The 144,179-nt window shown below is 51.6% G+C and overlaps 1 protein-coding gene across 3 annotated transcripts; it reads left to right on the top strand.

Annotated features, from left to right (window-relative positions):
• The first annotated feature begins 57,020 nt into the window (after positions 1 to 57,020).
• Positions 57,021 to 127,853, top strand: TNK1 (tyrosine kinase non receptor 1). Of its 3 annotated transcripts, none has more exons than XM_073654624.1 (14): positions 57,021 to 57,042; positions 113,460 to 113,630; positions 116,342 to 116,412; positions 121,497 to 121,706; positions 121,793 to 121,945; positions 122,035 to 122,312; positions 122,390 to 122,516; positions 123,548 to 123,694; positions 123,866 to 123,960; positions 124,080 to 124,238; positions 125,596 to 125,681; positions 125,764 to 126,122; positions 127,124 to 127,219; positions 127,303 to 127,853. In XM_073654624.1, exons 2-14 carry the CDS (start codon positions 113,468 to 113,470, stop codon positions 127,426 to 127,428), a joined length of 2,070 nt encoding a protein of 689 aa, XP_073510725.1. In that variant the 5' UTR covers positions 57,021 to 57,042; positions 113,460 to 113,467; the 3' UTR covers positions 127,429 to 127,853. The 3 variants fall into 3 exon arrangements, with proteins under 3 accessions (XP_073510725.1, XP_073510726.1, XP_073510727.1); XM_073654625.1 differs by lacking the exon at positions 57,021 to 57,042 and adding an exon at positions 101,225 to 101,544; XM_073654626.1 differs by lacking the exon at positions 57,021 to 57,042 and adding an exon at positions 101,230 to 101,332.
• Positions 127,854 to 144,179: the final 16,326 nt, after the last annotated feature.

Here is a 144,179-nt window from a genome sequence, read left to right as displayed (position 1 = left end):
TAGCGCGGGTTCCCTCTGGTGGTGGTGTCCGGTAGTGCAGGCTCCGTCTGGTGGTGGTGTTCGGTAGTGCGGGCTCCCTCTGTTGGTGGTGTCCGTTAGTGCAGGCTCCCTCTGGTGGTGGTGTTCGGTAGGGCAGGCTCCCTCTGGTGGTGGTGTCCGGTAGTGCAGGCTCCCTCTGGTGGTGGTGTCCGGTAGTGCGGGCTCCATCTGGTGGTGGTGTCTGGTAGTGCAGCCTCCCTCTGGTGGTGGTGTTCGATAATGCAGACTCCCTCTGTTGGTGGTGTTCGGTAGTGCGGGCTCCCTCTGGCGGTGGTGTCCGGTAGTGCAGGCTCCCTCTGGTGGTGGTGTCTGGTAGGGCAGGCTCCCTCTTGTGGTGGTGTCCGGTAGGGCAGGCTCCCTCTGGTGGTGGTGTCCGGTAGTGCAGCCTCCCTCTGGTGGTGGTGTCCGGTAGTGCAGCCTCCCTCTGGTGGTGGTGTCCGGTAGTGCAGGCTCATGCGCAGTACCCGCTGTGCTCGGCAGTTTATCAGTTGGGATCTGTCTTGATCCTTTCAGTACGGATAAGGTTGGTGCAGGCTCCCTCTTGTGGTGTTGTCCGGTAGTGCAGGTTGGTGGAGGCTCGGCCTCCTTTGTTTCCTTCGGCTTCTGGGGTTTTGATGTCTTTTATTTTGGTCTCTTTGTGTTCGTATGTCAGTAATCTGCAGCCTGTGACTGTGAGGGATGCTGGGAGTTGTAGTCCACATCACCTGATGCTGTGGCTGACCCATGGATGGTGGCGCTCTCCTGCGCTGCGCGGTTTATGGGTCCTGCAGAGCTGAGGTCGGACCTCGCTCCGGAGTCGCTCGGGGTCTCCTCTGGATTACTGCGGACACCGCAGCTCCGCACGTCACAGACTATAGGGGGTCACTGCACTGATACCAGAGATACAGTGTGGCCGAGGGCCCCCATAACACCGCCAGCAGGAAATCGCTCCTCAACTCGGCTTTCACCCACATTTGAGCCGCTATGTGTGAACTGATCCTTGCTGGGGACGTAATCACTCACCCGTAATCACACACCCGTAATCACACACCCGTAATCACTCACCCGTAATCACACACCCGTAATCACACACCCGTAATCACTCACCCGTAATCACACACCCGTAATCACTCACCCGTAATCACACACCCGTAATCACACACCCGTAATCACTCACCCGTAATCACACACCCGTAATCACACACCCGTAATCACTCACCCGTAATCACACACCCGTAATCACTCACCCGTAATCACACACCCGTAATCACACACCCGTAATCACACACCCGTAATCACACACCCGTAATCACTCACCCGTAATCACACACCCGTAATCACACACCCGTAATCACACACCCGTAATCACTCACCCGTAATCACACACCCGTAATCACACCCCCGTAATCACTCACCCGTAATCACACACCCGTAATCACTCACCGTAATCACACACCCGTAATCACACACCCGTAATCACACACCCGTAATCACTCACCCGTAATCACACACCCGTAATCACACACCCGTAATCACACACTCGTAATCACACACCCGTAATCACACACCCGTAATCACACACCCGTAATCACTCACCCGTAATCACACACCCGTAATCACTCACTCGTAATCACACACCCGTAATCACACACCCGTAATCACTCACCCGTAATCACACACCCGTAATCACTCACCCGTAATCATACACTCGTAATCACACACCCGTAATCACACACCCGTAATCAAACACTCGTAATCACACACCCGTAATCACACACTCGTAATCACACACCCGTAATCACACACCCGTAATCATACACTCGTAATCACACACCCGTAATCACACACCCGTAATCACACACCCGTAATCACACACCCGTAATCACTCACCCGTAATCACTCACCCGTAATCACTCACCCGTAATCACACACCCGTAATCACACACCCGTAATCACACACCCGTAATCACACACCCATAATCATACACTCGTAATCACACCCCCGTAATCACACACCCGTAATCACACACCCGTAATCACACACCCGTAATCACTCACCCGTAATCACACACCCGTAATCACTCACCCGTAATCACACACCCGTAATCACTCACCCGTAATCACTCACCCGTAATCACACACCCGTAATCACACACCCGTAATCACTCACCCGTAATCACACACCCATAATCACACACCCGTAATCACACACCCGTAATCACTCACCCGTAATCACACACCCGTAATCACACACCCGTAATCACTCACCCGTAATCACACACCCGTAATCACACACCCGTAATCACACACCCGTAATCACACACCCGTAATCACACACCCGTAATCACTCACCCGTAATCATACACCCGTAATCACACACCCGTAATCACACACCCGTAATCACACACCCGTAATCACTCACCCGTAATCATACACCCGTAATCACTCACCCGTAATCATACACTCGTAATCACACACCCGGACGGAGAACTGCATATACGTGGAACGTGCGCTGACACTCCCCTCCCCCCATGATGTGAACTCTGGGCACTGAGGGGTCTGCTGGAGGTCTCCGCCGCCGCCATCTTGGCTAGGGCACTGAGGGGTTAGCTGGGGTCTGCTGGAGGTCTCCACCGCCGCCATCTTGGCTCCTGGCACTGAGGGGTCTGCTGGGGTCTGCTGGAGGTCTCCGTCGCCGCCATCTTGTCTCCGGGCACTGAGGGGTCAGCTGGGGTCTGCTGGAGGTCTCCGTCGCCGCCATCTTGTCTCCGGGCACTGAGGGGTCAGCTGGGGTCTGCTGGAGGTCTCCGTCGCCGCCATCTTGGCTCCGGGCACTGAGGGGTCAGCTGGGGTCTGCTGGAGGTCTCCGTTGCCGCCATCTTGGCTCCGGGCACTGAGGGGTCAGCTGGGGTCTGCTGGAGGTCTCCGCCGCCGCCATCTTGGTTCCGGGCACTGAGGGGTCTGCTGGAGGTCTCCGCCCCCGCCATTTTGGCTCCTGGCACTGAGGGGTCAGCTGGGGTCTGCTGGAGGTCTCCGTCGCCGCCATCTTGGCTCCGAGCACTGAGGGGTCAGCTGGGGTCTGCTGGAGGTCTCCGTCGCCGCCATCTTTGCTCCGGGCACTGAGGGGTCAGCTGGGGTCTGCTGGAGGTCTCCGTCGCCGCCATCTTGGCTCCGGGCAGTGAGGGGTCAGCTGGGGTCTGCTGGAGGTCTCCGCCGCCGCCATCTTGGCTCCGTGCACTCCGGTATCGGGGATCCGGTGCTCGCAGGATCTCGCCCCGCAGGAATTACAAGGTCACATGACACTAAAAAGGCTTAAAATGATAAAACACGTTGTGTAACAGTTTATGTCGCCCCCTTGCGTCGCCCTCTTGCGTCGCCCTCTTGCGTCGCCCCCTTGCGTCGCCCCCTTGCGTCGCCCTCTTGCGTCGCCCCCTTGCGTCGCCCCCTTGCGTCGCCCCCTTGCGTCGCCCTCTTGCGTCGCCCCCTTGCGTCGCCCCCTTGTGTCGCCCCCTTGCGTCGCCCTCTTGCGTCGCCCTCTTGCGTCGCCCCCTTGCGTCACTCCCTTGCGTCGCCCCTTGCGTCGCCCCCTTGCGTCGCCCTCTTGCGTCGCCCCCTTGCGTCGCCCCCTTGCGTCGCCCCTTGCGTCGCCCCCTTGCGTCGTCCCCTTGCGTCGCCCCCTTGCGTCGCCCCCTTGCGCCGCCCCCTTGCGTCGCCCCCTTGCGTCGCCCCCTTGCGTCGCCCCCTTGCGTCGCCCTCTTGCGTCGCCCTCTAGCGTCGCCCCCTTGCGTCGCCCCCTTGCGTCGCCCCCTTGCGTCGCCCCCTTGCGTCGTCCCCTTGCGTCGCCCTCTTGCGTCGCCCCCTTGCGTCGCCCCCTTGCGTCGCCCTCTTGCGTCGCCCTCTTGCGTCGCCCCCTTGCGTCGCCCTCTTGCGTCGCCCCCTTGCGTCGCCCCCTTGCGTCGCCCTCTTGCGTCGCCCTCTTGCGTCGCCCCCTTGTGTCGCCCCCTTGTGTCGCCCCCTTGTGTCGCCCTCTTGTGTCGCCCTCTTGTGTCGCCCCCTTGTGTCGCCCTCTTGTGTCGCCCTCTTGTGTCGCCCCCTTGTGTCGCCCTCTTGTGTCGCCCCCTTGCGTCGCCCCCTTGCGTCGCCCTCTTGCGTCGCCCCCTTGCGTCGCCCCCTTGCGTCGCCCTCTTGCGTCGCCCCCTTGCGTCGCCCCCTTGCGTCGCCCTCTTGCGTCGCCCCCTTGCGTCGCCCCCTTGCGTCGCCCCCTTGCGTCGCCCCCTTGCGTCGCCCCCTTGCGTCGCCCTCTTGCGTCGCCCCCTTGCGTCGCCCCCTTGCGTCGCCCCCTTGCGTCGCCCCCTTGCGTCGCCCCCTTGCGTCGCCCCCTGGTGTCGCCCCCTTGTGTCGCCCCCTTGCGTCGCCCTCTTGCGTCGCCCTCTTGTGTCGCCCCCTTGTGTCCCCCCTTGTGTCGCCCCCTTGTGTCGCCCCCTTGCGTCGCCCTCTTGCGTCGCCCCCTTGTGTCGCCCCCTTGTGTCGCCCTCTTGTGTCGCCCTCTTGTGTCGCCCCCTTGTGTCGCCCTCTTGTGTCGCCCCCTTGTGTCGCCCTCTTGTGTCGCCCCCTTGTGTCGCCCTCTTGTGTCGCCCTCTTGTGTCGCCCCCTTGTGTCGCCCCCTTGTGTCGCCCTCTTGTGTCGCCCCCTTGTGTCGCCCCCTTGTGTCGCCCTCTTGTGTCGCCCCCTGGTGTCGCCCCCTGGTGTCGCCCCCTGGTGTCGCCCCCTTGTGTCGCCCCCTTGCGTCGCCCCCTTGCGTCGCCCCCTTGCGTCGCCCCCTTGCGTCGCCCCCTTGCGTCGCCCTCTTGCGTCGCCCTCTTGCGTCGCCCCCTTGCGTCGCCCTCTTGTGTCGCCCTCTTGTGTCGCCCCCTTGTGTCGCCCTCTTGTGTCGCCCTCTTGTGTCGCCCCCTTGTGTCGCCCCCTTGTGTCGCCCCCTTGTGTCGCCCTCTTGCGTCGCCCCCTTGCGTCGCCCTCTTGTGTCGCCCCCTTGTGTCGCCCCCTTGTGTCGCCCCCTTGTGTCGCCCCCTTGCGTCGCCCTCTTGTGTCGCCCTCTTGTGTCGCCCTCTTGTGTCGCCCCCTTGTGTCGCCCCCTTGCGTCGCCCTCTTGCGTCGCCCCCTTGTGTCGCCCTCTTGTGTCGCCCTCTTGTGTCGCCCCCTTGTGTCGCCCTCTTGTGTCGCCCTCTTGCGTCGCCCCCTTGCGTCGCCCTCTTGTGTCGCCCTCTTGTGTCGCCCCCTTGTGTCGCCCCCTTGTGTCGCCCTCTTGTGTCGCCCTCTTGTGTCGCCCCCTTGTGTCGCCCCCTTGTGTCGCCCTCTTGTGTCGCCCCCTTGTGTCGCCCCCTTGTGTCGCCCTCTTGTGTCGCCCCCTGGTGTCGCCCCCTGGTGTCGCCCCCTGGTGTCGCCCCCTTGTGTCGCCCTCTTGTGTCGCCCTCTTGTGTCGCCCTCTTGTGTCGCCCCCTTGTGTCGCCCTCTTGTGTCGCCCTCTTGTGTCGCCCTCTTGTGTCGCCCCCTTGTGTCGCCCCCTTGTGTCGCCCTCTTGTGTCGCCCTCTTGTGTCGCCCCCTGGTGTCGCCCCCTGGTGTCGCCCCCTTGTGTCGCCCCCTTGTGTCGCCCTCTGGTGTCGCCCCCTTGTGTCGCCCTTTGCGTCGCCCTCTTGTGTCGCCCTCTTGTGTCGCCCTCTTGCGTCGCCCCCTTGTGTCGCCCCCTTGTGTCGCCCTCTTGTGTCGCCCTCTTGTGTCGCCCTCTTGTGTCGCCCCCTTGTGTCGCCCCCTTGTGTCGCCCCCTTGTGTCGCCCTCTTGCGTCGCCCCCTTGCGTCGCCCCCTTGTGTCGCCCTTTGCGTCGCCCTCTTGTGTCGCCCTCTTGTGTCGCCCCCTTGTGTCGCCCCCTTGTGTCGCCCTCTTGCGTCGCCCCCTTGTGTCACCCCCTTGTGTCGCCCTCTTGCGTCGCCCCCTTGTGTCGCCCCCTTGTGTCGCCCCCTTGTGTCGCCCTCTTGTGTCGCCCTCTTGCGTCGCCCCCTTGCGTCGCCCCCTTGCGTCGCCCTCTTGCGTCGCCCCCTTGTGTCGCCCCCTGGTGTCGCCCCCTTGTGTCGCCCCCTTGTGTCGCCCCCTTGTGTCGCCCTCTTGTGTCGCCCTCTTGTGTCGCCCTCTTGTGTCGCCCTCTTGTGTCGCCCCCTTGTGTCGCCCTCTTGCGTCGCCCCCTTGTGTCGCCCCCTTGTGTCGCCCTTTGCGTCTCCCTCTTGTGTCGCCCTCTTGTGTCGCCCCCTTGTGTCGCCCTCTTGTGTCGCCCTCTTGCGTCGCCCCCTTGTGTCGCCCTCTTGTGTCGCCCCCTTGTGTCGCCCCCTTGTGTCGCCCCCTTGTGTCGCCCTCTTGTGTCGCCCTCTTGTGTCGCCCTCTTGTGTCGCCCCCTTGTGTCGCCCTCTTGTGTCGCCCCCTTGTGTCGCCCTCTTGTGTCGCCCCCTTGTGTCGCCCCCTTGTGTCGCCCTCTTGTGTCGCCCCCTTGTGTCGCCCCCTTGTGTCGCCCTCTTGTGTCGCCCCCTTGTGTCGCCCCCTTGTGTCGCCCTCTTGTGTCGCCCTCTTGCGTCGCCCCCTTGTGTCGCCCCCTTGTGTCGCCCCCTTGTGTCGCCCTCTTGTGTCGCCCCCTTGTGTCGCCCCCTTGTGTCGCCCCCTTGTGTCGCCCTCTTGTGTCGCCCTCTTGTGTCGCCCCCTTGTGTCGCCCCCTTGTGTCGCCCTCTTGTGTCGCCCCCTTGTGTCGCCCCCTTGTGTCGCCCTCTTGTGTCGCCCTCTTGCGTCGCCCCCTTGTGTCGCCCCCTTGTGTCGCCCCCTTGTGTCGCCCTCTTGTGTCGCCCCCTTGTGTCGCCCCCTTGTGTCGCCCTCTTGTGTCGCCCTCTTGCGTCGCCCTCTTGTGTCGCCCCCTTGTGTCGCCCTCTTGTGTCGCCCTCTTGCGTCGCCCCCTTGTGTCGCCCTCTTGTGTCGCCCTCTTGTGTCGCCCTCTTGTGTCGCCCCCTTGTGTCGCCCCCTTGTGTCGCCCTCTTGTGTCGCCCTCTTGTGTCGCCCTCTTGTGTCGCCCCCTTGTGTCGCCCCCTTGTGTCGCCCTCTTGTGTCGCCCCCTGGTGTCGCCCCCTTGTGTCGCCCCCTTGTGTCGCCCTCTTGTGTCGCCCTCTTGTGTCGCCCTCTTGTGTCGCCCTCTTGTGTCGCCCCCTGGTTCCCTCTGAGGAGTGATGATATTAGTAGGGATATATTTGTCGCTGCTGCGTCCCTGCGAGTCCGGTCCATCCAAATACATAATTCATTAACCCCTAATTAACACCAGAACTGAGCGGCAGCTCCAGAAAAATAAGTAATGAGTGATTAACACGTCGGATCTACTGGATCTACTGGATCTACCCCAAAATGGCTCAGCACGTAAAGGACAAGTCGTCACTCAGCGCCATCGATGGGAACCATCAATCACAGAACACCGCGCAGGGTTCATGTCCTCTCTGCCCTCTCCTCAGCTGTCACACGTCCCCGTGTCGGACCCCTACTCACCGATGTGTCCCCTCTGCCTGGTGCCCGTTCTTCTGCTCCTGCCCTCGGTCTCCGGTTGCGTCTTTTGCCGCCGTCACGACAGGAATCTGAGGAACAGGTTTGAGAAGTTATGTGACGCTTATAAAGCCGTGAAGGGGAGCGACACCTGCACCCGCCACCCGGGACCCCACAACTTCCACAAGTACGGCCTAGGTGAGCGCCACAACACGTCACACGCTGCACCGCCGAGCCGCCAACCACTGTCACTGACTGCTGCATCTCCTCTACAGAGGAGGACGCCCTGCTGACCATCACCGAGAAGACGCATCGTGTGTTCAGAGTGCTGGGTGAGGAAGAGAACCGCAGCTCTGCAGCCCCCCCACCTACTCTGCAACTCTACACCGAAACCCCCCACCTACGCTGCAACCCCCCACCTACACTGCAACGCCCCACCTACACCGAAACCCCCCACCTACGCTGCAACCCCCCCACCTACTCTGCAACCCCCCACCTACTCTGCAACCCCCCACCTACACTGCAACCCCCCCTCCTATGCCGCAACCCCCCACCTACTCTGCAACGCCCCACCTACACCGAAACCCCCCACCTACACTGCAACCCCCCCACCTACGCTGCAACCCCCCACCTACTCTGCAACCCTACACCGAAACCCCCCACCTACGCTGCAACCCCCCCACCTACTCTGCAACCCTACACCGAAACCCCCCACCTACGCTGCAACCCCCCCACCTACTCTGCAACCCCCACCTACACTGCAACCCCCCCTCCTATGCCGCAACCCCCCACCTACTCTGCAACGCCCCACCTACACCGAAACCCCCCACCTACACTGCAACCCCCCCACCTACGCTGCAACCCCCCACCTACTCTGCAACCCTACACCGAAACCCCCCACCTACGCTGCAACCCCCCCACCTACTCTGCAACCCTACACCGAAACCCCCCACCTACGCTGCAACCCCCCCACCTACTCTGCAACCCCCCACCTACACTGCAACCCCCCCTCCTATGCCGCAACCCCCCACCTACTCTGCAACGCCCCACCTACACCGAAACCCCCCACCTACGCTGCAACCCCCCAACTATGCTGCAACCCCTCCACCTACACTGCAACCCCCCACCTACTCTGCAACCCTACACCGAAACCCCCCACCTACGCTGCAACCCCCCCACCTACTCTGCAACCCTACACCGAAACCCCCCACCTACGCTGCAACCCCCCACCTACTCTGCAACCCCCCCACCTACTCTGCAACCCCCCACCTACACTGCAACCCCCCCTCCTATGCCGCAACCCCCCACCTACTCTGCAACGCCCCACCTACACCGAAACCCCCCACCTACGCTTCAACCCCCCACCTATGCTGCAACCCCTCCACCTACACTGCAACCCCCCCTCCTATGCCGCAACCCCCCACCTACTCTGCAACGCCCCACCTACACCGAAACCCCCCACCTATGCTGCAACCCCCCCACCTATGCTGCAACCCCTCCACCTACACTGCAACCCCCCACCTACTCTGTAACACCCCACCTACACCGAAACCCACCACCTACACCAAAACCCCCCACCTATGCCGCAACCCCCACCTACTCTGCAGCCCCCCCACCTACACTGCAACCCCCCACCTACTCTGCAACACCCCACCTACACTGCAACCCCCACCTACGCTGCACCCCCCCAACTATGATGCAACCCCCCACCTACTCTGCAACCCCCCACCTACTCTGCAACCCCCCACCTACACCGAAACCCCCCACCTACGCTGCAACCCCCCCAACTATGCTGCAACCCCCCACCTACTCTGCAACACTCCACCTACACCGAAACCCCCCACCTACGCTGCAAACCCCCCAACTATGCCGCAACCCCCCACCTACTCTGCAACCCCCTACCTACGCTGCAACCCCCCCAATGACGCTGCAACCCCCCACCTACTCTGCAACCCCCCACCTACTCTGCAACACCCCACCTACACTGAAACCCCCCACCTACGCTGCAACCCCCCCAACTATGCTGCAACCCCCCACCTACCCTGCAACCCCTCACCTACGCTGCAACCCCCTACCTATGCCGCAACCCCCCACCTACTCTTCAACCCCCCACCTACTCTGCAACCTCCCAACCTACGCTGCAACCCCTCCACCTGTGCTGCAACCCCTCCACTTATGCTGCAACCCCTGCACGCTCTGCTGAAACCCCCCCGCCTACGCTGCAACCCCTCACTCACACTGCAACCCCCCCACGTAAACTGCAACCCCCACCTACGCTGCAACCTCCGCACGTTCCACCTACGCGAAAACCACCCCGCATGCTCCACCAATGCTGCAACCTCCCGCATGATCCACCAATGTCGCAACCCCCTGCATGCTCCACTAATGATGGAACCTCCCTACAAGCTCCACCAAAGCTGCAACCCCCTCACATTTTCCACCAATGTTTCAACCTCCCTGCATGCTTCACCAATTCTGCAACCCCATCTCATGCTCCACAAAATTCCGCCACCCCCTGCATGCTCCACCAGTGTCACAACCTCCCCACATGCTTCACCAATGATGGAACCTCCCTCGCATGCTCCACCGAAGCGGCAACCTCCCCGCATGCTTCACCAATGACGGAACCTCCCTACATGCTCAATCAAAGCGGCAACCCCCTGCATGCTCCACCAATGCTGCAACCTCCCAGCATGCTCCACCAATGTAATAACCTCACTGTATGCTCCACCAATGTAACAACCACACTGTATGCTCCACCAAATGCCACAACACCTTTCATGCTCCACCAATGTTACAACCTCCCCGCATGCTCTACCAATGACAGAACCTCCCTCGCATTCTCCACCAATGTTTCAACCTCCCTGCATGCTCCACCAATTCTGCAACCCCACTGCATGCTCCACTAAAATGCTGCCACCCCCTGGATGCTCCACCAGTGTTGCAACCTCCCCGCATGCTTCAATGATGGAACGTTCCTTGCATGCTCCACCAAAGCTGCAACCCTCCTGCATGCTCCACCAATGTTGCTACTTCCCTGCATGCTCCACCAAATGCTGCAACTCCACCGCATGCTCCACCAAATGCCATAACCCCCTTCATGCTCCACCAATGTTACAATCTCCCCGCATGCTCCACCAATGACTGAACCTCCATTGCATGCTCCACCAAAGTTGCAACCCCTCCGCATGCTCCACCAATGTTGCTACCTCCCTGCATGCTCCACCAATGCCTCAATCCCCTGCATGCTCCACCAAATGCCGCAACCTCCCCGAATGCTCCACCAATGTCGCAACCTCCCCGCATGCTCCACCAATGCTGCAACCCAGCATGCTCTATCAATGTTGCAACTCCCCTGCATGTTCCACCAGTGTCGTAACGTCCCCCCCACACTCGACCAATACTGCATACCCCTTCCGCCCGCTACACCAATGACACAGTAACCAAAAAACTCCACCGATGCTGCAATCCCCTGCACTCCAACAAAAACGCAACCCTTCACCTGCTCTACCAATATTGCAACCTCTCCCATGCCCTCCACCAGAGCAGCAAACCCCCTGCTTCACCAATGCCGCAACCCATCTGCATGCTTCACCAACTACACAACCCCCCACACTGTACAATACCAACACCGCAACCCCCCGCACGTTCCACCAATGCTGCAACCACTGAGCGCAGTCCATCAAGGCTGCAACCCCCTGCACACAACGATGCAACCCCCCACGGTCTACCAATGCCGCAGCCCCCCGCATGTTCCACCTACACCGCACACCCGCATGCTGCACCAATGCCGCAGCCCCCCGCATGCTCCACCAATGTCGCAATGCCCCGCATGTTGCACCAATTCTGCAACCTCACCGCATTCTTCACAACCTCCCTCCCACGTTCCACCAATGGTGCAAATGCCCGCATGCTCCACCAATGTCACAACCTCCCCCGCACACTCCATTAACGCCGCATACTCCCTCCACACGCTACACCAATGCCACAAACCCCTCGCATGGTCCACCAATGTCAAAACAACCTCACATACTCCACCAACGCTGCAACCCCAACATGCCGATTAATGGTAGACCCTGGTGGTCTGCGCCCAGCACCTGACACTCTGTTCTGCCAGATTCTGGGGTCTCCAGGCCGCACCTGTCACAGCGACCCCCAACTCCAGAATAACCCTGTGTGTCCCCCACAGAAATCAACCGTGACCAACTGGGAATCGCTGCGTACTGGGACTGGATGCACGAGGTGAAACTGCTGGAGTACACCAAAGAAGGTATGGACCGGGGACTTACACAGGACTGACGAGGAAGGAGGGGTTACACAGGACTGACGGGGAAGAAGGGATTACACAGGACTGACGGGGAAGGAGGGGTTATCCGGGACTGACAGGGAAGGAGGGGTTATCCGGGACTGATAGGTAAGGAGGGTTTATACAGGACTGATGGGGAAGGAGGGGTTACACAGGACCGACGGGGAAGGAGGGGTTATCCAGTACTGACAGGGAAGGAGGGGTTATCCGGGACTGATAGGGAAGGAGGGGTTACACAGGACTGATGGGGAAGGAGGGGTCACACAGGACTGACGGAGCAGGAGGGGTTACACAGGACAGACGGGGTAGGAGGGGTTACCCAGGATTGATGGGGAAGGAGGGGTTACACAGGATTGATGGGGAAGGAGGGGTTACACAGGACTGACGGGGAAGGAGGGGTTACACAGGACTGACAGGGAAGGAGGGGTCACACAGGACTGACGGAGCAAGAGGGGTTACACAGGACTGACGGGGTAGGAGGGGTTACCCAGGATTGATGGGGATGGAGGGGTTACACAGGACTGATAGGGAAGGAGGGGTTACACAAGACTGACAGGGAAGGAGGGGTTACCCGGGATTGATGGGGAAGGAGGGGTTACACAGGACTGACGGGGAAGGAGGGGTTACACAGGACTGCTGTCTAACCTTAATGACAGTAGCAATAATCACTGTGCTCTTCTCTCCACAGTTCTATGCCCCCCGATGTGCAGTAAGTACTCCTGTCCAGTGTAGTGGGCGCCATGTGTCATGTATGCGGGGTGTGCACTAGAGAGGGGTCCCAATAACAGCTGGCCCCTGATGGGCCTTGTCAGGGATTCACACGATCCTGATTACTCACAGAGACCACCCACTGTGATCTTGAGAGCGAACAGCTCTCTGCTGCCCCCTATCGTCCGGACAATTGCACGATTGGCCGACGATCAACCAAGGGGGCCGCAGGTTGTTCTCAATTAATTGGTTATTGGAAAGGGTAACAGTGAGCGTACGGCGTACACACCTCCGGATTCCAACGCATGGAGTATCTGTATATGCCCCAGTACGATTATTAGCTGCCACCACCAATCCGTTTCCAGCCTATTGGATACCTTATAGGTAGTGTGTGACTTTGGGGGAGGAACGATTACAGAGCAAAAGAAACAGAACTATTACATTTTATATTTAATCCAAAAGGGAGGCAGTGTTTGTGAAAAATATACAAAAGATTTTACAAAGGGGGACAAAACAAAGCAGAATGTACAGTTACAGATAATGAAAGGGATTAATAGAAAAACTTACTGTACCGATCGCAGAGACGATTCAGTTTAGCCGAAGGAGAGCACTTCGATTGGCCGTTTCAATGAACGGGGTCCCTGCATACACTAAAAAATGTATCTCTCAGCACGAACGCAGATCATCATTTAGCTTGATCATTTACGCCGAATTCAGCCCCACTCACACGCTCCCTTTGGACGACCTCATGTGAGCCGGTCTCAGCCCTTCATGATTTTATGAAATCCACAATTTCTGTGATAACTCCTCGCTGGATGATCGTAGAAGTTCGCAAGTGATGCCATATTTTTTATTGGGATTTTATCTCTCCTTAGAGATCAAACATGACCCAACTGCTGTTAGTGATCTAGCTGCACTGTTGAGTTACAGCTCACCGGCAAAGCTCACAGATACGAAAAAATATGCATACTGTTCCCCAATTAGCCCTGCCACTAAAAATATACAGTGGGTACGGAAAGTATTCAGACCTCCTTACATTTTTCACTCTTTGTTTCATTGCAGCCATTTGGTAAATTCTAAAAAGTTAAATTTTTTCTCATTAAAGTACACTCCGCACCCATCTTGAATGAAAAAAAAAGAAATGTAGAAATTTTTGCAAATTTATTAAAATAGAAAAACTGAAATATCACATGGTCATAAGTATTCAGACCCTTTGCTCAGACACTCATATTTAAGTCACATGCTGTCCATTTCCTTGTGATCCTCCTTGAGATGGTTCTACTCCTTCATTGGAGTCCAGCTGTGTTTAAATAAACTGATAGGACTTGATTTGGAAAGGCACACACCTGTCTATATAAGACCTCACAGCTCACAGAGCATGTCAGACCAAATGAGAATCATGAGCTCAAAGGAACTGCCCAAGAAGCTCAGAGACAGAATTGTGGCAAGGCACAGATCTGACCAAGGTTATAAAATAATTTCTGCATTACTCAAGGTTCCTAAGAGTATAGTGGCCTCCATACTCCTTAAATGGAAGAAGTTTGACAACACCAGAAGTGTTCCTAGATCTGGCCATCCAGCCAAACTGAGCAATCGTGGGAGAAGAACCTTGGTGAGAGAGGTAAAGAAGAACCCCAAGATCACTGTGGCTGAGCTCCAGAGATGCAGTAGGGAAATGGGAGAAAGTTCCACAAAGTCAACTATCACTGCAGCCCTCCACCAGTTGGGCCTTTATGGCAGAGTGGCCCGACAGAAGCCTCTCCTCAGTGCAAGACATTTGAAAGCCCTCATAGAGTTTGCTCAAAAACACATGAAGGACTCCCAGAGTATGAGAAATAAGATTCTCTGGTCTGATGAGACAAAGATAGAACTTTTTGGTGATAATTCTAAGCGGTATGTGTGGAGAAAACCAGGCATTGCTCATCACCTGTCCAATACAATCCCAACAATGAAACATGGTGGTGGCAGCATCATGCTATGGGGGTGTTTTTCAGCTGCAGGGACAGGACGACTGGTTGCAATTGAAGGAAACATGAATGCGGCCAAGTACTGAGATATCTTGGATGAAAACCTCTTCCAGAGTGCTCTGGACCTCAGACTTGGTGGAAGGTTCACCTTCCAACAAGACAATGACCCTAAGCACACAGCTAAAATAACAAAGGAGTGGATTCAGAACAACTCTGTGACCATTCTTGACTGGCCCAGCCAGAGCCCTGACCTAAACCCAATTGAGCATCTCTGGAGAGACCTGAAAATGGCCGTCCACCAACGTTCACCATCCAACCTGACGGAACTGGAGAGGATCTGCAAGGAAGAATGGCAGAGGATCCCCAAATCCAGGTGTGAAAAACTTGTTGCATCATTCCCAAGAAGACTCATGGCTGTACTAGCTCAAAAGGGTGGTTCTACTCAATACTGAGCAAGGGGTCTGAATACTTATGACCAGGGGATATTCCAGTTTTTCTTTTTTAATAAATTTGCAAAAATTTCTACATTTCTGTTTTTTTTTCAGTCAAGATGGAGTGCAGAGTGTACTTTAATGAGAAAAAAAATTAACTTTTTAGAATTTACCAAATGGCTGCAATGAAACAAAGAGTGAAAAAGTTAAAGGGGTCTGAATACTTTCCGTACCCACAGTATGTCCCAACACGATCGGAATTATAGAAATTCCGCTATTCTATATTTTCTTTCGGTGCCTCCGTGTCCAGCAGATGCCTGTAGATTAAAGGAATGTGTAAATGTGTAGGACCAGACTATTCTAATGAGTGTGATAGATTCTCTTTGATGCTTAACGAGATGTTTCCTATATTTTTCAATCTGTGTCTTTACAAAATACACATCCTCATTCAGTCCCTGGCCCATATATTAAACTGTGTCTATTTGTCACACATGTCTCTATTACTTGTCAAGGATATCGTTCTTTGTCTACAATGTACATCTCCCTAGTCTTTGTGCTACCAGGAGCTCTCTTTTGTATGGTAATTAACCTGGATAATTAACTTTGTCGCTTCTTTTGTACACTGTCATTTTACATAGCGGCAGCTTTTAGATTGCTGTTTCCTATCCTTACTGCAAATGTGATAGGGAAGGGGGAGAAGGGTTTGATAAAAGGGATTTCAGAGATTTTTAATATTTTCTGTGACAGGCCTCATTCACAATCACTAGTCTTGGCCTTCACCAACGCCTACAGCTCAATGTGGGGGCAGAGCCATCATCCAGTACTTGCCCGCAGCTTTGGATGTGACTAGAAAAGAATATCTCATAAATATCGGCTCACATAGAAATTTAAGTGAACACCACCCACTTCCTGCACACGTGACTCGGATGTGACTGTACAGGAGGACTCCACTTCCCACTCACTCATCCACTCACCAATCACAATAGGCTGACAATGAGTTGCGCTCCCCTGCAGCCAGTTCTCTCATCCTTATTGATGCCACCACTCGCTATTTTGATAGGCCAGTGAGATGCCTACAGTGGGTCACACACTAGCACAGAGCACTCAGCTTTCCCATGCACCTGATAGGTCCTCTGCCCACACTCTGGCATACACAGGATAACACAACCAAACAGTACTTTCCCTTTTCAGAGTTGTAGGTAGTTTTATACTTTCCTCCTTCAGAGTTGTGGGTACATTTATACCTTCCCTCTTCAGGGTTGTGGGTAGGTGTGAAGACCCGAGGTCTTCCGTGGGCGTAATACTACTCAGACAACACAGGGTGAGGGTAAAACAGTGTGGCAATACTTGATTGAACCACAAAATAGGCAATAAACACATATAACAGTCCCAGCATATACCCAAGAAGGTACAATATTACACAGTCCTTCCGATGGCCCACCTGGGATAGAACAGCTGCGAATTTGGGACTACCAGGGCCAAATACCTCAACCAGTGAACCACCACTTCTGGGGGCCCCCACAGAGAGGAGATAGTGGCAAGCTTAGGAAGCTAGCAGTCCATCAAGGAACAAGGCCAGGATACCCGAGGGTCCAATCCTGGCCTCTCCGAGAGTTTCCATGGTGCCAGATGACCAGCTGGTCCCAATCTGGCTTCTCCGAATGTCTCCATGGGTTCCAGGTGACCGGAGGGTCCCACCTGGCAACCCCAAACAACATGTCCATGGGGCCAGGTGACTTCATCATCCCAACCTGGTCTCCCAAATGTATCCATGGGTTCTCTGATGGTCAATGGATTAGATCCGTATCTTTCCAGTCATACTCTTAGGCTGGAATTATGTAGAATCCAAATCTGTGTCTCTTTGGTTAAAGCCATGCTTCCAAGCTGATGGCCTCAGAGAGTCTGTGATCTTTTATTCTCCTTGTAAAGTCTCTTTCCAATTTTAGTTTCAAATCTCTCTGCTACACAGGCACATGTCCCTTAAAATAGTTGCAGTTGTCCTTTCAAGTACATATTGACAGGTAAGAGGTTAGGGAGGGCATTACTCACAGGGCTCAGGTCTCATTGTTTGAGCTAATCAATTTACATAGTTGGAATAGTAGGGGGCACTTGTAAATAAACAAGCTAGCTTAGTATAATATGCAATAAGCATAGTAACAGACCTCACTGTTCACACAATCAAGAGGAGACAACAATCAGGGTTATACAAATGGTATGACCTTCTTGACCAGCCACAGAAATACACATACATTTACAAGTCAACATAAACACAATAGTGTATTTCTCTTGGCTTAACAAATCTAGTTGTCTGGCTGATTAAGATTATAAGCTGTATAGTCACAGTAGGTTTATAATTTCCCTCGTCAGAGTAGTGGGTACCTTTATACTTTCCCTCGCCAGGGTTGTGGGTACCTTTATACTTACCCTCTTCAGGGTTGTGTGTAGGTTTATACTTTCCCTCTACTGGGTTGTGGGTACATTTATACGTTCCCTCTTCATGGATGTGGGTATTTTTATACTTTCCCTCTACTGGGTTGTGGGTACATTTATACTTTCCCTCTTCAGGGTTGTGGGTACCTTTATACTTTCCCTTTTCAGCTGTAATTATACTGTCCCAGGAGGACTCAATGCACTAATGATGTGGACTTCTGCAGGCGATTGGTCACTCAGTATGTTATTTAGGGACATCAGAATACAGGGGGCTGAATACAAATGCATCTCACAATTATCAGAATGGTATTTTTACAATAATTAGTACACCTCGTAACATTTCCTTTACATGTCACAAATACTTGTTACTTTGTGTTGTATCACACAAAATCCCAATAAAACACATTTAAGTTTGTGGGTGTAACTTGAAAAACTGTGGAAGTGAGTGGAAGTGGATGAGTCGTTATACATCCTGATTATAGCCATAGAGTTATCAGAAATGGAGAAGCGATGATGGGAATCTGTAAGGCGGCCTGCCCGTGATCGGAGCACACAGGATAATTCTAGTCTCTCCATAGGTGAGAAGACTCTGGCCATTAACTGCTCGCTGTGTCGCCTCCGCTGGATGCAATGCTGGGACCACAAGACTTGTTACCCAGGTGAGGAGGGGGGTATCACGGGATTATCAGCACCACAACTCCCATCATCAACACTATCCTCATCATCACAATTGTTATCTAAATGCCTTGATAGCGACCACATGTTCTTCAACGCTACTTCCAGCTTTCCCATGCACCTGATAGGTCCTTTGCCCACACTCTGGCATACACAGGATAACACAACCAAACAGTACTTTCCCTTTTCAGAGTTGTAGGTAGTTTTATACTTTCCTTCTTCAGAGTTGTGGGTACATTTATACCTTCCCTCTTCAGGGTTGTGGGTTGGTGTGAAGACCCGAGGTCTTCCGTGGGCGTAATACTACTCAGACAACACAGGGTGAGGGTAAAACAGTGTGGCAATACTTGATTGAACCACAAAATAGGCAATAAACATAGAACAATCCCAGCAAATACCCAAGATGGGACCACAAGACTTGTTACCCAGGTGAGGAGGCCACTGGGGGAGGGGGGTATCACGGGATTATCAGCACCACAACTCCCATCATCAACACTATCCTCATCATCACAATTGTTATCTAAATGCCTTGATAGCGCCCACATGTTCTTCAGCGCTACTTCCATCATCCCTAAATAGTATTTTAAAGCCCACAGAATTCACGCACATTGTGTGTACTTTTGTATTATTGACCGGAGGTAATATGTGGAGAGGTATCAAGAGATTAGGGCAGAGATAGTGCAGAAGAAGTTGTCCACTACTTTTTCATTGATGCCCTATTCATAGGCATGAATGTTTGATCGGCCGGGGTCCCACACAAGGCACCCCTGCCGATCAGCTGTGATCAGTGCCAGCTGCCGCCGGCCGGAAGTACTTGCTTGCGGTGCTTGGCCGTCCATCTGTAGTGGCTGCAGCAGGGTCCTGCACATCCGCCTTCTATTCAATTCTATGGGAGGCGGATGTGCAGTACCCTGTGGCGGCCACTACAGCTAGATGGCCAAGCACCGCAGGTAAGTGGCATTGATAAAAGCTCGGGATGGGCTGAAATGTCATCTGTGGTTGTCCATTAAAGAAGCATTGAAAACATATGTGAGTGCCGGGATTTTACTTCATTGATAAATATTCTGATTCTCCACGTGCACCACCTTTCTCAGAAAGGAGTTCCGACCATTTCTACTGGTTTTAGGTCTAGGAGAGGAGCACAGAGTAATGTAGAAGGAAGAGAACAGGTCTAGGTGGAGGAGCACAGAGTAATGTAGAAGGAAGAGGACAGGTCTAGAAGGAGGAGCACAGAGTAATGTAGAAGGAAGAGGACAGGTCTAGGTGGAGGAGCACAGAGTAATGTAGAAGGAAGAGGACAGGTCTAGAAGGAGGAGCACAGAGTAATGTAGAAGGAAGAGGACAGGTCTAGGAGGAGGCACACAGAGTCATGTAAAAGGAAGAGGACAGGTCTAGAAGGGGGAGCACAGAGTAATGTAGAAGGAAGAGGACAGGTCTAGAAGGAGGAGCCTAGAGCAATGAAGAAGGCAGAGGACAGGTCTAGGAGGAGGAGCACAGAGTAATGTAGAAGGCAGAGGACAGGTCTAGGAGGAGGAGCAGAGAGTAATATGGAAGGCAGAGGACGGGTCTAGAAGGAGGAGCACAGAGTAATGTAGAAGGAAGAGGACAGGTCTAGAAGAGGAGCACAGAGTAATGTAGAAGGCAGAGGACGGGTCTAGGAGGAGGAGCACAGAGTCATGTAAAAGGAAGAGGACAGGTCTAGAAGGGGGAGCACAGAGTAATGTAGAAGGAAGAGGACAGGTCTAGAAGGAGGAGCCTAGAGCAATGAAGAAGGCAGAGGACAGGTCTAGGAGGAGGAGCACAGAGTAATGTAGAAGGCAGAGGACAGGTCTAGGAGGAGGAGCAGAGAGTAATATGGAAGGCAGAGGACGGGTCTAGAAGGAGGAGCACAGAGTAATGTAGAAGGAAGAGGACAGGTCTAGAAGAGGAGCACAGAGTAATGTAGAAGGCAGAGGACGGGTCTAGGAGGAGGAGCACAGAGTAATGTAGAAGGAAGAGGACAGGTCTAGAAGAGGAGCTCAGAGTAATGTAGAAGGAAGAGGACAGGTCTAGGAGGAGGCACACGAGTCATGTAAAAGGAAGAGGACAGGTCTAGAAGGGGGAGCACAGAGTAATGTAGAAGGAAGAGGACAGGTCTAGAAGGAGGAGCCTAGAGCAATGAGGAAGGCAGAGGACAGGTCTAGGAGGAGAAGCACAGAGTAATGTAGAAGGCAGAGGACAGGTCTAGGAGGAGGAGCACAGAGTAATGTAGAAGGAAGAGAACAGGTCTAGGAGGAGGAGCACAGAGTAATGTAGAAGGCAGAGGACAGGTCTAGGAGGAGGAGCATAGAGCAATGAACAAGGCAGAGGACAGGTCTAGGAGGAGGAGCACAGAGTAATGTAGAAGGCAGAGGACAGGTCTAGGAGGAGGAGCACAGAGTAATGTAGAAGGAAGAGAACAGGTCTAGGAGGAGGAGCACAGAGTAATGTAGAAGGTAGAGGACGGGTCTAGGAGGAGGAGCACAGAGTAATGTAGAAGGCAGAGGACAGGTCTAGGAGGAGGAGCACAGAGCAATGAAGAAGACAGAGGACAGGTCTAGGAGGAGGAGCACAGAGTAATGTAGAAGGCATAGGACAGGTCTAGGAGGAGGAGCACAGAGCAATGAACAAGGCATAGGACAAGTAGTTGAGAGCTCAGAATAATGTAGAATGCAGAGAGGGGAAGCATAGAGTAATGTAAAAGACAGAAGACAGGTCTAGGTGGAGGCGGAGGAGCACAGAGTAATGTAGAAGGCAGAGGACGGGTCTAGAAGGAAGAGCACAGAGTAATGTACAAGGCATAGGACAAGTCTAGTTGAGAGCTCAGAATAATGTAGAATGCAGAGAGGGGAAGCATAGAGTAATGTAAAAGACAGAAGACAGGTCTAGGTGGAGGCGGAGGAGCACAGAGTAATGTAGAAGGCAGAAGACGGGTCTAGGAGGAGGAGCACAGAGCAATGTAGAAGGAAGAGAACAGGTCTAGGAGGAGGAGCACAGAGTGATGTAGAAGGCAGAGGAAGGGTCTAGGAGGAGGAGCACAGAGTAATGTAGAGGGCAGAGGACAGGTCTAGATGAGAGCTCAGAGTAATGTAGAAGGCAGAGGACGGGTCTAGGAGGAGGAGCACAGAGTAATGTAGAGGGCAGAGGACAGGTCTAGATGAGAGCTCAGTGTAATGTAGAAGGCATAGGACAGGTCTAGGAGGAGGAGCACAGAGCAATGAACAAGGCATAGGACAAGTCTAGTTGAGAGCTCAGAATAATGTAGAATGCAGAGAGGGGAAGCATAGAGTAATGTAAAAGACAGAAGGCAGGTCTAGGTGGAGGCGGAGGAGCACAGAGTAATGTAGAAGGCAGAGGACGGGTCTAGGAGGAGGAGCACAGAGCAATGTAGAAGGAAGAGAACAGGTCTAGGAGGAGGAGCACAGAGTGATGTAGAAGGCAGAGGACGGGTCTAGGAGGAGGAGCACAGAGTAATGTAGAGGGCAGAGGACAGGTCTAGATGAGAGCTCAGAGTAATGTAGAAGGCAGAGGACGGGTCTAGGAGGAGGAGCACAGAGTAATGTAGAAGGTTGAGGACGGGTCTAGGAGGAGGAGCACAGAGTAATGTAGAAGGCAGAGGATGGGTCTAGGAAGAGGAGCACAGAGTAATGTAGAAGGCAGAGGACGGGTCTAGGACGAGGAGCACAGAGTAATGTAGAAGGCAGAGGACAGGTCTAGGAGGGGGAGCACAGAGTAATGTAGAAGGCAGAGGACGGGTCTAGGAGGAGGAGCACAGAGTAATGTAGAAGGCGGAGGACAGGTCTAGGAGGAGGAGCACAGAGTAATGTACAAGGCAGAGGACAGGTCTAGGAGGAGGAGCAGAGAGTAATGTAGAAGGAAGAGAACGGGTCTAGGAGGGGGAGCACAGAGTAATGTAGAAGGCAGAGGACGGGTCTAGGAGGAGGAGCACAGAGTAATGTACAAGGCAGAGGACAGGTCTAGGAGGAGGAGCAGAGAGTAATGTACAAGGCAGAGGACAGGTCTAGGAGGAGGAGCAGAGAGTAATGTAGAAGGAAGAGAACGGGTCTAGGAGGGGGAGCACAGAGTAATGTAGAAGGCAGAGGACGGGTCTAGGACGAGGAGCACAGAGTAATGTAGAAGGAAGAGAACAGGTCTAGAAGGAGGAGCACAGAGTAATGTAGAAGGAAGAGAACAGGTCTAGGAGGGGGAGCACAGAGTAATGTAGAAGGCGGAGGACAGGTCTAGGAGGAGGAGCACAGAGTAATGTAGAAGGAAGAGAACGGGTCTAGGAGGGGGAGCACAGAGTAATGTAGAAGGCAGAGGACGGGTCTAGGAGGAGGAGCACAGAGTAATGTAGAAGGCGGAGGATGGGTCTAGGAGGAGATGCACAGAGTAATGTAGAAGGCAGAGGACGGGTCTAGGAGGAGGAGCACAGAGTAATGTAAAAGGCAGAGGACAGGTCTAGGAGGAGGCACACAGAATAATGTAGAAGGAAGAGAACAGGTCAAGGAGGGGGAGCACAGAGTAATGTAGAAGGCAGAGGACGGGTCTAGGAGGAGGAGCACAGAGTAATGTAGAAGGAAGAGGACAGGTATAGGAGGAGGAGCACAGAGTAATGTAGAAGGAAGAGGACGGGTCTAGGAGGAGGAGCACAGAGTAATGTAAAAGGCAGAGGACAGGTCTAGGAGGAGGCACACAGAGTAATGTAGAAGGAAGAGGACAGGTCTAGGAGGGGGAGCACAGAGTAATGTAGAAGGAAGAGGACAGGTCTAGAAGGAGGAGCACAGAGTAATGTAGAAGGCAGAGGACAGGTCTAGGAGGAGGAGCACAGAGTAATGTAGAAGGCAGAGGACAGGTCTAGGAGGAGGAGCACAGAGTAATGTAGAAGGAAGAGAACAGGTCTAGGAGGAGCACAGAGTAATGTAGAAGGTAGAGGACGGGTCTAGGAGGAGGAGCACAGAGTAATGTAGAAGGCAGAGGACAGGTCTAGGAGGAGGAGCACAGAGCAATGAAGAAGACAGAGGACAGGTCTAGGAGGAGGAGCACAGAGTAATGTAGAAGGCATAGGACAGGTCTAGGAGGAGGAGCACAGAGCAATGAACAAGGCATAGGACAAGTAGTTGAGAGCTCAGAATAATGTAGAATGCAGAGAGGGGAAGCATAGAGTAATGTAAAAGACAGAAGACAGGTCTAGGTGGAGGCGGAGGAGCACAGAGTAATGTAGAAGGCAGAGGACGGGTCTAGAAGGAAGAGCACAGAGTAATGTACAAGGCATAGGACAAGTCTAGTTGAGAGCTCAGAATAATGTAGAATGCAGAGAGGGGAAGCATAGAGTAATGTAAAAGACAGAAGACAGGTCTAGGTGGAGGCGGAGGAGCACAGAGTAATGTAGAAGGCAGAAGACGGGTCTAGGAGGAGGAGCACAGAGCAATGTAGAAGGAAGAGAACAGGTCTAGGAGGAGGAGCACAGAGTGATGTAGAAGGCAGAGGAAGGGTCTAGGAGGAGGAGCACAGAGTAATGTAGAGGGCAGAGGACAGGTCTAGATGAGAGCTCAGAGTAATGTAGAAGGCAGAGGACGGGTCTAGGAGGAGGAGCACAGAGTAATGTAGAGGGCAGAGGACAGGTCTAGATGAGAGCTCAGTGTAATGTAGAAGGCATAGGACAGGTCTAGGAGGAGGAGCACAGAGCAATGAACAAGGCATAGGACAAGTCTAGTTGAGAGCTCAGAATAATGTAGAATGCAGAGAGGGGAAGCATAGAGTAATGTAAAAGACAGAAGGCAGGTCTAGGTGGAGGCGGAGGAGCACAGAGTAATGTAGAAGGCAGAGGACGGGTCTAGGAGGAGGAGCACAGAGCAATGTAGAAGGAAGAGAACAGGTCTAGGAGGAGGAGCACAGAGTGATGTAGAAGGCAGAGGACGGGTCTAGGAGAAGGAGCACAGAGCAATGTAGAAGGAAGAGAACAGGTCTAGGAGGAGGAGCACAGAGTGATGTAGAAGGCAGAGGACGGGTCTAGGAGGAGGAGCACAGAGTAATGTAGAGGGCAGAGGACAGGTCTAGATGAGAGCTCAGAGTAATGTAGAAGGCAGAGGACGGGTCTAGGAGGAGGAGCACAGAGTAATGTAGAAGGTTGAGGACGGGTCTAGGAGGAGGAGCACAGAGTAATGTAGAAGGCAGAGGATGGGTCTAGGAAGAGGAGCACAGAGTAATGTAGAAGGCAGAGGACGGGTCTAGGACGAGGAGCACAGAGTAATGTAGAAGGAAGAGAACAGGTCTAGAAGGAGGAGCACAGAGTAATGTAGAAGGAAGAGAACAGGTCTAGGAGGGGGAGCACAGAGTAATGTAGAAGGCAGAGGACGGGTCTAGGAGGAGGAGCACAGAGTAATGTAGAAGGCGGAGGACAGGTCTAGGAGGAGGAGCACAGAGTAATGTACAAGGCAGAGGACAGGTCTAGAAGGAGGAGCAGAGAGTAATGTAGAAGGAAGAGAACGGGTCTAGGAGGGGGAGCACAGAGTAATGTAGAAGGCAGAGGACGGGTCTAGGAGGAGGAGCACAGAGTAATGTACAAGGCAGAGGACAGGTCTAGGAGGAGGAGCAGAGAGTAATGTACAAGGCAGAGGACAGGTCTAGGAGGAGGAGCAGAGAGTAATGTAGAAGGAAGAGAACGGGTCTAGGAGGGGGAGCACAGAGTAATGTAGAAGGCAGAGGACGGGTCTAGGACGAGGAGCACAGAGTAATGTAGAAAGAAGAGAACAGGTCTAGAAGGAGGAGCACAGAGTAATGTAGAAGGAAGAGAACAGGTCTAGGAGGGGGAGCACAGAGTAATGTAGAAGGCGGAGGACAGGTCTAGGAGGAGGAGCAAAGAGTAATGTAGAAGGAAGAGAACGGGTCTAGGAGGGGGAGCACAGAGTAATGTAGAAGGCAGAGGACGGGTCTAGGAGGAGGAGCACAGAGTAATGTAGAAGGCGGAGGATGGGTCTAGGAGGAGATGCACAGAGTAATGTAGAAGGCAGAGGACGGGTCTAGGAGGAGGAGCACAGAGTAATGTAAAAGGCAGAGGACAGGTCTAGGAGGAGGCACACAGAATAATGTAGAAGGAAGAGAACAGGTCTAGGAGGGGGAGCACAGAGTAATGTAGAAGGCAGAGGACGGGTCTAGGAGGAGGAGCACAGAGTAATGTAGAAGGAAGAGGACAGGTATAGGAGGAGGAGCACAGAGTAATGTAGAAGGAAGAGGACGGGTCTAGGAGGAGGAGCACAGAGTAATGTAAAAGGCAGAGGACAGGTCTAGGAGGAGGCACACAGAGTAATGTAGAAGGAAGAGGACAGGTCTAGGAGGGGGAGCACAGAGTAATGTAGAAGGAAGAGGACAGGTCTAGAAGGAGGAGCACAGAGTAATGTAGAAGGCAGAGGACAGGTCTAGGAGGAGGAGCACAGAGTAATGTAGAAGGCAGAGGACAGGTCTAGGAGGAGGAGCACAGAGTAATGTAGAAGGAAGAGGACAGGTCTAGGAGGAGGAGCACAGAGTAATGTAGAAGGCAAAGGACAGGTCTAGGAGGAGGAGCACAGAGTAATATACAAGGCAAAGGACAGGTCTAGGAGGAGGAGCACAGAGTTATATAGAAGGCAGAGGACAGGTCTAGGAGGAGGAGCACAGAGTAATGTAGAAGGCATAGGACAGGTCTAGGAGAAGCACAGAGTAATGTAGAAGGCAGAGGACGGGTCTAGGAGGAGCACAAAGTAATTTAGAAGGAAGAGGACAGGTCTAAGAGGAGGAGCACAGAGTAATATAGAAGGCAGAGGACAGGTCTAGGAGGAGGCGCCTAGAGTAATGTAGAAGGCAGAGGACCGGTCTAGAAGGAGGAGCAAAGAGTAATGTAGAAGGCAGAGGACGGGTCTAGGAGAAGGAGCACAGAGTAATGTAGAAGGCAGAGGACGGGTCTAGGAGGAGGAGCACAGAGTAATGTAGAAGGCAGAGGACGGGTCTAGGAGGAGGAGCACAGAGTAATGTAGAAGGCAGAGGACAGGTCTAGAAAGAGGTGCGCAGAGTAATGTAGAAGGCAGAGAACAGGTCTAGAAGGAGAAGCACAGAGTAATGTAGAAGGCAGAGAACAGGTCTAGAAGGAGAAGCACAGAGTAATGTAGAAGGCAGAGAACAGGTCTAGAAGGAGAAGCACAGAGTAATGTAGAGGGCAGAGAACAGGTCTAGAAGGAGAAGCACAGAGTAATGTAGAGGGCAGAGGACGGGTCTAGGAGGAGGAGCACAGAGTAATGTAGAAGGCAGAGGACAGGTCTAGAAAGAGGAGCACAGAGTAATGTAAAAGGCAGAGGACAGGTCTAGGAGGAGGCACACAGAGTAATGTAGAAGGAAGAGGACAGGTCTAGGAGGGGGAGCACAGAGTAATGTAGAAGGAAGAGGACAGGTCTAGAAGGAGGAGCACAGAGTAATGTAGAAGGCAGAGGACAGGTCTAGGAGGAGGAGCACAGAGTAATGTAGAAGGCAGAGGACAGGTCTAGGAGGAGGAGCACAGAGTAATGTAGAAGGAAGAGAACAGGTCTAGGAGGAGGAGCACAGAGTAATGTAGAAGGCAAAGGACAGGTCTAGGAGGAGGAGCACAGAGTAATATAGAAGGCAAAGGACAGGTCTAGGAGGAGGAGCACAGAGTAATATAGAAGGCAGAGGACAGGTCTAGGAGGAGGAGCACAGAGTAATGTAGAAGGCATAGGACAGGTCTAGGAGAAGCACAGAGTAATGTAGAAGGCAGAGGACGGGTCTAGGAGGAGCACAAAGTAATTTAGAAGGAAGAGGACAGGTCTAAGAGGAGGAGCACAGAGTAATATAGAAGGCAGAGGACAGGTCTAGGAGGAGGAGCCTAGAGTAATGTAGAAGGCAGAGGACCGGTCTAGAAGGAGGAGCAAAGAGTAATGTAGAAGGCAGAGGACGGGTCTAGGAGAAGGAGCACAGAGTAATGTAGAAGGCAGAGGACGGGTCTAGGAGGAGGAGCACAGAGTAATGTAGGAGGCAGAGGACGGGTCTAGGAGGAGGAGCACAGAGTAATGTAGAAGGCAGAGGACAGGTCTAGAAAGAGGTGCGCAGAGTAATGTAGAAGGCAGAGAACAGGTCTAGAAGGAGAAGCACAGAGTAATGTAGAAGGCAGAGAACAGGTCTAGAAGGAGAAGCACAGAGTAATGTAGAGGGCAGAGAACAGGTCTAGAAGGAGAAGCACAGAGTAATGTAGAGGGCAGAGGACGGGTCTAGGAGGAGGAGCACAGAGTAATGTAGAAGGCAGAGGACAGGTCTAGAAAGAGGAGCACAGAGTAATGTAAAAGGCAGAGGACAGGTCTAGGAGGAGGAGCACAGAGTAATGTAAAAGGCAGAGGACAGGTCTAGGAGGAGGCACACAGAGTAATGTAGAAGGAAGAGGACAGGTCTAGGAGGGGGAGCACAGAGTAATGTAGAAGGAAGAGGACAGGTCTAGAAGGAGGAGCACAGAGTAATGTAGAAGGCAGAGGACAGGTCTAGGAGGAGGAGCACAGAGTAATGTAGAAGGCAGAGGACAGGTCTAGGAGGAGGAGCACAGAGTAATGTAGAAGGAAGAGGACAGGTCTAGGAGGAGGAGCACAGAGTAATGTAGAAGGCAAAGGACAGGTCTAGGAGGAGGAGCACAGAATAATATAGAAGGTAAAGGACAGGTCTACGAGGAGGAGCACAGAGTAATATAGAAGGCAGAGAACAGGTCTAGAAGGAGAAGCACAGAGTAATGTAGAGGGCAGAGAACAGGTCTAGAAGGAGAAGCACAGAGTAATGTAGAGGGCAGAGGACGGGTCTAGGAGGAGGAGCACAGAGTAATGTAGAAGGCAGAGGACAGGTCTAGAAAGAGGAGCACAGAGTAATGTAAAAGGCAGAGGACAGGTCTAGGAGGAGGAGCACAGAGTAATGTAAAAGACAGAGGACAGGTCTAGGAGGAGGCACACAGAGTAATGTAGAAGGAAGAGGACAGGTCTAGGAGGGGGAGCACAGAGTAATGTAGAAGGAAGAGGACAGGTCTAGAAGGAGGAGCACAGAGTAATGTAGAAGGCAGAGGACAGGTCTAGGAGGAGGAGCACAGAGTAATGTAGAAGGCAGAGGACAGGTCTAGGAGGAGGAGCACAGAGTAATGTAGAAGGAAGAGGACAGGTCTAGGAGGAGGAGCACAGAGTAATGTAGAAGGCAAAGGACAGGTCTAGGAGGAGGAGCACAGAGTAATATAGAAGGCAAAGGACAGGTCTAGGAGGAGGAGCACAGAGTAATATAGAAGGCAGAGGACAGGTCTAGGAGGAGGAGCACAGAGTAATGTAGAAGGCATAGGACAGGTCTAGGAGAAGCACAGAGTAATGTAGAAGGCAGAGGACGGGTCTAGGAGGAGCACAAAGTAATTTAGAAGGAAGAGGACAGGTCTAAGAGGAGGAGCACAGTGTAATATAGAAGGCAGAGGACAGGTCTAGGAGGAGGAGCCTAGAGTAATGTAGAAGGCAGAGGACTGGTCTAGAAGGAGGAGCAAAGAGTAATGTAGAAGGCAGAGGACGGGTCTAGGAGAAGGAGCACAGAGTAATGTAGAAGGCAGAGGACGGGTCTAGGAGGAGGAGCACAGAGTAATGTAGAAGGCAGAGGACGGGTCTAGGAGGAGGAGCACAGAGTAATGTAGAAGGCAGAGGACAGGTCTAGAAAGAGGTGCGCAGAGTAATGTAGAAGGCAGAGAACAGGTCTAGAAGGAGAAGCACAGAGTAATGTGGAAGGCAGAGAACAGGTCTAGAAGGAGAAGCACAGAGTAATGTAGAAGGCAGAGAACAGGTCTAGAAGGAGAAGCACAGAGTAATGTAGAGGGCAGAGAACAGGTCTAGAAGGAGAAGCACAGAGTAATGTAGAGGGCAGAGGACGGGTCTAGGAGGAGGAGCACAGAGTAATGTAGAAGGCAGAGGACAGGTCTAGAAAGAGGAGCACAGAGTAATGTAAAAGGCAGAGGACAGGTCTAGGAGGAGGAGCACAGAGTGATGTAGAAGGCAGAAGATGGGTCTAGGAGGAGGAGCACAGAGTAATGTAGAGGGCAGAGGACAGGTCTAGAAGGAGGAGCACAGAGTAATGTAGAAGGCAGAGGACAGGTCTAGGAGGAGGAGCACAGAGTAATGTAGAGGGCAAAGGACAGGTCTAGAAGGAGGAGCATAGAGTAATGTAGAAGGCAGAGGACAGGTCTAGGAGGAGGAGCACAGAGTAATATAGAAGGCAGAGAACAGGTCTAGAAGGAGAAGCACAGAGTAATGTAGAGGGCAGAGAACAGGTCTAGAAGGAGAAGCACAGAGTAATGTAGAGGGCAGAGGACGGGTCTAGAAAGAGGAGCACAGAGTAATGTAAAAGGCAGAGGACAGGTCTAGGAGGAGGAGCACAGAGTAATGTAAAAGGCAGAGGACAGGTCTAGGAGGAGGCACACAGAGTAATGTAGAAGGAAGAGGACAGGTCTAGGAGGGGGAGCACAGAGTAATGTAGAAGGAAGAGGACAGGTCTAGAAGGAGGAGCACAGAGTAATGTAGAAGGCAGAGGACAGGTCTAGGAGGAGGAGCACAGAGTAATGTAGAAGGCAGAGGACAGGTCTAGGAGGAGGAGCACAGAGTAATGTAGAAGGAAGAGGACAGGTCTAGGAGGAGGAGCACAGAGTAATGTAGAAGGCAAAGGACAGGTCTAGGAGGAGGAGCACAGAGTAATATAGAAGGCAAAGGACAGGTCTAGGAGGAGGAGCACAGAGTAATATAGAAGGCAGAGGACAGGTCTAGGAGGAGGAGCACAGAGTAATGTAGAAGGCATAGGACAGGTCTAGGAGAAGCACAGAGTAATGTAGAAGGCAGAGGACGGGTCTAGGAGGAGCACAAAGTAATGTAGAAGGCAGAGGACTGGTCTAGAAGAAGGAGCAAAGAGTAATGTAGAAGGCAGAGGACGGGTCTAGGAGAAGGAGCACAGAGTAATGTAGAAGGCAGAGGACGGGTCTAGGAGGAGGAGCACAGAGTAATGTAGAAGGCAGAGGACGGGTCTAGGAGGAGGAGCACAGAGTAATGTAGAAGGCAGAGGACAGGTCTAGAAAGAGGTGCGCAGAGTAATGTAGAAGGCAGAGAACAGGTCTAGAAGGAGAAGCACAGAGCAATGTGGAAGGCAGAGAACAGGTCTAGAAGGAGAAGCACAGAGTAATGTAGAAGGCAGAGAACAGGTCTAGAAGGAGAAGCACAGAGTAATGTAGAGGGCAGAGAACAGGTCTAGAAGGAGAAGCAGAGAGTAATGTAGAGGGCAGAGGACGGGTCTAGGAGGAGGAGCACAGAGTAATGTAGAAGGCAGAGGACAGGTCTAGAAAGAGGAGCACAGAGTAATGTAAAAGGCAGAGGACAGGTCTAGGAGGAGGAGCACAGAGTGATGTAGAAGGCAGAAGATGGGTCTAGGAGGAGGAGCACAGAGTAATGTAGAGGGCAGAGGACAGGTCTAGAAGGAGGAGCACAGAGTAATGTAGAAGGCAGAGGACAGGTCTAGGAGGAGGAGCACAGAGTAATGTAGAGGGCAGAGGACAGGTCTAGAAGGAGGAGCATAGAGTAATGTAGAAGGCAGAGGACAGGTCTAGGAGGAGGAGCACAGAGTAATGTAGAGGGCAGAGGACAGGTCTAGAAGGAGGAGCACAGAGTAATGTAGAAGGCAGAGGACAGGTCTAGGAGGAGGAGCACAGAGTAATGTAGTGGGCAGAGGACAGGACTAGAAGGAGGAGCATAGAGTAATGTAGAAGGCAGAGGACAGGTCTAGGAGGAGGAGCACAGAGTAATGTAGAAGGCAGAGGACAGGTCTAGAAGGAGAAGCACAGAGTAATGTAGAAGGCGGAGGACAGGTCTAGAAGGAGGAGCACAGAGTAATGTAGAAGGCAGAGGACAGGTCTAGAAGGAGGAGCATAGAGTAATGTAGAAGGCAGAGGACAGGTCTAGAAGGAGGAGCACAGAGTAATGTAGAAGGCGGAGGACAGGTCCAGAAGCAGGAGCATAGAGTAATGTAGAGGGCAGAGGACAGGTCTAGAAGGAGGAGCACAGAGTAATGTAGAAGGCGGAGGACGGGTCTAGGAGGAGGAGCACAGAGTAATGTAGAAGGCTGAGGTCGGGTCTAGGAGGAGGAGCACAGAGTAATGTAGAAGGCAGAGGACAGGTCTAGGAGGTGGAGCACAGAGTAATGTAGAAGGCAGAGGACGGGTCTAGGAGGAGCACAGAGTAATGTAGAAGGCAGAAGACGGGTCTAGAAGGAGGAGCATAGAGTAATGTAGAAGGCAGAGGAAAGGTCTAGGAGGAGTAGCAGAGAGTAATGTAGAAGGCAGAGGACAGGTCTAGGAGGAGGAGCACAGAGTAATGTAGAAGGCAGAGGACAGGTCTAGGAGGAGGAGCACAGAGTAATGTAGAGGGCAGAGGACAGGACTAGAAGGAGGAGCATAGAGTAATGTAGAAGGCAGAGGACAGGTCTAGGAGGAGGAGCACAGAGTAATGTAGAAGGCAGAGGACAGGTCTAGAAGGAGGAGCACAGAGTAATGTAGAAGGCGGAGGACAGGTCTAGAAGGAGGAGCACAGAGTAATGTAGAAGGCAGAGGACAGGTCTAAGAGAAGAAGCAGAGTAATGTAGAAGGCAGAGGACAGGTCTAGGAGGAGGAGCAGAGAGTAATGTAGAAGGCAGAGGACAGGTCTAGGAGGAGGACCACAGAGTAATGTAGAAGGCAGAGGACGGGTCTAGGAGGAGGAGCACAGAGTAATGTAGAAGGCAGAAGATATGTCCAGGAGGACGAGCACAAAGTTTTGTCTTTTTGCTTTTTCATGGTAGTTTCGGTGGAGCAGTAGGAACAGAACCCAGATTGTAGGTTGTTGGAGAATGAGTTTGATGCGAGGTGGGGGAAAAGTTGTGTGGACATGCTGTTGAAGGAACAAATAATAAAACATAACAGAAGAGCAGTATATGGATCATAACATAATCAATGGATGAGCTAGACTTAGAAGATAGCGATCAAGTAGAATGCCTTAAAGGGGATATATGGGACTTTAAAAAAAATGTGCATAGGCACTAACAGGCATGTAGTTGCTAACAGAGGCAATGTTGTACCCAGTGCCGGTCATTGACTGCTCCTGCCGGAGATTCAGCTGCTCTCAGTAAACAGATCAATGATTTCTCTTCCTATTTACAGGGCGGGACTACTGGCGGCTTGCTAATTGACAACCGACTTCCCCCAATTAGATCACGGACAACCGATTATTAGTCAGCATGACACCGGTAGTCCCGCCCTGTCAACAGGAAAAGAAACTGCCGCTCTGTTGACGTGATGTTAGCAGAACTCTGTGAGAGCTCTTTAGCGGAGGAGAACGGCGCCAGTTACAACAGGCAGGTAGGTAGGAACTAGCTATATATTAGTATAGATTACTAATGATTTTCTTTCTCCATCATAGTGAGTAGTATCATAACAAACCCCTTGACGCGCGTTTCACTGCTACCTGCGGTTTTGTTAGAAGGTCTTCTGACTTCAGGTTGTTCTCATTTAGGAGGTGGTCATTTGTTTAGAGGATATCTTTTTGTTTACTGTGCTCTTCAAAGAGTTTGGGGCCAATAGGAAGTAGCGACATAAGGCGATAGCTGGATGTAGATGTCGGGTCCAGGGATGGCGTCATTGTTGTGTGTTTGGCATAGGAAGGAAAGTTACCAGAGTCAATGATAAGGTGAAGAGATGGGTTAGGGCTGGGATAAGCCTGGTGGTGAGGTTGAGGAGGAGGTGAGATGGGGTCAGGTGCACAAATGGTGAGGTGCGACTAGGAGGTGTGTAAGCTCTCCTTCAGTGATGGTGGGGAGGAAGGTTATGGAGGAGGGCATCGGTCCATTATGCAGAGGGCTTGTACCTTAAAGCTTTCTCTCATGTGGTCCATCTTGTTTTTCCAATATGAGACAAAGTCTTCTGCTGAAATGATAAGTGTGAGGGACATCGGGGGACGGAGGAGGGAAGTAAAATGAATAACTGTTTGGGGTTGTGGGATAGAGAGGATATGAGGGTTGTGAAGTCATACTGTTTAGCAGAGGTGAGGGCCGACTTGAATGTGAAAGTTGTTGTTTGATTGAATGTGGTGAAGTCTTCCTGTGAATGTGTTTTCTTCCAGCACCGCTCTGCAACCCTGGACACTCGCCAAAGCTTTTTAGTGAGGTTGATGTGCCAGGGTTGTCTATTGATTCGTCGTGCTCTGCCATACACGAGAGGGGCGACCGTGTCAATAGCTGATGGCAGCGTGGTGTTGTATAAAATGATGGTTGAAGTCACCCACGGTGATGGTGGAAATGTCAGCAGAGAGAAGGTGTAGAAGTCAGGTGGAGAATTGGTCAATAAAGGCAGTGGCCGGGCCCGGAGGTCGGTATATGACGGAAATTTGTAGGTTGGAGTGAGAGTAGATACGGACACAATGCACTTCACAAGAAGGGGAGGATGAGGGAGGGTAGAGGTGGGATTGGGAAGAAGGTGCAGTTTCTTAGAAAGGAGAAGAATCTCTCCTCCACCATATCTATTACCAGGGTGAGGAGTGTGGGTGAAGTGGAGGCCGCTGTAATACAGCAGGGGAGGCAGTGTCGGAGGGTGTCAGCCATGTTTCTGTGAGGACCAGGAAGGAGAGATCATGAGAGGTGAAGAGGTCGTGAATAATGTGAATGTGAATAATGCTTATTGTAGACTGAACGGGTGTTCCAGAGCGCTCCAGAGAGAGGGAGCGGCGGAGCGGGGTCAGGTGGATGGCTTTTATGCTGGAGAGATTGCGGTAGTTTCTAGAAGGGGAGAGTGATAGAAGGGAGAAATAGTGGGGGTATCAGGTGAAAAAAACCCACAGAAATTAATGCTTCACACTCACCAGCACAGAACACACTAGCAAAGCTCTCACACCCCCATCATCCGCTCACACTCCCATCATCCGCTCACACCCCCATCATCTGCTCACACCCCCATCATCCGCTCACACCCCCATCATCTGCTCACACCCCCATAATCCGCTCACACCCCCATCATCCGCTCACACTCCCATCATCCGCTCACACTTCCATCATTCGCTCACACTCCCATCATCCACTCACACTCCCATCATCCGCTCACACCCCCATCATCCGCTCACACCCCCATCATCCGCTCACACTCCCATCATCCGCTCACACCCCCATCATCCGCTCATACCCCCATCATCCGCTCACACCCCCGTCATCCGCTCACACCCCCGTCATCCGCTCACACCCCCATCATCTTCTCACACCCCCATCATCCGCTCACACCCCCATCATCCCCTCACACTCCGATCATCCGCTCACACTCCCATCATCCGCTCACACTCCCATCATCCGCTCACACCCCCATCATCTGCTCACACCCCCATCATTCGCTCACAACCACATCATTCGCTCACGTCATATAAGTGCTCCCCTGGCCGGATTGTGTCAGCAGCAGTGAGGCGGTGGGGGGCTTCATGGCTTGTGTGTTATACGGAGGGATTTGGAGCCCCATAGACTATAGACAGTGATCTGTTGGCAGCTCCCTCCCAGACCCCATGCACAGGGCCCCCTCTGTGCTGAGCTCCTAATGATGCCGGGAAGATTGGCGGACCCTTATCTGACATTATTGGCTGGGGAAGAGTCAGGGGTCTCCATGCACACTAGACTGTTGGCTGAACCTGCCGATATTGGTAGCTTTACCTGGCATTCATCTGCAGGGGGGCACAACCTGCAGCATGGGGGGTACATGCGGCCGAAATACCATTCGGTGCAGCCCCCAACCATATGGATAGAAAAACGCTTATCTGACAGGTCACCTATATGTGGGCCGAAGACAAAGAGGGGTCCTAGGCAAAAGTTTAAAGTGGGGCCCCCAATGCTCACACATTGCCCCATCACATAGAAACATTTTGGTTGTATTTACATGTTGAATTCAGGCCGTTAAACCAGCGATCGACAGTACTGAAGTCGCTCGGCGCTTGTTTTCCAGCTTCTTTACATCGGCTGAGGAAGAATGATGGGGACAGAACAATCACTGATAGATCAATCTGTCCCCGTACATATCATGTTATCAGCAGCAGATCTGCAGCTTACACCGGCGATGTGCTGCCGAGAACAGCATAAACAATCCAATCACTCGATGAATAGGCAGCATTGTGCTAGTTTAGTATAATACACACCATAGTCCTCCATATTGTATAATGTACACTCCATAGTCCTCCATATAGTATAATGTACTCCCCATAGTCCTCCATATAGTATAATGCACTCCCCATAGTCCTCCATACAGTATAATGCACTCCCCATAGTCCTCCATATACAATAATACACTCCCCATAGTCCTCCATATAGTATAATGCACTCCCCATAGTCCTCCATACAGTATAATGCACTCCCCATAGTCCTCCATATACAATAATACACTCCCCATAGTCCTCCATATAGTATAATGCACTCCCCATAGTCCTCCATACAGTATAATGCACTCCCCATAGTCCTCAATACAGTATAATGCAGTCCCCATAGTCCTCCATATAGTATAATGCACTCCCCATAGTCCTCCATATAGTATAATGCACTCCCCATAAATGTCACGCAAGGTGTGGGAAAGACTAAGAGCAACACAAAGGGAAAAGGGGAAGGGAGCCCAGAAACTAGGGAAAGGGGGTGTGGAGACCTCCTAGGCTGATCTGATATCACCCTGTCTCCCCTATCGTCCCTATTTTAGTTCCTCACCAATCGCTGCACAGGAACCTAAGCCTTGTATTTCCCTAGAGCTTCGCCCTGGATAGGGAAGGGGGGATGAGCAATAGTTAGTCCCCACTAACAACTAAAGACAACAAGAGAGACAAACAAGGGGGAAAGTAACTTAGCTTGAGATGACTTCAGAGAGATTACACCACATGTCCTCCTAGCACCTGAGAGGAAGAAAGCAGACTGCAATAGCTCCAAGCCTTCACAAGGGAACATGTGAATATCACCGGCACCTCCCTGTAACAAACAGAAAGTATTTAAACACCCAGGCCTGGGTATCAATTAGCAGGAGGGAGGTAGCCGCTGGGTCGTAGAGTGAGACAGATCTAAGAAGGTATCTGTAATGCCAAACGAAGAGATCTTCTGCAACCAACTGCAGGGCAACTGTCTGTCACCTCTGACACACCTGTGACAGTACCCCTTCCTCTACGAGTGGCCTCTGGACACTCAGGACCAGGTTTCTCAGGATAAGAGGTGTAGAATGAACGAACCAACCTAGGAGCGTTCACCTCTGATGCTGAAACCCACATCCTCTCTTCTGGACCATAACCCTTCCAGTGCACCAAGTACTGTAGAGAACGACGTTGGAGACGAGAATCTACAATCCTCGAAATCTTGAACTCCAGATTACCATCAATTATTATTGGGGGCGGCGGTAGGGGTGAGGATTCAAGAGGTTCCAAATATTTCTTGAGTAAGGACCTGTGGTAAACGTTGTGGACCTTAAGGGAAGGAAGCTCAAGATGAAACGCTGCTGGGTTAATGACGGCAGTTATTTTATAGGGACCAATAAACCTAGGTCCCAGCTTCTAGGAAGAGACTTTCAACTTGATGTTCCTGGTAGACAACCACAAAGTCATTCACATTCAGGTCCGGAGCTGGCAAGTGTTTTCTGTCAGCCATACATTTATACCTGTCTCCCATGATCTTTAAATTATTCAGAACACCCCGCCATACCGAGGACAGCGACTAAGAAAACCGTTCCTCCTCAAGAAGTCCCAAAGCTCCTCCTCCACTAAAAGTACAAAACTGTGGGTGATAACCGTATGCACCAACGAACGGTGACCTGCCAGTGGATTCTTGACAATGATTATTAATGGCAAATTTTGCCAGCGGTAAGTAGGATGCCCAATCCTCCTGATTTTCGAAGACGAAACACCTGAGGTAGGTCTCCAAATTCTGATTGACACGCTCAGTCTGTCCATGCGACTGAGGGTGGAAGTCAGAGGAAAAGGACAGCTGCACCCCCAGTCGAGAACAGAATGCCTTACAGAACTTGGAAACAAACTGGGTACCCCGATCTGACACCGCATCGGAGGGAACCCCGAGAAGCTTCACAATCTCATTTATGAACACCTGAGCAAGAGTCTTGGCATTTGGAAGTGCCGGTAATGCGACAAAGTGAACCATTTTACTGAACCTATCTACTACCATCAAAACCACAATTTTGCCTGCAGAAACCGAAGAAGAGTACCAGACGGATGGGTATGCGAACACGCTTAAATACTACAAGCAGCTACGGGTTTAATCACACCCCGATGCAACCCTGGCCCTAAAAACAATGAGAGAGGAGGTCCGCTGTGGCCTTACCACCTGGATGCCCAGCAAGCACAGAGTTATGATGTTCCTTAATTACTTTGTGGCGCAGATTAGATGGAACAAATAACCTTCCTGAAGGGCAGGAGGCAGGGGCGTCCCCCTGAGCCTCCAACACCTCACCCTCCAGGTCAGGATACAGTGCCAAAATGACTACCCCCTTCTGTAATATCGGGGCAGGGTTCTCATGGTCACCACTACCAGGGAAGCTCCGGGACAAAGCATCAGCCTTGACATTTTTGACTTCTGGACGAAAAGTGAAAGCAAAACTGAACCTAGTAAAAAACAGGGACCATCTGGCTTGCCTAGGGTTCAGACGTTTAGCTGATTGGAGATATGACAGATTCTTATGGTCAGTAATAACAGTAATAGGATGGACTGCCCCCTCCAACCAATGTCACCATTCCTCTAACGCCAATCTGATCGCCAAAAGTTCCCTATTACCCACCTCATAATTCCTCTCAGCCGAAGACAATTTTTTAGAAAAGAAGGCACATGAACTCCATTTACCAGGGGACGAATCCTGAGACAACACAGACCCAACACCGACATCCGAAGCATCGACCTCCACAATAAAGGGTTGAGAAACATCGGGTTGACTGAGTATAGGTGCAGTGGCAAAATGATTCTTTAAAGAAGAAAAGGACTGCAGGGCGGCATCCGACCATTTGGAAAAATAAGACTCCTTCCTTGTCATGTCAGTAAGGGGTTTCACAGTTACTGAGTAATTTTGGATGACTTTCTGGTAAAAATTAGTAAAACCCAGGAAACGTGGTAGAGCCTTCAGGTTCTCAGGACAGTTCCAATCAAGGACTTCACGGATCTTCTCCGGATCCATCCGAAAACCCGAAGATGACAACAAGTACCCCAAAAACTGCACCTCCTGAACAGCGAAAACACATTTTTCCAGTTTGGCATAAAGTTTGTTATCCCTTAATATCTGGAGCACCTGCTTAACAAGCCCCCGATGTGTCTCCAAATCAGGTGAGAAAACCAAAATATTGTCCAGCTAGACCACCACAAACCTCCCCACCAAATGATGGAAAATATCATTACTGAAATGCTGGAATACCGCAGGTGCATTGGTCAAACCAAAAGTCATCACCAGACTCTCGAAATGTCCTTCCGGGTTATTGAACGCTGTCTTCCATTCGTCCCCTTCTCTGATTCTAACCAGATTGTAGGCTCCCCTTAAATCCAGCTTGGAGAATACCTTAGCTCCCACAACCTGGCTGACCAAATCAGGAATCAGAGGAAGAGGGTATGGATATCGGATGGCAGTTTGATTTAATTCCCAGAAATCTAAACAGGGATGTAGACCGCCATCTTTTTTCTTCACAAAGAAGAACCCTGCCGCCACGCGCGAAGATGAGGGTCTGATGTGTCCCTTCTCCAGACTTTCCGCAATGAAATCCTTCATGGCTTGTCTCTCACGGCCAGAAAGATTATACAGTCTGGACTTCGGTAGTTTAGCTCCGGGGGTCAGGTTAATAGGACAGTCATAAGCACGATGAGGAGGCAAATCCTGACACCCTCTTCTAAGAAAAAAACGTCCTCAAAGCCAGACAGAAAAGCAGGTAATATTTCCGTAGAGACAGCAGCAATGGAAATATCTAAACAGTTCTCATGGCAGTAATCTCCCCATTCAACAATCTCCCTGGTTTGTCAATCATCTAACATATTAGGTTTCACCAGCCAGGGAAGACCCAAAACAATTGGGGTAGGAAGACCGTCCAGGACATAGCAAGGGATTATCTCACAATGAACTGACCCCACCCTCAGTTTTACATTATGTACAATCTGAGTAAATGCTTTCTGTGTAAGTGGCGCTGAGTCGATGGCGAAGATGGAAATAGGTTTATCTAAAGTACAGCAAGCGAGACCATGAGTTTTCACAAACTCAGCATCAACCATGCTGACTCCGGCTCCACTGTCAACAAACACAGAAATTTTCTTAGTTTTGCTCTCTAGCACCACCTCTGTTGTCAGGACAAACCGGGAACTGCAGGTTGGCAATAGATGCACCCCTTGCTTGTCCAATTCCAGACTACCAAGGGTTAATCGAGTTTCCTTTTGCTTAGGAATCGAAGGACGGACCCCAATAAAATGTCCCTTATTCCTCATATAAACAATACGCCTTTTTTCTTGCGAATTTCCAGGGGAAATGTATGATGTAGAGCCCCCCCCTAACTGCATGGGTCCCTCCACCTCCCCCAGTACTGGCTCAACTCCAGACCGCTCCCCCGGCAGAGGTACACAACCCCGACAAGAAGGCCCCGGAGAAGGTGGTCTCACCCGCCGATGCCGAAGACGTCTATCAATACATATAACTAACGACATGGCAGCCTCCAAGGACTCAGGGGTTTCATACACTGCCAAGGCATCTTTCAACCTTTCAGTAAGACCCTCACAAAATTGACTTTTAAGGGCTGATTCATTGTATTTAGAATCCGTTGCCCATTTACGGATTTCAGAGCTGTTCATCTCCACTGCCCTATTCCCCTGCTGAAGACAACATAGCCTAGATACAGCTAAGCCGACTCGGTCAGGGTCATCATAGATGAGGGCCAAGACCCCAAAAAAAACCTCCACAGACTGGAGACAAACCGAGTCCTGCAGTAAAGAAAACGCCCGGGACCGAGGATCTCCCTGCAGTAGAGAGATCACAATGCCAACCCGCTGCTCCTCATTACCGGAGGAGTAAGGACGAAGTTTAAAATACAGTTTGCAGGCCTCCTTGAATACAAAAAACTTGTACCTACCTCCTGAAAACATGTCCGGGGGGGCAACCTTGGGTTCAGGCTGGACAGGCCTACCTGCAGAGACCCCCACATTGGTGACCTGTAGCTGCCGATGCTGCAGCTGAACCTCACAGCGGAGGTCATTCACTTCCAGAGACAGATGGCGGAACTCCTCTGCGAGCTCTGCAACAGTACCCATACCAAGGGAAAAAAACAGAAAGTATTTAAACACCCAGGTCTGGGGGTCAATTATCAGGATGGAGGTAGCCGCTGGGTCCTAGAGTGAGACAGATCTAAGAAGATATCTGTAATGCCAAATGAAGAGATCTGCTGCAACCAACTGCAGGGCGACTGTCTGTCACATCTGACACACCTGTGACAATAGTCCTCTATAAAGTATAATGCACTCTCCATAGTCCTCCATATAGTATAATGCACTCCCCAGAGTCCTCCATATAGTATAATGCACTCCCCATAGTCCTCCATATAGTATAATGCACTCCCCAGAGTCCTCCATATAGTATAATGCACTCCCCATAGTCCTACATATAGTATACTGCATTCCCCATAGTCCTCCATATAGTACAATGCACTCCCCATAGTCCTCCATATAGTACAATGCACTCCCCATAGTCCTCCATGTTGTATCATGCACTCCCTATAGTCCTCCATATAGTATAATGAACTCCCCATAGTCCTCCATGTTGTATAATGCACTCCCCATAGTATAATGCACCCATAGTCTTCAATACAGTATAATACGTCACTGGTGAGTCCTCCACTCCCTTTATTGTGGCCCTAGGGCCAAAGTAGGTTGTGCCCCACTGGCCTAATGCTGGCGGGGCCGCAAGGACCAGGTGTTGGTGTAGAGGAGGGAACTGTGCGAGATGGCGAATGGCTGAGGAACCGGATGATTGTCACCGAGAATAGAAAACATAAAAACCACCATCCTATCACCACAAGTACCACCACCATCCTACCCAGTATCACCACAACTACCACCACCATCCTCCTCGGCATCACCACAACTACCACCACCATGCTCTCCGGTATCACCACAAGTACCACCACCATCCTCCCCAGTATCACCACAGTTACCACCACAACTACCACCACCATCCTCCTCGGTATCACCACAACTACCACCACCATCCTCCTCGGTATCACCACAACTACCACCACCATCCTCCTCAGTATCACCACAACTACCACCACCATTCTCCTCGGTATAATCACAACTACCAGCACCATCCTCCGCCCACCCATGCAGTGTGTGATATTCCGCTCCCCCTTGTATTTTGCAGGCACCAGGACCATGTATGAGAATGTGCAGCTGCTGCTCTACTGCTCTCTGGTGTCACTTCATCTCGGCCTCCTCATCTGCTGCTGCGAGTAGGTATCATCTCTGCTCCTCGTAGTCTGGGGAGATCATGTGACCAGAAATCAGTGATTCTGATAGGACGATTTCTTTCTGTCCGAGACCCAATGTTATTGTTGTTTTTTTCAGAAATATTTTTCATTGTTTTCCATTTTGTATTAATCTACGGGGACAAAAACCTGCAGTCAACGGTCTAGTGATACCGAGCACCCACCACCTATGTGGCCCTGTGGGACAGACAAGGGGGATGGCGGCCTTCATTAGGCCCCCGGCTGCCATAACAACGTCATCACCCCCTCAATCTATGGCCACTTATCTTCAAAAGGCATTCAGCCCCTCGGTGGCTCAGTGGTTAGCAGCATGGTGGCTCAGTGGTTAGTACGGTGGCTCAGTGGTTAGTACATTAGTTCAGTAGTTATCAGCATGTTAGCTCAGTGGTTAGTACAGTGGCTCAGTTGTTAGTACATTGGCTCAGTGGTTAGTACGGTGGCTCAGTTGTTACTATGGTGGCTCAGTGGTTAGCAGGGGGTTGTCAGGCATGTTGGGGCACCACCATAATGATTGGAGCCTGTTCTCCAGAGACCACCTACCCTCCTTCCATTACCCGTATCCCAATCCTCCGATGGACCCAACCATCTCAGTATTTGCCAAACCTTCCTCCCTGCCAGCACAAGCACATGCGACAATCTGACAGGGAATGACAGAGACAATACCGGGGAGATCACACAATATCTCACCACTGCTGTCACTTTGTCAGGATTGAGCAGGGATTCGTGCACACACGATCCCGATTACTCACTACGTAGGTATCGGCAAGTGAGCGTATGGCGTACACACCTCCGGATCCCAACTCATGGAATATGTGTATACGCCCAGTACGGTCACTGCCAGCTTACGATAACCCACTTATTATTATTCGCTGCCACCACCGACCGAGTTTGAAATATAATATAGGCCTGGTAGGACGCCTGCTTTCTGGTAGCGTATATGGCTTCGGGGGAGGGAACGATTACAGGACAAAAGAAACAGGACTATTAAATTTTATATTTAATCCAAAAGGGAGGCAGTGTTTAGGAAAAATATACAAAGATTTTACAAAAGGGGACAATACAAGACATATGCAGTTACACAAAATAATAAGGATTAAAGAACACTTACTATAAAGATCGCTGAGATGATTCAGTATGGGTGGAGGGGAGGAACTCCAATTGGACCGTTATTGAACGTGATCCCTTGCTATGTGAAATATAAACTCCCGGCAATGAGTACTGACCCATCCTCAGTGGGGTCTTTTATGCCAAAGGGTGAGACCTGCCCACACACATGGGATAACATCATGTGGGCTAGGCTCCAGCCTTCACATTTTCATTAAAATAGCTGGCTTCTGCGATAACTTATCACTGGTTGATCTCAGAAGCCCGAAAGCAATACCATATTGAATTTACCTTTCTCCAGACACCGCACGATATAGCTGCGGTCTGCTATTTGGTACTTGTGTGTTACCGCTCCCCGGAGGGGCTTACAGCTACGGGAAAATAAGCATATTGTTCCTTAGCTGACTCTGTCACTAAAAATATGGGCCCCATTATTATCGAACGTATGGACTTTAATTATTCCATATTTGGTACAGGCGCCAGCCCGACTGCAGACCTCTGTTAAATTAATTTTGATGTCCTGGGAATACAACCTTCTCATCTAGATGTACAGTACAGACCAAAAGTTTGGACACACCTTCTCATTTAAAGATTTTTCTGTATTTTCATGACTATGAAAATTGTACATTCATACTGAAGGCATCAAAACTATGAATTTACACATGTGGAATTATATACTTAGCAAAAAAGTGTGAAACAACTGAAAATATGTCTTATATTCTAGGTTCTTCACAGTAGCCACCTTTTGCTTTGATGACTGCTTTGCACACTCTTGGCATTCTCTTGATGAGCTTCAAGAGGTAGTCACCGGAAATGGTTTTCACTTCACAGGTGGCCCTGTCAGGTTTATTAAGTGGGATTTCTTGTCTTATAAATGGGGTTGGGACCATCAGTTGTGTTGTGCAGAAGTCAGGTGGATACACAGCTGATAGTCCTACTGAATAGACTGTTAGAATTTGTATTATGGCAAGAAAAAAGCAGCTAAGTAAAGAAACACGAGTGGCCATCATTACTTTAAGAAATGAAGGTCAGTCAGTCCGAAAAATTGGGAAAACTTTGAAAGTGTCCCCAAGTGCAGTTGCAAAAGCCATCAAGCGTAAAAAAGAAACTGTCTCACATGAGGACCGCCCCAGGAAAGGAAGACCAAGAGTCACCTCTGCTTCTGAGGATAAGTTTATCCGAGTCACCAGCCTCAGAAATCGCAGGTTAACAGCAGCTCAGATTAGAGACCAGGTCAATGCCACACAGAGTTCTAGCAGCAGACACATCTCTTCAACAACTGTTAAGAGGAGACTTTGTGCAGCAGGCCTTCATGGTAAAATAGCTGCTAGGAAACCACTGCTAAGGACAGGCAACAAGCAGAAGAGACTTGTTTGGGCTAAAGAACACAAGGAATGGACATTAGACCAGTGGAAATCTGTGCTTTGGTCTGATGAGTCCAAATTTGAATTCTTTGGTTCCAACCACCGTGTCTTTGTGCGACGCAGAAAAGGTGAACGGATGGACTCTACATGCCTGGTTCCCACCGTGAAGCATGGAGGAGGAGGTGTGATGGTGTGGGGGGTGCTTTGCTGGTGACACTGTTGGGGATTTATTCAAAATTGAAGGCATACTGAACCAGCATGGCTACCACAGCATCTTGCAGCGGCATGCTATTCCATCCGGTTTGCGTTTACTTGGACCATCATTTATTTTACAACAGGACAATGACCCCAAACACCTCCAGGCTGTGTAAGGGCTATTTGACCAAGAAGGAGAGTGATGGGGGGCTACGCCAGATGACCTGGCCTCCACAGTCACCAGACCTGAACCCAATCGAGATGGTTTGGGGTGAGCTGGACCGCAGAGTGAAGGCAAAAGGGCCAACAAGTGCTAAGCATCTCTGGGAACTCCTTCAAGATTGTTGGAAGACCATTTCCGGTGACTACCTCTTGAAGCTCATCAAGAGAATGCCAAGAGTGTGCAAAGCAGTCATCAAAGCAAAAGGGGGCTACTGTGAAGACCCTAGAATATAAGACATATTTTCAGTTGTTTCACACTTTTTTGTTTAGTATATAATCCACATGTGGTAATTCATAGTTTTGATGCCTTCAGTGTGAATGTACAATTATCATAGTCATGAAAATACAGAAAAATCTTTAAATGAGAAGGTGTGTCCAAACTTTTGGTCTGTCCTGTAGAGTCATCACAAGCCTGTGTTAGTTGGGTTTGCTATCACACTTTGTTCTACCATTTGCTACCAGCTATTTCTCCTGTGGGATTATTTGCATGGGGACAGCAGACCAAAGTGTCAGTTCTTCTCTTTTGACAAATGCTATAGGGGAGGGGGGATGAAGAGGGGTCTGGGAGGGAGAAATCCTTAATATTTCTTAATATTTTTTCTGACACTTCCCTCTGTATATTCATCACCACATTGTTCCCACCATCTGCCGCCGTTCCTGTCCTCGTCAGCTCTGCCTCCTCCATGTTCCCTTAGACATAGACCAGGTGCAGGCGCTGCGCCATCTCCTCTCAGGATCCCGCTGTCTTCTGCTGACTGACCACTAGAAGCTTCTATTGTACATTTGGAAAAACTATGCTGCATTCTCACATCTGACCACCGGAGGCCACTATTGTGCATCTAAATTTGCCCTTTTCTAAGATGGCCGATGCTGTTTCTGAGGCTGCCATCTGGTATCCTGTTTGGGCCTTTTCCAGAACACTCAGAGCCCCCGGCATCTCTTCATTGTTGTGTCTGGCTCCTGTGAGGGATCATCCACAGACTGTTCCTACTCCTCACAGCATGAGTTCTACTATCATTAGAAGTCACTTCTCCCAAGGACATTGTCCACTATTTGCCAGGTCCTGCTCGTGCAGGATACAGAGGCTTTACCTGTGGCATCCATCGCAGTAGCGAGGTTAGAGGTGCTTAGTAACATCAGTGCTGACGAGCAAAAATGGAAGACAAAAATCTTGACGTATGAAACCAAGACATCTCATAATGTTGGACAGTGCGGTATAAGATCTGACCAATAAGGCGTCGGCTCAGCATTCAGACTACAAATGACAAATTCCAGGCCTGGCTCCGGCCTGTCCACCCATCCGGCCGCTCCTGCCATTCTGGTTTGGAGAACTCCACTCTACCAGATCAGATTGTCCATCAGTGCTCGCGCCTCTGCCTGGACACCTGGAGCTTGGCCTGGTGACTCGGCTTTGTGCTTGGCTTGGTCATCGGCCTAGTGACTCTGCCTGGTGATCTGTCTGGTGACTCGGCCTGGTACTTGGCCTGGTGCTCAGTCTGGTGACTCGGCCTGGTGCTCGGTCTGGTGACTCAGCATGGTGCTCGGCCTGGTGACTCAGCATGGTGCTCGGTCTGGTGACTCTGCCTGGTGACTCTGCCTGGTGCTCGGTCTGGTGACTCAGCATGGTGCTCGGTCTGGTGACTCAGCATGGTGCTCGGTCTGGTGACTCTGCCTGGTGACTCTGCCTGGTGCTCGGTCTGGTGACTCAGCATGGTGCTCGGCCTGGTGACTCAGTCTGGTGACTCTGCCTGGTGACTCTGCCTGGTGCTCGGTCTGGTGACTCAGCATGGTGCTCGGCCTGGTGACTCGACCTGGTGACTCTGCCTGGAGCTCAGTCTGGTGACTCTGCCTGGTGATTTGTCTGGTGACTCTGCCTGGTGATCTGTCTGGTGACTCGGCCTGGTACGTGGCCTGGTGCTCGGTCTGGTGACTCTGCCTGGTGACTCAGCATGGTGCTCGGCCTGGTGACTCTGCCTGGTGCTCGATCTGGTGACTCAGCATGGTGCTCGACCTGGTGACTCTGCCTGGAGCTCAGTCTGGTGAGTCTGCCTGGTGATCTGTCTGGTGACTCGGCCTGGTACGTGGCCTGGTGCTCGGTCTGGTGACTCTGCCTGGTGACTCAGCATGGTGCTCGGCCTGGTGACTCTGCCTGGTGCTCGGTCTGGTGACTCAGCATGGTGCTCGACCTGGTGACTCTGCCTGGTGCTCGGTCTGGTGACTCTGCCTGGTGATCTGTCTGGTGACTCGGCCTGGTACTTGGCCTGGAGCTCGGTCTGGTGACTCTGCCTGGTGCTCGGTCTGGTGACTCAGCATGGTGCTCGGCCAGGTGACTCGACCTGGTGACTCTGCCTGGTGCTCGGTCTGGTGACTCTGCCTGGTGATCTGTCTGGTGACTCAGCCTGGTACTTGGCCTGGTGCTCGGCCTGGTGACTCTGCCTGGTGCTCGGTCTGGTGACTCTGCCTGGTCGTCGGCCTGGTGATCTGTCTGGTGACTCAGCATGGTGCTCGGCCTGGTGACTCAGTCTGGTGACTCTGCCTGGTGACTCTGCCTGGTGCTCAGTCTGGTGACTCAGCATGGTGCTCGGCCTGGTGACTCGACCTGGTGACTCTGCCTGGAGCTCAGTCTGGTGACTCTGCCTGGTGATCTGTCTGGTGACTCTGCCTGGTGATCTGTCTGGTGACTCGGCCTGGTACGTGGCCTGGTGCTCGGTCTGGTGACTCTGCCTGGTGACTCAGCATGGTGCTCGGCCTGGTGACTCTGCCTGGTGCTCGGTCTGGTGACTCAGCATGGTGCTCGACCTGGTGACTCTGCCTGGTGATCTGTCTGGTGACTCGGCCTGGTACTTAGCCTGGAGCTCGGTCTGGTGACTCTGCCTGGTGCTCGGTCTGGTGACTCAGCATGGTGCTCGGCCAGGTGACTCGACCTGGTGACTCTGCCTGGTGCTTGGTCTGGTGACTCTGCCTGGTGATCTGTCTGGTGACTCAGCCTGGTACTTGGCCTGGTGCTCGGCCTGGTGACTCTGCCTGGTGCTCAGTCTGGTGACTCTGCCTGGTCGTCGGCCTGGTGATCTGTCTGGTGACTCGGCTTGGTCGTTGGCCTGGTGATTCTGCCTGGTCGTCGGCCTGGTTATCTGTCTGGTGACTCTGCCTGGTCGTCGGCCTGGTGATCTGTCTGGTGACTCGGCTTGGTCGTTGGCCTGGTGATTCTGCCTGGTCGTCGGCCTGGTTATCTGTCTGGTGACTCTGCCTGGTCGTCGTCCTGGTGACTCGGCCTGGTGACTCTGCCTGGTGATCTGTCTGGTGACTTTGCCTGGTGCTCGGTCTGGTGACTCTGCCTGGTCGTCGGCCTGGTGATCTGTCTGGTGACTCGGCTTGGTCGTTGGTCTGGTGACTCTGCCTGGTCGTCGGCCTGGTTATCTGTCTGGTGACTCTGCCTGGTCGTCGGCCTGGTGATCTGTCTGGTGACTCTGCCTGGTGATCTGTCTGGTGACTCGGCCTGGTACGTGGCCTGGTGCTTGGTCTGGTGACTCTGCCTGGTGACTCAGCATGGTGCTCGGCCTGGTGACTCTGCCTGGTGCTCGGTCTGGTGACTCAGCATGGTGCTCGGTCTGGTGACTCTGCCTGGTGTTCTGTCTGGTGACTCGGCCTGGTACTTGGCCTGGAGCTCGGTCTGGTGACTCTGCCTGGTGCTCGGTCTGGTGACTCAGCATGGTGCTCGGCCAGGTGACTCAACCTGGTGACTCTGCCAGGTGCTCGGTCTGGTGACTCTGCCTGGTGATCTGTCTGGTGACTCAGCCTGGTACTTGGCCTGGTGCTCGGCCTGGTGACTCTGCCTGGTGCTCGGTCTGGTGACTCTGCCTGGTCGTCGGCCTGGTGATCTGTCTGGTGACTCGGCTTGGTCGTTGGTCTGGTGATTCTGCCTGGTCGTCAGCCTGGTTATCTGTCTGGTGACTCTGCCTGGTCGTCGGCCTGGTGAATCGGCCTGGTGACTCTGCCTGGTGACTCGGAGGCCATGAGCCCAGTACTTGATCGTAATCTTTGCTCTACGTCAGGGCACACGCTCTGTGGCCGAGTGCTCCGTGAAAGTCAGATGAGGGGCGACACTGAGCGTTGTGATGTAACTCCTTCCTGACATGGCGCCTTGGGTTCATCTTCTTCTTCCAAGAGCCATGACTTTCCGTCTCCGCAGCTGTATGACAACTTGATTTTTGCCAGTTTTGAAAAACACCATTTATGTTCATGTATAAAGTATTGAAAAGTGAAAAAAAATCCAATGTGGTGAAAAGATGCAATTCATTCCTCCATTGTCTGTGGAGTTTTGTTCTTACAATGCGATTCTCCAGGGCGGACAACTACAGCGATCCTGGAGATTTACAGAATGACGGATCTTGGTGTGTGCCGCTATTTTCCGATACCCCTCACATTCTCATTTTCGTGTTGATGGAGCTGTGTGAGAACCCGGTTTCTTGCGCCACGAGCTGACGGTTTTATGGACGCCACCTTGGGGTGGATTAGAACATTTTTTGTTTAATGTTCTTTTCTGCAATAATTCTGCTGTTCTGATATTTTTTCTACGGGTTAATTTTATGTTTTGACATTTTTACAGATGCAGCGACACCAGGTGTTATTTTTAATGTGGTGGTAAGGTGGGGGGATTCCAATTTTCATGTTTTATTTTTTATATATATTTTTTTTTATTTTGTTTTTCATTTTTTCTGTATTTTTTAGTCCCCTTGGGGAACTTTAACCTTCATTCACCAGCACTGCAGCATATAGTAAAATCATTGATCTCCTATGAATCCCGACCTATGGCTGAGCTTCACAGGAGGACCAAGATGGCAGCAACGGGGTCCTTCAGCCATGGTGAACCATCAGTGCCCTGCAGTGACAAGGTGGGGCTGGTGGGAGCCGGTAGACGCGCACTGGCAACCATCCAATAGAAACGCTGCTGTAACAGTGGCACGTGTATGGTTAATAGCAGCGATCGGAGCGTGCTCCAATCGCTGCAGTTGAGGGCACATATGTGCTACGTAACACAGCGGTAACAGTAACAAACTTGTCTAGTTCCTTTTTTTTTTAAGAAAGTTTTGAAATTTGAAAAAATATATAGTCGCCATGTTCAGAGACGGGGAACATTTTCATTCTTTTTTATTATTATTATTATTATTATTATTATTTATATGGCGCCATTGATTCCATGGTGCTGTACATGAGAAGGGGTTACATACCAGATACAGATATCACTTACAGTAACTAACAATGATAGACGGGTACAGAGGGAGGAGGACCCTGCCCCTGCGGGCTTACATTCTACAGATACATTGTATATTATTATTATTTATATAGCACCATTGATGCCATGGCGCTGTACATGAGAAGGGGTTACATACCAGATACAGATATCACTTACAGTAACTAACAATGATAGACGGGTACAGAGGGAGGAGGACCCTGCCCCTGCGGGCTTACATTCTACAGATACATTGTATATTATTATTATTTATATAGCACCATTGATGCCATGGTGCTGTACATGAGAAGGGGTTACATACCAGATACAGATATCACTTACAGTAACTAACAATGATAGACGGGTACAGAGGGAGGAGGACCCTGCCCCTGCAGGCTTACATTCTACAGATACATTGTATATTATTATTATTTATATAGCACCATTGATGCCATGGTGCTGTACATGAGAAGGGGTTACATACCAGATACAGATATCACTTACAGTAACTAACAATGATAGACGGGTACAGAGGGAGGAGGACCCTGCCCCTGCGGGCTTACATTCTACAGATACATTGTATATTATTATTATTTATATAGCACCATTGATGCCATGGTGCTGTACATGAGAAGGGGTTACATACCAGATACAGATATCACTTACAGTAACTAACAATGATAGACGGGTACAGAGGGAGGAGGACCCTGCCCCTGCAGGCTTACATTCTACAGATACATTGTATATTATTATTATTTATATAGCACCATTGATGCCATGGTGCTGTACATGAGAAGGGGTTACATACCAGATACAGATATCACTTACAGTAACTAACAATGATAGATGGGTACAGAGGGAGGAGGACCCTGCCCCTGCGGGCTTACATTCTACAGATACATTGTATATTATTATTATTTATATAGCACCATTGATTCCATGGTGCTGTACATGAGAAGAGGTTACATACCAGATACAGATATCACTTACAGTAAAGAACTAACAATGATAGACGGATAAAGAAGGAGGAGGACCCTGCCCCTGCGGGCTTACATTCTACAGATACATTGTATATTATTATTATTTATATAGCACCATTGATTCCATGGTGCTGTACATGAGAAGAGGTTACATACCAGATACAGATATCACTTACAGTAAAGAACTAACAATGATAGACGGGTACAGAGGGAGGAGGACCCTGCCCCTGCGGGCTTACATTCTACAGATACATTGTATATTATTATTATTTATATAGCACCATTGATTCCATGGCGCTGTACATGAGAAGAGGTTACATACCAGATACAGATATCACTTACAGTAAAGAACTAACAATGATAGACGGGTACAGAGGGAGGAGGACCCTGCCCCTGGGGGCTTACATTCTACAGATACATTGTATATTATTATTATTTATATAGCACCATTGATTCCATGGTGCTGTACATGAGAAGAGGTTACATACCAGATACAGATATCACTTACAGTAAAGAACTAACAATGATAGACGGGTACAGAGGGAGGAGGACCCTGCCCCTGCGGGCTTACATTCTACAGATACATTGTATATTATTATTATTTATATAGCACCATTAATTCCATGGCGCTGTACATGAGAAGAGGTTACATACCAGATACAGATATCACTTACAGTGACTAACAATGATAGACGGGTACAGAGGGAGGAGGACCCTGCCCCTGGGGGCTTACATTCTACAGATACATTGTATATTATTATTATTTATATAGCTCCATTGATTCCATGGTGCTGTACATGAGAAGGGGTTACATACCAGATACAGATATCACTTACAGTAAAGAACTAACAATGATAGACGGGTACAGAGGGAGGAGGACCCTGCCCCTGCGGGCTTACATTCTACAGATACATTGTATATTATTATTATTTATATAGCACCATTAATTCCATGGCGCTGTACATGAGAAGGGGTTACATACCAGATACAGATATCACTTACAGTAAAGAACTAACAATGATAGACGGGTACAGAGGGAGGAGGACCCTGCCCCTGCAGGCTTACATTCTACAGATACATTGTATATTATTATTATTTATATAGCTCCATTGATGCCATGGTGCTGTACATGAGAAGAGGTTACATACCAGATACAGATATCACTTACAGTGACTAACAATGATAGACGGGTACAGAGGGAGGAGGACCCTGCCCCTGGGGGCTTACATTCTACAGATACATTGTATATTATTATTATTTATATAGCTCCATTGATTCCATGGTGCTGTACATGAGAAGGGGTTACATACCAGATACAGATATCACTTACAGTAAAGAACTAACAATGATAGACGGGTACAGAGGGAGGAGGACCCTGCCCCTGCGGGCTTACATTCTACAGATACATTGTATATTATTATTATTTATATAGCTCCATTGATTCCATGGTGCTGTACATGAGAAGGGGTTACATACCAGATACAGATATCACTTACAGTAAAGAACTAACAATGATAGACGGGTACAGGGGGAGGAGGACCCTGCCCCTGCGGGCTTACATTCTACAGATACATTGTATATTATTATTATTTATATAGCACCATTGATTCCATGGTGCTGTACATGAGAAGGGGTTACATACCAGATACAGATATCACTTACAGTAACTAACAATGATAGACGGGTACAGAGGGAGGAGGACCCTGCCCCTGCGGGCGTACATTCTACAGATACATTGTATATTATTATTATTTATATAGCGCCATTGATTCCATGGTGCTGTACATGAGAAGGGGTTACATACCAGATACAGATATCACTTACAGTAAACTAACAATGATAGACGGGTACAGAGGGAGGAGGACCCTGCCCCTGCGGGCTTACATTCTACAGATACATTGTATATTATTATTATTTATATAGCTCCATTGATTCCATGGTGCTGTACATGAGAAGAGGTTACATACCAGATACAGATATCACTTACAGTAAAGAACTAACAATGATAGACGGGTACAGAGGGAGGAGGACCCTGCCCCTGCGGGCGTACATTCTACAGATACATTGTATATTATTATTATTTATATAGCGCCATTGATTCCATGGTGCTGTACATAGGAAGGGGTTACATACCAGATACATATATCACTTACAGTAAACTAACAATGATAGAACAGTACGGAGGGGAAAGGACCCTGCCCCTGGGGGCTTACATTCTACACGATGGGGAAGGAGGCAGTAGGTTGAGGGGTTGCAGTAGCTCCGGTGGTGTTGAGGTGGCAGCAAGCAAGGTCATGGCAGGCTGTAGGCTTTCTTAAAGAGATGGGTTTTCAGGTTCCGTCTGGAGGATCCGGATGTGGTGGATAATCGGACGTGTTGAGGCCCAGAATTCCAGAGGACGGGGGATATTCGGGAGAAGTCTTGGAGGTGATTGGGTGAGGAACGAATAAGTGTGGAGGAGAGGAGGAGGTCTTGGGAGGACTGGAGATTACGTGAGGGAATATATCGGGAGATTAGTTCAGAGATGTACGGAGGAGAGAGGTTGTGGACGGCTTTGTCGGTCAGTGTTAGTAGTTTGAACTGGATACGCTGGGGAATGGGAGCCAGTGAAGGGATTTGCAAAGGGGGGTAGCAGAGGAGTAGCGAGGTGAGACATGAAACAGTTGCGCAGCAGAGTTAAGGATGGACTGGAGGGGTGCGAGAGTGTTATCAGGTAGACCACAGAGGAGGATGTTGCAGTAGTCGAGGCGGGAGATGATGAGGGCATGCACAAGCAGTTTAGTAGATTGAGGGTTGAGGAAGGGACTGATTCTGGAAATGTTTTTGAGCTGGAGGCGACAGGAGGTGGCGAGAGCTTGGATGTGGGGTATGAAGGACAGGGCAGAGTCAAGGGTTACTCTGAGGCTGTTAATTGCCGGTACAGCGGAAAGAGTGATGTCATTTATTGTGACAGAAAGATCAGGTGGGGAAGATATGCAAGATGGGGGAAAGATGATGAGTTCAGTTTTGTCCACATTGAGCTTGAGGTAGCGGGAGGAGAAGAAGGAGGATATGGCTGCTAGACATGCTGGGATTCATGACAGCAGAGAGGTGACGTCTGGGCCAGAGAGGTAGATCTGAGTGTCATCAGCGTACAGGTGGTACTGGAAGCCATGGGATTTTATGAGCTGTCCCAGGCCAAGGGTATAGATTGAGAAGAGTAGGGGTCCTAGGACAGAACCTTGAGGGACTCAAACAGAGAGGGGGCGGGATGAAGAGGTAGTGTGGGAGATGCTAAATGTGCGGTTAGAAAGGTATGAGGAGATCCAGGATAGGGCAAGGTTTTTGACGCCAAAGGAAGAGAGGATCTGTAGTAGGAGGCAGTGGTCAATTGTGTCGAAGGCAGAGGACAGGTCAAGAAGAAGGAGTACAGAGAATTGTCTGTTAGCTTTAGCTGTAAGTGAGTCATTGGTGATTTTGGTGAGGGCAGTTTCGGTGGAATGGTGGGGGCAGAAGCCAGTTGTCGAAGAGAGAGTTAGATGAGAAGTGAGAGGAAAGTTCAGAGTGAACGTGTTGCTCAAGGAGTTTGGAGGCAAATGGGACCAGCGATATGGGGCGGTAGCTGGACAGGGCGGTTGGGTCGAGGGATGGCTTTTTGAGGATGAGCGTAATTGTGGCATATTTGACGGCAGAGGGGAAGGTACCAGAAGTTAGTGATAGGTTGAAGAGATGGGTTAGGGATGGGATGAGTGAGGGGGTGAGGTTGGGGAGGAGGTGGGATGGAGTCGAGTGCACAAGTGGTGAGGTGTGATTTGGAGTGGAGACGAGTAAGGTCAACTTCCGTGATGTTGGAAAGGGAGATTATGGGGGAAGGGCAATGGTGTGGAAAACAAAGGGGCTGTGGTGGTTGGACAGTAAAGACTTTCCTTGTTTGGTCAATCTTGTTTTTGAAGTGTGTGGCAAAGTCCTCAGCAGAGATGACGGAGGTCGGAGGAGGCAGTGGAGGGCGCAGGAGGGAGTTAAATGTGTTGAATAGCTGTTTGGGGTTGTAGGATGAGGAAGATATGAGGGTTGTGAAGTAGGCCTGTTTAACAGAGGTGAGGGCTGATTTGAATGTGAGTGTTGCTTGTTTGAATGCAGTGAAGTCATTTTGAGAATGTTTCTTCCAACGCCGCTCTGCAACCCTGGACGCTTGTCGAAGCTATTTAGTGAGGTTGTTGTGCCAGGGTTGCCTATTGACTCGTCACACTCTTCCATGCACAAGAGGGGCGACCGAGTCAATAGCTGATGCGAGAGTGGCATTGAAGAAAGCAGTGGCGCTGTCTGTGTCATGAAGATATGGATGTCAGTGGTAGAATAGAGTCAGAGAGTGTGAGTGTCTAGATGTGCAAGGTGTTATGCACACGCCCGGACTGACTGGCGTGTGCGGGTGTTGTGGTTCCACTGGACCATGGACCGGAGAGTGCCTGGAGGGGCGTGACTAAGTATCTGGCCGATCCGACCAAGGTGGCACGACGGCATACGACGCCAGTGCACCAGGGAGAAACCGGGCAGAGGGACCAGGTGCTACTCCAGGTCAAACTCCGGACACGGGGGTTGACCCACACTGGGATTACTGGAACAGGCAGGTTAGGCTGGCACAGACTGGTGGATGTAAGCAAACACGGCAGGTATGCAGATGGGTGGATACAGGCGAGTATGCAGGCAGGGAGGTACTGGCCGAAAGGACGGGCTGGAGCACAGAAAGGTTAAGACCCAGTACAGACTGGGTCACAGAACCGCAGATGCGGTAGACAACCACAGCAGAGAGGGAACGCCCGAAGCGGTGGGCAAGAACAGAGCAGGACGGGGCTGCAGGAGCAGCGAGCACAAGCAGGGCAGGACAGGACTGCCGGAGCAGCGGGCAGAAGCAGGGCAGGACAGGACTGCCGGAGCAGCGGGCAGAAGCAGGGCAGGACAGGACTGCCGGAGCAGCGGGCAGAAGCAGGGCAGGACAGGACTGCCGGAGCAGCGGGCAGAAGCAGGGCAGGACAGGACTGCCGGAGCAGCGGGCAGAAGCAGGGCAGGACAGGACTGCCGGAGCAGCGGGCAGAAGCAGGGCAGGACAGGACTGCCGGAGCAGCGGGCAGAAGCAGGGCAGGACAGGACTGCCGGAGCAGCGGGCAGAAGCAGGGCAGGACAGGACTGCCGGAGCAGTGAGCAAAAGGGTCAGAGCGGAGCAAGGCTGCCGGAGCAGTGAGCAAAAGGGTCAGAGCGGAGCAAGGCTGCGGAGCAGTGAGCAAGGAGTCAGAGCAGGCTAGAACCGCCGGAGCGGTGAGCAAAGGAGTCAGAGCAGGCTAGAACCGCCGGAGCGGTGAGCAAAGGAGTCAGAGCAGGCTAGAACCGCCGGAGCGGTGAGCAAAGGAGTCAGAGCAGGCTAGAACCACCGGAGCGGTGAGCAAAGGAGTCAGAGCAGGATAGGCTGAGTAGGGGGGACAGGGCTCTGTTCACACGGAACAGACAGGAAGGGAAAGGCAGAGCCAGACACCCACAGGGTACTAGCAGAGAAGTAGCGAGTGGACCACAAACTCACAAACGGGAGTACAGAGACAACAAGCAGGAGTTAGGTACGAGTTCAGACTCTGCAGAAAAAGGAAGGGAACGGACATAGAGGCAAAACAGGTAAAGGATAGGAGAGAGTTCAGACTGGAACTGAGTGTACGGAGGAGACCGACACTGCAGCGGAATACAGGAGCGGGTCTGGGAATACGGCCCCCAGAGAGGCGGAACGAACAGGCAAGGAGCGTGTTCAGACAGGACAGACAAGATACAGGAGCGGGTCTAGGTAATCAGCCCCTAGAAGGCGGGAGGAACAGGCTAGGAGCGTGTTCAGACAGGTCAGACAAGATACAGGAACGGGTCTAGGTAATCGGCCCCTAGAAGGCAGGAGGAACAGGCTAGGAGCGTGTTCAGACAGGCCTGGAAATACAGCCTCCAGGATAGGCAGACAAGAGAACACAGAACGGGACCTGGCACCTTCAGAGTGCAAGCACACACTGAATGAAACACTATGCTCAGGCGCCATCTTGAGGAAGAAGGTGGTATAAATACCCAAAGATGGACAGCAATAGGCAGAAGGTGCAACAGGGGCGTGTCCGCAGCAGGTACAAGAAACAGGAAGTTCAGCGGGCGTCGCCCTATGCAGCCAAAACAGACAAACAGACAGCAAGGAGGGAAGCCAGAGAGACATTCTGGACAGGAGATCAAGTGCGCGCTCTTGCACAGTGGGAGATGGACCACTATGCAAGGACGCCGACAGGTATGTTACACAAGGTTTCTGTGGGGGTGTGCTAGTTGCTTGACGTGGGTGACAGGTGAGGAGGACAGGGATGAGAATATGAATAGATGGTGGTCAGATAGGGGTAGGGGGGAAGTTGTGAAGTTAGATAGGAAGTTGAGTCTGGTGAAGATGAGGTCTAGTGTGTGTCTGTCTGTTTGTCCGTTTTCACTTGTTTTTGCGCGGAGAGCTGACGTTTTTATTGGGGCCATTTTGGGGTAGTTACGTTTTGATCACTTATGACGTTATTGATCTGGGTTACTTAGGATCTCCAGCACTCCCTTAGGACCGCCAGCACTCTCTTAGGATCTCTAGCACTCCCTTAGCATCTCTAGCACTCCCTTAGGACTGCCAGCACTCTCTTAGGACCCCACAATTAAAATCTTAAGATGTTTCTATCAGAGATTGACTCTGGCATTTCAGTAGCGGGTGAAGCTCCACTATATAAAAAGTTTTTTGTGTAAATGTTCTCCAGTCGCCTCCTCCATCCTGCAGTGATTTTATGTACGTCTGAAATATTTGTTCAAATTTTGCAAGATTTTAGGCAGAACAAGCGACTTTTTACTATGGAGCTGCACAAAACAAGTCAAAAACATAGGGCCCGAATCATCATTTTCAGCTTGTCACTTTCTGTTTTTGCCTTGCGGTAGTCACTTTCTTTTTTTGGCTTGCGGTATTCATTGACTCTTTTTTTGCGTTAATGCTGGACAGAGAAAGAACCAGACACATAGAAATAGACTTCAAAACAGGATGCAAAAAGTGAATTTGACGCAAATTAAAAATGGTCTAAAACACCGGAAAACCAGACAGAAAAGTTAGAAATAAAATGCTGAACTTTGTTCAAACTAAAAAGCGCTCTTTGAGCCGATGCATTAGCAGTGCGCCACCATTTGTTGAAAATTTAGGGTAATAATAAAAATCAACAAATACCACAAGACAAAAAAGAGGCTAAAAAACCCACAAATGATGAATCGGACCACTGCGGACTCCAAGTCACTGCATTTATGTTCCAGAAAATATAAGAATGACGGATAGAGCTCATCTGTGACTCCAGGTCATCGGCTCACACGGTGTTCAGGAAACAAGAATCCTCTCCCGCTTCTCTTGGTGGCCCAACAAATAAAGTTGCACTCTGTAGCACTATAGGATGCAAACGTGAAAGATATGGAATTTGAATAGCATTACTGCTCTAGAAAATAAATGAGAATTCTTAGCGCATAAATTGGCCAATTCATGTGTACCTGGAAGCCACGGTAAGGCGACTCTCTCTGCTGGGAACCTATCTAGTATGAATCTGTTATGCGCTTCGCAGAGGGACCCAGCCAGACTGGCACCAAACCAGCAAAGGCGCAGCCACAGATTCACTTGGCACAAGCTGCCCAGCTAGGCGAGCCCTTGAGGGTTGGGAATACTCTTCACCCAGCTCCCAGTAAATGGAAGGAGGACTTTAACAGAGCCCTTCCCATGCACACTGTCTTCGGACAGCTGGTGTCTGGTGACGCGGCTGGTGTCTAGTCAAGAACCAGGTGAGTACCTCTGCAAGAACCCCAGGAAGTGTAACCAGAAGAAAAAATTAGAAACCCCTGAAAAGATAGCCACACTAATGCTAGCACCACTCACCACCAAAACACATAGGAACTGCAATAAACAGCAATGGACTGAGCAGGGAGCAGGATTAAATAGCCTGCAGGAGACTGCTCAGTACCAGACACTACAGCATCCTGCGTCCTCACACATTCCGCAACCCCAGAAAGCGATGCTCCACAAGATTGGGACCGTTTCCCTGTATGCATAACATCTCCGCCTCCAGGGTCAGAACAATGACGATGCTTGCGACTGGAGTAGCATAGCACTGGACCCGCTCCATTCCCAGGTGGGAGCCCTCTCCCTAGGAAGAGACCTCCGGGTTCTCACCACCCACCTTGTCTGGAAACCTCTTATGGAACTCAGCGATGAGACAATTGGCATGTATATTACCTCTCGAGAACTAGGACCTCTCCTCAGGACCGTACTCCTTCCAGTGACTCAAATACTATTCCGAACTCTACAAGAGTCCACAATACTTTTTAGCTCAAATTCCTCAGTATTATCTACCAGAATAGGAGGAGGAGGATCCTGGGTCATAAGCGGGGTAACCACATTCTTTAATAATGTCTTGTGAAAAACATTGGGAACCCACATAGAGGAAGGCAAATCTACTCGAAAAGCCACTTTATTGACAACTTCGATAATGGGAAATGGTCCTATAAGCCTGGGGTTGAGCTTAGGAGAAGGTACCTTAATCTTGAGATTCTTAGTAGACACCCAAATTCTGTCCCCCACTATGAGTTTGCAACCTTGCTGACGACACTTATCAGCCTGCCTTTTCATGCTCTCCCCTGCTTGGATGGACATCGTCCCCTCCCTCAAAACAAGTGGACCTAGGATGGAATCCTAGATTACAGAACAAGGCGAGACATCCCCAAACCCTAGTGGTGTCTATTGTTTAGGGCGAACTCTGCGAAGGCTATGTATGATCCCCAATCATGCTGATTATGGGAGCAAAAACATCTTACATGGGACTCAATACACTGGTTGGTTTGTTCCGTTTGCCCATTACTTTGAGGATGGTACGCAGATGAAAATGAGCATTTCGACCTGAGATGTTTACAGAAAGCCCTCCAGAATCTGGAGATAAACTGGGACTCACGATCAGAAACAATATTCATGGGAACCCCATGTAATCTTACCACCTGAACTAGGAACAAATCTACCAAGTCCTGCACCCTGGGCAACTGAGCCACAGGAACCAAATGGCATTGTTTAGAAATTTAGTCCACAATAACCTACACAGTAGTCATACACTTGGAGTCAGGGAGATCCGTGATGAAGTCCATGGATATGTGGGATTAAGGACGTACAGGAATGGACAAAGGGAGAAGTTTCCCTGCCGGGGTGATGCGAAGCACCTTGTTCCTGGCACAGATCTCGCATGCCTTAACATAAGCTTCAACATCCTTACCCAAGGATGGCCACCAATACTTTCTGCTCAACAGGTGACAGGTCCCCTTAATGCCCGAGTGGCCCACTTTGATTAAGTTATGACACTCTCTGAGTAAGCCCAACTGTAACTGCACCGGAACAAATAATTTATCATGGGGTGTGCTGGACAGAGCCATCCCCTGTGCCTTAACCACCTCCCAAACTAAATTGACAGAAGAGACTACAATGCCCTTAGGAAGAATGAAATCAGGTTCCGTAATTTCAGACTCACTAGGACAAAGACTCCGAAAGAGAGCATCTGCCCGAACATCCTTGGTCCCAGGGAGGTAAGAGATCAAAAAATTGAATCTGGTAAAAAAACAAGGCCCATCGGGCTTGTCTCGAGTTCAGCCACTTAGCATTCTCTAAAAAAAACAGATTCTTATGGTAAGTAAGCACCGTGAATGGGTGCTTAGCTCCCTCAAGGAGATGCCTCCACTCCTCCAGAGCTATAACTTTATGGCAAGAAGTTCACAATTGCTGATGTCATAATTGAGCTCTGGAGGAGAGAATTTCCAAGAAAAAAATGCACAAGGCCTCAAATGTGTTAGAGTGGTGTAACCCTGGGAGAGCACCGCTCCCACCCCTACCTCAGAGGCATCCACCTCCACCACAAAAGGCTTATTGACATCAGGCTGGACCAAAACTGGAGTGGAGGAAAAGGCCTTCTTAAGAGTATTAAAGGCCTTAATGGCCTCCGGTCCACAATTACACATCTGCCCCCTTATGGGTAAGATCGGTGAGATCACCACCTTTGAAAAACCCTTAATAAACCTCTGGTAATAATTGGCAAAACCCAAAAAAACGCTGCAACCCCTTGAGGTTAACCGATTGTGCCCACTCAAACACCGCCCTCACCTTTTCGAGGTTCATCCGGAAGCCAGTGGGGGACAGAATAATTCCCAAGAACCCCAACTCCTGCACTTCAAAAACACATTTTTCTTTTTTGACATAAAGAAAATGATCCTCCAATCTTTTCAGGATGGCGCGCACATGGTCCTTATGTGCAGCCAAGTCCCTGGATAAGATGAGGATATCATTGATGTAAACAGTAACACAAATACCCAAAAGATCACGGAAAATATAATTTACAAGAGTTTGAAACACAGCTGGAGCATTACAGAGCCCAAAGGGCATGACACAATACTCATAATGACCGTCGGGGGGATTGAAGGCCGTTTTCCACTTATTCCCCTCCTTGATGACAACAAGATTATAAGCCCCCCCGGAGATCCAGCTTAGTAAACTAACTTGCCACCACCAGTTGGTTAAAGACGTCAGAGATGAGTTGGAGAGGGTACTGATAACGTACAGTTATGTGATTGAGCTCACGATAGTCAATACATGGTATCATCCTTTTTGGCCACAAAAATGAACCCTGCTCCAACCGGGGATTTGGAAGGGCGGATAAACTCATTTTTAACATTTTCCTGAATATTAACCCTCATGGGTTGCCTCTCGAGATCAAACAGGTTAAAAATTCTGCCCTTAGGTAACTTTGCCCCCTCAAGGAGCTGAATGGAGCAGTCATAAGTTCTATGTGGAGGTAATTTCTGGGAGGCCTCTTCAGAGAACACCTGTGGGAACTCTGCCACATACCACGGACCTTGGTAGGTGAAACCTACTACCTTAGGAGGCTTGATAATACAAAGAGATTGGCAGTTGGAAGACCACTTAACAATACCCCCCATTTGCCAGTCAATAATAGGGTTGTGAGAGCAAAGTCAAGGGAGACCTAACACCACAGCAGTAGGAAGATCCTGTAAAATGAAAAAGCATGGCTCCTCCTTATACAGACATCCTGTGGTGATAGATACTGGTTCGACAGTGTGATACCCAATACTCTGGACAAGGGGAGAATTATCAAGAGAAGATAATGCTATAGAAGCATCCAAGGAGATAAGAGGAACCTCCAACTCCTTGGCCACAGCAGCATTTAAAAAACTTATCTCGGCCCCGCAAACAAAAGCAAAACCCTCCACACTCTTACCGCTAAACGTGATAACAATGGGTAAAAGTAATTTCTGTACTAGGGGTACTTGAGTGCCTAACTGGGGATCCCTGAACCCAGCTAGGAGTGGTCGTTTTCCCACTGGCTCCAGACGTGGACATTCACGAACCAGATGGCACGGGGAACCGCATAAAAGACACTGTCGCTGACGCCATCTTTGCTGCCTTGACTCCCGAGAGGTACCAGCTCCACCAAGCAGCATGGTTCTCCCCCAGTCTCAGGACCAGCAGAGGGTGTGGATGAACTCTGCCCGAGGGACAATTTCTCCCGACATCTCTCTCGTCTTCTCCGATCAAGTTGCACAGCTAAAGTCATGGCGGCCTCCAGCGACCAGGGACGGGAGTGGTGCACTAGCATATCTTTAATGTGTTCATTAAGCCCAGACAGGAAAGTACTATTAAGAGTGGTATTGTTCCACCCAGTCTCTATGGCCCACCTACGAAACTGGGAGCTGTAGTCCTCCGCAGCGAGGTTCTGCTCACACAATGCCTTAAGATGGGATTCAGCTAAAGCCACCGGGTTGGGTTCATCATAAATCTGCCCCATAGTCTTAAAAAAATAATCCACTGATGAGAGTATGGGTGAACCTGAGGGTAATGAAAATGCCCAAGATTTGGGATCCCCTCTAAGAAGGGAAATAACAAGACCCACCTGAGTACCTTCATTCCTGGAGGAAACAGGGTGAAGTTGGAAATATAATTTGCACAGCTCCCTTAAATTATTAAACTGTTTCTAATCCCCCCCCCCCCCCAAGAAAAAAAAAATCAGGAAGGGGCACCTTAGGTTCTATGGGAATGACCCCCCCGCTGCAGGACTGGGACTAGAATTTGCCTGTGTTGGGGGGAACCCCTGAGCCAAGGTCTGATTGTTCTGGTTCACGGTGCCCGCCAAATTCTGGAATGTTCCCAAAAGACCCTGCCTTTGGTCAATAAGCTGCTTGACCGGATCCATATTTTTTAATATATATATAAATATATATGAAGGTTTATTCTATTGGGACCCAGCAAGACTTGCACCAAACCAGCAAAGGTGCAACCACAGACGCTCTTGGCACAAGCTAGCATCTGGTGACGTAGCTGGTGCCTAGTCAAGAACCAGGTGAGTACTTCTGCAAGAATCCCAGAAAGTGTAACCAGAAGATAAAATGAGAAAAATCCTGAAAAGATAGCAAGACTAATGCTAGCACCACTCACCAGCACGGCACATTGGGAACTGCAATAAACAGCAAAGGACTGAGCAGGGAGCAGGGTTAAATAGCCTGCCTAATGATTAGGTGTTGATTATCCCTAGACAACCACTCCCTGCTAGCTTCAACAGTAGACTGGACATAGTTCCACAGGTCATATATGATAAAGGAAGAAAAAAGTTTTTATCCAGCTCAATATTGAATATTAATAATGAATATTCCTCCGGTAGTGCACGGACTTGAGGCTTGTGCCGGCAGCAAGGAGCATAGAAGCAAAAAGGTTAAGTGCATCCAGCACAAAAAATTGAAAAAATATATTAAAATGTAACGGTCTAAAAGAAGCGCTTCTAGCAGGATATTCTTTGCTGTCCGCTACCAGCTACCTAGACATGTCCATTATGAATATTATTAAAAGGAACTTACCTATTTTACATACAGACAAAATTGTAAAAAATATTTTGGAAAAAGCTGCAAGTTTGTGTCTAAACGAGGCATCACCATTGGCAAATGTGTCTCTCCCAATGACCATGGGAACAGGGGCAACAACGAAAAATTGGCTTTCCACTAGCGGATCACAAAAATGTGGTCAAAGAGTGTGTCGATTGTGCCCAAAATGTTGTTTTTAATATAAAAAATATAATATTTTTTTCCCCCAGATTTTATGCTGGACGCACTTTACCTTTTTGCTTCTGAACATAATCCCACCACTGCTCAGTGCTGGGTCTTCACACATCCCACAACACCAGAACGCAACGCTCCACAACACTGGGAAAGTCTCCGTGCAAACGTCGTAGCTCCGCCAACAGGGTCAGGACAATGGTGGTGCCTGCGACCGGAGTGGCGCAGCACCGGACCTGCTCCATTCCAGGTGGGAGCGCAGAACCACGATTCCTAACAGAATCCTCTTAGACTAAAGTCTAATGTATAAGGGAACGTAAGATCCCGCTATATTAAAACCGCCTGAGGGGTGGAGTGCTCAGTCAGAAAGCCTATGTGTATCAAAAGATTGACCTTCATTTCCAAAGAGAAAACAGGTGTGTACAGGCGCTTACTAAGAGTAGCCATCTCCATATATAACCGACACATGAAGTAGCATTGCAGCTCTATAGTATGCAAACATGACATTTGAATTGCATTCGCTCAGTCTTTTGGTATTTGGATGCACCAGCCTTCTGACTGAGCACTCCACCCCTAAGCCTCAGGCGGTATTAATTATAGCAGGGTCCTACCTTCCCATATATATATGTAGACTTTAGTCTAAGAGAGGATTCACACTGTGCAGCTTCCCGCGGCTGCCGGCTACACATCAATTGGCCAATGTATGCGCTAAGATTTCTCAGTTATTTCTAGTCTCTAGAGCAGTAATACAGTTCAACTTTCATATATTTCGTGTTTGCACACTATGGCGCTACAGAGTGCGGCTTTATTTATTGGCTATGTATGGAGATGGCTACTGTTAGTAAGCACCTGTACACACCAGTTTTCTGTTTTGGAAGTGACGGTCAGTCTTTTGATATTTGTCTCTTGGTGACCCAATTATCAAAGGAGGTTAAGGAAAATGTTTCCTCTGGTGGAACCCGCGCCGTGTATAAACCTCCTCACACGTCACCAGTGGGAGGATTTCAGCCTCAGCCACTTCCATCTCGTCCTCTGAGCTGTATCTCTGGACTTTACGGTTGATTTCCATGGGGAATAGTGGATGATCGGTCACTAAGACAGCACGTCGTTCCTTGCACCGGAACACCCTGTACTGAAGAGACTGCTGAACCATGTAATCCCATCCCAAAAACTACCGCAAAAAGGAGCCAAGCATCCCTAACAGAGAACGAGAAATAGAGCAACCCACCGGCAAACATTTACCCACATAGTAAGACGCTATTGACGCGCCCCCAGGGCCGTGGGGTACTCGGCAGCCAGGCCTATGGATGCTGGTGGGGGATATCACGGTGGCTGGCCTGGTCCGTGGCCCAGGGCGGTCAACAAAGAAAGGGGAAATTGGGTTTATATGGGGTTTTTGGAATAGTTCGTAACGCCACCTGTGGCGCCTGGTAAGGTCTACCAGCGCTGCGACAGTCCTCTGAGGCGGATGTTATGGCAGCTTGTGATGGGACGGCTCCCCACAGGTGGAGGGGGCCTCAGGGCAGGGTGGGGAAATGGATGGTGGTACAGGGGAGAGACGGCCAGGGCGGTTCAGGGAGAAATGACAGACACTCACACGGGGGTTCGCTTCGGTACCTTTACTGGTGTAGATGCAGGTATGGTCCAGGGTACTCGGTAAGCAGGGTGCAGTTCTGGACTCTCCCCAGTGAGCGGGTATAGAGCCTCCTGATCCGTTGCTTCCACTTGCTAAGCTTCTGACCTGCCTGGAGCTAGGCCTAGCTTGATTACTGTCACTCTCTCTCTCTTGCACCTGCTCACCTGGTGGTAGGGCCTTCTCTTGGAGATCACTCTCCCTGGATGCTGGGGCCTCCGTGACTCCTAACCCTGGTACTGTAGTCAGCATTGGTCGACCTGGGACTTGTAGTCCTCCAGGTATCCGGTGGTCCCTACTGGGTATAAGGAACCCTGTAGGCGCGGACCCGGTGTCCGGTGTATTGTTCGGGGTGAGCCTGGTACGCTCCTCTGCCCCCTTAACTCCTCTCTCCTCTCGCCTTCGGCCACACTCAAGGCCCTCACTAGGCTTCAGCGCGCTGTAGGCCTCAACTTGCCTCACACAGCAGTGTACGTGCTGCTCTCTCACTGAGCACACTAACTTCTAAACTAAACTGAGCTGCCTGGCTCCACCCTCCATATATATATCCCCAACAGGCTCCCTCTGCTGGTGTGAGGTGGTAGGGTGGAGGTGTGTGAATGTGTGAGGGCCTCTTGCGGAGAAGTCCATCCATGCACCCTACTGGGCTCTGTGGCACCTGTGCGGAGCAGGGCGCCACACTATGAAGACAGATCCCTATGTGACGCGCCCCTTGGGGCCGAGGGGTACTCGGTGCCGGGCCGGTCGGTGCTGGGGATGTCATGGTGGCAGTGACCCGGTCTGTGGCCCCGGGCGGTCAAATGAAGGAAAAGTAAAAGTCAATTTTGGTGAATATATTCGTGATGCCACCCGTGGTATGTGGCCATACGGGGCTGCTGCTGCGGTGCAGATCCACTGGAGCTGATGGTGATGCAGCAGAGTTGGTTCAGCTCTCCACAGGCAGAACTAAGCTCCAGGGCAGTATATGATGAATTGTGGAGGTAGATGTTGTTGGTGCGGTGTAATGCAGGGCTGAGGGTGCAGATAATGACCAGACAACAAATTAATGGCGGTTTCCTCTACCTTTACTTGCGGTGGTTAGGCAGACCGGGGCTCGGGTACTAGCTGGTACTAGCTGGTGGTGGAGGTCCGGGCGGCCTAGAAGCAGTTTGGGAATCCACCTCGCCCGGTGGAGTTGTAGGCCTTCCCTCTGCGCTATTCTCTTTGGCCCTGCTGCCTAAAGCTATGCTCCGGTCCTCGTTCCTGAGCAAAACGTCTATTGCTCACCCGTATGGCAGGCAGCTCAGGCCTTCAAGTGTCGCTCCCACGTGGCGGCGCTGGGGCCTAGGATGCTGCTGAGCCGCCGGGTGTCTGGTGGGGTCAGGAGACCTGCAGTCTTCTGCCCTCCGGATTTAGCTGCTGGGCCTTCAGTGCCCCACAACCATGGACTCCGGTGTCGGGTTCCTTTGCGCTTCTCTCTGGGGCGAGCTTGTTCACAGCTCCCTTCCCCAGGTTCTTCCTCGTCGTCCTCCTGTCTCCAACTTCCTTCAACTAACTCTTTCTAACCCCGCCTCCAGGTTCCAATTAAAGCTCCCTTTTCTGGTCTGGAGGCCGGAAAGTTTTGAATGCTGGTATACCTGATCAGGGGACCCCTCCTTGCTTCTAGGCATGGCATCACCCCTTGTGAGGGAGGCAATGCCAATGTGGCAACCGGACCCCTGGGGTGCCACATTCCCCCCTAGTTAAATTCAGTACTCCTGGACTGAGGACACCTTTAGAGTTAAACAATTACAACAATAACGATTTATATCCCAAATAATTTACATTGCGGCGCTTAGTCTTTCTGCCACTATCCAGGAATTGTCTTTTTCCGGGCACTTGAAGGTTGGTTGGTGGGAACCGCCTCAACCCACTTCGTGTAGCGTCCCTGGGCATGGCTTCAGGGCACTCTGTCAGTGGGCCTGGTTTTCGGCCACGCCTGCGGTTTATTTTCAAGGCCAACAATTAACTTTACTCAACACTCTCCTGACCACACCTAGTCCTGTGGTCCATTTGTCCATAAATATAATAACTATATACACTCACGATTGCTTAAAAGTTCTTACAGGAAGTCTCTGTAGGCTCTCATACTTAATGGTTGCAATAATACACTATTATCTTATTACACCTTAGTCCCTATAACGGGCAGGTTCTGGTACTACGGGTTGATCTACGCAGTACAGTTGTTGCCAATGACCTACCCTGGTCTCTAGTGTCTACCGCTGGTGTGGTGGGCTCAGTGTGGACTACACTACGGTTAGTCTGAGGTAACACCGGTAGGCTTGGTAGTCTTCTACGACTTCTTTGACTCACCCTGGGCACGACAGATTCACCGCTAGCAGAGGGTAGATTCTCCTGATCTGCTGCTGATGAAGCATCTGTTTCTGGGGCCGACTGGTCTCTCAGCTGTTCTGGAGTCTCTGCGGCTTCCTGTGTGAGGCTACTTGGGGAAAGGTCAGGACAGGTACCACGATTGCTTGGTTCACCTGCGTCCAAGAACGGGGAAATTCTCCAAGGATGGTTTGAACCGTCTCTTCCACATTTTCTGTGTGCTGGGGGCTGTTTTGGTCTTCCTCTTGGTGTCTCAATTGATCAGGACATATCTTCAGGTGGTCTCTTGAGACTGCCACCGAAGTCTCTCCTCCATCTTTACTGATGAGGCATACCTTGGTGTTGTCGAAATTTTAAGGTAAGACGGTGTATGGCTCAACCTCCCACTGATCGTCTAATTTGTGAACTCGTCTCTTCCTTTTGAGTACCTGTTCTCCAGGTGATAAGGGAACGGCAGGTGCGTGCTGATTATAAGTTCTTTCCTGCTTCTGTCTCGCTTGGGACAAACTTCTCTCCACACACTCTTGCACCTTGCGGTATTGTTGCTGCCGCTCCATATCCCAATCTGCATCTAGTGATGTCATCTCAGGTGTTAAAACTCTCATGTCTAAGTCAATGGGTAGCTTGCCAGGTCTTGCCCTCATCAGGTAGGCGGGTGTACAGTTGGTGGAGTTCACCGGGATGTGGTTATATAGGTCTACCAAATCCGGTAAGTTCTCTGGCCACAGGCTACGCTCTTCAAGGGGCAACGTCTTCAACAGGTCTATTACCACCTGGTTCATTTTCTCGCACAACCCGTTGGTCTGGGGATGATACGGCGTCGTCCTTATTTTCTTGCAGCCATACAAGTTACAGAATTCGTGAAACACTTCTGCTTCAAAGGCTGGGCCTTGGTCAGTAAGCACTCGTTCGGGGTATCCGTGTGAGCGACAAAGGTGTTGTTGAAACGCTTTGGCTGCCGTCTTAGCCATCTGATCTTTCACTGGCACTACTACCAGGAACCGGGAGTAGTGGTCTACTATGGTGAGAGCATAGACATAGCCTGACCGGCTTGGGGCTAGCTTCACGTGGTCCAGGGCTACCAATTAAAGTGTCTGTTTGGTGATTATGGGTGGAGGGGAGCCCTCTGGCTATCACAGTCTTTCCGTCTCAGGTTGCATGGACCACATTCTCGACACCATCTCTCAATTGCTTTCCTCATGCCAACCCAGTAGAATCACTCACGTAGCAGGACTTCCAACTTCTTCCACCCGAAGTATCCTGCTCCATCGTGGTACGCCTCTAAGACCATTGGCGCATCTGCTTCGGGACTACCATCTGCCAGACCAATTCGTGTGTCCGGGAGTTGATGCTTCTCCGACACAGCTTTCCCTAGTAGACAAACAGCTTGCCCTTCTCCTTCCACAACTGTTGGGTCTCCTGTGGAGCATCTGGACCAGGGTGCGAGTCAGCTTGTGTCAGCAACTCCTTTACTAGGTGGACAGCCGGGTCGCTATTCTGCGTTTCTGCCCATCCATGGTGGGGCAATGGGTTAAACGTGGCCTCTCTGTTGGCGGAGCGCTTGTCCCTCACACAGTGGGAGCACTGAGTCACCCCGTGACGATGGAAAGCCCGTAGCTTTATCTCCTCCAGCTCTTCCGGGTCTTCTCCCCCATCTGGCAAATTGGGCATCCTGGACAGCGCATCAACATTAGCGTTTCTATGCCCCGCCCGATACTTGATGGTAAACTCGTAGTTGGACAGCCGGGCCATCCATCGCTGCTCCAGCTCACCTAGCTTCGCCGTTTCAAGGGGGGTCAGCGGATTATTCTCTGTGAAAATTGTAAACTTCGCTGAAGCCAGGTAGTGTTTGAAGCGCTCTGTTACAACCCAGACTATGGCGAGAAACTCCAACTTGAAGGAACTATAGTTGTCGGGGTTCCTTTCCATGGGATGGAGCTTCCTGCTGGCGTAGGCAATCACTCTCTCTGCCCTGCTGTACCTGGGACAGCACCGCTCCCAATCCCACATTGCTGGCATCCATATAGAGTATAAAGGGTTGGCCATAGTCGGGGTAGGCCAGGACTTTGTCTCCCGTAAGAGCCACTTTCAGTCGAGTGAAGGATTCGTCTTCTTTTTTACCCCACTCGAACGGAGGATTCGAGTTCTTGGCCTTCTTGGACTGGCCCACTAAGAGGTCCTGCATGGATGCCGCTATCTTGGTGAAACCCTTGATGAATCTCCTGTAGTAGCCTACCAGCCCGAGGAACTGCCGCACTTCCTTGAGAGTGAAGGGTCTTGGCCAGTCCTTGATCACGGTGACTTTTTCAGGGTCTGGTGCTACACCTTCGGCGCTTAACACATGACCTAGGTACTGAACCTTGGGCTTCAACAGGTGGCACTTGGACGGCTTTACATTCAGGCCAAAACCAGATAGGGCTTCGAACACCTCGGCCAGGTGCTCCAGGTGATCTTCGTTTTGTCTTTGAGTAGACGATTACGTTGTCCAGGTACAGCAGGACGGTTTAGAAGTTTTTGTGTACTAGGCAACACTCCATTAACCACTGGAAGATTCCCGGGGCGTTCCAGAGCCGGAATGGCATGCAGTTGAACTCGCAGAGGCCCATTGGTGTCGTAAACGCGGTCTTCTCTCTGTCCGCCTCTGCCACGGGAAACTGCCAATACCCACTGGTGAGATCCAAAGTGGAGAAATAGTTAGCAGATCTTAGTGCAGCTAATGATTCCTCAATTCTGGGTAATGGGTAGGCATTAGTGTTGAGCGAGCATGCTCGACACTGCTCGGTACTCGCCCGAGCATCTCACTACTCGGCATGTTCGGCGAGCACCGAGCATTTTCGGGTTACTTGGGCGGGAGCTCGGGTCTCTGCCCTGCATGTTTGGCGCTCGTTACAGAGCCAATGAACATGCAGGGATTGCCAGCCAGTCACTGTAATGCCGCAGCCATGTTGTTTGTGGGCATTACAGTGATTGGCTGGCCGCACAGCGTCACCTCGATTATTTAAAACTGGGCGCCGCCATCTTGGACACAGTCGCTCCGGATCAGACAGTGTAGGGAGAGTGCTGCTGAGCTAGGGAGAGATTTATACTGCGAAATAGGTAGTGTAGGGTCTCTAAAGCCTGCAAAATCAAACTAACGGTCCTTCTGAGGACTAATATCCATCCCAGATATCAGGCAGGCAGGCTGTATAGGAGAAGCAGTGGTTATACCAGCAAACGCTGCATTACAGTCCTGTGTGCTGCTGCTGCTCAAATTGCTGGACTTAGCCCCAGGTCTCAAGGGCCAGGAAATCCTTTTTTTTTTATCTAAATCCTCTTTTTTTTTTTTTTTCCCTCAGTCAGACTGTAGAAATACCCGTCTTATTAACCTTTTGGTACCCCCCCCCACCAAAAAAAAATAAATTGAGTGTGTCTGTGAGTGTTCAGACACCAATATATCTGTGGTTTTGCAATTCCATGGTTCAAATCTCTGTATTATCCATTTTTGCCTTTTTTTCCATAAAAAAAAACAGTTTGAGTGTCTCGCTAACTGTTCAGACACCAATATATCTGTTTAAAAGAGTCTGGTGTAGGCCAGATTACTAGAACTGTGGTTTTCCTCTTCCACGGTTCTAATCTACTTTTTATTACCCTTTTGCCATTGATAGTGCGAGTGTAAGCTATTTTACTTCATTTACAATGGACAAGGCGCGTGGCAAGGGACGTGGAACTGGACGTTCTGGTGATGGTGCGTGCAGAGGACGGGGCCGTGACCAAGGTGAAAATGTGCCACAACCAACAGCCACATCTTCTCGCTTCCAGTTCTTGACCGAATTACTAGGGAAGCACAGAACAACACCAGTATTGCGAACTGATCAGTGTGAACAGGTTATTAATTGGATAGCAGATAATACTTCCAGTTACCTGGGCACCACCACCTCCGGTCTGTCTTCCACACGGTCAACTCTTAGTAGCCGTGAGTCTCGACCGCATACTCCTCCTCACCCTGATGCTCCTTCCTCCCACCATGCCGAGTGTCGTCAGACAGCAAGTGATCCCACACTTGGACACTCTGAAGAGCTGTTCACTGGTCCATTTCCATATTTGGGCCCCTCGCCTGATACGCTTGAAGTGGTGGAAGAGGAGATCCCATGTTGCGATGCCCAAATATTTGAACAGCCACGGCCACAGGAAGGCGACGCTGGCAATTTGTCACAAGAGGTGGACGATGACGAGACACAATTGCCACGAAGTGAGGAGGAGGACCGTGGTGCGGAAGTGGAAGAGGAGGAGGTGGTGGATGATCTAGTAACTGACCCAACGTGGCAGGAGGACACGCAGAGCGAGGCCAGCAGCACACAGGGTGAGGGAGGCAGAGTACCCCAACAGGCAGGAAGAAGCAGTGTGGTGGCCGCAGACAGAAGGCAGGCAACTGTTCCCCGTAACACCAACACGAGGGACGTTGCCAGTACAAGCAGTAGGTCTTCCAGAGTCTGGAATTTTTTTAAAGACTCTGCTGATAAACCCAAAAAGGCCATTTGTACCACCTGCCAGGCCAGCATCAGCAGGGGTGACAAAACTACCAGCCTGACCACCACCAGCATGATCAGGCACATGGCAGCAAAGCACCCGACTTTGTGGGGCGAACCACAGGGTCCACGACTAGTGTCAGCGGGTGTCACCACTGCTTCTTCCGCTGTTGTGCGTGTAAGAGAACCCCCTGTTGTGCGTGCCAGGCAATCCCCTGTCCATACTGCATGCAAAGATGCCCCCTCCTCTCAGTCTTCACTTGTTATGGCAGTTTCTCAAGAAACAGCATCAACGTCCACGTCCACGTCCCACCGCAGCATTCAATTGTCCATATCCCAAATTCGCAGCCAACGCCCCACAGGCCACAGTCCTAAATTCGCACATTTCACGACTGCTTGCATTGGAAATGCTGCCTTTTAGCCTGGTGGAGACGGAATCCTTCTGCAACCTTATGGCGGTGGCCGTCCCTCGGTACTCGGTCCCCAGCCGACACTATTTTGCCCAGTGTGCCATACCCACACTACACAAGCACGTGTCCCAAAACATCTGCCGTGCCCTCAACGCAGTTACTGGGAGAGTTCACCTGACAACGGACACGTGGACAAGTGCTTGTGGCCAGGGACGGTACATCTCCCTGATGGCACACTGGGTAAACATAGTGGAAGCCGGGACCCAGTCGGAACTTGGGACGGAACACATCCTCCCCACACCGAGGATTGCGGGCCCTATGTCAGTCAGAGTTGCCCCGACAGTGTACAGCTCCTGCGCATCCTCCTCCTCCTCCTCATGTTCAGCCTCCATCTCAGATATCACCACATCAGTTACAAGCTGGAAGCACTGCAGTACTGCCTCCGCCAAGCGGCAACAGGCTGTGCTGAAACTCATAAGCTTAGGTGATAAACCTCACACTGCTTGTGAGTTGTGGACAGCTGTGAAAGAGCAGGCAGATCTGTGGCTGAGACCGCTGAACCTACATCCCGGCATGGTCGTGTGTGACAATGGCCGTAACCTGGTGGCGGCTCTGAGGCGAGGTGAGATCACACACGTACCATGCCTGGCTCATGTGCTTAACCTCGTGGTTCAGCGGTTTCTTAAATCGTACCCCGAGTTGCCAGATCTGCTCGTGAAAGTACGCCGCCTGTCAGCTCATTTTCGGAAGTCGGCTACAGCTTCCGCCGCCCTTGCTGTGTTGCAGCAGCGTTTGCAGCTTCCGGCAACCCGACTGGTGTGTGATGTCCCCACACGTTGGAACTCTACCCTCCACATGTTGCAAAGGATTTGTGAGCAGAAGAGAGCAGTTGTGGAGTACCAGCTGCAACAAGGCCGTCGATATTCAGGTCAGACTCCACACATAAGACCTCAGGAGTGGACCTGGATGTCTGACATATGTACCATCCTGACAAACTTTGAGGAGTCCACCAAGATGGTGAGTGGCGATGACGCCATCATTAGCGTCAGCATCCCACTTGTCTGTCTTTTGCAACGCTCTCTGCAGAGAATTAAAGAGGAAGCATTGCAGCCAGAGTATGATGAGATGGATCAAGAAGCCGTAGCGGGCGATTACACACAGCCCAGCCTCATCTCATCCCAACATGCATTGGGGACAATGAGGGAGAGGAGGAGGAGGAGGAGGAGGAGGAAGAACAGGAGCTTGTGTCATGCGCTGTAGACGGTAGTACCTGTACAACTGTCATACCGTCGCTTCAGCGTGGGTGGCCTGAGGCCAGGGGGGAGGGGGAGGAGGAGGAGAGCATGGTCAGTCGTCATCTTGGTGAGGACACGGAAGTCTTGCCCGTTACCAGTCTGGCATGCATGGCTGACTTTATGTTACGCTGCCTTAACCGTGACCCTCGCATTGTCAAAATGTTGGGTGACAGTCATTACTGGTTGGTGACACTTTTAGACCCACGCTACAAGGAGAACTTTCACTCTCTTATTCCTGAGGTGGAGAGGTCTACAAAAATGGGGCAGTACCTGAAGGCCCTTGCTGCAGAACTGTTAAGAAAATTCCCATCTGAAACGCTAGCGGCAAAGGACACAGTTCGTTGCCCAACCAAGGCGTACAGGCGAGAGAGACTCAACTCCAATCCAGCAGAGGCAGGGGAACACTGTCAACGTTCTGGGACAGTTTTCTGAGACCCGCCCAGCTTACAGGCCCTGAGGCGTGGGGTACTCTCACAAGGAGTGGAAAGTTTCAAAAGATGGTGAGGGAGTACCTTGCCGACCGTACCAGCGTCCTCCGTGATTCCTCTGTGCCTTTTAATTATTGGGTATCCAAGCTGAACACTTGGAATGAACTCGCTCTGTATGCCTTGGAGGTCCTGGCCTGCCCTGCCGCTAGCGTGTTATCGGAGCGGGTTTTTAGTGCCGCTGGGGGAATTATAACTGATAAGCGCACTCGCCTGTCAACTGACAATGCTGACAAGCTGACCCTTATGAAAATGAACAAGGGCTGGATTGGGCCAGACTTCTCATCACCACCAAATGACAGCAGAGTAACATAAAGTCAAATCCACTGTGTTATTTCGGGAGGTGTATTTCCATGCACCGCTTCACACCCACACATGGGTATACGCTTCCTCATTTCGGCTGTTTTTTGCTCTTCTCCTTATCCTCAGCCTCCACCACCACTATACCACCAGGGTGACCGTGGTCCCTGTTGCCAGCATTGCAAGTTCCTCCGTCCTAATTTTTGGCAGCTTTTGCTTGGAAGGCATAGGCAAAGACTATGGGAGACCCACTCCCCAGTAATGGGAATAATGTTTTTAATATGCTGTACAGCATGGCTCTTGTAAGGGGCATTGCAAGTTCCTCCGTCCTATTTTTTGGCAGCTTTTGCTTCGAAGGCATAGGCAAAGACTATGGGAGACCCACTCCCCAGTAATGGGAATAATGTTTTTAATATGCTGTACTGCATGGCTCTTGTAAGGGGCATTAAAATCGTCTCGTTAAGCTACTGTGACCTCCACGTCTCTTCCAAGGGTCATTGATATTGTCTTTTTATTCCACTGGGACCTCCACGTCTCTTCCAAGGGGCATTGATATTGTCTTTTTATTCCACTGTGACCTCCACGTCTCTTCCAAGGGGCATTGATATTGTCTTTTTATTCCACTCTGAACTCCACATCTCTTCCAAGGGGCATTAAAACCTTCTTGTTAAGCTACTGTGACCTCCACGTCTCTTCCAAGGCGAATTAACCATCTTGTTAAACCACTCTGAACTCCACGTCTCTTCCAAGGGGCATTAAAATAGTCTTGTTAAGCTACTGTGACCTCTACGTCTCTTCCAAGGGTCATTGATATTGTCTTTTTATTCCACTGGGACCTCCACGTCTCTTCCAAAGGGCATTAAAACCGTCTTGTTAAACCACTCTGAACTCCACAGCTCTTCCAAGCGGCATTAAAACCGTCTTGTTAAGCTACTGTGACCTCCACATCTTTTCCAAGGGGCATTAAAACCGTCTTGTTAAACCACTCTGAACTCCACGTCTCTTCCAAGGGGCATTAAAACCATCTTGTTAAGCTACTGTGACCTCCACGTCTCTTCCAAGGGGCATTAAAACCGTCTTGTTAAACCACTCTGAACTCCACGTCTCTTCCAAGGGGCATTAAAATCGTCTTGTTAAGCTACTGTGACCTCCACGTCTCTTCCAAGGGTCATTGATATTGTCTTTTTATTCCACTGGGACCTCCACCACTCTTCCAAGGGGCATTTTGATATTGTCTTTTTATTCCACTGGGACCTCCACCACTCTTCCAAGGGGCATTGATATTGTCTTTTTATTCCACTGCGACCTCCACCATTCTTCCAAGGGGCATTGATATTGTCTTTTTATTCCACTGGGACCTCAACCACTCTTCCAAGGGGCATTAAAACCGTCTTGTTAAACCACTCTGAACTCCACAGCTCTTCCAAGGGGCATTGAAATGTTGTTTTTAATTACCTCTAACCTCCACGATTTTTCCAACGGGCATTGCATTTCCTCCTAATTTTAGTCAGCTTTTGCTTTTCAATGCATAGGTGAACACTAAGGGAGACCCACTCCCCAATAATGGGTAGAAGGTTTTTTTTACGCTGTAATCCACGTCTGTTTCAAGGGGCATTGCAGTTCCTCATAATTTTTGGAAAGCCTTCCATTCACTGCTTAGGCCAACAGTGTGCAGGAGACCCAGTTGCTATAAATGGAAAAAACGGTTTCGTTAAGGCCTTCTGACCTCCATATCATTTCCAAGGGGCATTGGCGTGCCTCGAAATTTTTGGTAGGCATTGCACTCACTGTATGCCCTATAACTGTGCAGCCGAACCTCTCCATTTGGTACAGAAACATATCCTACAAGACATGTGTGGTTGACTGGCCTGATATTGATGTGAATGGTCCCTGTTCCATCTGCTCTTTCTCCTTTGCCACCACCTCATCCATCATTTATCACCTGAAGCTTTGTTTTAACGGGAGTCATAGAACTGGGATAGTAGCAGGAAAATATCCAGCAATCCTCGGAGGAGGTAGGATATGCGCCAAAACGCTGACCACCTCAGGCCTAGCCGCTACTACATACATGCGCTTGCATTCCAAGGAACAGAAAGCTAAGGAGATGGATGGCCTCATGATCATGAATAATTTACTCGTTGTGTAGGAGGCCGACCACTGCTGCTGTCTACCTTCTGAACTTTGTGTTGAAGCCTGATTGACCCAGGACCCGCACTCCTCTATGTCCAACTGTGTCTCGGCTTCCACAATATGAACCCAGTGTGAAGGCGTCAGTGAGATGGACCATCCCTGGCCACATTCACTTGTCCACGTGTTTGTGGTTAGGCTGTCCTTCCCACTAAATGCATTGGGGAGGGCACAGGTAATGTTTTGGTATGCGCTCTTGTGTATAAGGCATGCCGGGACAAATGGGGGAGGCTGGGGACCGTTTATGGACACCCGGCCGCCCCAGGTGGCTGGGGACCGTGTGTGGGCACCCGGCCGCCCCCTGGTGGCTGGGGACCAAGCGTGGACACCCGGCCGCTGGGCATCTGGGTACTGAGTATGGATACCAGGCCGCCGACGCAGCCATGACGTGGTGGCCAGATTCCGCCTCCACATGCCTAAAAGGCCCAATTTCAAGTGCAAGCCAGCAAGCAGTATGGTATTGCAGCCTGGGGGTGGGTGGGTGGCAGGCTGCATACTTGCGCTTGCATTGCAAGGAATGGGGGAGGTACAATTGAACATGCCCTGGGACAAGGACTTGAACGGAGATAGTTGCAAGTCTGCAACGATAGGTGCAGGGCGGGAGGCATCTTCACATGTGCCATGAACAGGGGGTTGGCGTGCACACGCTACAGCGGAATAGGCTGTCCTTCCCACTAAATGCACTGGGGAGGGCTGTTATGTTCTGCTACCAGAGCTAAGGAAAGAGAGGAGATCTGTCCCTACGATAGAACTCAGCTTGATCCCTACGATGTAACAGGGGACCTGATCCTGCGATCAGACCTGCTAAAGTCCTAAGCTAGTCTGTACGGAGACCTATAGATGTGGGGAAGGAATCCCTACAAGTACTAAGGACTGGGAGGAAAATAGGACACCTCCTAACAGAAATAGTAGCAGACAGACGAACAAACAAAATATAAAGAACACAGAGGTCCGTAGACCAAGCAAACTAACAGAGTAGATACAGAGCACAGGCTAGCTAGAAAGTAGTTATACAATGAAGTCCAGCAAAGCCAGAAGGGCGGAGCAGGATTAAATAGGCCAACAAGGTCATGTGACCAGCAAAGGAAAAAACCTAAGAGCAAGGTTCTAACAGTACCCCCCCTTCTAAGAGGATCCTCCGGATCCCCTAGGACCAGGCTTATCAGGTAATCTCCTGTGAAACGCTCTGATAAGTCTGGACGCGGAAACATCATCCGACCTCACGCAAGAGTTATCCTCGGGTCCGAAACCTTTCCAGGCCACAAGATACTGCAAACTACCTCTATACCGTCTAGAGTTAAGGATGCGAGAAATTTCATATTCCCCGTCCTCCACCACCGGAGGAACAGAGGCAGAGGCGTCACAATCCGATACAACCGCTTTTTTCAACAGAGAGACATGAAATACCGGATTAATTCTCCAGGAGGTAGGAACCTCCAACCTAACAGCAGATTGGTTGACAACCTGAAGCACCTTAAAGGGCCCTACAAACTTGGGACCCAATTTCTTAGAAGGAATCCTCAACCGCAGATTCCTAGAGGACAACCAAACCATGTCACCAACAGCGAACAAAACCTCCTGTCGTTTCCTATCAAAGTAGTCTTTAGATTTTCTGTTGGCCTCCTGAAGATTACCACGCACATCCGTCCAAACTCTCTCTAAATCACCGGAAAAATTCTCCTCCTCAGGCACGGCAGATCCCAACTTGGAGAACGACCCAAACGACGGATGTCTCCCAGAACAACAAAAAAAAGGCGAACAACCAGCAGAAGAAGATGTATGATTGTTCAGAGCAAATTCAGCAAGTGGCAGAAACTCAGACCACCCCTCTTGATTGTCTGCCACAAAACAACGCAAGAACTGCTCAACATCCTGGTTTTTCCTTTCTGTCTGGCCATTAGATTCAGGATGATATCCGGACGAGAACGACAAATGAACTCCCAACCTGTCACAAAAGGCACGCCAAAAACGAGCCACGAACTGAGGACCCCTATCAGAAACAATGTCAGTAGGAACGCCATGAAGTCTGACAATTTCCTTGACAAAGGCCTTAGCGAGAGTTTTAGTGCAGGGCAGTTTGACGAAGGGAACCAAGTGACACATCTTGCTAAAACGGTCCACGACCACCCAGATGACAGTAAAACTCTCAGAGGGGGGAAGGTCAGTTATAAAGTCCATAGCCAAATGTGTCCAAGGAGCACTGGGAACCTCCAAAGGACAAAGCAACCCCGCAGCAGGAGTATGTGAGGACTTAGATCTAGCACATATAGTACATTGACGCACCCACTTAATGACTTCCTTCTGCCATCCAGGCCACCAAAAACTGCGACCCACCAGTCTCTTGGTCTCAGAGATTCCGGGATGACCTGCCAACCGAGATTCGTGACACTCAACAAACAAATCTCTCCTAAAGGTCCCAGGCACAAACAACCTCCCATGGGGAGTGTTAGATGGGGCATTCTCCTGTGCTTTAAGAATCTCATCTTCCAAAACGGAGTCCAAAGCAGCTATCACAACACCTTCTTGTAAAATGTTCTCCTCTTTCTCAGCACCGACTATGGGAGAAAAACTGCGAGACAAGGCATCCGCCTTAACATTCTTAGTACCAGGGATGTAAGTAACGGAGAAATTAAACCGCGAGAAAAACAGTGCCCACCTAGCCTGACGGGCATTCAGGCGCTTGGCAGCATCAAGATATATCAGATTTTTATGATCCGTAAGAACCTGAATGGGAAATTCCGCACCTTCCAAGAAGTGGCGCCAGTGTTCAAATGCGAGTTTAATAGCCAATAATTCCCGATTACCAATATCGTAATTCAGTTCAGTCTCCGAAAATTTTTTTGAAAAAAAGGCACAGGGATGTAATCCATCCCCGTTATCCTGAGACAACACCGCACCGACCCCCACCGAAGAAACATCAACCTCAACCAAAAACGGCTTAGTCACATCAGGCTGCATAAGGATGGGAGCAGAGGTGAACCTCTCCTTGAGATACACAAAAGCTTCAATGGCCTCAGAAGACCACTGAACCGCATCAGCACCTTTCCTGGTGAGATCGGTCAGAGGTTTGACAATACTAGAAAAATTTTTTATGAATTTTCTGTAATAATTGGCGAAACCTAAAAACCTCTGTATCGATTTCAAACCAATAGGCCTAGGCCATTCCTGCACAGCTTGAACTTTAACCGGGTCCATCTCAAAACCTTCGCTGGAGATAATGTAGCCCAAAAAACTAATTCTCTGTACAGCGAACTCACATTTCTCCAGCTTAGCAAAAAGCGAATTGTCCATCAATAACTGTAATACCTCACGTACGCTCCGCCAATGAGACTCCAGATCCGGCGAATAAATCAAAATGTCATCCAAATACACAACCACAATTTTGCCGATCAAAGGTCTAAGGATGTCATTAATAAGATTCTGAAAAAATGCAGGAGCATTAGTAAGACCAAAAGGCATAACCAGATTCTCAAAATGACCCACAGGAGTGTTAAAAGCAGTCTTCCATTCGTCACCCTCCTTCATGCGCAACAGATTGTATGCCCCCTTAAGGTCAATTTTAGAGAACCACTTGGCCCCCATTAACTGGTTAAACAGATCAGGAATCAATGGCAGTGGGTAAGGATTGCGTACAGTAATTTTGTTAATCTCACGAAAATCCAGACAAGGACGTAAACCGCCGTCCTTTTTTTTTACAAAAAAAAATCCAACCGCCACAGGAGACTTAGAGGGCCTAATGTGACCGGCGGCCAAACTTGTCTGTATGTATTCCTCCAAAGCCTTTCTCTCAGGAATAGTAAGGTTAAATAAACGACTTTTAGGAAGAGTCACTCCAGGGACAAATTCAATAGAACAATCATAGTCTCTATGGGGAGGCAAAACCTGCGACTCCTCCTCAGAAAAAACTCTCCAAAAATCCTGAATAGGAACAGGCAATTCTCCCCTATCCAAAGCTGCAATACGCCCGTTACAACACTTGTCATAACATTTATGGCTCCAGGATTTAATTTCACTGGTAGACCAATCCAGTACAGGATTGTGAAATTTTAACCAGGGCAATCCCAATATTACTGGAGAAGGCAAGTTATTCAACACTACCAAATCCAATTTCTCATGGTGAACACCATTAATAGTGAGAGGAAATTCACAGACCTTGAGAGTAATATTCTTCAAAGGGGAACCATCCACAGAAACCACAGCAATGGGGGATGATAAAGGTTCGGGTTTTAAATTGAGTCTTTCCAAGAATCCCCCATCAATTACATTCAGAGTAGACCCACAATCAACAAACACCCGAAATTCCATTAATTTTTCCTGAGCAATCGTGGAAGCAGCTAAAAATACACCCTTGGAATTTAAACAGGCAATACGGGCATGACTGACCATTTTTTTTTCTTTCTTCATACGAAGCTCACAGCCTTTAATCAAATGACCAGATTTTCCGCAATAGAAACACAAGCCTTCAGAAAATCGACGGTCTTTTTCTTGAGAGCGAGGTGCCACCGATCCAATCTCCATCGGTTCACCACTGTTAGTACACACATTCTCATAACCAGAAACTGACATAGCAGAGGATTTGCTCTCATTAACCCTTGCACGCAGTCTTCTATCCACCCGTATAGCTAATTGCATAGCCTGTTGCAAATCTTCAGGTGTAGGATAAGCAATTAGCAGGTCTTTAACCCTTTCATTGAGCCCAGCAAGAAATAGACTTTTCAGAGCAGAATCGTTCCACCCTGTTTGAGTAGACCAATGACGGAAATGAGTACAATATTTTTCCACATTACCTGATCCCTGTCTCAAACGTCTTAACTCAGTCTCAGCTGATGCGACACGGTCAGGATCATCATATAATAGTTCCAAAGCAGAAAAAAAACTATCCACTGATCTGAAGCATGTATCACTAGGTTGCAAAGAAAAGGCCCACTCCTGAGGCTCTTTGCGCAAAAGTGACATTATGAACCCTATGCGCTGGGATTCATCCCCAGAGGACTTGGGTCTCAAACGAAAATACAATAAGCAAGCATTTTTAAATGAAAAAAATTCTCGGTGTTCACCAAAAAATAAATCCGGCAAACATACCTTAGGCTCCAAGAAATGTGCTCCAGGACAGTTACTCACGTGCTGACGGAGCTCGGCCACCTCCAGAGAGAGTCCCTGCAGGCGATGAGCCAAATCCTGAACCGACACCATGATGGAACAGAAAAATCTTTCCTTAGAGAATTTGCAGGCTGGACTTACTGTTATGTTCTGCTACCAGAGCTAAGGAAAGAGAGGAGATCTGTCCCTACGATAGAACTCAGCTTGATCCCTACGATGTAACAGGGGACCTGATCCTGCGATCAGACCTGCTAAAGTCCTAAGCTAGTCTGTACGGAGACCTATAGATGTGAGGAAGGAATCCCTACAAGTACTAAGGACTGGGAGGAAAATGGGACACCTCCTAACAGAAATAGTAGCAGACAGACGAACAAACAAAATATAAAGAACACAGAGGTCCGTAGACCAAGCAAACTAACAGAGTAGATACAGAGCACAGGCTAGCTAGAAAGTAGTTATACAATGAAGTCCAGCAAAGCCAGAAGGGCGGAGCAGGATTAAATAGGCCAACAAGGTCATGTGACCAGCAAAGGAAAAAACCTAAGAGCAAGGTTCTAACAAGGGCACAGGTAATGTTTTGGTATGCACGCTTGTGTATAAGGCGCACCAGGACAAATAGGGGCGGCTGGGGACCAAGTATGGACACCCGGCCGCCCCCTGGCGGCTGGGGACCGAGTGTGGACACCCGGCCGCCGGGCGGCTGGGGACTGAGTATGGATACCAGGCCGCCGACGCAGCCATGACATGGTGGCCGGCGTCTGCCTCCACATGCCTAAAAGGCCTCATTTCAAGTGCAAGCAAGCTAGCAGTATGGTATTGCAGCCTGGGGGTGGGTGGGTGGCAGGCTGCACACTTACGCTTGCATTCCTAGAAAACAAAGCAGATGCTAACTTCTATCATCATCATCATGCTCCTCACCTTGGCACTTTCAACTCCCCTGATGGAGAAGCCAGGGCCCACCGGAGGAGTCTCTGGTTGTCTGGTGGGCTCGTCCAATGCTGCCCTAAAGCAGGCCAGGCTAAGAAAAGTGTGGGGAAGGTTCCCGGGACAAATAGTGGTGGCTGGGGACTGAGTATGGATACCTCGCCGCCGACGCAGCCATGAGGTAGTGGCCAGCTTCGGCCTCCTCCAAACTAAAAGGCGCCATTTCAAGTTTCTCGGCGATCAATATCAACAATAATCATTCCTTGTGATGGCAATTCTACTCGGCCAACCGTTATGGTCACCTCTTTATACCCCACCTGTGGCAAGGGCTGACCATTGCTGGCATAGATACTAAGATGTTCATCTGGACGGCGGGTAATGTCTGAGTCAGTCCAGTATCGTTTATAAAGGTTATATGGCATCGTGGTCACCTGGGAACCAGTGTCCAGTAACGCGTTCATCGGGATGCCATCAAGCACGACACGTAGGACCGGTCGTCCTCCCACGTACTTGTCTCGCCAGCTTTGTGGGCCTGGTGGTCTTACTCCTGGGGGTTGGCCCTCTGCCCCAGGGGTTGCTCTTTTAAATTACAGAATCTTGCGAGGTGCCCCGCCTTTTGACAGCGGCGGAAGATGGGTTGTCCGTCCTAGTCGTAGCGATCGCTGTTCCTCCCTCTGGTTGGTGGAATTCTTCTGGACTGGAAGCCAGTTGGATCTTTTTCTTTGGAGACACTTGCATGGCCTGCACGGTTTTGGTTAGTGTAGCCACACTTTTGGTCAGCTCCTGGACATGAAGGTGTAGGTCCGCAGACGGGTCATTATCTAGGGCCAGCTCGTCAGCCTCTACAGGTGCTGGGGAAAAGAACGCCATCTCCTGGTGGTATGTGATAGCTGGACGCCGGAGGGATGCAGTGTCGCCTGGGGTTGGTTCTCGTAGCACCCGGATGGCTTTGTCTTTAAATTGCACAAAGTCCAGATCAGGGTTTTGCAGAGCCATAATGCACAGCTGTGTCCGGTGAGCGTTAGACAGGAGCCCCTCAATAAACTGCTCAGTTAGCAATCTGTCCTCGTCTCGCACACTGTCAGGGTCTACCTGTTTAATGGCCCGCAGCGCCTCCTGCAGGTTTAGAGCATAGTCCCGTACACTGTCCTGCACCCTTTGTTTGCACCCGTAGAACTTCATTTTAACCTCTGCTGCAGTGCGAGTGTCAAAGGTGTCCTTCAACCGGGCCAGTATTTCCTTAAGGCTATGTGCCCACGATGCAGAAATGCTGCATATTTTTTCCGCTTCTCCCTGGCAGGAAAAACGCATGCGGATTGTACATGCGGATTGTACATGCAGATTGTACATGCGGATTGTACGTGCGGATTGTACATGCAGATTGTACATTCGAATTGTACATGCGGATTGTACATGCAGATTATACATGCGGATGTGACGTGTTCTTCACATGCATTTCCGCATGCGGGTTGTGATTTTAGCATCACTTGGAAAGTGCTTGACAACTTGGTCACACTATATAAATCCATCCAACCGGCAACCGGCAACCGGCAACCGGCATATATAGTGTGACCAAGAGAATGGTAAAAAATAAAGATTATACTCACCTTCCGATGTCCTCCCGGTGTTTTCTCCCCTTCCTCTGGTCTGCTGTATGGCTCGCGGTGGTGTGAAGGACCTGCGGTGACGTCATTGAGTCATGTGACAGGTCACATGACTCAATGACGTCATCGCAGGTCCTTCACAACACCGCGACCCATACAGCAGACCAGAGGAAGGGGAGAAAACACCGGGAGGACATCGGAAGGTGAGTATAATCTTTATTTTTTATTTATTCTTTTTTTACAGTTTCTATGGTACCCAGGTCTGGATGAGAGTCTCTTCTTCTCCAGACCGGGGCACCATCCACACATTGAACCGTGTGATATCCACTTGTGTAGATGCAGTGATGCGGATGTCTCGCGGTCCAATGCAAGTCAATGGCGGCGATTACGCTGCGTGTCCGCAAAATTAATGGACATGCAGCATGGGCATTGACATTGCGGCTTGTCATTGGGGACCATGGGGGGCGGATTACCAAGCGTTTCCCAAGCGTTTACACTGCGTAAATTCCGCAGCATAAACGCTTGGAAAATACTTCGTGGGCACGCAGCCTAACAGTGCCTTTGTCCCGCCCGGCCAGGACTTCACCTCCCTCTGGGCTGCACCGATTAGCTGGCCTATGAGGATGCTGACGTTTTGCTCCTCAGACAGGGGGTACACTTGGAACAAACTTCGCAGTCTCTCCTCAAATTCGCTCAGGGTGTGCGACTCCCCTGACTACTGGGGCAGCCACGCCGCCCCCGGTATATATGGCATGGATAAAGGCATTACAGTGGCAGCAGCCGCGCCCACGGCTGAATCCTCTCCCAGGTTGGGCATCTTCCCCCCCCCCTAGTGAACCTCAGCCAGGTCCTGGGCGTCTCCTGACGTACCAGTATGCTGCTCTGCCGGCAAGAGGGATCGCTTACCCAGTGGTTCCGGATCGGGGCCTCCTGCTTCCCCTCGGCTGACGGCAAATCATGAGATTATACAGCTCAGCAAAGTCTATGGCACACAGGACCCAGTTATACCGGGCTTCGAATCCTGTTTGTGATGCCAAGTTGACGCACCCCCTGGGGCCGTGGGGTACTCGGTAGCCGGGCCGGTCTTTTTCTGGGGTAGTCATGGTGGCAGTGACCCGGTCTATGGCCCCGGGCGGTCAAATGAAGGAAAAGTAAAAGTCAATGTTGGGGAATATATTCGTGACGCCACCCGTGGTATGCAGCTATATGGGGCCGCCGCTGCGGTGCAGATTCTCTGGAGCTGATGGTGACCCAGCAGAGTTGGTTCAGCTCTCCACAGGCAGAGCTAAGCTCCAGGGCAGTATATGATAAATTGTGGAGGTAGATGTTGTTGGTGCGGTGTAATGAAGGGCTGAGGGCACAGATAATGACCAGACAACAAATTGATGGCGGTTTCCTCTATCTTTACTTGTGGTTTGTCAGAGCAGACCGGGTGGTGGAGGTCCGGGCGGCCTAGAAGCAGTTTGGGAATCCACCTCGCCCGATGGAGTTGTAGGCCTTCCCTCTGCGCTATTCTCTTTGGCCCTGCTGCTTAAAGCTATGCTCCGGCCCTCGTTCTTGAGCAAAACATCTATTGCTCACCCGTATGGCAGGCAGCTCAGGCCTTCAAGTGTCGCTCCCACGTGGCGCTGCTGGGCCCTATGGTGCTGCTGAGCCGCCGGGCATCTGGTGGAGCCAGGAGACCTGCAGTCTCCTGCCCTCTGGATTTAGCTGCTGGGCCTTCAGTGCCCCACAACCACGGACTCCGGTTCACTTACGCTTCTCTCTGTGGCGAGCTTATCCACAGCTCTCTTCCCCAGGTCCTTCCTCGTCACTCTCCTGTCTCCAACTCTCCTTCAACTAACTCTTTCTAACCCCGCCTCCAGATTAGAATTAAAAGGGGAGGAGCTCCCCTTTCTGGTCTGGAGCCAGGAAAGTGTTGGATGCTGGTATACCTGATCAGGGGACCCCTCCTTGCATCACCCCCTGTGAGGGAGGCAATGCCACTGTGGCAACCGGACCCCTGGGGTGCCACATTTGCACCTGAATGGTTCTCTAAACAATGCCTCCTTTCTCCTCTATCGTCAGTTTTTCTCTACGGTTTTCCATGTGCTCGCCATCATTCTCTCCAGTTTTCCATGTGCTCGCCATCATTCTCTCCGGTTTTCCATGTGCTCGCCATCATTCTCTCTGGTTTTCCATGTGCTCGCCATCATTCTCTCCAGTTTTCCATGTGCTCGCCATCATTCTCTCCAGTTTTCCATGTGCTCGCCATCATTCTCTCTGGTTTTCCATGTGCTCGCCATCATTCTCTCCAGTTTTCCATGTGCTCGCCATCATTCTCTCCAGTTTTCCATGTGCTCGCCATTATTCTCTCCGGTTTTCCATGTGCTCGCCATCATTCTCTCCGGTTTTCCATGTGCTCGCCATCATTCTCTCCAGTTTTCCATGTGCTCGCCATCATTCTCTCCGGTTTTCCATGTGCTCGCCATCATTCTCTCCAGTTTTCCATGTGCTCGCCATCATTCTCTCCAGTTTTCCATGTGCTCGCCTTCATTCTCTCTGGTTTTCCATGTGCTCGCCATCATTCTCTCCAGTTTTCCATGTGCTCGCCATCATTCTCTCCAGTTTTCCATGTGCTCGCCATTATTCTCTCCAGTTTTCCATGTGCTCGCCATCATTCTCTCCAGTTTTCCATGTGCTCGCCATCATTCTCTCCAGTTTTCCATGTGCTCGCCATCATTCTCTCTGGTTTTCCATGTGCTCGCCATCATTCTCTCCAGTTTTCCATGTGCTCGCCATCAGACATAACATTGTTAGATTTACTGTATTTGAAGTGTCTACTGCCATCCGGCCTTTTTCCTATCTGGAAGTTCCCCCAACCCTTCCTCTGCCTTGTCCACCCTCCTGGGTGTCCATTTGTCCCATACCATTCCTCCTTTTTACTACCACGCACCCGCTGCAGGGAGTCATCTTTTTTAACAGCCTTCGGCTCGATCTTGAGCTATGGCAACTTGATGGATGAATGCTCTGTATGAAGATCGATCATGTGCAAGCCTAGATAGGTCCACTAGAGTCTTCTCTGCCATTATCTTGCTAGTATCAAGTCATCGGGTTGCTGGTCTTCCTCTTTGCCTTGTTCCTTCTTTTCACCCAACCATGATGTCCTTCTCCAGTGATTGCTTTCTCCATAGGATGTGTCCAAAGTAGGCAAGTCGTAGCTTGATGATACTTGCTTCGAGTGACATGTCTTGCTTGCTTTGTTCTTAGATTGATTAGCTTTTTCCTCGATTTGAAGACACTGTCCAGTGACTTCATTATAGATTTGCCCAGGAGTCAACCTACAGTTGGCAATACCTTAATTTACTTGTTACATAACTTCTTTTTGAAGTTCCAATGCACTTTATATCATGCTCTACCTCAGCCAAGTTCACTATTATATAGGGCTTTCTGTCCATTTGTCCTTTACGATAACACCGTCGTGAGAGCATTTGTCCATGGCCATGCTCCATGCTGCCCTGGCATTCAGACATGGGGTTCCTCCGTGGCCATGTTCATTGTTGGCCTTCCCAGCTGGCCCTACCTATCTCTGTAGTGTTATAGGGCCCATCTGCACTTGTGGGCAAATGCACCATGTCTGACCGCTGCATACACTGATCTGTGGCGCCCCTGCGGGTCCAGTAGCCACAGAGGTACTGCATCTCACCCAGAGGTGTGGTACCCCACTCTCAGGTAAGGACGGAGCACTACCCGGGACCCACACACCCACATCCAATACACTCCACTTCAGTAGGGAAGGGCGAGATTGCTCCTAAGAGAGAGCACAGTGCCTGGTCCCTAGCTGGAGGGTGGAACTAGGTAGAGGAGATGAGTGGAGGAAGTAGATCAGGGGAGCACTGACAGGAAGAGTATAAGAAGAAGGGGAACCATCTAGAAGCAGGACAATACAGAGGAGAGAGAGCTGGGAGCAGGAGCTCAGGAGGAGCTCTGCTCAGGAGGAGTAGAGAAAGGAGCAGGGCCCAGTCAGAGAGGCCCAGGAGAAAGAGTGAAGAGAAGAGAGGAGCAGTGAAGAGGGCTCCAGGAGGAACAGAGGGGATCCCAGGGGCACGGCGAGTGCAGAAGCCACCTGTGCGCCCGAATTCACACGGACGTGGAGGGATCAGGCCACAGAAGGGGACCGGCCCCAAAACTAGTAGAGAACAACCAGGCTCAGCTAGCCAACCGGAGGCTGCGGCATTTTCAAGGTGTTGCTGCTAAAACCCACAATTATATCGCTGAAAAGGTGGCCACATAGGGTCCAGGGGATTGCAAGTCGCCCGACAAGACCCGAGGCTACTGGCTTGGGACACTGATTGTGAGGTGCAGGGCAGGAGGGTGAGAGCCAGCACAGTGAGACGACTGGGAAAGGTACATAGAACGGGGTCCTGTCCAAGTGCTCCTGAGATACCTGAGAGATTGCTGAATCCCTACCCCGGAGGACACAGGACGACGTGGGCGGTCATTCCCGGCTGCAGTGGTGACTTGGAACTGCTTTGAACTGTGAGTAAAGACTGAAGACTGCACCCCACTGTGTCCTTGGCTCATTATCTGCGCCATCACCTGCATTACACCGCACCAACAACATCTACCTGCACAATTCATCATATACTGCCCTGGAGCTTAGCTCTGCCTGTGGAGAGCTGAACCAACTCTGCTGCGTCACCATCAGCTCCAGAGGATCTGCACCGCAGCGGCGGCCCCATATAGCCGCATACCACAGGTGGCGTCACGAACATTATCTCCAAAAACTTTATTCCCCTTTTACTTTCCCTTTAATTGACTGCCCTGGGTCACGGACCGGGTCACTGCCACCGTGACATCCCCCAGCATCGACCGGCCCGGCTACCGAGCACCCCACGGCCCCAGGGGGCACGTCAGATCCAGGTTGCACCACAGCCTCCATCAATTTTTCTACCCAATCTTGGCCATCTAGCTGGAAGGACGGCTATCTTCCAGACTCAGTAGCTGCCACACTTCTCGTGCTCTTAGAAAGTCACACCATACTCACCAGAAATTTCCAGATGTAATGTAGCCATGAGTCTCAGCTCCCAGTAGAATAAAAGGTTTCATGGGCACAAGAACACGATTGAGACAACTAGAGGAAAGAACCAGAGCCTCAGCCTAACCCACCATAGTTAGAGCTACTAGAGGGAAAAGGCCACAAATCTATGGTGCTCCCTGCCTGAAATACAGAAGGGGCAAAGGATGGCACTCTATTGCTGGGCCGTGTGGCATCCTGATGTCTGGAATGTGCTTTATTCTTCCCAACAAAATTCACTACTCCCTCAGTTTGTCGGCTCCCTGTACACTACTTCCCAGTACCATCTTCTTCTATACCACTATTATATGTACCCTACTCCACGACTTTACTGACGTGCCCCCTGGGCCGTGGGGTACTCGGTGCCGGGCCGGTCGTCGTTTGGGGAAATGTCACAGTGGCGGTGACCCGGTCCGTGACCCAGGGCGGTCATTCAATAGGGAAATTATTTACAGGGGATTTATGTGCAAAGTTCATGACGCCACTTGTGGTACGCGGATAAGGGAGCCGCCGCTGCGGAGCAGGTCCTCTGGAGCTGATGTTACTGCAGCAGGGATGGTGTGACTCTCCACAGGTAGAGCTCAGCTCCAGAGCAGTGTAGAAGTTATGGGTTGTGCTGGGCGTTGTAGTGCAGGCGGTGATGGCACAGCAATAATCACAGAGACAGTGGGGTGCAGTCTTCCAAGTTTACTCACAGTTCTTAAGTCCCTCAGGTTGCACTGTAGAGGTACATCCTTCCACATCACGCTGCGTTCACCAAGCAGGGGCTCAGCAATCCCCCAGATAATTCAGGAGCACCCAACGGGACCCCTTTCTGTGTGCCCTTCTCAGTCGTCCTCCCGCGCTGGCTCTCACCCTCCCGCCCTGCGCCTCGCAATCAGTGTCCCAATCCGGTAACCTCGGGTCTTGTCGGGCGACCAGCAGTCCCCTGGACCCTCTGTGGCCACCTTCTCGGCGATATAATTGCGGATGTGGCCACTGCACCTTGCAAGTATAGCAGCCTCCGATTTCTAGCTGAGCCTTGTAGTTCTCCACTAGTTAAGGGGCCAGTCCCCTCTGCGGCCTGATCCCTCCACCTCCTGGCAGACTCGGGCGTACGGGTGGCCTCCAGCACTTACCGTACCCCTAGGATCCCCTCTTTCCTTCAGGAGCCCTCCTTCCGCTCCTCTCTCTCCTGCAGAGCCCCTGCTCCCCCGACTCTCCTCCTCCGACTGGTCTGTCTTTCTAAGATGGCTCCCCCTTTTATACAGCTACTGAAGTGCTCCCCTAAACTACGTCCTCTACCCACACCCACTACATGGTTCCCCCTCTCTGGGTTCCCCCCACTCCACTCCAGCCAGGGACCAGGGACTGTGCTCTCCTTTAGGAGCAATCTCGCCCTGCCCCCACTGAAGTGTGGTGTAATGAATGCAGGTGTTAGGGTCCCGGGCAGTACTCCATCCTTACCTGAGAGTGAGATACCACACCTCTGGGTGAGATGCAGTACCGCTGTGGCGACTGAACCCTCAGGGGCGCCACATTAACATGGGCCGTGATGACCTTCCACTTTGGTTTCTCTTGATAAGTTTACTACAGTTTTTAGCAGAAACTGAGCATCTGTTCAGTGATCTTGAGGCAGTGATGTAGGGCCGTAAAGGTCAACATTAGGCTCTGGGCAGTGATGCTGGGGTGGTGAAGGTCAGCTCTGGGTTCGAGGCAGTGACCTTGGGATGAAAAATGTCAGCTCTGGGTGTGAACAAGTGGTGTTGGGATAAATGAAGGTAAGCTTTAGCATGGGGGAAATGATATTGGGGGAAGGAAGGTGAGCTCCGGTTTCTGGGTGGTGATGTTGGAGTGATGTTTGTCAGCTCTGGGTTCTGGGCAGAGATGTTTGGGAGATGAAAATCATCTGCAGGTTTAACGTAGTGATATTAAAGTCAGCTTTGGGTTCCAGGTCATGATGTTCGGGTGTGGAAGGACAGCTCTGGGTTTGAGTGACGGAGGTCAACTCTAGGTTGTAGGCAGGGATGTTGGGATAATGAAGATAATCTCTGTTTTCCAGGTGTTGATCATAGAATCATAGAATCATAGAATGGTAGAGTTGGAAGGGACCTCCTGGGTCATCTGGTCCAACCCCCTGCTCAAAGCAGGATTCACTAAATCATCTCAGACAGATGTCTGTCCAGCCTCTGTTTGAAGACGTCCATTGAAGGGGAACTCACCACCTCTCGTGGCAGCCTGTTCCACTCATTAATCACCCTAACTGTCAAAAAGTTTTTTCTAATATCTAATCTGTGTCTCCTCCCATTTAGTTTCATCCCATTGCTTCTAGTCTTTCCTTGTGCAAATGAGAATAAAGATGATCCTTCTACAATGTGACAGCCCTTGACATATTTGTAGACAGCTATTAAGTCTCCTCTCAGTCTTCTTTTTTGCAAGCTAAACATTCCCAAATCCTGCAACCGTTCCTCATAGGACATGGTTTGCAGACCAGTCACCATTCTGGTCGCTCTTCTCTGAACTTGCTCCAGTTTGTCTATGTCTTTTTTAAAATGTGGTGCCCAAAACTGTACACAGTATTCCAGATGAGGTCTGACCAAAGAGGAGTAAAGACCGATAATGACTTCACGTGATCTAGACTGTATGCTTCTGTTAATACATCCCAGAATTGTATTTGCCTTTTTTGCTGCTGCATCACACTGTTGACTCATGTTCAGTCTATGATCTATTAGTATACCTAAGTCTTTTTCACATGTACTGTTGCTTAGCTCTATTCCTCCCATTCTGTATATGCTTTTTTCATTTTTATTGCCCAGATGTAGTACTTTGCATTTTTCCCTGTTAAAAACCATTCTGTTGGTTGCTGCCCACTGCTCCAGTTTATTTAGGTCTTTTTGAATCCTCTCTCTCTCTTCTCTAGTATTAGCTATCCCTCCTAGCTTTGTGTCATCAGCAAATTTAATCAGTTTACCCTCAATTCCTTCATCTAAATCATTGATAAAGATGTTGAACAATACAGGTCCCAGGACGGAGCCCTGTGGTACCCCACTTGAGACATTCATCCAGCTGGATGTGAAGCCATTTACAACCACCCTTTGAGTCCGATCACTAAGCCAGTTATGAATCCACCTAACAGTTGCCTGGTCCATTGCATACTTGGTCATTTTTTCAATAAGGATGATGTGAGATACTTTGTCAAATGCTTTGCTGAAGTCAAGATATACTATATCTACAGCATTTCCCTGATCCACCCAGTCAGTGATTCTGTCATAGAAGGAAATTAAGTTAGTCTGACATGACTTGTTAGTTACAAACCCATGCTGACTCTGGTTAATCACTTCATTCTTATCCATGTACTTACATACATGTTGTTTAATAATTTGTTCAAAGATCTTTCCTGGTATAGAAGTCAGACTCACCGGCCTATAGTTCCCTGGGTCCACCTTCTTCCCCTTTTTGAAGATAGGAACAACATTTGCTCTTCTCCAGTCTTCTGGGACTTCTCCTGTTCTCCAAGAATTTTCAAAGATTATGGAGAGTGGTTCTAAAATTTCTTCTACAATCTCCTTCAGTACTCTGGGGTGTAATTCATCTGGACCTGGAGACTTGAACTCATTTATGTTAGCTAAATATTCCCTCACAATCTTTCTGTTTACTGATAACTTGGATTCCTCTATTCCTTTAAAAGGACAGTGAAGATCAGTTGATGTTACATTTTCTTTCTGAGAGAAAACAGATGCAAAATAGGAGTTAAAAAGTTCGGCCTTCTCAACATCCTCTCTTACCATTTCTCCATTTTCATCCTGTAAAAATCCTATAGCATCTTTGACTTTTCTTTTACTTTTGACATACCCCCAAAATCCTTTTTTATTGCTTTTGACATCTCTTGCAAGCCTTAATTCATTGTCAGCTTTAGCTAACCTGATACGTGCCCTGCAGGATCTGCAGACTGCATTATAATCTTCTTTAGATATGCCTCCCTCTTTCCATTTAATAAACATTTCTTTCTTTCTTTTTAGCATGTGTTTAAGTTCTGTGTTCATCCATCCTGGTTTCCTTAAATGCTTCCCATTCTTCCTACTTTTCGGGATTGTTAACGATTGTGCTTTGAGAATCTCATTTTTAAAAATTTCCCATCCTTCCTGGACATTTTTGTCCTTCAGGACATCCAGCCATTGGATCCCTCCTATTCTCTTTCTGAGTCTCTTAAAATCTGCCTTTCTAAAATCTAACCTTGAAGTTTGAGTCTTCACATGTCTTCCTCCTCTAGTTATCCAAAATTCTATAATAGCATGATCGCTGCCTCCTAGGGTCCCAGCCACCTTTACCTCCTCAACCATTTCCTCCCTGTTTATAAGGATTAGATCCAAAGTAGCAGATCCCCTTGTTTTCTCCCCTACCTTTTGGAAGATAAAGTTGTCAGCAAGAGAGGATAAGAATTTGCTTGACCTGTTAGTTTTACTTGAGAGAGATTCCCAACAAATGTCTGGATAGTTGAAATCTCCCATGACCACTACGTCATATTTTTTGGAGAACTTGGTCATTTGATACATAAAGAGTTCATCCATATCTTCAGCTTGCCCAGGTGGCCTGTAGTAAATGCCTACAATGGTGTCCTTTCCGTTGTTCTCCCCTTGTATTCTTACCCAAACAGTTTCCACAGAACTCCCAGTCTCTGAAGCTTCAATCTCTGTGCAGATATACGCTGTTGGGGTGATGAAGGACAGCACTAGGTTCAGGGAAATTATGTCTGTGAGATGAGCTAGGCTCTGAGTTCTGGGAATCAATTTTGGAGTGTTGAGTGTTAAATGTCATCTCCAGGTTTTTACTGTGATATTTCAGTGATGAACGTCAACTCTGGTTTCTGGGCAGTGATGTTGGAGTGATGAAGGTCAGCTCTGGTTTCCGGGCGGTGATGTTAGAGTGATGAAGGTCAGCTCTGGTTTCCGGGCAGTGATGTTGGAGTGATGAAGGTCAGCTCTGGATTCCGGGCAGTGATGTTGGAGTGATGAAGGTCAGCTCTGGTTTCCGGGCAGTGATGTTGGAGTGATGAAGGTCAGCTCTGGTTTCCGGGCAGTGATTTTTGAGTGATGAAGGTAAGCTCTGGTTTCCGGGCAGTGATGTTGGAGTGATGAAGGTCAGCTCTGGTTTCCGGGCAGTGATTTTGGAGTGATGAAGGTCAGCTCTGGTTTCCGGGCAGTGATTTTGGAGTGATGAAGGTAAGCTCTGGTTTCAGGGCAGTGATGTTGGAGTGATGAAGGTCAGCTCTGGTTTTCGGGCAGTGATGTTGGAGAGATGAAGGTCAGCTCTGGTTTCCGGGCAGTGATGCTGGAGTGATGAAGGTCAGCTCTGATTTCCGGGCAGTGATGCTGCAGTGATGAAGGTAAGCTCTGTTTTCCGGGCAGTTATGTTGGAGTGATGAAGGTCAGCTCTGGTTTCCGGGCAGTGATGTTGGAGAGATGAATGTCAGCTCTGGTTTCCGGGCAGTGATGTTGGAGTGATGAAGGTCAGCTCTGGTTTCCGGGCAGTGATTTTGGAGTGATGAAGGTAAGCTCTGGTTTCCGGGCAGTGATGTTGGAGAGATGAAGGTCAGCTCTGGTTTCCGGGCAGTGATGTTGGAGTGATGAAGGTAAGCTCTGTTTTCAGGGCAGTGATGTTGGAGTGATGAAGGTCAGCTCTGGTTTCTGGGCAGTGATGTTGGAGTGATGAAGGTCAGCTCTGGTTTCCGGGCAGTGATTTTGGAGTGATGAAGGTAAGCTCTGGTTTCCGGGCAGTGATGTTGGAGTGATGAAGGTCAGCTCTGGTTTCCGGGCAGTGATGTTGGAGTGATGAAGGTCAGCTCTGGTTTCCGGGCTGTGATGTTGGAGTGATGAAGGTCAGCTCTGGTTTCCGGGCAGTGATGTTGGAGTGATGAAGGTCAGCTCTGGTTTCCGGGCAGTGATGTTGGAGTGATGAAGGTCAGCTCTGGTTTCCGGGCAGTGATGTTGGAGTGATGAAGGTCAGCTCTGGTTTCCGGGCAGTGATTTTGGAGTGATGAAGGTAAGCTCTGGTTTCCAGGCAGTGATGTTGGAGTGATGAAGGTCAGCTCTGGTTTCCGGGCAGTGATGTTGGAGTGATGAAGGTCAGCTCTGGTTTCCGGGCAGTGATTTTGGAGTGATGAAGATAAGCTCTGGTTTCCGGGCAGTGATGTTGGAGTGATGAAGGTCCGCTCTGGTTTCCGGGCAGTGATGTTGGAGTGATGAAGGTCAGCTCTGGTTTCCGGGCAGTAATGTTGGAGTGATGAAGGTCAGCTCTGGTTTCCGGGCAGTGATGTTGGAGTGATGAAGGTCAGCTCTGGTTTCCGGACAGTGATTTTGGAGTGATGAAGGTAAGCTCCGGTTTCCGGGCAGTGATGTTGGAGTGATGAAGGTCCGCTCTGGTTTCCGGGCAGTGATGTTGGAGTGATGAAGGTCAGCTCTGGTTTCCGGGCAGTGATGTTGGTGTGATGAAGGTCAGCTCTGGTTTCCGGGCAGTGATGTTGGAGTGATGAAGGTCAGCTCTGGTTTCCGGGCAGTGATGTTGGAGTGATGAAGGTCAGCTCTGGTTTCCGGGCAGTGATGTTGGTGTGATGAAGGTCAGCTCTGGTTTCCGGGCAGTGATGTTGGAGTGATGAAGGTCAGCTCTGGTTTCCTGGTGATGTTGTATGGTGATGGCATGTGCTGACACAACGTTGGTTTCCTAGTCTGACAAGTTTGTCTTCCTCAGTTATGTAACTGCCTTGGGTACAGTGAGGAGGAATGTTCTGCGGTGCATAAAATACAGAAGCCACAGGAGAGGACATTCAGGCGTGACGAGGATCACACATAAACGTGCAGAACACGGGAAATGCATAATGTACCAATAACTTTAAAACATGTCTCTCCTCACACGACTTCCGTCCCTCATCACACGAGCTCGGCCCCTTATCACACAGCTTCAGTCACTCATCACACGAGCTTGGCCCCTCATCACACAACTTCAGCCACTCCTCAGACGACCTCAGCCCCTCTGCACACAACTTCTGTTCCTCATTAAGGATCTTAGCCCGAATCACATGACCTCAGCCCCTCATCAGACAACCTCAGCTCCTCCTTATACGACCTCAGCCCCTCATCACACGAGCTCGGCCCCTCATCACACAACTTCTGCTCCTCATCATACGATCTCAGCCCTCATCACACACTCTCAGCCCTCATCACACAACCTCAGCCCCTTTATATGCAACTTCAGCCCCACATCACCCAACTTCAGCCCCACACCACCCAACTTCAGCCCCACACCACCCAACTTCAGCCCCATACCACCCAACTTCAGCCCCACACCACCCAACTTCAGCCCCACACCACCCAACTTCAGCCCCACACCACCCAACTTCAGCCCCACATCACCCAACTTCAGCCCCACACCACCCAACTTCAGCCCCACACCACCCAACTTCAGCCCCACATCACCCAACTTCAGCCCCACATCACCCAACTTCAGCCCCACATCACCCAACTTCAGTTAAGACCTGGGCCCCCTCGTCCCGCGATTTGGCACTCCACCGGATGACCTCATTCACCCCGTGACCTGTTTCCTTTCAGGGTGACATGTTGTGAAGTCCTCAGGACATTGTATACTTCCTCATGTTCTGCACGTTTGTGTGATCGCGGTCACACCTGTACATCGTCTCCCGTACTCCGCGCGGCTGCGGCACGTTCCTCTTCACTGTACAGGTTACGTCATGGCGGTATTAGTGTGCGGTGATATTCTGATGTCTATTAGTCATGTTCCTTCTGCTGTTATATTATCTACAACTAGTTCATTCCCATCAGAATTGTATTATTAGATTTATTATCGCTCCTCTTCTATATCATCATCATCATCATCATCATCACTATCGTTATTCTCTTTATTATGCCCCCCTCTGGCGCAGGTACTGCAGGCGGAGGTCCTCGTTTCAGGGATGAGCGTCCTCTCGTTACCGCTGATCTCTACAGATGAATAAACTTCTGACCACTGCTTCTCTCTGCATCCAGTACAGGGACACGGCTGAGCCCAAGAGCTGACACTCTGCTGCACTGCCGGGGGCTGGGGCCGGAGTCACATTACAGGGAAGGACAGGTACAGGTGGTCAGACTGGTCACACAGAGATACAAAGGACAGGGAGACCGAGAGACTGCAGCGAGACCAGAGACTGCACAGAGAGACTGCACAGAGACAGAGAGACTGCACCGAGACCAAGAGACTGCACAGAGAGACTGCACAGAGAGACTGCACCGAGACCAAGAGACTGCACCAAGACCAAGAGACTGCACAGAGACCGAGAGACTGCACCAAGACCAAGAGACTGCACAGAGACCAAGAGACTGCACCGAGACCAAGAGACTGCACAGAGACCGAGAGACTGCACAGAGACCGAGAGACTGCACCGAGACCAAGAGACTGCACAGAGACCGAGAGACTGCACCGAGACCAAGAGACTGCACAGAGACCAAGAGACTGCACAGAGACCGAGAGACTGCACAGAGACCGAGAGACTGCACAGAGAGACTGCACAGAGACCGAGAGACTGCACCGAGACCAAGAGACTGCACAGAGACCGAGAGACTGCACAGAGACCGAGAGACTGCACCGAGACCAAGAGACTGCACAGAGACCGAGAGACTGCACAGAGAGACTGCACCGAGACCAAGAGACTGCACAGAGACCGAGAGACTGCACAGAGAGACTGCAGCGAGACCAGAGACTGCACAGAGAGACTGCACAGAGACAGAGAGACTGCACCGAGACCAAGAGACTGCACAGAGAGACTGCACAGAGAGACTGCACCGAGACCAAGAGACTGCACCAAGACCAAGAGACTGCACAGAGACCGAGAGACTGCACCAAGACCAAGAGACTGCACAGAGACCAAGAGACTGCACCGAGACCAAGAGACTGCACAGAGACCGAGAGACTGCACAGAGACCGAGAGACTGCACCGAGACCAAGAGACTGCACAGAGACCGAGAGACTGCACAGAGACCGAGAGACTGCACCGAGACCAAGAGACTGCACAGAGACCGAGAGACTGCACAGAGAGACTGCACCGAGACCAAGAGACTGCACAGAGAGACTGCACAGAGACCGAGAGACTGCACCGAGACCAAGAGACTGCACCGAGACCGAGAGACTGCAGCGAGACCAGAGACTGCACAGAGAGACTGCACAGAGACCGAGAGACTGCACCGAGACCAAGAGACTGCACAGAGACCGAGAGACTGCACAGAGAGACTGCACCGAGACCGAGAGACTGCACAGAGACCGAGAGACTGCACAGAGAGACTGCACCGAGACCAAGAGACTGCACAGAGAGACTGCACAGAGACCGAGAGACTGCAGCGAGACCAGAGACTGCACAGAGACCGAGAGACTGCACCGAGACCAAGAGACTGCACAGAGACCGAGAGACTGCACAGAGAGACTGCACCGAGACCAAGAGACTGCACAGAGAGACTGCACAGAGACCGAGAGACTGCACCGAGAGACTGCACCGAGAGACTGCACCGAGACCGAGAGACTGCACTGAGACCAAGAGACTGCACCAAGAGACTGCACCGAGAGACTGCACCGAGACCAAGAGACTGCACAGAGAGACTGCACAGAGACCGAGAGACTGCACCGAGAGACTGCACCGAGACCAAGAGACTGCACAGAGAGACTGCACAGAGACCGAGAGACTGCACCGAGAGACTGCACCGAGAGACTGTACCGAGACCAAGAGACTACACTGAGACCGAGAGACTGCACTGAGACCGATAGACTGCACCGAGACCAAGAGACTGCACAGAGAGACTGCACCGAGACCAAGAGACTGCACAGAGAGACTGCACAGAGACCGAGAGACTGCACCGAGAGACTGCACTGAGACCAAGAGACTGCACAGAGAGACTGCACAGAGACCGAGAGACTGCACCGAGAGACTGCACCGAGAGACTGCACCGAGACCGAAAGACTACACTGAGACCGAGAGACTGCACTGAGACCGAGAGACTGCACCGAGAGACTGCACCGAGAGACTGCACCGAGACCAAGAGACTACACTGAGAACGAGAGACTGCACCGAGACCAAGAGACTACACTGAGAACGAGAGACTGCACTGAGACCGAGAGACTGCACTGAGACCAAGAGACTACACAGAGACCAAGAGACTGCACCGAGAGACTGCACCGAGACCAAGAGACTGCACAGAGAGACTGCAGAGACCGAGAGACTGCACCGAGAGACTGCACCGAGACCAAGAGACTACACTGAGACCGAGAGACTGCACTGAGACCAAGAGACTACACAGAGACCAAGAGACTGCACAGAGAGACTGCACCGAGAGACTGCACCGAGAGACTGCACCGAGACCAAGAGACTGCACAGAGAGACTGCACAGAGACCGAGAGACTGCACCGAGACCAAGAGACTACACAGAGACTGAGAGACTGCACCGAGACCAAGAGACTACACAGAGACCGAGAGACTGCACCGAGACCAAGAGACTGCACCGAGACCAAGAGACTGCACAGAGACCAAGAGACTGCACAGAGACCAAGAGACTGCACCAAGAGACTGCACCGAGACCAAGAGACTGCACCGAGACACTGCACCGAGAGACTGCACCGAGACTGAGAGACTGCACCGAGACCAAGAGACTGCACCGAGACCGAGAGACTGCACTGAGACCAAGAGACTACACAGAGACCAAGAGACTGCACCGAGACCAAGAGACTGCACAGAGACCGAGAGACTGCACCGAGACCAAGAGACTACACAGAGACCGAGAGACTGCACCGAGACCAAGAGACTACACAGAGACCAAGAGACTGCACTGAGACCAAGAGACTGCACCGAGACCAAGAGACTGCACAGAGACCGAGAGACTGCACAGAGACCGAGAGACTGCACAGAGACCGAGAGATTGCACAGAGACCGAGAGATTGCACAGAGACCAAGAGACTGCACCGAGACCGAGAGACTGCACCGAGACCGAGAGACTGCACCGAGACCGAGAGACTGCACTGAGACCAAGAGACTGCACCGAGAGACTGCACAGAGACCGAGAGACTACACAGAGACCAAGAGACTGCACCGAGAGACTGCACCGAGACCAAGAGACTGCACCGAGAGACTGCACAGAGAGACTGCACCGAGACCAAGAGACTACACAGAGACCAAGAGACTGCACCGAGACCAAGAGACTACACAGAGACCGAGAGACTGCACTGAGACCAAGAGACTGCACTGAGAGACTGCACAGAGACCGAGAGACTGCACCGAGACCAAGAGACTACACAGAGACCGAGAGACTGCACTGAGACCAAGAGACTGCACTGAGAGACTGCACAGAGACCGAGAGATTGAACAGAGACCGAGAGACTGCACAGAGACCAAGAGACTGCACCGAGAGACTGTACAGAGAGCAAGAGACTGCAGAGAGACTGCAGTGGTAGAAGCCGGCAGAGGGCGCAGGCGGTGTCTGAGAAGAGACAGGCGGTGACTGTGGACAGAGAGGTTGGAGTTACAGGTTGTGGTCACAAGAGAAAGTAGGAGGAGAGAGCGCCGAGCTAGGAAGAGATCACAGGTATATAGGTGTCCCCGAGACCGTCCTGCTCACACAACCTGAGAGAGGGTACATGTATGGAGAGGGAGTGAGCCAGACTGTCTACTAGACTGCACAGAGAGACCCCCACACAGCTCTAACCAGATCTCAGGAGAGTGCAGGCCTAAGGCCACAAGAGACGGTCACCCTGGTGTGGATTCAGACTGCTCGTCTTCTCTTTGGCCGTCTCGCAGGTGAGTGGATATGGGGGATCCATAAGTCTGAGTGTCAGGGCTCACAATGAGGGGGTCACCGTATCAGGGAGGTTAGAGCGCCCCATGTGGTGGTAGGTTGTGGACACTGGGAATCCGGGGGTCCGGAGGATCTTCGGGGGGTCACCTGCTCTTATCATGGAAATGTGGCCGCTCTTATCCTACCTGCATTGTATGTAAAGAGAGAGTGTGCATAGAGAGAGCGTTCATAGAGAGAGCGTGCAAAAAGAGAGAGTTCATAGAGAGAGCGTGCAAAAAGAGAGAGTTCATAGAGAGAGCGTGCAAAAAGAGAGTGTGCCAAGAGAACGTTCATAGAGAGAGAGCGTTCATAGAGAACATTCATAGAGAGAGCGTTCATAGAGAGAGAGCGTGCCAAGAGAGAGCGTTCGTAGAGAGCGAGCGTTCGTAGAGAGAGCGTGCTAAAAGGTAGAGCGTTCATAGAGAGAGAACGTTCATAGAGAGAGCGTTCATAGAGAACATTCATAGAGAGAGCGTTCATAGAGAGAGCGCGTTCATAGAGAGAGAGCGTGCAAAAAGAGAGCGTGCAAAATGAGAGAGTTCATAGAGAGAGAGCGTTCATAGAGAACATTCATAGAGAGAGCGTTCATAGAGAGAGCGTTCATAGAGAGAGCGCGTTCATAGAGAGAGTGTGCAAAAAGAGAGCGTGCCGAGAGAGAGCGTGCAAAATGAGAGAGTTCATAGAGAGAGAGCGTTCATAGAGAACATTCATAGAGAGAGCGTGCCAAAAGAGAGTGTTCATAGAGAGCGAGCGTTCGTAGAGAGAGCGTGCTAAAAGGTAGAGCGTTCATAGAGAGAGAACATTCATAGAGAGAGCGTTCATAGAGAGAGAGCGTGCAAAAAGAGAGCGTGCCGAGAGAGAGCGTGCAAAAAGAGAGAGTTCATAGAGAGAGCGTGCACAAAGAGAATGTGCCAAGAGAACGTTCATAGAGAGAGAGCGTGCCAAGAGAGAGCGTTCATAGAGATCGAGCGTTCGTAGAGAGAGCGTGCTAAAAGGTAGAGCGTTCATAGAGAGAACGTTCATAGAGAGAGAGCGTTCATAGAGAACATTCATAGAGAGAGAGCGTTCATAGAGAGCGTGCATAGAGAGAGAGCGTGCATAGAGAGAGCGTGCATAGAGAGAGCGTTCGTAGAGAGAGCGTGCCAAGAGAGAGCGTTCATAGAGAGCGTGCATAGAGAGAGAGCGTTCGTAGAGAGAGCGTGCTAAAAGGTAGAGCGTTCATAGAGAGCGTGCTAAAAGGTAGAGCGTTCATAAAGAGAGAACGTTCATAGAGAGAGAGCGTTCATAGAGAATGTTCATATAGAGAGAGAGCGTTCATAGAGAACATTCATAGAGAGAGAGCGTTCATAGAGAGAGCGTTCATAGAGAGAGCGTGCTAAAAGGTAGAGCATTCATAGAGAGAGAGTGTTCATAGAGAGAGCGTTCATAGAGAGAGAGCGTTCATAGAGAGAGAGCGTTCATAGAGAGAGAGCGTTCATAGAGAGAGCGTGCTAAAAGGTAGAGCATTCATAGAGAGAGAGAGCGTTCATAGAGAGAGAGCGTTCATAGAGAGAGAGCGTTCATAGAGAGCGCGTGCTAAAAGAGAGAGCGTGCATAGAGAGAGCGTGCAAAAAGAGAGAGTTCATAGAGAAAGCGTGCTAAAAGAGAGCGTGCATAGAGAGAGAGCGTTCATAGAGAGAGTGTGCATAGAGAGAGAGTGTGCATAGAGAGAGAGCGTTCATAGAGAGAGCGTGCTAAAAGAGAGAGCGTGCATAGAGGCAAAGAGAGCGTTCATAGAGAGAGCGTGCATAGAGAGAGCATGCTAAAAGAGTGAGCGTGCATAGAGAGAGTGCCAAGGGAGAGCGTCCAAAGAGAGAGTGTGCATAGAGAGAGCATGGAGAGAGAGCGTGCATAGAGAGAGAGCGTGCATAGAGAGAGCATTCAAAGCAAGAGCATGTCAAGAGTGAGCGTGCATAGAGAGTGAGCGTGCATAGAGAGTGAGCGTGCATAGAGAGTGAGCGTGCATAGAGTGAGCTTGGAGTGTGAGTGTGCATAGAGAGAGAACATGCATAGAGTGAGCGTGCATAGAGTGAGCGTGCATAGAGTGAGCGTGCATAGAGAGAGCGTGCATAGAGAGAGCATGCACTCCCTGCTGTTACTGAGATCCGAGCCACAAACTTGAGAGTCCGAGAGATGTAGTGTGATCTACCCAGACTGAGTGTGAGTGTAAGGCCACGACCCCACTATCAGTATAAGGCCACGACCCCACTATCAGTATCTGGTCAGTATTTTTTCTCAGGAGCCAAAACCAGGTGAGGAACAATCAGAGAAAAGGTAGAATAGAAACAAGTCACCAATTCTGCATCTATCACCCACTCCTGAGAACAAATACTGACCGAATACTGACCAGATACTGATATTGGGGCCGTGTCCTAACACTAAGTGTGTGTCCACGTACAGTGACTGGGGAAGGTATTCACCCCCCTTGACATTCGACCTGAAATTTCACTGTTTTTTGAGGGTTTCCATCAGTTCATATAGAGAAGATGCCGACAACTGGGAATATCTGGTTTTCTGTTTATTGTGACGCAAACAACAAATAGGACAAAATAACTGAAAACTTCAGTGTGCATAACTATTCACCCCGTAAAGTCAGTACTTTGTGGAGCCTCCATTTGTGGTAATTACATCTGCAAGTCGCTTTGAATAAGTCTCTATGAGCTTTCCACATCTTGCCACTAGGATTTTTGCCCATTCCTCAAGGCAAAACTGCTCCAGATTCTTTCAAGTCAGATGTTTCCACTGGTGATCAGCTAAGTCTGACCACAGATTCTCCATTGGATTAAGGTCTGGGCTGTGACTCGGCTGCTCCAGAACATTTACACGTTTCCCCTTAAACCTCTCGAGTGTTGTCTTGTGGGTGAACCTCCGTCCCAGTAACAAATCACTGACAGACTGAAACAGGTTTTGCTCAAGAATATCCCAGTATTTCGCACCATCCATCTTCCCCTCAGCGCAGACCATTTTCCCTGTTCCTACTGCCAAAAAACATGCCCACAGCATGAGGCTGCTGTCACCATGTTTCACTGTGGGGATGGTGTTCTTGAGGTGATGAGCTGTGTTGGTTTGGCACTAGACGTAGAGTTTACCTTGATGGCCAAAAAGTTCAGCTTCGGTCTCATCTGTCCAAAGAACCTTCCTCCATAAATTTGGGGAGTCTCCCACATGTCTTTTGGCAAACTCAAAACGAGCCTTACAATTTGTGTTTAAGTAAAGTTTTTTTTTCTGCCCACTCTTCCAGAAAGGTCACCTCTATGGAGTGTACGGCTTATTGTGGTCTGACAGATACTCCAATCTCTGCTTGGGAACTCTGCGGCTCCTTCAGGGTTACCTTTGGTCTCTGTGCTGCCTCTCTGATTAATGTCCTCCTTGCACAGGCTGAGCGTTTTGGTGGACGCCCTCTCTTGGCAGGTTTGTTGTGGTACCATGTTCTTTCCATTTGATGGTAATGGATTTGATGGTGCTCCGGGGAATCATCAGAGATTGAGAAATTTCCTTATAACCCAACCCTGACTTGTATTTCTCAACAACTTTGTTCCTGATTTGTTTGGAGATCTCCTTGGTCTTCATGGTGTTTGTTGGCGATCTCCTTGGTCTTCATGGTGTTGGTTGGAGATCTCCTTGGTCTTCATGGTGTTGGTTGGAGATCTCCTTGGTCTTCATGGTGTTGTTTGGAGATCTCCTTGGTCTTCATGGTGTTGTTTGGAGATCTCCTTGGTCTTCATGGTGTCGTTTGGAGATCTCCTTTGGTCTTCATGGCGGTGTTTGGAGATCTCCTTGGTCTTCATGGTGGTGTTTGGAGATCTCCTTGGTCTTCATGGTGGTGTTTGGAGATCTCCTTGGTCTTCATGGTGGTGTTTGAAGATCTCCTTGGTCTTTGTGGTGGTGTTTGGAGATCTCCTTGGTCTTCGTGGTGGTGTTTGGAGATCTCCTTGGTCTTCGTGGTGGTGTTTGGAGATCTCCTTGGTCTTCATGATGTTGTGTGGATATCTCCTTGGTCTTCATGGTGTTTGGTCAGTAGTGCCTCTTGTTAATGGTGTTGCAGCCTCTGTGGCCTTTCAGAAAAGGTAAAGTGTATATAGTGACAGACGTGTGACACTTAGATTGCACACAGGTGGACATCCTGTCACTAAGCATGGGACTAATGAAGGGACTTGCTGGCACCAGAAATATATAGGGGCTTCATATAAAAAAGGGTGAATACATATGCACATGACAGTTTTTAGTTATTTGATCCCATAAATTAAATTTTTGCCTATATTTTTCTCACTTTACTTCATCAACTTAGACTATTAGACTATTTAGTGCTGATGGATCACACACAAATCAGATTACAAAAATATTTACTCACTGAGTGAGTGTCCATGTAATGTGGGGTAATAGTGTAAGGAGATGGAAATTCTTCCCACGTCCCCCCCCCCCCCTTTGAAGAACTAGTGTAATGTTGTGTTGTGTAATGTGAACTGTGGCATGCTTTAATAGTGTTAATGTTGTATGTTGCTCGACTTTAGGGAGAATTAAAGTTAAGTTTGTGACTAGCCCATTGTGGGAGGGGATAAAATGACAGAAACGATTTCCTGTCAGAATGTCAGACAGGGCACAGTGTGTGTAGAAAGCAGACCTAAGTTCTGATCAGAGAGTAGTGCTGCACGACGTGGGTGTCCCTAATATGAGAGGAGACCATGACAGAGGATAGCAAGATCCTAGTGGGAGGAAGGAGAGATGTGATTGAAAAGCAGATTGATCGATTGAAGGCCGGTCATGGGTCAGGACGCCCAGCAGTACGGCCTTGAGTTTATAACTTACATAGGTAACGGGCCTAGACGGGACAGAGTACGCGAGAGGAAGAGAGTGCCCTGGTGGGAGTTCCTGAGTGTCAGGGACAGAGAAGACACGTACCGGCCATAGAGGGGAGAGACGACGCTGAACCGCGGGTAGAGAAGAAGACTCTTACTACCTGGACGGTAGCACTGAGCCGGGCGGTGGTGAAGACCGAGAGGAAGGAATCAGAAATGTGGGTTGTGGAGGAAACGGCAATCAAGTTGTGTGCCCGCCATCTCCTGTACATAATCCCCCCCGAGTCATCGTTTAGTAAAACGTTTATTTCTGACTGGTGGTCTCCTCATTGAACTGTTCAACGTGCTGTCTGCACAGGCGTAGCGCCCCCACAACACAAGTCCACACACGCAACCAGGACCCCCACCTTCATGTACAATGCCGGGGCGTAAGAGGTGGGTATCTCCTCCATGGCTACCGCCCCGCGCCACGTTACAATGTACCCACAGACTGAGTGTGACTGTATACGCGGTGTGTGTCCATGTAATGTACCCACAGACTGAGTGTGACTGTATACTCGGTGTGCACTTCCTATACGAGGATGAGAGTATCCTTGTGACATTGTGTATTTCTGTGGAGTGTTCGCACACTGTGCTGTGGTGACTGGGTGATGGATGGTTAGCTCTGTTGCCCAGTATTTGGGAGTGTGCAGTCGCCCCAGGCTCCTCGTCTCTCTCACGCTCGTGTCTCCTGTGTCTCATGTAATGGGGGCAGTACACTGGTAGAACAGAAAACACATCAGTGCTGGGGAAGGACAGGACACGTGTGGCCCCATAGATGTGGGCGATGTGCCAGTCACACCCACCACACGTGAGCAGCGGCGTGGGGTGCGGCCGCTGATTCTGCTGTGCTCAAACTCTCACTGGTTGTTTTCAAAATTACGTAGACAATTTTAGATTTAGAAAGTGTTTATAATAAGTCGTCCCGTCATGGAGCGCCCTCGTGTACGCCCGACATCACAGTCTAGTGTCACAAGATGGAGAAAGAAGCGGGCGCTATACGGTGGATAGGGTTTACAGTGATAGGGTGGAGGGTGTACGGTGAGGGGTTGGAAGGTGTACAGCGATGGGGTGAAGGGTGTACGGCGATGAGGGGAGGGTATACGGTGATGGAGGGAATGGTGTATGGTGATGGTTTGGATGGTGTATGGTGATGGGGTGGAGGGTGTACGGCGATGAGGGGAGGGTATACTGTGATGGAGGGTGTATGGTGATGGTTTGGAGGGTGTACAGCGATGGGGTGGAGGGTGTATGGTGATGGAGGGGAGGATGTATGGTGATGGAGGGGAGGATGTATGGTGATGGGGTGGAGGGTGTATGGTGATGCTTTGGAGGGTGTATGGTGATGGGGTATAGGGTGTACAACAATGGGGTATACGGTGTATGGCTATGGTTTGGAGATTGTACGGTGATCTTTTTGAGGGTGTATGGCGATGGGGTGGAGGGTGTATGGTGATGGAGGGGAGGATGTATGGTGATGGGGTGGAGGGTGTACGGTGATGCCTTGGAGGGGGTGTCTTGATGGTGTATAGGGTGTACAACGATGGGGTGTACAGTGTATGGCTATGGTTAGGAGGGTGTATGGCGATGGGGTGGAGGGTGTATGGTGATGGAGGGGAGGATGTATGGTGATGGGGTGGAGGGTGTATGGTGATGGAGGGGAGGATGTATGGTGATGGGGTGGAGGGTGTACGGTGATGCCTTGGAGGGGGTGTCTTGATGGTGTATAGGGTGTACAACGATGGGGTGTACAGTGTATGGCTATGGTTAGGAGGGTGTATGGCGATGGGGTGGAGGGTGTATGGTGATGGAGGGGAGGATATATGGTGATGGGGTGGAGGGTGTACGGTGATGCCTTGGAGGGGGTGTCTTGATGGTGCATAGGGTGTACAACGATGGGGTGTACAGTGTATGGCTATGGTTAGGAGGGTGTATGGTGATGGGGTAGGAGGGTGTACAGTGATGGGGGTACAGTGTACGGTGATAGTTTGGATTGTGTACGGCGATGGGGTGTACGGTGATGGGGTGGAGGGTGTACGGCAATATGGGAGGATATACGGTGAGGGGTTGGAGGGTGTATGGTGATGCTTTGGAGGGTGTATGGTGATGGGGTATAGGGTGTACAACGATGGGGTGTACGGTGTATGGCTATGGTTTGGAGAGTGTACGGTGATGTTTTTGAGGGTGTATGGCGATGGGGTGGAGGGTGTCCGGTGATGTGGTGGAGGGTGTATGGTGATGGAGTGGACAGGGTGTATGGTGAAGGGTTGGAGGGTGTACGGTGTAGACCTTGATTTGAGTAGAAGGTTCTGCAGACTGATGTCGGATCTAGCTTTGAGGCTGCAGATTTTCGGGTGGTGATCAGACATTTCAGATTCGCCCCTATATTTTGCATCGCGATCTGAAGTTTAGGGAATTGGCCTTACACGTGTTGAGTTGCTTGAGTTTATGGGATGGGATGAGATCATAAAAAGCTGTGAATGTTTTGGGTCCCGCTCCACTGTGGCACAGTCTTAGGCGTGGACGCCCCCGGCATAGGTAGTGATAATATTTGGCAGATTTGGTACTCCTTTCCTGTTTATATCAGGGATAGGGTGAGGCCAGCACCCCCGAGAGACATGAAGTCACCCAGCACGAAGTTCTAATGACTCATTTACTAATTATCCCGAACAACATTCTTGTATTCCTGATCTGAGAGTGTCCTGACCCCATTATATGTCACTTATGGACAGTATAGGGCCGGCGCCTGGTGTGTAGGACAATAGGGGGATTCTGGTTACCGTCGAGCCCCCAGGATGGGTCACACTACCACATGGCCAATGCATGATTGGTATAGGAGCCATGCAAAGAGTGGACTCTGCGGCTTCCCAGCACCTTTTTTTTCAGTGATGTCCCCAACGGGTATCACGTCAGGACCTCAGGGGTCCACAGCAACTTAATTCCATGGGAACGTAACCTTTATGTCACACCTTACAATTTAGAAAAATAGTAGAGACCCCGTACTGCGGCGCGCACCACTTTTACTTTATCAGCTTGTGCCCTAACCTTGTCCTTTATATACGCCCGCACACAGAAGTACTAGATAAGCCCATTAGTGATCCCACACAGTATGGCACCACTTTCCTGGTTCCTACAGCGCTCCATATACAGTAAGATGCCCCCACAGTACCCCATTACACAGTATGCTGCCCCCCACAAAACATCACAAAGTATGATGTCCTCCCATGGTGTACGCACACGGCCCTGCTACATCAGCATACACACACCGGGTGTGTCCTACGCCTCTGACAGTCACATGACCTGAGGGTCCTATCAGGATCTTCAGTCTTCACAGACAGAATGGCGCAGGACGGAGCAGTCGGCTCCTGCTCCATTGTTATGTTCAGCTGTATATTGGTCCTGAAGACACAGATTCGGCTGTACCCCGACCTCCTGGGACAGCTCCCCAGACTGAGGACATTCCCGCTATGATAGTTACCATCAGTACAGAGACGTTACAGTGCGTCACCATGAGGTGAGAGACATTACCTCCTAATAAAGACAGTGCCACAAGAATAATGATGAGAAATGGGGTGGGAGACAAAACCTACACCGCAGATAGACTTCCCGATTTACGAGCTCCTCAGCCCCAGAGACCGCCTTAAATACTGTACCAGGGGTCACATGGATAGGAGAATCCAATCACAAACCTGTCACCAGGCAGATGTTTTGCCTGACCCTTGGCAACAGCACCTCATAGGTGGTTGTGTGGCCCAATCAGCTGCCGTTGCTGACCCAACACAACTCTGCCCAGTAGCAGAATTTTAGGCGGGAAAATTTCCCTATAAAACTGTCCTGACACGAATGATAGAGGCCAACATGGAGGCCAGACCCCATGAGGAGCCTCCCCTACAGTCCACGATCCTTCCGGTCAAGTATCGGACATCAGTGGAGGACGATGGGGCAGTATTAATAGACAGGGCGATATTGGGGCAGTATTAATAGACAGGGCGATATTGGGGCAGCATTAATAGACAGGGCGATATTGGGGCAGCATTAATAGACAGGGCGATATTGGGGCAGTATTAATAGACAGGGCGATATTGGGGCACCATTAATAGACAGGGCGATGATGGGGCAGCATTAATAGACAGGGCGATGATGGGGCAGCATTAATAGACAGGGCGATATTGGGGCAGTATTAATAGACAGGGCGATATTGGGGCAGCATTAATAGACAGGGCGATGATGGGGCAGCATTAATAGACAGGGCGATATTGGGGCAGTATTAATAGACAGGGCGATATTGGGGCAGCATTAATAGACAGGGCGATATTGGGGCAGCATTAATAGACAGGGCGATATTGGGGCAGTATTAATAGACAGGGCGATATTGGGGCAGCATTAATAGACAGGGCGATATTGGGGCAGCATTAATAGACAGGGCGATATTGGGGCAGTATTAATAGACAGGGCGATATTGGGGCAGTATTAATAGACAGGGCGATATTGGGGCAGCATTAATAGACAGGGCGATGATGGGGCAGTATTACTAGGGAGGGCGACGATGGAGCAGTATTACTAGACAGGAAGATATTGGGGCCGTATTACTAGACAGGACGATGATGGGGCAGTATTACTAGACAGGAAGATATTGGGGCCGTATTACTAGACAGGATGATGATGGGGCAGTATTACTAGACAGGACGATGATGGGGCAGTATTACTAGACAGGACGATGATGGGGCAGTATTACTAGACAGGATGATGATGGGGCAGTAGTCCTCGGCAGGATGATGATGGGGCAGTATTACTCGGCAGGATGGTGATGGGGCAGTATTACTAGACATGACGATGATGGGGCAGTATTACTAGACAGGACGATGATGGGGCAGTATTACTAGGCTGGATGATGATGGGGCAGTATTACTAGGCTGGATGATGATGGGGCAGTATTACTCGGCAGGACGATGATGGGGCAGTATTACTCGGCAGGATGATGATGGGGCAGTATTACTCGGCAGGGTGGTGATGGGGCAGTATTACTAGACATGACGATGATGGGGCAGTATTGCTAGACAGGACGATGATGGGGCAGTATTACTCGGCAGGATGGTGATGGGGCAGTATTACTAGACATGACGATGATGGGGCAGTATTGCTAGACAGGACGATGATGGGGCAGTATTGCTAGACAGGACGATGATGGGGCAGTATTACTAGACAGGACGATGATGGGGCAGTATTACTAGACAGGACGATGATGGGGCAGTATTACTAGACAGGACGATGATGGGGCAGTAGTCCTCTTCAGGATGATGATGGGGCAGTAGTCCTCGGCAGGATGATGATGGGGCAGTATTACTAGACAGGACTATATTGGGGCAGTATTACTAGACAGGACTATATTGGGGCAGTATTACTAGACAGGACGATGATGGGGCTGTATTACTAGACAGGACGATGATGGGGCAGTATTACTCGGCAGGACGATGATGGGGCAGTATTAATAGACAGGACTATATTGGGGCAGTATTACTAGACAGGACGATGATGGGGCAGTATTAATAGACAGGACTATATTGGGGCAGTATTACTAGACAGGACGATGATGGGGCAGTATTACTAGACAGGACTATATTGGGGCAGTATTACTAGACAGGATGATGATGGGGCAGTATTACTAGACAGGACGATGATGGGGCAGTATTACTAGACAGGACGATGATGGGGCAGTATTACTAGACAGGACGATGATGGGGCAGTATTACTAGACAGGACGATGATGGGGCAGTATTAATAGACAGGACTATATTGGGGCAGTATTACTAGACTGGACGATGATGGGGCAGTATTACTCGGCAGGACGATGATGGGGCAGTATTAATAGACAGGACTATATTGGGGCAGTATTACTAGACAGGACGATGATGGGGCAGTATTACTAGACAGGACGATGATGGGGCAGTATTACTCGGCAGGACGATGATGGGGCAGTATTAATAGACAGGACTATATTGGGGCAGTATTACTAGACTGGACGATGATGGGGCAGTATTACTCGGCAGGACGATGATGGGGCAGTATTAATAGACAGGACTATATTGGGGCAGTATTACTAGACAGGACGATGATGGGGCAGTATTACTAGGCAGGACGATGATGGGGCAGTATTACTAGGCAGGATGATGATGGGGCAGTATTACTAGGCAGGATGATGTCGGGGCAGTATTACTAGACAGGACGATGATGGGGCAGTATTACTAGACAGGACGATGATGGGGCAGTATTACTAGACAGGACGATGATGGGGCAGTATTACTAGACAGGACGATGATGGGGCAGTATTACTAGACAGGACGATGATGGGGCAGTATTACTAGACAGGACGATGATGGGGCAGTATTACTAGACAGGACGATGATGGGGCAGTATTACTAGACAGGACGATGATGGGGCAGTAGTCCTTAGCAGGACGATATTGGGGCAGTATTACTCGGCAGGATGATGATGAGGCAGTAGTCCTCGGCAGGACGATATTGGGGCAGTAGTCCTCGGCAGGACGATATTGGGGCAGTAGTCCTCGGCAGGACGATGACGGGGCAGTAGTCCTCGGCAGGACGATGACGGGGCAGTAGTCCTCGGCAGGACGATGATGGGGCAGTAGTCCTCGGCAGGATGATGATGGGGCAGTAGTCCTCGGCAGGACGATGATGGGGCAGTATTACTAGACAGGACGATGACGGGGCAGTAGTCCTCGGCAGGACGATGATGGGGGGAGTGATTCCCTGTGTTTTGCTGCTCCTGTCTCTTCCTCATTCCTCTCCTGTCCGTACATGTTGTCTCTGATCTCTCCACACGTGAGGGTGATGCGGCGCACACGGAGCAGGCGTGTCCCGTCACTCAGCGCGTGTTGTGTGTATACAGCGCGGTGGAGGTGTACACCACAGCCATAAATCCCGGCGGATCGGCCCCAGGTGGATCGCCCCCGCCGCACACTCCTGACCGCGCTCTCTCCTCTCCAGGTGCGGAGATGGTGACGGAGGAAGGGTCCGAGTGGCTCCTCGCGCTCCTGCGGGACCTCCAGCTGGAACAGTTCTACGCCAAGATCCGGGACGAGCTGAACGTGACGCGCCCGGGACACTTCGACTATGTGAAGCCGTTTGACCTGGATCAGATCGGAATGGGAAGACCAGGTAAGATCCGCGGGACATGATGGGGGCTGTAGTGCTGCTGTATAGGACTGGATCCCACATGATGGGGGCTGTAGTGCTGCTCTATGGGACTGGATCCCGCATGATGGGGGCTGTAGTGCTGCTCTATCGGACTGGATCCCAGATGATGGGGGCTGTAGTGCTGATCTATAGGACTGGATCCCAGATGATGGAGGCTGTAGTGCTGCTCTATCGGACTGGATCCCACATGATGGGGGCTGTAGTGCTGATCTATAGGACTGGATCCCAGATGATGGAGGCTGTAGTGCTGCTCTATAGGACTGGATCCCACATGATGGGGGCTGTAGTGCTGATCTATAGGACTGGATCCCAGATGATGGAGGCTGTAGTGCTGCTCTATCGGACTGGATCCCACATGATGGGGGCTGTAGTGCTGCTCTATCGGACTGGATCCCAGATGATGGGGGCTGTAGTGCTGATCTATAGGACTGGATCCCAGATGATGGAGGCTGTAGTGCTGCTCTATCGGACTGGATCCCACATGATGGGGGCTGTAGTGCTGATCTATAGGACTGGATCCCAGATGATGGAGGCTGTAGTGCTGCTCTATAGGACTGGATCCCACATGATGGGGGCTGTAGTGCTGATCTATAGGACTGGATCCCAGATGATGGAGGCTGTAGTGCTGCTCTATCGGACTGGATCCCACATGATGGGGGCTGTAGTGCTGCTCTATGGGACTGGATCCCACATGATGGGGGCTGTAGTGCTGCTCTATAGGGCTGGATCCCACATGATGGGGGCTGTAGTGCTGATCTATAGGACTGGATCCCACATGATGGAGGCTGTAGTGCTGCTCTATGGGACTGGATCTCACATGATGGGGGCTGTACTGCTGATCTATAGGGCTGGATCCCACATGATGGGGGCTGTAGTGCTGATCTATAGGACTGGATCCCACATGATGGAGGCTGTAGTGCTGCTCTATGGGACTGGATCTCACATGATGGGGGCTGTAGTGCTGGATCCCACATGATGGGGGCTGTAGTGCTGCTCTATGGGACTGGATCCCACATGATGGGGGCTGTAGTGATGCTCTATGGGACTGGATCCCACATGATGGAGGCTGTAGTGCTGCTCTATGGGACTGGATCCCACATGATGGGGGCTGTAGTGCTGCTCTATGGGACTGGATCCGACATGATGGGGGCTGTAGTGCTGCTCTATGGGACTGGATCCCACATGATGGGAGCTGTAGTGATGCTCTATAGGACTGGATCCCACATGATGGGGGCCGTAGTGATGCTCTATAAGACTGGATCCCACATGATGGGGGCCGTAGTGATGCTCTATAGGACTGGATCCCACATGATGGGGGCCGTAGTGATGCTCTATAGGACTTGATCCCACATGATGGGGTTGTAGTTCTTTGGTCTGGCAGGAACGTGTCCTGTCCTTCATCCATTACATAAGATTTCCCATCTTGTGGTGTTCTTGGTGATTTGCCTCCTTCGTGTCTGATACTTTCTCACGTGTCCTGAGTCACGGGAAGTGAATGAGGCGTGGAGATCTGTCATCCTCCCGTCATTCCTGGTGCAGCTTGTGGAGAATTAATAAGCTGATTACATTTTCCATACAAGTGGATAGAAAAATTACCCCCACCATCTTCTGTCCATCTAGTCCCATCCTCTCACCTTCTGTCCATCTAGTCTCATCCTCCGCCATCTCCTGTCCACCTAGTCTCATCCTCCACCATCTCCTGTCCATCTAGTCTCATCCTCCGCCATCTCCTGTCCATCTAGACTCATCCTTCACCATCTCCTGTCCATCTAGTCTCATCCTCCGCCATCTCCTGTCCATCTAGTCTTATCCTCCACCATCTCCTGTCCAACTAGTCTCATCCTCCACCATCTCCTGTCCAACTAGTCTCATCCTCCACCATCTCCTGTCCAACTAGTCTCTTCCTCCACCATCTCCTGTCCAACTGGTCTCTTCCTCCACCATCTCCTGTCCAACTAGTCTCTTCCTCCACCATCTCCTGTCCATCTAGTTTTCTCCTCCATCATCTCCTGTCCATTTTGTCTTATTCTCCATCATCTCCTGTCCATCTAGTCTCATCCTCCACCAGCTCCTGTCCAACTAGTCTCATCCTCCACCATCTCCTGTCCATCTAGTCTCATCCTTCACCATCTCCTGTCCATCTAGTCTCATCCTTCACCATCTCCTGTCCATCTAGTCTCATCCTCCACCAGCTCCTGTCCAACTAGTCTCATCCTCCACCATCTCCTGTCCATCTAGTCTCATCCTCCACCATCTCCTGTCCATCTAGTCTCATCCTTCACCATCTCCTGTCCAACTAGTCTCTTCCTCCACCAGCTCCTGTCCAACTAGTCTCTTCCTCCACCATCTCCTGTCCAACTGGTCTCTTCCTCCACCATCTCCTGTCCAACTGGTCTCTTCCTCCACCATCTCCTGTCCATCTAGTTTTCTCCTCCATCATCTCCTGTCCATTTTGTCTTATTCTCCATCATCTCCTGTCCAACAAGTCTCATGTTCCACCATCTTCTGTCAATCTAGTCTCATCCTCCACCATGTCCTGTCCATCTAGTCCCGTCCTCCATTATCTCTTGTCCTTCTGGACCTCATTGTGGGAGCCCTGTGTCTTATTCCCACCAAACTGATAATCCAAGGAAATGTTGTCTTCTCATCATTTTAACAATTTTTCATTTCAGCACAGAGGAGACTCTTCGAAGCTTTGAAGCGGAGGAAACCTCCAGTGCGGCCTAAATCCTGGATGTACAAGGTGAGAGCCGGATATAACGATGAAGACTCCAATCTCACCCTTTTAAGGGGTTCTCCACCTCAGAGCCCCATCAGACAAAGGACGTACGTAGGTGTAGGTTCCCTGGAAGTGACCCTTGTGAGGACTCAGCCGCAGGTTGTTATTGCTGGAGTGACCTCTGTCTCCGGTGTCATTTACACAAGTGATTCACGTGGGTGCAGCTTAGCAGAAGTGATTCATTGCCGGTGTTTACTCCTTATTGCTGGAGGTTGATGAGATGGAGACTAAGCAACTTGGGGTGGAGGAGAAATCGGCGCAGGAGCCCGGGTGGTCAGGAGAACTTTCCATGAGGACTTTCCCTTATTTCTATGGAGCTTCTGGCTGCATATAAACCTAAGTCTCATGAAATCCATCCTATGATCTCCAGACTATGCAGCCATCACATCCTGATCTCGCCCCCCTGATCTTCAGATAATACCACCATCACATTCTGCCTTACACGCTTTGTGAATTGTGTCCCCGTCACACCCTGCCCCTACTATCTCCAGATTGTACCCCTATCGCACCCTGTCCCACAATCACTGGAGCCCTAGTCACACTCTGACCCATCAACTCCGGATCATACTGCCATTACACCCTCTCCCATGCTCTCTAGTTTGTACCTGTGTCACCCCCTCCTCCATGATCTGTGGATTGTACCTGTGTCACCCCCTCCTCCATGATCTGTGGATTGTACCTGTGTCACCCCCTCCTCCATGATCTGTGGATTGTACCTGTGTCACCCCCTCCTCCATAATCTGTGGATTGTACCTGTGTCACCCCCTCCTCCATGATCTGTGGATCGTACCTCCATCATATCCCTCCCACAATCTCTGGATCGTATCTCCATCATATCCCTCCCACGATCTCTGGATCGTACCTCCATCATATCCCTCCCACGATCTCTGGATCGTTTCGACATCATATCCCTCCCACGATCTCTGGATCGTACCTCCATCATATCCCTCCCACGATCTCTGGATCGTTTCGCCATCATATCCCTCCCACGATCTCTGGATCGTACCTCCATCATAACCCTCCCACGATCTCTGGATCGTACCTCCATCATAACCCTCCCACGATCTCTGGATCGTACCTCCATCATATCCCTCCCACGATCTCTGGATCGTACCTCCATCATATCCCCCCCACGATCTCTGGATCGTATCTCCATCATATCCCTCCCATGATCTCTGGATCGTACCTCCATCATATCCCTCCCACGATCTCTGGATCGTATCTCCATCATATCCCTCCCATGATCTCTAGATCGTATCTCCATCATATCCCTCCCACGATCTCTGGATCGTTTCGCCATCATATCCCTCCCACGATCTCTGGATCGTATCTCCATCATATCCCTCCCACGATCTCTGGATCGTACCTCCATCATATCCCTCCCACGATCTCTGGATCCTACCTGCATCATATCCCCCCCACGATCTCTGGATCGTTTCGCCATCATATCCCTCCCACGATCTCTGGATCGTTTCACCATCATATCCCTCCCACGATCTCTGGATCGTACCTCCATCATATCCCTCCCACGATCTCTGGATCGTACCTCCATCATAACCCTCCCACGATCTCTGGATCGTACCTCCATCATATCCCTCCCACGATCTCTGGATCCTACCTGCATCATATCCCCCCCCACGATCTCTGGATCGTTTCGCCATCATATCCCTCCCACGATCTCTGGATCGTTTCACCATCATATCCCTCCCATGATCTCTGGATCGTATCTCAATCATATCCCTCCCACGATCTCTGGATCGTACCTCCATCATATCCCTCCCACGATCTCTGGATCGTTTCGCCATCATATCCCTCCCATGATCTCTGGATCGTATCTCCATCATATCCTTCCCACGATCTCTGGATCGTACCTCCATCATATCCCTCCCACGATCTCTGGATCGTTTCGCCATCATATCCCTCCCACGATCTCTGGATCGTACCTCCATCATATCCCTCCCACGATTTCTGGATCGTACCTCCATCATATCCCTCCCACGATCTCTGGATCGTACCTCCATCATATCCCTCCCACGATCTCTGGATCGTATCTCCATCATATCCCTCCCACGATCTCTGGATCGTATCTCCATCATATCCCTCCCATGATCTCTGGATCGTTTCTCCATCATATCCCTCCCACGATCTCTGGATCGTTTCACCATCATATCCCTCCCACGATCTCTGGATCGTTTCACCATCATATCCCTCCCACGATCTCTGGATCGTTTCTCCATCATATCCCTCCCACGATCTCTGGATCGTATCTCAATCATATCCCTCCCACGATCTCTGGATCGTACCTCCATCATATCCCCCCCACGATCTCTGGATCGTTTCGCCATCATATCCCTCCCATGATCTCTGGATCGTATCTCCATCATATCCTTCCCACGATCTCTGGATCGTACCTCCATCATATCCCTCCCACGATCTCTGGATCGTATCTCAATCATATCCTTCCCACGATCTCTGGATCGTACCTCCATCATATCCCTCCCACGATCTCTGGATCGTACCTCCATCATATCCCCCCCACGATCTCTGGATCGTTTCGCCATCATATCCCTCCCATGATCTCTGGATCGTATCTCCATCATATCCTTCCCACGATCTCTGGATCGTACCTCCATCATATCCCTCCCACGATCTCTGGATCGTTTCGCCATCATATCCCTCCCACGATCTCTGGATCGTACCTCCATCATATCGCTCCCACGATCTCTGGATCGTACCTCCATCATATCCCTCCCACGATCTCTGGATCGTACTTCCATCATATCCCTCCCACGATCTCTGGATCGTATCTCCATCATATCCCTCCCACGATCTCTGGATCGTACCTCCATCATATCCCTCCCACGATCTCTGGATCGTATCGCCATCATATCCCTCCCACGATCTCTGGATCGTATCTCCATCATATCCCTCCCACGATCTCTGGATCGTATCTCCATCATATCCCTCCCACGATCTCTGGATCGTATCTCCATCATATCCCTCCCACGATCTCTGGATCGTACCTCCATCATATCCCTCCCACGATCTCTGGATCGTACCTCCATCATATCCCTCCCACGATCTCTGGATCGTACCTCCATCATATCCCTCCCACGATCTCTGGATCGTACCTCCATCATATCCCTCCCACGATCTCTGGATCGTATCTCCATCATATCCCTCCCACGATCTCTGGATCGTACCTCCATCATATCCCTCCCACGATCTCTGGATCGTACCTCCATCATATCCCTCCCACGATCTCTGGATCGTACCTCCATCATATCCCTCCCACGATCTCTGGATCGTACCTCCATCATATCCCTCCCACGATCTCTGGATCGTACCTCCATCATATCCCTCCCACGATCTCTGGATCGTACCTCCATCATATCCCTCCCACGATCTCTGGATCGTACCTCCATCATATCCCCCCCACGATCTCTGGATCGTTTCGCCATCATATCCCTCCCACGATCTCTGGATCGTACCTCCATCATATCCCTCCCACGATCTCTGGATCGTATCTCCATCATATCCCTCCCACGATCTCTGGATCGTATCTCCATCATATCCCTCCCACGATCTCTGGATCGTATCTCCATCATATCCCTCCCACGATCTCTGGATCGTATCTCCATCATATCCCTCCCACGATCTCTGGATCGTTTCTCCATCATATCCCTCCCACGATCTCTGGATCGTACCTCCATCATATCCCTCCCACGATCTCTGGATCGTACCTCCATCATATCCCTCCCACGATCTCTGGATCGTACCTCCATCATATCCCTCCCACGATCTCTGGATCGTACCTCCATCATATCCCTCCCACGATCTCTGGATCGTACCTCCATCATATCCCTCCCACGATCTCTGGATCGTACCTCCATCATATCCCTCCCACGATCTTTGGATCGTATCTCCATCATATCCCTCCCACGATCTCTGGATCGTATCTCCATCATATCCCTCCCACGATCTCTGGATCGTATCTCCATCATATCCCTCCCACGATCTCTGGATCGTACCTCCATCATATCCCTCCCACGATCTCTGGATCGTACCTCCATCATATCCCTCCCACGATCTCTGGATCGTATCTCCATCATATCCCTCCCACGATCTCTGGATCGTATCTCCATCATATCCCTCCCACGAGCTCTGGATCGTATCTCCGTCATATCCCTCCCACGAGCTCTGGATCGTACCTCCATCATATCCCTCCCACGAGCTCTGGATCGTACCTCCATCATATCCCTCCCACGATCTCTGGATCGTATCTCCATCATATCCCTCCCACGATCTCTGGATCGTATCTCCATCATATCCCTCCCACGATCTCTGGATCGTATCTCCATCATATCCCCCCCACGATCTCTGGATCGTATCTCCATCATATCCCCCCCACGATCTCTGGATCGTATCTCCATCATATCCCCCCCACGATCTCTGGATCGTATCTCCATCATATCCCCCCCACGATCTCTGGATCGTATCTCCATCATATCCCTCCCACGATCTCTGGATCGTATCTCCATCATATCCCCCCCACGATCTCTGGATCGTATCTCCATCATATCCCTCCCACGATCTCTGGATCGTATCTCCATCATATCCCCCCCACGATCTCTGGATCGTATCTCCATCATATCCCTCCCACGATCTCTGGATCGTTTCGCCATCATATCCCTCCCACGATCTCTGGATCGTATCTCCATCATATCCCTCCCACGATCTCTGGATCGTACCTCCATCATATCCCTCCCACGATCTCTGGATCGTACCTCCATCATATCCCTCCCACGATCTCTGGATCATTTCGCCATCATATCCCTCCCACGATCTCTGGATCGTATCTCCATCATATCCCTCCCACGATCTCTGGATCGTTTCGCCATTATTTCCCTCCCACAAGTTTTTCTTTTGCTTTCAAGCTTCAGATTGGGTGGAGTTGGTGATGCTGTGGGGGCCGGGCTCCGACCACCTCTGTAGCGGCGCCTTCATCTATTGGTTGTCACTCACCTCTTTCTTTCCTTTCGGCACAGATGTTCTCTGCGCGGAGTCCTGACAGCCCGGATTCTCCCCCGTTTCCCAATCCCGTCACCTCACCGTCCTCTGCTGCCCCCCGGGGAGACCAGGACTGCTCCCTGAAGTGTCTGATCAATGAGCGGGACCTGAGCCTGTACGAGCGCCTCGGGGACGGATGTTTTGGGGTGGTCAGAAGAGGAGAATGGCGGATACCAGGCGGGAGAGTGGTACGTGGTAGTTCTTCCTGTCACCTGGAGCATCATGGGAATGGTTGATCTAATGGTTGATCTAATGTTTCCGTGTGACTCTACAGGTGAACGTCGCAGTGAAGTCGCTCCGCACAGACGGTGGCACCGACCCCGACGCTCTGGTGGACTTCCTGCAGGAGGTGAACTCTATGTACGCCCTGGATCACCCGCACCTCATCCGCCTGTACGGGGTTGTCCTGGCGCAGCCACTGAAGATGGTGAGGACCTGACGCGCGTCTCGTGTAGATGAGCGGGGTCGGGATGTCTGGGGCGACTCTCATCATCTAGTGTTTCTCCGGGTTGCTAGGTGACCGAGCTGGCCCCTCTGGGGTCCCTCCATGACACCCTGCGCTCTCGTTTCGGCTCCTTCCCGCTGTCGCTCCTGTGGTCGTACAGCCTGCAGATCGCGTCTGGGATGAGCTACCTGGAATCTCGCAAGTTCATCCACCGTGACCTGGCGGCACGAAACATCCTGGTGAGCAGTGAGGAGGTGGTGAAGATCGGGGACTTCGGCCTGATGAGGGCGCTCAATGGACACAACGACCATTACATCATGTCTGCCCACCGCAAGATTCCCTTCGCATGGTGAGTCCCCGCACAGTCAGGGCGCAGGGGGTGCAGGGTGCGAGGAGCCGCAGTAATGACTCTGCCGTACATTACAGGTGCTCCCCGGAAAGTCTGAAGATCGGAACGTTCTCCCACCCGTCCGACGTCTGGATGTTTGGGGTCACCCTGTGGGAGATGTTCAGCTATGGCCAAGAGCCCTGGATGGGTCTAAGTGGAAGACAGGTATGTCCTCAGAAGACAAGAGGTCCCCTAGAGCCCTCCTCATGTGATGGGTATGTCTCCAGAGAACACGGGGTCCCCTGGAGCCCTCCCCATGTGATGGGTATGTCCTCAGAAGACAAGAGGTCCCCTAGAGCCCTCCTCATGTGATGGGTACACCTCCAGAGAACATGGGGTCCCCTGGAGCCCTCCCCATGTGATGGGTACACCTCCAGAGAACACGGGGTCCACTAGAGCCCTCCTCATGTGATGGGTACACCTCCAGAGAACACGGGGTCCCCTGGAGCCCTCCTCATGTGATGGGTACACCTCCAGAGAACACGGGGTCCCCTAGAGCCCTCCTCATGTGATGGGTACACCTCCAGAGAACACGGGGGCCCCTAGAGCCCTCCTCATGTGATGGGTACACCTCCAGAGAACACGGGGTCTCCTAGAGCCCTCCTCATGTGATGGGTACACCTGCAGAGAACACGGGGTCCCCTAGAGCCCTCCTCATGTGATGGGTACACCTCCAGAGAACACGAGGTCCCCTAGAGCCCTCCTCATGTGATGGGTATGTCTCCAGAGAACACGGGGTCCCCTGGAGCCCTCCCCATGTGATGGGTATGTCTCCAGAGAACACGGGGCCCCCTGGAGCCCTCCCCATGTGATGGGTATGTCTCCAGAGAACACGGGGTCCCCTAGAGACCTCCCCATGTGATGGGTATGTCTCCAGAGAACATGAAGTCCTCCAGAGGCCTCCCTACATGATGGTATGTTCCTATATAGTGTCCTCCGGAGGTGCCCCCCACCATATTATGGGTATGCCCCCTGAGAAGTTGGAGTCTTCGGACCCCCCCCCCTATATATACAATACCTTAGGGAACATGGTGCCCCCCACAGTATGACTATCTCACAAGAGAACATGGGGCCCCCTTTAGCCTCTTATTTGGCAGGTGCACCTCCCTGTGCTGCTGGGTTCTGGGCGGCTGAGTTCTCGGGGTCCCCCATCGCCCCCAGTTGGACATTCTCTAAAAGTTTCTTTGTGTCCCCAGATTTTAGCTAAGATAGACCGGGAGGGCGAGCGGCTGGAGCGGACGGAGGACTGTCCGCAGGGCATCTACTCCATCATGATGAAGTGCTGGGCCCACAAACCAGAACATCGGCCCAACTTCAGCAGCCTGATCACCCTGATCAAGGAGGTGAGTGCCCCCCACGTCCCACCCCCGAGAACCGGAAACCTCTGTCCTCTGTACCGTGATAACCCTAGACATCCATTCTCCAGTGTACATCCCCCCCCGATTCTCCTGTGTACCCCCCCATTCTCACTTGTACCCCCCGTCCACATACTGACCAGCGGATGTCTCTGGCAGGTGCGTCTGGCGGAGGTCCGAGTTCTGCAGGACGTCGCGGACCCCTCTTTGCTGCGTTTGGACTCGGGGGACACAGTAACGGTCATTGATGGGGGGTGAGTACCACTGCTGGAACGCTCTAGATCTCGGGGTGCAGCGGAGGTTTGTGGGTGACTCTGGGAGCCCCCCATCTTCTCACCACATGACCCACTCTCCCCTTGTTCCTTGTGGTTAGGTCGGATTCACAGATGTGGAGAGGGCAGAATCGCCGCACCCTGAAAACCGGCCCGTTCCCCTCATCCGTGGTCGGCCCTGAGGACATGGCACGGAGCTGCGTACAGCTGACAAGTAGCCTGGTGAAGCTGAACCTGGGGGACGCAGAGACCGAGAACGAGTGAGTGGACAGAGGCCCTGCAGTCACCATATACCTGTCTCTGCGCTCGGCCTGCCCCCATCTCTGCGCTCAGCCTGCCCCCGTCCCCTTCCCCTGCGCCCGGCCTGCCCCCTTTCCCTGCGCTCGGCCTGCCCCCTTTCCCTGTGCTCGGCCTGCCCCCTTCTGCTGCTCCCGGCCTGCCCTCTTTCCCTCCCTCGGCCTGCCCCCTTTCCCTGCGCTCGGCCTGCCCCCTTTCCCTGCGCTCGGCCTGCCCCCTTTCCCTGCGCTCGGCCTGCCCCCTTTCCCTGCGCTCGGCCTGCCCCCTTTCCCTGCGCTCGGCCTGCCCCCTTTCCCTGCGCTCGGCCTGCCCCCTTTCCCTGTGCTCGGCCTGCCCCCTTTCCCTGTGCTCGGCCTGCCCCCTTTCCCTGTGCTTGGCCTGCCCCCTTTCCCTGTGCTTGGCCTGCCCCCTTTCCCTGCGCTCGGCCTGCCCCCTTTCCCTGCGCTCGGCCTGCCCCCTTCCTCTGCGCTCGGCCTGCCCCCTTCCTCTGCGCTCGGCCTGCCCCCGTCTCTGAGCTTGGTCTGCCCCCTTTCCCTGCGCTCGGCCTGCCCCCTTTCCCTACGCTCGGCCTGCCCCCTTCCTCTGCGCTCGGCCTGCCCCCTTTCCCTGCGCTCGGCCTGCCCCCTTTCCCTGTGCTCGGCCTGCGCTCGGCCTGCCCCCTTCCTCTGCGCTCGGCCTGCCCCCTTCCTCTGCGCTCGGCCTGCCCCCTTTCTCTGCGCTCGGCCTGCCCCCGTCTCTGAGCTTGGTCTGCCCCCTTTCCCTGTGCTCGGCCTGCCCCCGTCTCTGAGCTTGGTCTGCCCCCTTTCCCTGCGCTCGGCCTGCCCCCTTCCTCTGCGCTCGGCCTGCCCCCTTTCCCTGCGCTCGGCCTGCCCCCTTTCCCTGCGCTCGGCCTGCCCCCTTCCTCTGCACTCGGCCTGCCCCCTTCCTCTGCGCTCGGCCTGCCCCCTTTCTCTGCGCTCGGCCTGCCCCCGTCTCTGAGCTTGGTCTGCCCCCTTTCCCTGTGCTCGGCCTGCCCCCGTCTCTGAGCTTGGTCTGCCCCCTTTCCCTGTGCTCGGCCTGCCCCCTTTCCCTGCGCTCGGCCTGCCCCCTTCCTCTGCGCTCGGCCTGCCCCCTTCCTCTGCGCTCGGCCTGCCCCCTTTCTCTGCGCTCGGCCTGCCCCCGTCTCTGAGCTTGGTCTGCCCCCTTTCCCTGTGCTCGGCCTGCCCCCGTCTCTGAGCTTGGTCTGCCCCCTTTCCCTGTGCTCGGCCTGCCCCCTTTCCCTGTGCTCGGCCTGCCCCCGTCTCTGCGGCTTTTTGTCTCATCATTTTGTGTTCCTTGCAGGAGGCGTAATAGAGGAAAAGACGCTGCACGGAGAGGAGGCGGAGCAGGAGGCGGAGCAGGAGGAGTCAACCTTGTGCACATGCAGCGTGAGTGCCCCCCTGTTCTCGGGCCCCTGGCTGCTCCAGTTGTTGAGGGCCCTTGATCTCACTGTTGGTCTTTCCACCTCAGGACTCTCGAAGAGTCTGGAGTCCCTCTCGGACTTCCCACAGAACACTCGTCTGAACCTCCCCGGACCCCGGAACCGCGTGCGAGATCTGGAGAGCTCCCCACCCCGAGACCCCTCCCCCAGACGGATGAGTGACCTGCCCCCGCGGAGAATCCTCGCCAACTTCCGTCCACCAATCCTACCCAAACCAAAGCTATCCACCCCCAAAGAGAGATTCCTCGCCCTGCCCAGCACGGACTACCCCTCCCCCATCATACGAGCATCCACTGGGGATGTAGTCCATCGGGTGCCATCAGACGGGAAAGTGGCGGCACAGAAAGGAGGCTTGACGGAGAGCGACCTCCAGAGGAAGGTCAAAGAGGTGACTACCCTCATCATTCCGGCATGTCTACAGTCACATCCAGAGCTGCAGACCTCAACCTATGACCTGCTATGCTGCATTTTAGGAGATGGGAGGTGCAGCTCTGGAGGTGACTGGAGTATAAGATGCGAGTGCAGCTCTGGAAGTGACTGGAGTATAAGATGCGAGTGCAGCTCTGGAGGTGACTGGAGTATAAGATGCGAGTGCAGTTCTGGAGGTGACTGAAGTATAAGATGCGAGTGCAGTTCTGGAAGTGACTGGAGTATAAGATGCGAGTGCAGTTCTCGAAGTGACTGGAGTATAAGATTCGAGTGCAGCTCTGGAGGTGACTAGAGTATAAGATGCGAGTGCAGTTCTGGAAGTGACTGGAGTATAAGATGCGAGTGCAGTTCTGGAAGTGACTGGAGTGCAGTTCTGGAAGTGACTGGAGTATAAGATGCGAGTGCAGCTCTGGAAGTGACTAGAGTATAAGATGCGAGTGCAGTTCTGGAAGTGACTGGAGTATAAGATGCGAGTGCAGCACTGGAGGTAACTGGCGTATAAGATGCGAGTGCAGTTCTGGAGGTGACTGAAGTATAAGATGCGAGTGCAGTTCTGGAAGTGACTGGAGTATAAGATGCGAGTGCAGTTATGGAAGTGACTGGAGTATAAGATGCGAGTGCAGTTCTCGAAGTGACTGGAGTATAAGATTCGAGTGCAGCTCTGGAGGTGACTAGAGTATAAGATGCGAGTGCAGTTCTGGAAGTGACTGGAGTATAAGATGCGAGTGCAGTTCTGGAAGTGACTGGAGTGCAGTTCTGGAAGTGACTGGAGTGCAGTTCTGGAAGTGACTGGAGTATAAGATGCGAGTGCAGCTCTGGAAGTGACTAGAGTATAAGATGCGAGTGCAGTTCTGGAAGTGACTGGAGTATAAGATGCGAGTGCAGCACTGGAGGTAACTGGCGTATAAGATGCGAGTGCAGTTCTGGAGGTGACCGTAGTATCTTGTCTCGTCTGCTCAGGTGGAGGATCGAGTTCACGGGGTGACGACAGAGGAGAGCCGGGAGGCTCTCCGCAGCTTTGGTGGTGATGTTGGCCGCGCGGTGCAGGCTCTGAAGGTGAGTAGAGGACGTGTGACCGCCGTGTATGGGGGGCAGCTGCCATTGGCCGGCCCGGTCTGACCCGGTGTTCTCCTGCGCAGGTGGAGCAGCTGTACAACGTGAGCCGGCACAGTAAGGAGGATTGCCGGCGGATTCTGGAGAAGTGTCAGTGGAACCTGGAGGCGGCGTCCCGCTACGTGCTGCGCAGGGCCCTGCACCCCCAGTGATAGCCCCGAGGACGGGAAACGTCATGAACATAAAGGCCAAATTGAGGACCCCGGGGGGTGCTGGACGCCTCGTTCTAAGGGTCACAACGTCATGGTGGACCCCAGCGGAGAGAAGAACTGGATCTGCTGGGTGTGGACCACCAGGGGGCAGAGTGCCCTGTGCCACAGAACAAGGGGCCGAAATGTGTTGTACAGGACGGCATAGCAGTATTATTATAGGAGCCAGGAAGTGTTATCAGAGGGTCACTGCTGTGCCAAATTGACTGAGGTGCTACTGTGGGAGCGGCCGGAGGATTACAACTCCCAGCGTGGACTGAACATTAGCAGCCGACATCCGAGGAATGTTACGTATGTGCCAGAACCGGTCCGATGTGTGCGGAGGAGGGAGCGGCGCTCACCGCCGACAATAAAGCTGTAACCACACACGTCTCTGCCTCTGTGAAGGGAAAGGGTTAATGGGGGGCCGCCGCCGCCGCCGCAGATCTATGACAGATCTGACAGATCAGCCTGTGCTGGGGTCACCATGCAACCTGTGACTGGCAGATCTGCCCGACAGAAATTGGTCAGATATCTGTGTGTAGATCCGCATGCAGACTGCAGACCCCCGACCAATGGGGGAGGACCCCTGGTGACTGGGGGAGGACCTCTGGAGGCTGGGTGCAGATGCTCAGCTGCCGGTATACAGGGTGTAGTCCCAGTGATCACCAGCTGGTGGCAGTGCTGTGCTGCTGGTATAATGCACAGGGTGGGTCTGGGATTTCCAGTCCGATCAGTATCTGCGCCCCCAGCTCTGAGCAAACAGGGAAGAATCTGAAGTATGAGGTCAGGAGCAAGTGCAGTACACAGCCACAGGGGGCAGCGCACACACTGCTACAGGGGGCAGCGCACACAGAGTACATAGCTACAGGGGGCAGCACACACAGAGTACATAGCTACAGGGGGCAGCACACACAGTACATAGCTACAGGGGGCAGCGCACACACAGCTACAGGGGGCAGCACACAGCCACAGGGGGCAGCGCACACAGAGTACATAGCTACAGGGGGCAGCACACACAGAGTACATAGCTACAGGGGGCAGCACACACAGAGTACATAGCTACAGGGGGCAGCGCAAACAGTACATAGCTACAGGGGGCAGTGCACACACAGCTACAGGGGGCAGCACACAGCCACAGGGGGCAGCGCACACACAGCTACAGGGGGCAGCGCACACAGCTACAGGGGGCAGCACACAGCCACAGGGGGCAGCGCACACAGAGTACATAGCTACAGGGGGCAGCACACACAGAGTACATAGCTACAGGGGGCAGCGCACACAGAGTACATAGCTACAGGGGGCAGCGCACACACAGCCACAGGGGGCAGCACACACAGAGTACATAGCTACAGGGGGCAGCACACAAAGAGTACATAGCTACAGGGGGCAGCACACACAGCCACAGGGGGCAGCGCACATACAGCTACAGGGGGCAGCACACACAGCCACAGGGGGCAGCGCACACACAGCTACAGGGGGCAGCACACACAGGTACAGGGGGCAGCGCACACACAGGTACAGGGGGCAGCGCACACACAGCCACAGGGGGCAGCGCACACACAGCTACAGGGGGCAGAGCACACACAGCCACAGGAGACAGCACTGCACACACAGCTACAGGGGGCAGAGCACACACAGCTACAGGGGGCAGAGCACACACAGCCACAGGGGGCAGTGCACACACACAGCTACAGGGGGCAGCGCACACACAGCTACAGGGGGCAGCGCACACAGAGTACATAGCTACAGGGGGCAGCACACACAGAGTACATAGCTACAGGGGGCAGCGCACACAGAGTACATAGCTACAGGGGGCAGCACACACAGAGTACACAGCCACAGGGGGCAGCGCACACAGAGTACATAGCTACAGGGGGCAGCACACACAGTACATAGCTACAGGGGGCAGAGCACACACAGCCACAGGGGGCAGCGCACACACAGCCACAGGGGGCAGCGCACACAAAGCCACAGGGGGCAGAGCACACACAGCTACAGGGGGCAGAGCACACACAGCCACAGGGGGCAGCGCACACACAGGTACAGGGGGCAGCACACACACAGCTACAGGGGGCAGCGCACACAGCCACAGGGGGCAGAGCACACACAGCTACAGGGGGCAGCGCGCACACAGCCACAGGGGGCAGCGCACACACAGCTACAGGGGGCAGCGCACACAGCCACAGGGGGCAGCGCGCACACAGCTACAGGGGGCAGCGCACACAGCCACAGGGGGCAGCGCGCACACAGCTACAGGGGGCAGCGCACACAGCCACAGGGGGCAGAGCACACACAGCTACAGGGGGCAGCGCACACAGAGTACATAGCTACAGGGGGCAGCACACACAGAGTACATAGCTACAGGGGGCAGCACACACACAGCTACAGGGGGCAGCGCACACAGAGTACATAGCTACAGGGGGCAGCACACACAGAGTACATAGCTACAGGGGGCAGCACACACAGCCACAGGGGGCAGCACACACACAGCCACAGGGGGCAGCGCACATACAGCTACAGGGGGCAGAGCACACACAGCTACAGGGGGCAGCGCACACACAGCCACAGGGGGCAGCGCACACACAGCTACAGGGGGCAGCGCACACACAGCTACAGGTGGCAGAGCACACACAGCCACAGGGGTCAGCACACACAGCCACAGGGGGCAGAGCACACACAGCCACAGGGGGCAGAGCACACACAGCCACAGGGGGCAGAGCACACACAGCCACAGGGGGCAGCGCACACACAGCTACAGGGGGCAGCGCACACAGAGTACATAGCTACAGGGGGCAGCACACAGAGTACATAGCTACAGGGGGCAGCACACACACAGCCACAGGGGGCAGCGCACACACAGCTACAGGTGGCCGAGCACACACAGCCACAGGGGGCAGCGCACACAGCCACAGGGGGCAGCGCACACAGCCACAGGGGTCAGCACACACAGCCACAGGGGGCAGAGCACACACAGCTACAGGGGGCAGAGCACACACAGCTACATGGGGCAGAGCACACACAGCTACAGGGGGCAGAGCACACAGCCACAGCTACAGGGGGCAGCGCGCACACAGGTACAGGGGGCAGCGCGCACACAGCTACAGGGGGCAGAGCACACAGCCACAGCTACAGGGGGGCAGCGCGCACACAGCTACAGGGGGGCAGCGCGCACACAGCTATAGGGGGCAGCGTGCACACTGCCACAAGGGGGCAGCGCGCACACAGCCACAGGGGGCAGCGCACACAGCCACAGGGGTCAGCACACACAGCCACAGGGGGCAGAGCACACACAGCTACAGGGGGCAGAGCACACACAGCTACATGGGGCAGAGCACACACAGCTGCAGGGGGCAGAGCACACAGCCACAGCTACAGGGGGCAGCGCGCACACAGGTACAGGGGGCAGCGCGCACACAGCTACAGGGGGCAGAGCACACAGCCACAGCTACAGGGGGGCAGCGCGCACACAGCTACAGGGGGGCAGCGCGCACACAGCTATAGGGGGCAGCGCGCACACAGCCACAGGGGGCAGCGCGCACACAGCCACAGGGGGCAGCGCACACACAGCCACAGGGCGCAGCACACACAGCCACAGGGGGCGGCGCGCACACACACAGCCACGGGGCGGCGCGCACACACACAGCCACAGGGGGCAGCAGCGCACACACACAGCCACAGGGGGCAGCAGCGCACACACACAGCCACAGGGGGCAGCGCGCGCACACAGCCACAGGGGGCAGCGCACACACAGTGCACAGCCACAGGGGGCTGCGTGCACACACAGCCACAGGGGGCAGCGCGCACACACAGCCACAGGGGGCAGCACTGCACGCACACATAGCCACAGGGGGCAGCGCACACAGAGGAACAGGAAGCAGCGCACACAGAGGAACAGGAAGCAGCGCACACACAGCCACAGGGGGCAGCGCACACACACAGCCACAGGGGGCAGCACTGCACACACACGCACACACAGCCACACGGGGCAGCGCACACAGAGCCACAGGAAGCAGTGCAGACACAGGGGGCAGTGCACACACAGCCACAGGGGGCAGCACCGCACACACAGCCACAGGGAGCAGAGCGCACACAGCCATAAGGGGGCAGCACACGCTCAGCCATAAGGGGGCAGCACACGCTCAACCATAAGGGGGCAGCACACGCTCAACCATAAGGGGGCAGCACACGCTCAGCCATAAAGGGGCAGCACACTCAGCCACAGGGGGCAGCGCACACACACACTCAGCCACAGGAGGCAGCACGCACACACACACTCAGCCACAGGGGGCAGCACGCACACACACACTCAGCCACAGGGGGCAGCACACACACACAGCCACAGGGGGCAGCACTGCACGCACACACAGCCACAGGGGGCAGCGCACACACACAGCCACAGGGGGCAGCACTGCATACACACGCACCGCACGCACACACAGCCACACGGGGCAGCGCACACAGAGCCACAGGAAGCAGTGCAGACACAGGAGGCAGCGCACACACAGCCACAGGGGCAGCGCACACACACACTCAGCCACAGGGAGCAGTGCAGCCACAGGGGGCAGCGTGCGCACACAGCCCCAGGAAGCAGCGCAGACACAGTGAGCATCGCGCACACACACAGCCACAGGCGGCAGCGCAGACACAGGGAGCAGCGCACACACAGCCACAGGGGGCAGCGCAGACACAGGGAGCAGCGCACACACACAGCCACAGGCGGCAGCGCGCACACACACAGCCACAGGGGGCAGCGCGCACACACAGCCACAGGGGGCAGCACCGCACACACAGCCACAGGGAGCAGAGCGCACACAGCCATAAGGGGGCAGCACACGCTCAGCCATAAGGGGGCAGCACACTCAGCCACAGGGGGCAGCGCGCACACACACACTCAGCCACAGGGGGCAGCACGCACACACACACTCAGCCACAGGGGGCAGCACGCACACACAGCCACAGGGGGCAGCACTGCATGCACACACAGCCACAGGGGGTAGCGCACACAGAGGAACAGGAAGCAGCGCACACAGAGGAACAGGAAGCAGCGCACACACAGCCACAGGGGGCAGCGCACACACACAGCCACAGGGGGCAGCACTGCATACACACGCACCGCACGCACACACAGCCACACGGGGCAGCGCACACAGAGCCACAGGAAGCAGTGCAGACACAGGAGGCAGCGCACACACAGCCACAGGGGGCAGCGCACACACACACTCAGCCACAGGGGGCAGCACACACACACACAGCCACAGGGGGCAGTGCAGCCACAGGGGGCAGCGTGCGCACACAGCCCCAGGAAGCAGCGCAGACACAGTGAGCATCGCGCACACACACAGCCACAGGCGGCAGCGCAGACACAGGGAGCAGCGCACACACAGCCACAGGGGGCAGCGCAGACACAGGGAGCAGCGCACACACACAGCCACAGGGGGCAGCGCACACACACAGCCACAGGGGGCAGCACTGCATACACACGCACCGCACGCACACACAGCCACACGGGGCAGCGCACACAGAGCCACAGGAAGCAGTGCAGACACAGGAGGCAGCGCACACACAGCCACAGGGGGCAGCGCGCACACAGCCACAGGAAGCAGTGCAGCCACAGGGGGCAGCGCACACACAGCCACAGGGGGCAGCGCACACACACACTCAGCCACAGGGGGCAGCACACACACACACAGCCACAGGGGGCAGTGCAGCCACAGGGGGCAGCGTGCGCACACAGCCCCAGGAAGCAGCGCAGACACAGTGAGCATCGCACACACACACAGCCACAGGCGGCAGCGCAGACACAGGGAGCAGCGCACACACAGCCACAGGGGGCAGCGCAGAAACAGGGGGCAGCGCACACACACACACACAGCCACAGGGGGCAGCGCGCACACACACACAGCCACAGGGGGCAGCGCAGCCACAGGGAGCAGCGTACCCACAGCCGCAGGGGGCAGCGCAGACACAGGGAACAGCACGCACACACAGCCACAGGCGGCAGCGCGCGCACACAGCCACAGGGAGCAGCGCGCGCACACAGCCACAGGGAGCAGCGCAGACACAGGGGGCAGCGCAGACACAGCACACAACTACAGGGGGCAGCGCGCACACACAGCCACACGGGGCAGCGCGGCACGCACCGCACGCACACACACACACACACAGCCACAGGGGGGAGCGCACACAGAGCAACAGGAAGCAGCGCAGACACAGGGGGCAGCGCACACACAGCCACAGGGGGCAGTTCACACAGAGCAACAGAAAGCAGCGCAGACACAGGGGGCAGCGCGCACACAGCCACAGGGGGCAGCACACAGAGCAACAGGAAGCAGCGCAGACACAGGGGGCAGCGAACACACAGCCACAGGGGGCAGCACACACAGAGCAACAGGAAGCAGCGCAGACACAGGGGGCAGCGAACACACAGCCACAGGGGGCAGCGCACACAGAGCAACAGGAAGCAGCGCAGACACAGGGGGCAGCACAGACACACAGCCACAGGGGGCAGCACAGACACACAGCCACAGGGGGCAGCACACACACACAGCCACAGGGGGCAGCACTGCACACATATGCACCGCACGCACACACAGCCACAGGGGGCAGTGCACACAGAGCCACAGGAAGCAGTGCAGACACAGGCGGCAGCGCGCGCACACACAGCCACAGTGGGGTGCAGCGCGCACACACAGCCACAGGGGGCAGCACCACACGCACACAGCCACAGGGGGCAGCACCACACGCAAACAACCACAGGGGGCAGCAGTGCGCACACACACAGCCACAGGGGGTAGCACTGCACACACACGCACACAGCCACAGGGGGCAGCACTGCACACACACGCACACAGAGCCACAGGAAACAGCGCAGACACAGGGGGCAGCGCACACACAGCAAACATCCACAGGGGGCAGCTCAGCCACAGGGGGCAGCGCACACACAGCCACAGGGGGCAGCGCACACAGCTACAGGGGGCAGAGCACACACAGCCACAGGGGGCAGAGCACACACAGCCACAGGGGGCAGAGCACACACAGCCACAGGGGGCAGAGCACACACAGCCACAGGGGGCAGCGCACACAGAGCAACAGGAAGCAGCACAGCCACAGGGGGCAGCGTACACAGAGCAACAGGAAGCAACACAGCCACAGGGGGCAGCACTGCATACACACGCACACACAGCCACAGGGGGGCAGCGCACACAGAGCCACAGGAAGCAGTGTAGACACAGGGGGCAGCGCACACACACAGCCACAGGCGGCAGCGCGCGCACACACAGCCACAGGGGGCAGCAGCGCGCACACACAGCCGCAGGGGACAGCACTGCACACACACGCACCGCACGCACACAGAGCCACAGGGGGCAGCGCACACACAGCCACAGGGGGCAGCTCACACAGAGCAACAGGAAGCAGCGCAGACACAGGGGGCAGTGCACACATACAGCCACAGGGGGCAGCGCACACACACAGCCACAGGGGGCAGCACTGCACACACACGCACTGCACGCACACTCAGCCACAGGGGGCATGCGCACACAGAGCCACAGGGGGCAGCGCACACACAGCCACAGGGGGCAGAGCACACACAGACACAGGGGGCAGAGCACACACAGCCACAGGGGGCAGCACCGCACACACATACGCACAGCCACAGGGGGCAGCACCGCACACACACACAGCCACAGGGGGCAGCACCGCACACACAGCCACAGGGGGCAGCACCGCACACACACACACGCAGCCACAGGGGGCAGCACTGTGCACACACACAGCCACAGGGGGCAGCACCGCAAACACACACAGCCACAGGGGGCAGCACCGCACACACAGCCACAGGGGGCAGCACCGCGTACACACACACACGCAGCCACAGGGGGCAGCACCGTGCACACACACAGCCACAGGGGGCAGCACCGCACACACACACAGCCACAGGGGGCTGCACCGCACACACAGCCATAGGGGGCAGCACCGCACACACAGCTATAGGGGGCAGCACCGCACACAGCCAGTCATTTGCGAAATGAAGATGCATTAGCTTTTTGACAATGTGTCCAGAAGTTATCCCTTTATTCAGGGAGTAGGAGCAGGTGTGCTCAGCTGGCCTTACAAGAAATTAGGCCTATTTGGGGAGTTTTTTGGTGCTTCCCAGCAGCAGGGCCATATAGTAGTATAAAGCACAGTGGACAGCCGGGGGATGTGTGGTTGTGCGGTGGCTGCGGCAGGAGCAGCATGTATGGCGGTAGGATGTGGCCGGCGCGGAGAAGATGGCAGTTTAGGGCCAGAAATGGCAGCTCTGACAGCAGCAGAACCTCCGTATAAGAACCTGATAGACCGAAGTAAAGGGCTCTCCCAGGAATCAAGAAAACCTATCAACATATAGGAGTACGAGCCAAAAATAATGAAAAGGTATTTTACTTTATTAAACAAATATCAGACAAGAATAAAAAGCAGACTGTCAGACATAGGCTAGAACCACACAGCAGCATAATGCACAAACCATTAGTCCATATGTAACTATATTGTGGAACAATGTAGAATACAGAAGCCGAGGAGCTTGGATGAAGATGTTTACATCACTGTATACGCTGTACATATTTCAGTAAGAAGATTGTGTCTACATTTACCTATACAGATGTATAGACAGATGGTACGCCCGATTTAATCATTGGTCTCAGCTGTCGGTACATGAAAGTCCGCACTGGTCCATGCCTGATTAATATTGACAAATGTAAGGTTTTTCACGCTTGTTGAGTATAACCTGGTCCTCTTGGGTCTGAAAGCTCAAGATTACCCCAACACACCTCCCCTTGATGAGCGCATGTGGGGCGGATTGTGGGATGTGATGGGTCTGTTAGAATTTTATGGGATCTCAAACTTGCAGGATATCATCGCCCCTGAAGGTCCCAGGTGGTAGATATTGACATATTTCTTATCATGATTTCACCGTTACATAGAGAATAAACATGGTGTCACGTAAGGTGAGGGAAAGACTAAGTGCACCACAAAGGGAAGAGGGGAAGGAAGCCCAAACACTAGGGAAAGGGGAAGTGAAGACCCCTAGGCAGATCTAATATCACTCTGTCTGCCCTATCGTCCCTATATAGGTTCCACACCTATCGCCGAGCATGAACCTAAGCCCTGAATGTCACTTGAGCTAGGCCCTAGATAGGGAGGGGACTGAGGGAGAACTAGTCAGACCCCACTACAAACTAAAGACAACAAGGTAGACAAACAAAGGGAATATACTTAGCTTGAGCAGACGCCAGACAGATAACACCAACTGTTCTCCAAGGGCACCAGAGAAGCTAGCCAACTACTAGTGCTCCAAGCCTGCACAAAGGTACAGAGAACTATCACCGGCGACTGTCTGAAGAAACTGAGAGTTTTTAACTACCAAGCAAGGGTGTGTCAATCAGCAGCAGAAGGTAGAGGTAGCTGCTGGGTCCTAAAGGAAGAAGGATATAACATACTAAATAGATGAGAGGATCAAGAAAGCGTCTGCAATGCCAAGCGCAGTGACTTTCTGCAGCCGGCTCCAGAGCGACTGTCTGTCACACCTGACACACCTGTGAGAGTCCCCCCACCTTCTACAAGTGGCCTCAGGACCAGGTTTCTCAGGATAAGAGGTGTGTAATGAATGAACCAGCCTGGGAGCATTTACCTCTGATGTCGAAACCCACATCATTTCCTCTGGACCATAACCCTTCCAAGGCACCAAGTACTTTAGGGAACGACGTTGGAGGTGAGAATCTACAATCCTCGAAATCTAAAACTCCAAGTTACCATCAACCGTGATTGGGGACGGCGGTAGGGGTGAGGACTCAAGAGGTTCCACATATTTCTTGAGCAGAGACCTGTGGAAAACATTGTGGACCTTAAGGGCCTGAGGAAGTTCAAGACGAAATGCTACTGGGTTAATGACGGCGGTTACTTTATAGGGACCAATAAACCTAGGTCCCAGCTTCCAAGAAGGAACCTTCAGCTTGATATTCCTGGTAGACAACCACACAAAGTCATTCACAATCAGGTCCGGACCTGGCAAGCGTTTCCTGTCAGCCATATGTTTATACCTGTCTCCCATGATCTTTAAATTAAATTACTCAGAACCCCCCCGCCACACCAAGGAGAGCAACGAAGCAAACCGTTCCTCCTCAGGAACTACTGAAGCCCCTACTCCACTAAAAGTACCAAACTGTGGGTGATAACCGTATGCACCGAAGAACGGTGACCTGCCAGTGGATTCTTGACGATGATTATTAATGGCAAATTCTGCCAGCGGTAAGTAGGATGCCCAATCCTCCTGGTTCTTGGAGACTTAGGAGGCAAATCCTGACACCCCTTCTCAGAAAAAACGTCCTCAAAGCCAGACAAAAACGCAGGTAAGATCTCTGTAGAGACAGTAGAAAGGGAAGTATCTAAACAGTTCTCATGGCAGTAATCTCCATGGCTTGCCAATCCACTATCGGATTATGTTTCACCAATCAGGGTAGACCAAAAACAATTTGGGTGGGAAGACCGTCCAGGACATAGTAAGGGATTATCTCACAATGAACCGACTCCACCCTCAGTTTTACATTATGTACAATCTGAGTAAATGCTTTCTGTGCAAGTGGCGCTGAGCCGATGGCGAAGATGGAAATAGGTTTATCTAAAGGACAGCAAGCGAGACCATGAGTTCTCACAAACTCAGCATCAACCATGCTGACTCCGGCTCCACTGTCAACAAACACAGAAATTTTCTCAGTCCTGCTCTCTAGCACCACTGTCAGGACAAACCGAGAACTGCAGGTTTACGATAAACAAACCCCTTGATTATCCAACTCCAGACTACCAAGGGTTAATAGAGTTTTATTTTGCTTAGGAATTAAAGGGACAGGTCCCAATAAAATGTCCCTTTCTTCCACAAAAAAAACACGCCCTTTTTTTTGTGTACGGATCTTAGGGGAAACGTACGATGCAGAGGAACCCCTTGACTTCTTCATGGGTTCTTCCACCTCCACCAGTACTGGTTCTCCCCCAGACCGCTCCCCCGGCAAAGGGGCATTACTCTGAAAAGAGGGTCCAGAGAAGGTGGTCTCACGCGCCTATCCCGAAGGCGTCTATCAACACAAATTGCCAATGACATGGCAGCCTCCAAGGACCCAGGGGTTTCATATACCGCCAGGGCATCTTTCAACCTCTCAGTAAGACCCTCACATAATTGGCTTTTAAGGGCTGAGTCCTTCCATTTGGAATCCGTTACCCATCTACAGAAATCAGAACTGTACGTCTCTAATGACTGATTCCCCTGCTGAAGGCGGCGTAGCCTAGACTCAGCCAAGGAGACTCGGTCAGGGTCATCATAGATGAGGGCCACAGCCCCGAAAACCCCTCCACAGACTGGAGACAAACCGAGTCCTGTGGTAACAAAAACGCCCGGGACCGAGGATCTCCCTGCAGTAGAGAGATCACAATACCAACCCGCTGCTCCTCATTACCGGAGGAGTAAGGACGAAGTTTAAAGTATAGTTTGCAGGTCTCCTTAAATACAAAAAACTTCTCCCTACCTCCTGAAAACCTGTCCGGGAGGGCAACCTTGGGTTCAGGCTGGACCGGCCTACCTGCAGAGACCCCCACATTAGGAGTCTGCAGCCACTGCTGTTGCTGCTGAACCTCATAGCGAAGGTCAGTCACCTCCAGTGACAGCCTGTGCAGCTGCTCTGCCAGCATTGCAACGGGATCCATGAACCAAGGCAGAGGGGGAAAAAACACACACACAAATAATGATAATGTCACACAAGGTGTGGGAAAGACTAAGTGCAACACAAAGGGAAGGGGGGAAGGAAGCCCAAAGACTAGGGAAAGGGGGAGTGAAGACCCCTAAATCTAATATCACCCTGTCTCCCCTACCGTCCCTATATAGGTTCCTCACCTATCGCCGAGCAGAACCCTAAGCCCTGGAGTTCCCTAGAGCTTGGCCCTATATAGGGTGGTGGAGAGGTGAGCACTAGTCAGACCTTACTACAAACTAAAGACAACATGGTAGACAAACAAAGGGGATAAACTTAGCTTGAGCAGACACAAGAGGAGTAACGGCAACTGTCCTCCAAGTTCACCAGAGAAGAAGCTAGCCAACTGCTGGTGCTCCAAACCTGCACAAAGGTACAGAGAACTATCTCCGGCGCCTCCCTGGAGAAACTGAGAGTTTTTAACTACCAAGCAAGAGTGTGTCAATCAGCAGCAGAATGTGGACGTAGGTGCCGGGTCCTAAAGAAAGAAGGATATAACATACTAAAGAGATGAGAGGATAAAGTAGGTGTCTGCAATGCCAAGCACAGTGACCTTCTGCAGCTGGATCCAGAGCGACTGTCACACCTGACACACCCGTGACACATGGCCAGGTTTGCATCATCTATCGGACCGTTGAAAAGTTGGAGGGGTTCTAGTGGCCCCACGACAATGTGAGTGACTGCATCCTGTTCATCCCTTCACTACAACGCCGAAAATCTATCTCCCATAAATATCGGATTGATGCAAAATCCCACTATTCATAGCTGGACAATGGAGACACAAAGTCTGGACCACTCTCAGAAAAATCCTTTGAACTCAGGATGCTCCTTCATTGGAACAAAGGGCAGCCCCTGCATGTCTCCTCCTCTGCATTCACAGTTCTCAAAGCTTACTGTCTTTTCCCCAGCAGATATCCTGTTTTAATCACCTGTCCACAGCAGGAGGTCTCTGCTTCAAAGGTTGTTTTAATTAGTTTCTCTCTCCCTAGCTATAATTAATCTCACTTCAAAAAGGGAGGTTGGAGTGTCAGCTCTTCTTCAGTTCTAATTAGTTCTCCCTCTTCCCCATATATTCAATGTGAGGAGGACATCTCCCCTCCCTGGAGATGTCTTATGGATTTTAATTTTCTTCTATGACAGCAGCAATTTACCTTGCATGAGTGAAAAGAATGAGGTCAGCGTGTGGTGTCAGTGCAGTCACTGTGTCCTGTACCCGTTGGGGATGGGGGTCATATCAGTTGAGCAGGATACAGAGGAGATGTAGGAGAAGACAGAACCATCGCCGCACGGTGGAAACATACGTAGGTCCCAATCGCGGAGACTTCTCCACCTGTCCCGGATGCGGTGGTGCAGCGGTGGTACAGCGCTGCTGTAGTGCAGTGCACTTTGGAGCTCAAAGACAACTCAATCGATTGTCTTATGTTCTGCAGGTGAGAGCACAGAGCGGCCACCTTTTTCTGTGAGAAATAATGGCAGCTGGGCATCTTCCAGCGAGGCTGAGCGCACGCCAGCATATCTCGAGAGGAGGCAGATCCCACAATGCCGTAAGGCAGCAATTGCAAAGCCTGCAACTTGAGCAGGTGAGACCTTTGCAGCAAACCAGTGGATGAATGGGAGCGCACGGTTGCTTCCCCCACTTACAATCAGGGATGGATATTTGCCATTGTGCCAGAGAGGTAGGTGGAGGTGTATGCAGTGCAGTGCCCCCATACATTCTGCTCCCATACATAGCGCCCTCTGTTGTTATTTACAGCATTGCCCCATTATTACATAGTATCAGCTTTTATCATGTATAGCACTGTTCCTTGCTTAGCGTATTCTCATTAGTTTGTTATTCACAGCGCCATCTTTGTATTACGTAGAGTCCTCTATTGTTAGAGCTAAAATAAAATGACTGCTGATAACCAGAAGACCAGTCCATCTTCTGCCTTCATCAAAAAAGAAGCTTTACCATGTTCCATCAGCCATCATTCCATGTTACATCTAATAATGGAAAACAGTATGCAACAAAGAGGGATGTAATGAGGGATGGAACTGTACATAACAAGAGAGGGAGCTATGTAATAAGGGACGGTGCTGTACATAAGAAGAGAGGACACTTTATAATAAGGGACGGTGCTGTACATAACAAGAGAGGGAGCTATGTAATAAGGGACGGTGCTGTACATAACGAGAGAGGACACTATATAATAAGGGACGGTGCTGTACATAACAAGTGAGGGAACTATGTAATAAGGGACGGTGCTGTACATAACAAGAGAGGGAGCTATGTAATAAGGGACGGTGCTGTACATAAGAAGAAAGGACACTTTATGATAAGGGACGGTGCTGTACATAACAAGAGAGGGAGCTATGTAATAAGGGACGGTGCTGTACATAACAAGAGAGAACACTATATAATAAGGGACGGTGCTGTACATAACAAGAGAGGGAGCTATGTAATAAGGGATGGTGCTGTACATAACAAGAGAGGACACCATATAATAAGGGATGAAGCTGTACATAACAAGAGAGGGAGCTATGTAATAAGGGACGGTGCTGTACATAACAAGAGAGGGAGCTATGTAATAAGGGACGGTGCTGTACATAACATGAGAGGACACCATATAATAAGGGATGGCGCTGTACATAACAAGAGAGGGAGCTATGTAATGAGGGATGGTGCTGTACATAGCATGAGAGGACACTATATAATAAGGGACGGTGCTGTATATAACAAGAGAGGGAGCTATGTAATAACAGATGGTGCTGTACATAACGAGAGGGCGCTATGTAATGAGGGACGGTGCTGTATGTAACAAGAGAGGGTGCTATGTAATAAGCGACGGTGCTGTATATAGCAAGAGAGGACGCTATTTAATAAGGGACAGTGCTGTATACAACAAGAGAGGGTGCTATGTAATAAGGGACGGTGCTGTATATAACAAGAGAGGGAGCTAAGTAATGAGGGATGAAGCTGTACATAACAAGAGAGTGAGCTATGTAATAAGGGATGGTGCTGTACATAACAAGAGAGGACACCATATAATAAGGGATGGAGCTGTACATAACAAGAGAGGGAGCTATGTAATGAGGGATGGTGCTGTACATAGCATGAGAGGACACTATATAATAAGGGACGGTGCTGTATATAACAAGAGAGGGAGCTATGTAATAAAGGACAGTGCTGGATATAACAAGAGAGCATTATGTAATGAGGGATGGTGCTGTACATAACAAGAGAGGGCATTATGTAATAACATAGTAACATAGTTTTTAAGGTTGAAGGAAGACTAAGTCCATCTAGTTCAACCCATAGCCGAACATGTTGATCCAGAGGAAGGCAAAAAAAAAACATGTGGCAAACACTAAGCTCCACATTGGGGAAAAAAATTCCTTCCCGACTCCATACAACAATCAGACTAGTTCCCTGGATCAACGTCCTATCAAGGAATCTAGTATATATAACCTGTAATATTATACTTTTCAAGAAAGGAATCCATGCCCTTCTTAAATTTTATTAGTGAATCCCTCATTACAACATCATGCGGCAGAGAGCTCCATAGTCTCACTGCTCTTACAGTAAAGAATCCCCGTCTGTGATTATGATTAAACCTTCTTTCCTCCAGACGTAGAAGATGCCCCCTTGTCCCCGTCTCAGGCCTCAGAGTAAAAAGATCAGTAGAAAGGTCTTTGTACTGTCCCCTCATATACTTCTACATAGTAATAAGATCCCCCTAAACTAAATAACCCCAAGTGTAATAACCTGTCTTGGTATTGCAGACCCCTCAGTCCTCTAATAACCTGTCTTGGTATTGCAGACCCCCCAGTCCTCTAATAACCTGTCTTGGTATTGCAGACCCCCCAGTCCTCTAATAACCTGTCTTGGTATTGCAGACCCCCCAGTCCTCTAATAATCTGTCTTGGTATTGCAGACCCCCCCGTCCTCTAATAACCTGTCTTGGTATTGCAGACCCCCCAGTCCTCTCATAACCTGTGTTGGTATTGCAGACCCCCCAGTCCTCTAATAACCTGTCTTGGTATTGCAGACCCCCCATTCCTCTAATACCCTGTCTTGGTATTGCAGACCCCCCAGTCCTCTAATAACCTGTCTTGGTATTACAGACCCCCCCAGTCCTGTAATAACCTGTCTTGGTATTGCAGACCCCCCAGTCATCTAATAACCTGTCTTGGTATTGCAGACCCCCCAGTCCTCTAATAACCTGTCTTGGTATTGCAGACCCCCCAGTCCTCTAATAACCTGTCTTGGTATTGCAGACCCCCCATTCCTCTAATACCCTGTCTTGGTATTGCAGACCCCCCAGTCCTCTAATAACCTGTCTTGGTATTGCAGACCCCCCAGTCCTCTAATAACCTGTCTTGGTATTACAGACCCCCCCAGTCCTGTAATAACCTGTCTTGGTATTGCAGGCCCCCCAGTCCTCTAATAACCTGTCTTGGTATTGCAGACCCCCCAGTCCTCTAATAACCTGTCTTGGTATTGCAGACCCCCCAGTCCTCTAATAACCTGTCTTGGTATTGCAGACCCCCCATTCCTCTAATACCCTGTCTTGGTATTGCAGACCCCCCAGTCCTCTAATAACCTGTCTTGGTATTACAGACCACCCCAGTCCTGTAATAACCTGTCTTGGTATTGCAGACCCCCCAGTCCTCTAATAACCTGTCTTGGTATTGCAGACCCCCCAGTCATCTAATAACCTGTCTTGGAATTGCAGACCCCCCAGTCCCCTGATACCCTGTCTTGGTATTGCAGACCCCCCAGTCCTCTAATAACCTGTCTTGGTATTGAAGACCCCCCAGTCCTCTAATAACCTGTCTTGGTATTGCAGACCCCCCAGTCCTCTAATAACCTGTCTTGGTATTGCAGACCCCCCAGTCCTCTAATAACCTGTCTTGGTATTGAAGACCCCCCAGTCCTCTAATAACCTGTCTTGGTAT

This window comes from Phyllobates terribilis, unplaced genomic scaffold (assembly GCF_046119375.1).
Source record: "Phyllobates terribilis strain yellow unplaced genomic scaffold, ASM4611937v1 Scaffold_11__3_contigs__length_659146591, whole genome shotgun sequence".
Lineage (NCBI taxonomy): Eukaryota > Metazoa > Chordata > Amphibia > Anura > Dendrobatidae > Phyllobates > Phyllobates terribilis.
The sequence above is the reverse complement of the archived record's forward strand: the minus strand, read 5'-3'. Positions and strand labels throughout refer to the sequence as shown.

What these genes read in the sequence shown, in the direction of transcription:
- TNK1 (XM_073654624.1), top strand. Translation starts at nt 113,468, where the DNA reads ATGGTGACGGAGGAAGGGTCCGAGTGGCTCCTCGCGCTCCTGCGGGAC. An exon ending in GTAACGGTCATTGATGGGGG is followed by an intron (nt 123,961 to 124,079) that starts GTGAGTACCACT and finishes CCTTGTGGTTAG; the next exon opens with GTCGGATTCACAGATGTGGA. An exon ending in CAACCTTGTGCACATGCAGC is followed by an intron (nt 125,682 to 125,763) that starts GTGAGTGCCCCC and finishes TTTCCACCTCAG; the next exon opens with GACTCTCGAAGAGTCTGGAG.